Consider the following 118,053-nt stretch of genomic DNA (forward strand, 5'->3'; position numbering starts at 1 on the left):
TGCCTATTTTTAAGATTGGGTTGCCTTTGTTTTTCTTACGAAAGGTTTTATCTTTTCTGAATACTAAGTTTTTGTTTGTTTTTTTTAAAACTTTTTAAATTTTTATTTATTTATGATAGTCACAGAGAGAGAGAGAGGCAGAGACATAGGCAGAGGGAGAAGCAGGCTCCATGCACCGGGAGCCCGATGTGGGATTCGACCCTGGGTCTCCAGGATCGCGCCCTGGGCCAAAGGCAGGCGCTAAACCGCTGCGCCACCCAGGGATCCCTGAATACTAAGTTTTTGTCAATGATTTTACAAATATTTCCGTATCTTTTGGAAATATAGGGAATAGATGGAATTATGGAGTATTGCTGTAAAGACCTTTAAAATTATTATGGAGTCAGATAGTCTTTACTTTCTTTATGGGTTTTGTGCCTAGCTGAGGATGGTCTTCTCCATCTCCAGATTTTTAAGGTATCTTCCCATTTTTCTTTTTATTTTGATAAATATTTTTTTATGTGTGACTGTAATCCATTTGAAATTTCTGTTCATATGTGGTGTGAGGTGGGGATCCAATTCTGTTTCCAACTAGAGAGCCAATTACATGGATACTATTTCTTATGGAGACTATTTTTTCCTGCTGATTTGAATATCTACATTTATAATAAAGAAATCTTAATATATTCATTTTATGTTTACAAAACCTCTGTTATTGTTCCCGTTGATTTATTTGTTCCTGAGTTAGTGCTATACTGTTTCAAACAGCTTTATGTTATGTTTTGTTAAATGGTAGTAAAAGCTAAGCTCTCCTTTTAAAAAAAGATATTCCCAGGATCTGTGGGTGGCTCAGTTAGGTGTCTTGCCTTGGGCTCAGGTCATGATCCCACAGTCCTGGGATTGAGTCCTGCTTCTTCCTCTGCCTGCTGCTCCCTCTCTCTGTCTGCCGCTCCCCCTGCTTGTGTTCTCTCTCTAACAAAATCTTTAAAAAAGAAAAAGATGCTGACTAATCTACAGAGTTTGTCTTCCATGTAAACTTTACAAGCAGTTTGTCAGTTTCTATTAAAGATACTCTTGGTATTTGAGTTGAAGTTAGATATGCAGACTAATTTTACAACGTTGAATTCCTAACCAGGGTTATGGTATATGGCTCTTCTGTTCATGGATGTCTGGAAAAATATTGAGTTTATTTCTAAGTATTTTATAAATTTGGGTTACATTTATTGTGGATGATATCTCTTCCCATTAAATTTTTTTCCTGATTTTGCATATTAGGTATTTTAAAGCTGCTGATTTAAAAAAAAAATAGTGATCTTGTTTCCTGGTCATCTTGCAAAACTGATTTATTTAATTCGGCAGTTTCTCAGTTGATTCTTTTGGGTTATTTTTGGCTAATCAAATACCCTAAAATGGTGAGAGCTATGTCTTGTCCTTTTTTGAAAATCCTACCATTTATTTCTTTTGTTATCTCATTGCCCATGACTTCTAACACAGTGTGAAATAGTGGCGATACTGGTGGGGGTCCATGTGCTGACCTTGACCTCAGCCTTCCTATGTTTCACAGATATTTCCTGGGAGTCTTTGCTGTGCCTGGCATGGTCTTGGGTCCTAGTGACACAGTAGTGGATTATTAAGATGATTATATGGGTTTTCTTACTTAATTTGTTCACATAGTGAGATTCATTACTAGATCTCAATAGATTTCTTAGATAAATCCCTTAATACACTGTGGATTCCATTTGTTGGCATTTGGTTGAAAATTTCTGCCCCAAAGTTGGATTGGTCTTCATTTTTCCTTTCTATTCCACCATTTGTTCAAATTTGGTGTCTTTGCTGTGTTAGCCTCTTAAAACATGTTGAGAAGCTTTTAGTATTTTTCCATGCCCTAGAGCAGTGTATATAATGCCAGCATGATCTGTTCCTGAGGTTTGGTAGATAGTGCACGTAAAACTCACTGGACCTGATAGCTTTCTTAAGGAACAGACAAATCTTTGACTATTTAAAAAATATCTTGTATAGTTATTGGCCTAGTTGGGTTTCCCACTTCTTTTTGCTTTAATTTTAGTATAGAAAAATCACTAACTTTAACCTAGAATCTTACATTTCAAACTGATGTATAAAATTGAACCTATGGCCTCTTTCCTATTTTTTGTTAAGACTATTTATTCATGAGAGACACAGAGAGGCAGAGACATGGGCAGAGGGAGAAGTAGGCTCCCCATGGGGAGCCTGATGTGGGACTCAATACCAGGACCCCGAGATCATGACAAATGCTCAACCACTGAGCCACTCAGGCTCCCCCTCTTTCCTATTTTTTGTTTGTTTGTTTTCCCTTTCCTATTTCTTTTTAAGATTTTATTCATTTATTTATTCATGATAGACACAGAGAGAGAGAGAGAGGCAGAGACACAGGCAGAGGGAGAGGCAGGCCCCATGTAGGGAGCCCGATGTGAGACTCGATCTCAGGATTCCAGGATCATGCCCTGGGATGAAGGCAGGCGCTTAAACCACTGAGCCACCCAGGCTGCCCCCCTTTCCTATTTCTAATATTACTTAAATATGTACTTTTTCCTCTTTCTTAATTATTAAAGATTAGAATTACCAAATTCTTGTCTATTTCATAGGTGTTTTTAAAAATCCATCTGGTAGGGGTGCCTGGGTAGTTCAGTCAGTTAATCATTTGATACGTGATTCGGCTCAGGTCATGATCTTGGGGGATTGAGCCCTGTGTTGGGTCTGCACTCAGTGGGGAGTCTGCATGAGATTCTCCCTCTGCTGCTCTCTCTCAAATAAATAAATAAATCTTTAAAAAATCCATCTGGTATATCTTATTGGTTAGCTTTCTGGTGTCTGTCCTTACCTCATTTTACTCCAGGTCCTGGTCTGCAGCCATCCCACTGTGCAATGCTGTTCATATTTTTTAGGGTGGAACTGTCACACTCCCAGCTCCCAAGAGGGGTGGCTCCTTGATCTGATGGAGGTAGCATAGTGCAGTGCCCCGGCTGCTTGGCTCCAGTTGGGTTACTCAGCCAGCATAAGGCATGGTTAGAGAGACATGTGCACTCTTTCTCTGAATGTGGGTGAGGAAGCAGAAGGATGTGGGCTGTTGGCAACCAGTTTTTACAAGTTTTTATTTAAATTCCAGTTAATCCACATACAGTGTGATATTGGTTTCAGGTGTACAATGTAGTTATTCAACACTACTGTACATCACCTGGTATAGTTGGCAACCATTTCTAGACAAGGGGACCAGCTCAGGAGGAAGCTGCCATCACTGAAGAGAGGAGAAGAATTTTAAGCCTATTTGAATAGAAGTTTCTCTTATTTGGGGACTCCTAAATGATACAAACTAGCTTTTGGTTTTGGTAATCAAACCTTTTTTGTTCATTCATTAAAGCTTTTTTAGCTTTAGTAATTATAACCTTCTACTTTTGGGGGTATGTATTTTACTGTCATTTTTCAAATTTCTGGAGTCATATGCTGAGTCAGTTAACAGACTTCTTTGGTTTCTAATATTTTCACTTAATTCTATAAAATTTCCTCTGGGTCTCACTTCGGCCACATTGCACAGGATTTGCTATCTACTGACCTCATTATTCATTTCTGTATTTCTTTTTTTTTTTTAATTTTTTTTTAAGATTTATTTATTTATGATAGACATAGAGAGAGAGAGAGAGAGAGAGAGGCAGAGACACAGGCAGAGGGAGAAGCAGGCTCCATGCACCGGGAGCCTGACGTGGGATTCGATCCCGGGTCTCCAGGATCGCGCCCTGGGCCAAAGGCAGGCGCTAAACCGCTGCGTCACCCAGGGATCCCCATTTCTGTATTTCTAATTTCATGGTATATTTCGTATTTAACCCAAGAGTTCCCTAGAAGTTCCCCAGAAGTTCCCTGGAAGGATGCCTGTGTGACTCAGTGGTTGAGCATCTGCCTTCAGCTCAGGGTGATCCTGGGTCCTGGGATTGAGTCCCACATCGGGCTCCCTACAGGGAGCCTGCTTCCTCTGCCTATGTCTCTGCCTCTTTCTCTGTGTCTCTCATGAATAAATAAAATTGAAAAAGAATAAAGAGTTTATAGAATGTTACTTTCTCAAAATAAGTTAACAAAGTTTGTTTTTAAAAATTTCAGATGTGTTGCTCACTCTTTTGTTTTTAAATCCTAGTATCATTGCATCGTGGTACAAAACTGTGGCCCAAATTGTTCAGCTTTTAAGGGCAGGTTATTGTCGTGTTCTTAGTAGGGTCTAGTGGGTGGTTGATTTTTATAGATACTCCATCCTCCAAAGACAGAGTGGGAGAAGGCGTCCCCCAAAGTGGATTGTTTCAGTTTCCCACAGATCACGAATTGACTTTGCTTTATGGGTTTTTTTTTCTTAAGATTTATTTATTTATTTATTCATGAGAGACACACAGAGAGAGGCAGAGACATAGGGAGAGGGAGAAGCAGGCTCCATGCAGGGAGCCCTATGTGGGACTTGTCCTGGGACCCTAGGAACACACCTTGGGCCGAAGGCAGGCACTCAACTGCTGAGCCACCCAGGCATCCCTGCTTTATGGGTTTGATGTTATGTGATCGATAACAAACTTTATGATGTTACATAGTCATTATAATTTTTATCTTTTCCCAACAACGTGAAATAACTTTTTCTGTTTAAAGCTTTTGTCCTGAATCACATCTCTAAAGATCAACACTGCTATTTCTGTTTTCACTTGCATATACTTACTGTGTTTTTACCTGTCTTTTTACTTTTGACTGCTTCGTGTCATTTTGTTTCAGCTGGCTCTCTGGTGAGTAGCATGTGAGAGACTTTTTTTTTTTTTTTACCCAATATAAGAAACTTTGACTTTTAAAAGTAGAAGGTTATAGGGCAGCCCGGGTGGCTCAGCGGTTTAGCACCACCTTCAGTCCAGAGCACGATCCCGGACCCGGGATCGAGTCCCATGTCAGACTCCCTGTATGGAGCCTGCTTCTCCCTCTGCCTGTGTCTCTGCCTCTCTGTGTGTCTCTCATGAATAAATAAATAAAATCTTTTTTAAAAAAGTAGAGGGTTTTTGTATTCATGTTGGTGGTAGTGATGGATATGCTTGGTTTTTATTGAATTTTATCCTATTGTGTTTCATTGACTGGTCCCCCCAAGGCATTATTTTCCACAAAGGCAGGAGATAGAGCTTTCCTTCTCTGGATTTATCTTTCCTTTGTTTTGTTTTTGTTTTTGTTTCCTTTTCTTTTTCTTTCTTTCTCTCTTTCTCCCTGTTTCCCCCTGGAAGAAATTTGATTGTAGGGGTAATCATTCCTTGATTTTCAGCCAGGTATCTCTAGACACAGTTTGTTTTGCCTGCTTTTGAGTTTCATACAATGTGTACCTTTCTGTGTCCGGCTTCTTTCACTCAACAGCATGTTTATGAGATTGGCCATGTCGTTATATGTAGCAGTCCACTCTCATTGCTGGCTAGTATTCTGAGCCTCCATCCTGCCTTTGAGGGCTGTTGGGTAGCTTCCAGTTTAGGCTTAATGCAGCAGTAATGCCGTGAGCTGTGAACCATCTCTTGGAACTTTCCTGCTGCATTTGTTGCGTGACTGTGTCTAGAGCATGCAAGCAGGAGAGACCCTGCAGGTTGTGAGGTAGGCACATACTCTGTTCTACTAAATGATCCCAAAGTTCCCCACCATGGTGTCCTGGTCCTTCCCCCCACCCCTCAGCGGTGTGCAAGCAACCTTGTTACCCCACATCCTGGGCAACACTGGCAGGTGGAGCAGGAGTGAATGGTCCTGATGGGCAGTGTGAAGAGCATGGGGATCGTGGGGAGGGCACCTCAGTGGGGTGCTGGGGAGGTCGTCCCAAGATGGCATTTATCCTGACTCATGGAGACCCAGGCCTGCAAGCTGCTGCTTCTCAGAAAGTCACATTCCCAAGCCCAGAACAGCTGGCCTCTCTCTCCCCCAGGAGCAGAGCCTGAACCCCAGTTCTAGTTTAGGCGCCCCCAGCAGCCATCCCCCTCCATGTCTCAGTTCCCACACCTCTAGGATGCCCTCGGAAAGGTTTCATGAAAGAACATGGAGCAGACAGTGGGGTTTACAGGTGTTGTAATGGGCTCAGGATCAGGCACACAGAGGCACCATCAAAGCCGAGGCTGAGCTCAGGAGGCATTGTTGTGGGCCAGACACCAGGTGCTGCTGTCACAAGCTCAGGGCTGAGCACCTGGAGCATCATTCCAGGGAGGGGCCTGGCAGCAGCATCCCATTGTGGCCCTGGTGGGCCCTCACCACTAACGCACTGTCCCTTCTCAGTGTCCTGTTGCTGCTCCAGCTGGATGAGTCCCCAGCCCGGTAGTAGAGACCCACTCCTCACTACTGTGAATAAACAAACCATGAGTTCTAGAATTCTCACACAGTGGAGACACCCTGCCCCGCCCTACCCCCACATCCCTTACAGGGACCAGTGTGGGCTGGGCACCTGCTAGCCATGGCATGTGGGCCAGGAGATCTTCAAAGCCTCTCCTCTCCATTTCCTTCTGCCAGACTTGGGTCTCCCCTGTATCTTGAAGGTAGGGCTTTCGGGACATGGGAGAGAGGCAGGAGGGGTCTGTTTGCCTGGGTGCTGTCCTCCTGTCTAAATTTAACCATATCCTGATGAACACATCCTCACCGGCCAGCATGATGTGCCAGCCTAGGGACCCAGACCCTGTTGAAGCAGTTCCAGTTTGTAGGGTGCTCATGAACGCAAGGGAAGAGCCTTGTTAGGAATTGGGGAACAAGCAAACAGCTGTGTGGACCAAAGGAGCTTGTTTGGGAGGCACAACCTAGGAGAACTAGGACTTGGGACGGCAATGTGAGGTGTGAGTGACAGCTATCTACGTATCGATGTAAGGTCTCAACACCCTGTGAGCTGGGCTTTACGGTATCCCCATTTCACAGGAGGAAACCAAGGCCCAGGGGACTTAAGTGACTTAAGAAGCCAGGAGTCCATACCGGTTTTCAGTAGACTCTTTGGGGTAAAAAACTTGGGCCACCGTGTGACTGACAGAAGTCCTCCTGGCTCCCCACACTAACCAACCACTTGGGATCTTGTGGTGGTGGCCCTTTCTCAGGTCACCTGCCCCTGATCGTTCCGCCGCTTGGCAGGAAACATGCTGGCATGGCGTCTGTGAGTAGGGACATATCCCCCAACTCAGGGACTGACTTTTCTTTTTCCCTCACTGTGTGACTCCCCTCATCAGACCAGTAACCTGTAGATTGAGTGAATGAGAGAGTGAGTGGTCTCCTACTTGGGGATGCCCTTGGACATCTGGAATGTTTTAGAGTGGTGAGGATGTGTGGACTGCTCCACAGAACTGACTGCTGTGCCTGGGATGACGTGGGAGTGGAGATGGGGGGCTGTGACCTTACAAAGACAGAAATCATGAGCCGAGACACATCTTCCTGTCACCACAGGTGACTTTTGGCCACAACATCGAAGTGTGGCTTGTAAGTGGGAGTGCTGTGACTCTCAGGCTCCAAGTGGGGTAGAGGTCATCCGCAGTAGAGTCTGAGCCACTGAGCATTCCCTATGTGTGGGCCAGTGATGCTGTGCCTCTGACGAGGTTGATCTGCAACACCTCAGGCCCCCAACCAACCCATCATGGCTCCCCACAGACTGAACTGCTGGACTTAGCACTGGCATCTTCATGGTAGAATGATTTGTGGGGGATTTCTATGAGACAGAGCCTACTGGATGTTTCTGCTAATGTGTATGGACCCCCCTAGATTAGTAACCTTGTCTGCTTATTAATGGACCCCTCCATCAACATCAGGGACCCTCCCTAGGCAAGAACAAGCCTTGGTTACTGCTCCTGAGTCCCTGATGCTCTGCTTGGCATGCACACTGAGGGAAACAGACTTTCTGGAACCACTCCAGCTTCTGACAGTGTAAACACATGTCTAGCTTTGCCTCCGTGAGGATCCATGACTGCATGTTAACAGCGTGTTGGCCAGCCTAAACTTGACAGCAGGCTACATACATAAAAAACTTTTTTTTTTTTTTTGTCTTTAATCTTGGTCTTCAACCTTTGCTGTAGAATTTCTCCCTTTCTTGTCCTCAGTGACATTCAGTTATTAAATTGTCCAGTCTAAGATGGTCCAGTTCATGTTCTCAGTCTCATAAGCAGGTCCATGCAGCTACTTCTTCCCCTGCTTCTGTGGTTGGGGACAGGGAGGGGCAAGGAGGTGATTGACAAGCATCTCTACTTACTTCCCTATATGGTCATAGAGAGCATACTTGGCGGGTGTGTGTGTGTGTGTGTATGTGTGTGTGTGAGACCTGTGGAGGCAGGCCTGGAGTTGTGCAATGCAACCTCACTATCCATTGCTTTCTGGCCACGAATACAAATGATCATGCTCACTTGTGCCCCATCACCTGCCCCTTGACTGGCAACTCACTCCTCAGATGAGTCTCCTCCTTCACTCTCCTATCTGCTTGTGTAAATGAGTGGGGTAGAGATAAACCCTGGAGTGGTAGCTCCTAATAAGCCCTGGAAGGGCTGGCAGGTCCCCATTGTTTGGTGGATTGCTTTATAAAATGGAGCACTTGCTGTAGGAAAAAGCCCTTCCCCACGCAATGGCTGGAATGTGGCCCTCTCTGCCTTTGGATGGTTTGCTGTGTGCTGCGGTGTGTGAGGGCTGCCTTTTACTGGATGAGCATCTGCTCAGGGCTGGCATTCTCCCCTTTCTACCTTTTTCCATAGAGTCCTGGTTCCAGACCTGTGGTCACACCAACATCGCTTGCAAAATGGTGAAGGGGAAGCTGGTAGAGGTAGGCAAGTGGCCATGGCAGGTGAGCATCCTCCTTCTGGGTGTATACATCTGTAGTGGCTCCATCATCCATCACCAGTGGATCCTCACAGCTGCGCATTGTCTACAGAGGTCAGTCAGGGCAGCCATCCAGACCTAGAGTTTTGCTTTCTGGCCTAGGGGATAGGGGTAGGCAGTAAATTTGGGGATCTGGGACAAGGGGCCCAGCTGGGTTACAGTGTGCTCAGTCTGTGTTTCTCTAACCACGTATGACCCCACTGCTAATGATCTGCCTCCTCCCCATGACCCTACAGATCCAAGGACCCCAAAATGTACTCCGTGAGGGTGGGAGTCCAACGCCTCCCAGAAAACAGCACCCAGCTCCTGCTCACTCGCATTGTGATTCACGAGGATTTCCACAACCTCATATCCCAGGACATTGCCCTTCTGAAGCTCAGGGCCCCCATATCCTGGTCCCCGCTCATCCAGCCTGTCTGCCTACCCAGCAGCAGATTTGAGCCATCTATCGGAACCTTGTGCTGGGTGATCGGGTGGGGATATAAAAATCCTCAAGGTGAGTGAAGGCAGGTAGAGGTTCCAAGACACTAACCTCTTCTGAACAGAACTCCAGTATGGACTTATTTGTTCATTCCCCCTTTAAAAAAAAGGGGTGGTGGGGAGAGGCAGAGAGAGAGAGAGAGAGAGAGAGAAATCCCAAGCAACCTCCATGCCCAACCTGGAGCCCGATGCAGGGCTTGATCCCATGACCCTGAGATCATGACCCAAGCCAAAATCAAAAGTTGGACGCCCAACCGACCGAGCCACCCAGGCACCTCTCATTTGTTCATTCCCTTATTCATTTGTTCAGCAAACATTCCTGAGCACTTACATGTGCTGCACACTATCCTGGCCGTGTCTCTTCAGGACCCCCAAAGGCCCCCTATAGTCTTCAGGAGAACACACCGTACTTTAGTGTAAAAGACACATGGCCTGCGTAAACCTCAGTTGCCAAAGTTAAATTAGATCCAGTGCCAAGCCTCACTTTGCAGCATGGCAGGGAATTAATTTTTGGCTATTAATGGGTTTCTCTCTCTGCAAGTGGCACATGATCTCAGAAAGTAAGGCATCGGGCAGCATTCATACCTACTTGTTACCTCAAGGCACCAGTAATTCCTGGAGATCTGACCTCTGTTGGTGCCATCCTAGAGGCTTAGAGTCTAGGAGTGTTTGTGGAATCCTGTCTTCCAGTGGGTGGCACACTCTGGGCTCTGGGGTCTTGACATCTTGCTGGATAGCTGTGGAGCAGTGCTCAGCCCCCACCCTCATGAAACCTGAATTATTAGAGTAGTCTCTCCTTGTCCTCATTCCATGCTTAGATGTTGCTCTGATCCCCTTGGGATACTTTTCCCTCCAAAATGGCCCTGCTTCCTACTCTAGTGAATCTGGACAAGTTTAAGATGGAGATGTGCCAAATAGTTGAAGGAATGACAAGGCATATCTCAACTCCCTCCCTCCCTCTCTCTCTCTCTCTCTTTCTCTCTCAGTCTCTTCAGTAACCCCAAAGAGCCCCTACAGTCTTCAGGAGGTGGCTGTCAAGATCATAAACAGTGAAATCTGCCGTCAGCAGTACCAGTTCCTCTTCTTAAAGGACCAGAAGCAGTTCATTGGGAATGACATGCTGTGTGTCAGCTCAGAATGGGGCATGGACTCCTGTCAGGTGCTGGGTGCTATGGCCCAGGGCAGGGAGAGGGCTTTCAGGGGACATGTCTTCCTTTTCACAAGTTACTGGGTGACCTTATGAAAATCTCCTTTCCTTGGCCTTCAGTTACCAAGTCTAAAATAGAGTTTTACAGAATCAGTTTTGCATAAGTGGCATCATTCTGAAAACATGGGCCTGACTCTTGAATCTTCTGTTGAACATTGTTTTTGAGATTTATACATATTGATATGTGCAGCTCTAATTCATTAACAGCTCTCTATGATATCCTCTTGTGAATATGCCACAGTTTAAACACTCTACTGTTTATAGTGCTAAGGTAGTTTTCAGGCTTTAAAAAAAATTCATTTATTTTAAAGAGAGAGAGCATGTGCATGCATGGGTGGTGGGGGAGGGGCAGAGGGAGAGAATCTCAAGCAGGCTCCCCATTGAGTGCGGAGCCCAACTCAGAGCTCCATCTCATGACCCTGAGATCATGATGTGAGTCGAAATCAAGAGTCAGACGCTCGACTAACCTAGCCACCTAGGCACCCCAATTTTTAAGTTTTTTCATATCACAAACTGCTGGATAGTCCTATACACATCTCCCTGTTTACATGTTCCAGAACTTCTCAACAGGATGTGTCCTGCAAGGAACTAGTGGGTTATAGGCTGTGCATACCTTCATCTTTTCTTTTTTTGAAGATTTTATTTATTTATTTGAGAGAGAGTGCAGGTAAAAAACAGTGTTGGGATGGGGGAGGTTGGAGGGGAGAGGGGCAGAGGGAGAGGGATAAGCAGGCTCCCCACTGGGCAGGGAGCCCAATGCGGGGCTCGATCCTAGGACCCTGAGACCATGACCTGAGCCAAAGGCAAATGCTTAACTGACTGAGTCACCCAGGCGCCCCTATACCTTCATCTTTAATAGTTACTGCCTAATTGTTTTCCAAATTGATTGTATTAATCCATATTCTTATAGCAATGTCTGAGAATTCTGTTGTTCCATATTGTTGCCAACATTTTTGGTACTGGCAGACTATAAAATGTTTTCCATTCTGTTAGATGAGAAACAGAAATCACATTGTGGTTGGAGCGTGCATGTCCCTAGTTACTAGTGCCATTATGCATCTTTTCACGTGCTCAGTCTCCATTCGTAATTCTTCTTCTATGACTGATTCACTCAGATATTTTGCACATTTTCTATTGTTTGCCTTTTTCTTTTTATCATATTTTTATATTCTGGATACTGGTTCTGTGTCCATTGTATATTGCAGATATCTTGTCCCAGTTTTTTATTTATGTTTTCATTATGTTTATTCTTTTGTTTGCTGAACAGCAGTTTAGGTTTTATTGTAGTCAAATGTAGATCCATATTTTCCTTTCCGGCTTATGTTTTTGCGTCTTATTTAAGAACTCCTTCCTTTTCCTGAGGTCATAAAGACTTTCCTATATTTTTGTTTCTTAAAGTTTGAAAATTTTTGGTTTTCACATTTAGGTCTTAAATCCACATGCATTCATTTTGTGAGTGGTGTTTAGATAGGGAGAGCACTATTTTTATGTTTACTCATATGGACTTCCAATTGTCCCAGTGGCATCCATTGCAAAAACTCTTTACTAGATTTTTTTTTAAAGATTTTATTTATTTATTCACAAGAGACAGAGAGAGAGAGAGAGAGAGAGAGGCAGAGACACAGGTAGAGTAAGAAGCAGGCTCCATGCAGAGAGCCCGACGTGGGACTCCATCTGGGGTCTCCAGGATCATGCCCCAGGTTGAAGGCGGTGCTAAACCACTGAGCCACCTGGGCTGCCCTTTCCTAGAGTAAAATATGACATCATATACATAAAATGTGGAAGTGGTGGGAATTAAAATGTAGTGTTTAGAAAATATTCAAACTTAAGCGACATTAACCTAAAGTAGATTGCTGTACACATAGAATATTACAAACCTCAATGGTGACCACAAATCAAAAACCTATAATAGATACACACACAGGCATGCACAAAGAGAAAGGAATCCAAGCATAACACTAAAGAAAGTCATCAAATTCCAAGAGAAGAGAACAAGAGAGGAAGAAAGGAACAGAGAAGAGATATAAAAACAAGGTCACAACCACCACAATGGCAATGAGTACATAACTATCAGTAAATACTTTAAATGTACATGGACTAAACACTCCGATTGAATGGATAAGAAAAGCAAGACCTATTTATATGCTGCCTATAAGAGACTCACATACAGACTGAAAGTGAAGGGATGAAAAAAGATATTCCATGCAAACTGAAGCAAAAAGCAAAAAAAAAAAAAAAGAAAAAAAGAAAAAAAGCTGGGGTAGCAATACTTATTTTAGACAAAAGGTATTTAAAAAAAAAAAAACCCAATGTAATAAAAAAAGGCCTTATATAATGATAAAGAGACCAATCCAACAAGAGGATGTAACCATTGTAAATATCCATGCATCTAGTAGAGGAGCACCTAAAATGTGTAAAGCAAATATGAACAGACATAAAGGGAGAAAGTAACAGTGATACATACAATAATAATGGGGTACTTTAGGTACATCACTTAACTGAATAGATTTTCCTGACAGAAAATCAGTAAGGAAACAGTGGCTTTGAACAGTCCAATATACAGTATATGTATGCTGAATGTTTTACATGTGTGTATGTATATATATAATATATGTACATATATAGCATTATATATGTGCATATGTATGTGTGTGTACATATACATATACATATATATATATATATAACATTCCAACCAGAAAATAGAATACATATTATTTTCAAATACATAAGTGCACATGGAACATTCTCCAGAATAGAGCACATGTTAGGCCACTAAAATAAGTTTCAGTGAATTTAAGAAGATTGAAATCATATCAAGCATCTTTTCTGACCCACAATAGTATGGAACTGGAAATCAATTACAAGAAAAAAACTGGAAAAAATGGAAACGTGGAGGCTAAACAACACACTCCCAAATAAGCAATGGATGAATGAAGAAATCAAAGAGGAAATTTAAAAATACCTTGAGATGGGATCCCTGGGTGGCACAGCGGTTTGGCGCCTGCCTTTGGCCCAGGGCGCGATCCTGGAGACCCGGGATCGAATCCCACGTCAGGCTCCCGGTGCATGGAGCCTGCTTCTCCCTCTGCCTGTGTCTCTGCCTCTTTTTCTCTCTCTCTGTGTGACTATCATAAATAAATAAATAAATAAATAAATAAATAAATATTATAAAAAAATAAAAATAAATAAAAATAAAAATACCTTGAGACAAATGAAAATGGAAATACAATGGTCTAAAATCTTTGAGATGCAGCAGAAGCATCTCAATTTAAAACATTTTTGTTGTTTTTAATTTTAATTCCAGTATAGTTAACATACAGTGCTATATTAGTTTTAGGTATACAATATAGTGGTTCAAATACTATACATCGTTACTCAGTGCTCATCATGGTAAGTGTACTCTTAATCCCCATCATCTACTTCACCCATTTCCCCACCCACTTTCCTTCTGAAATGCTTTATTTTAAGTGGGTACCATCAGCTACAGTTATTATTTTTTCAACAAGAACATTTTTTACTTGAGGAATATTTCAAAATACATGGTTCTAAAATATATATATAAAACATTCCATCCAAGAAAAATAGAACACATATTTTTCTCAAGTATACATAGAACAATCCTCTGATTAAATCACATAAAAAGATAATAAATATTACAAATTTAAGACTAATATCATACTAAGGATGTTTTCCAACCACAATGGTATAAAACTAAAGATCAATAATAAAAACTGGAAAATCTACAATGTGAATATTAAATATTTAACATGTAAATATTAACACACTACTGCACAAGCAGTGGGTCAAATAATAAAATGGCAAGTCAAAATATGTCTCACAACAAAAGAAAAATAAAGCACAATATTATAAAACCTATGGGATGCAGCAAAAGCAGATGTTATAGCGAAATTTATGTTATAAATACTTGTGTTAAGAAAAGAGTTCGAATAAATAAATTACACCACAAGGAGCTAGAAAAAGGAGAGACTTAGCTGAAATTTCGTAGAGGAAGGAAGTAACAAAGAAAAATCAGAAATAAATAATATAGAGACCAGAATAAACAATAATATAACATTGAAAATAATAACCAGTTTTTCCAAAAACAAAACAACATAAAACAAACAAAATTGGCAATGCTTTGACTAAAGAGCAGTTCTATGAGACAAGTTTATAATGATGCAGGACTACCTCAAGAAACAAAATCTCAATCTAATATTACACCTGAAGGAATGAGAAAAAAGAAGAACAAAGCCCAAAGTTAGTAGAAGGAAATAATAAATATTGGAGTGATATAAATAAAATAGAGACTGAAAAAAAGCAATAGGAAAAAATCAATGAAACTAAGAGCTAGTTCTTTGAAAAGATAAAAATGATAAACCTTTAGCCAGACTCAACAAGGAAATGAGAGAGGACTCAAATAAATAAAATCAGAAATGAAAGAGAAGTTTAGTCAACAGAAATATAAAGAATTATAAGACACAACTATGAAAAATAATACATGAAAAAATTGGACAACCTAGAAGAAATGGATAAATTCCTAGAAACATACAATCTTCCAAGAATGAATCAGGAAGAAATTGAAACTTGGAACAGGCTGATTACTAGTAATAAAAGTGAATCAGTAATCAGAAAACTCCCAATGAACAAAAGTCCAGGACTAAATAGGTTCACAGGTGAATTACCTATTCTTCTCAAACTATTCCAAAAAAAAATCGAAGAGGAAAGAATGGTTCAAAATTTATTCTATGAGGCCAGCACTACCCTAATATAAAAATCAGAGACACTACACAAAAAGAAAATTAAAGACCAATATCCTTAATGAAACTACAAGCAAAAAGCCTCAACAAAATATTAACAAACTTAATTCAACAATACATTAAAAGGATTATTCACCATGACTACGTGGGATTTGTTCCAGGGATGCAAAGATGGTTCAATATCTGCAAATCAATCAACATGATACACCAGATTAACAAAAGGATAAAAATAATTTGACAAAATTCAACATCCATTCATGTTAAAAACTCTCAGCAAAGTGTGTATAGAGGGAAGAAACCTTAGCATAATAGAGGCCATGTATGACAAACCCACAGCACATCATACTCAATGGTGAAAAACTGAAAGCTTTTCCTCTAAGGTCAGGAACCGGACAAAGACATTCACTCTTGCCACTTTTATTCAACACAGTACTGAATTTTTAACCACAGACAAAAGAAACAAAAGGCATCCAAATTGATAAGGAAGAAGTAAAATTGTCACGATTTTGAAGTGACACGATACTCTACATAGAAAACCCTAAAGAATCCATCAAAAAACTAATAGAACTAATAAAGGAATTCAGGATACAAAATTAATATACAGAAATCTGTTGCATTTCTATACACTAATAATGAAGTAGCAGAAATTAAGAAAATAACTCTGTTTACGATTACATAAAAAAGAATAAAATTCCTAGGAATAGATTTAGCCAAGGAGGTGAAAGATGTGCAGTCTGAAAACTGTAAGATAATTGATGAAAGAAATTGAAGATAACACAAATAAATGGAAAGATACACCATGCTCATGGATTGGAAAAATTAATCATTAAAATGTCTATGCTATCCAACACAATCTACAGATTCAATTCAATCCCTATCAAAATACCAATAGTATTTTTCACCAGGCTGGAACAAATAATCCTAAAATTTGACCACAAAAGACCCAGAATAGTCAAAGCAATCTTGAGAAAGAATGACAAAGCTGGAGGTATTACAGTCCCAGATTTCAAGCTATCTACAAAGCTAGTGTAATCAAAATAGTATGGTATTTGCACAAAATAGACACAGATCAATGGAACAGAATGGGTAGCCCCCAAATAAACCAATACTTCTATGGTTAATCTATGACAAAGGAGGCAGGAATATGCCATGAGGAAAACACTATCTCTTCAATAAACAGTGTTAGGAAAACCAAACAACTACATGCAAAAGAATGAAACTCAATCACTTTCTCACACCATACACAAAAATAAACTCAAAATAGGTTAAAGATCTAAGTTTAAGACCCAAACCGTAAAACTTCTAAAAGAAAACATAGCAGTAAACTCTTGCACATCAGTCTTAGAAATATGTTTTTTAATCTATCTCCTCAGGCAAGGCCAACAAAAGCAAAACAGAAACAAACAAAAACAAAACAGTGAGACTACATCAAACTAAAAAGCTTCTGCACAGCAAAGGAAACCATCAACAAAATGAAAAGGTAACCTACTGAATGGGAGAAGGTGTTTGCAAATGATATTTTCAATAAAGGCCTAATACCCAAAATATGTAAAGAACCCATAAAAAAGAACCCATACAACACTCAATTATCAAGACAACAACAACAACACAACCCCAAACAATCTGATTAAAAAATGAACAGAGGACCTGAAAAGATATTTCTTCCAAAGCAGACATCCAAAGCAGACATATAGTTGGCCAACAGACACAGGAAAAGATACTCAACATCACTCATCATCCGGGAAATGTAAATCAAAACCACAATGAGATATCACCTTACACCTGCCAGAATGGCTAAAATTAACAACATCAGAAACAACAGGTGTTGGCGAGGATGTTGAGAAAAGGGGAACCCTCTTGCACTGTTGGTGGTAATGCAAACTGGTGCAGCCACTGTGGAAAATAGTATGGAATTTCCTCAAAAAGTTAAAAATAGAGCTACCCTATGATCCAGTAATTACACCACTGGGCATTTACCTGAAGAAAATGAAAAGACTAATCTGAAAAGATATATGCATCCCTATGCTTATTGCATTATTTACAACAGCCAAGATGTGGAAGCAGCCAAACGTCCATCGATAGATGAGTGGGTAAGGAAGACCTCCAATGTATTTTTGGACTTTTTTCTTTTCTAATAAAAGTATTTAAGTCTACAGATTTCCCTCTAAATACTGCTTTAGCCTAATACCACATATTTTAGTATGTAGCATTTTTACTGTTACCTAGTTCTAAATATTTTCTCTAATTCCCATTCTTATTTCATTTTGATCTATAGCTTATTTATAAGCATTTTTTCCCATTTCCAAATACATGTGTGCTTGTTTGTTTTGTTAATGATTTCCAACCCGCTTGCCATGTAATCATAAAATTGGCTCTACAATGATACCTGCTATATGGGATATGCTGCAGTTTGCCTAGTGGCCTGGTATATAGTTAAGTTTTTTTTACTTATTTCATTGTTTTCTATTTCTCTTAATTTTCTTCTGCTTCCCTTGGGCTTGATTTGGTTTTATTTTTCTGTCTTCTTGAGCAAAAAGATTTACTCTTTCTAGTTTTGTGTTTGAAGTATTTAAAACTATGAAATCATCTTTTAATTAAATGTGGTTTCATCTCTTAAGTTTTATACTGCTGTGATTCCCTTATCATTACTTTATTTAAAAAATATATACATAGTGTGATTTGAAAGGAAATGCATGCATCTCTTTAAAAAAAAGTAGCACATAAATGCAAACATTGGAAAATGAGACTTCCCTATAATCAAACTACCTAGAAATTTCCACTCTAAGTTGTTTAGTTTCTATCCCTAACATTTCTTTCTATACATATATGAAACCCCAAATAAGTTTTAGGATTTTTTTCTAGTTTTTATCTTTAATGAATGAAAGACTCTCCTATAATTTTATTCTCCAACAAATTTTTTACTTTCACTTGAAATAGATCTTGGACCATCTTGGACTATCTATGTAAATACATTCCATTCTCCTTGAATACTGAACAACAATTCTCTCATATTGATATGTCATAATCTATTTAACCGTTCTCCTATTGATAGACATCTGAACTCATTTCAATATTTTTTCTACCATGCCAGAAATCTTTGTTCATAGATCTTTGCACATTTATTCAAATATTTCTCTAAATTAAATTTTTAGAAGTGTAATTACAAGATCAGTTGTATGCACATTTAAAATTTTAAAAGAGGGGCAGCCCTGGTGGCTCAGTGGTTTAGCACTGCCTTCAGCCCAGGCCCTGATCCTGGAGACCCAGGATCGAGTCCCACGTCAGGCTCCCTGCATGGAGCCTGCTTCTCTCTCTGCCTGTGTCTCTACCTCTCTCTCTCTCTTTGTGTCTCATGAGTAAATAAATAAAATCATAAAAAATAAATAAATAAAATAAAAAATTAAAAGATATTGACAAATTAGCTTTCTCAAATACTTATCCTTTTATATTAATACCAACAGTATATGAGTGCCCCTTTCTCTATGTCATCACTGGCATTTAGGTATTATGTTTATTATGTTCCTCTGATAGACTAAAACTTTCATTTCTGCTTTAATTTCATGAAATTGAGCAATCCTGTTAATTGCTTGTACAACAAGTTATTAAATAGGAAGTTTCAATGAAGTCATCAAAATACAATGTGCGTTAGGATTCAAAGGATGCCAGGGGCGGGTCGGGGATTGTCTATCCCACACTCAGATCTCCTGGGAGGGGTTTCAACAAGATCACCCAGGGAGCGTGATGTCAGCTATCAATCTCAAGACCCAGAGAGCAGGAAGTGCTGGTTCTCTTGCCTCCTCGCTCTTCTGCTTTAACCTTGGTAGTAGGTTCAGAAAACGGGTTAGCAAGATGGGGTTGGGGCTGTTGCTGAATGAGAGGAACAGGAAAAGCAGACCTGGCTCCTTCTTTCCCTCCTGCTTGCCAAAAGCCCTAGACCGCAGTGGGGAGAAGTTTTACTTTACAAGTCTGACATTGTGATTGCTGTGTGGGAATGGATATTCTGATTTCTGAACTGAGATATGTTTATGAGACTGTCCTCATGGTGACACTGATTCCATTAATCTCAGTGAGCAACACTTCTTGTTCTGCCCAAGCTTTTACCCAAGTTCAGGGAAAGAACCCAACTTCTAAATAAATTGTAAAAGGACAAAGGGAGTCCAGATAAAGAGACTTGTACTGTTCAGTGGACCATTTACACTTTTCTGTGTCCTTTGCTCATGGTTTTCTACTAAACTACTTTGGTTTTTATTGGTTTGTAAAAACTCTGGATATCGCATGCTGTAGTAATTATTGATAAAGGAACATCATGTCTTTTTCAGCTTAATTTAAAATGGTTTATGAGTATATGTATTTTTATGTAAACACACATTCACACATATACACATACACAGATGGAGAGAGAATATAAAACAAATATGGTAAAACATTAACAATTAGTAAATCTGAGTAAAAATATTCTACTTGCAGCAACTTCTCTGTGAGTCTCAAATTATTTCAAAATGAAAAGTTATTAAAAGTTTTGAGAACTGAAAGTTTTAACCCTTTATAAAATGTTTTATGATATTTTACTGATCTGTCCATCATTTGCCTTCTTTTGGTGTGGACTTTTTTCCATAGAGTTATTTAAAAATTTGATTTTTCATTATTTCCCTTGATGATAGTGGTTTTTGTGCTGTGCTTTTCTACCTTTCCCACCCAAAGATTATAAAATTTTTCACTCACGTGTTCTTAATTCTTTTCTTTAAATATTTTAATTTTGATTCATCTGGAAGGTTGAGAGAAGGAATCTGTTTTATTTTCCTCCAAATATAGCCAGTTATGTAAATAATCTTTCATTGAATACTTTAATTTTTTTGGTAGTGAATTAGAAATGCCCCCTTTAGAAGCTGCCTGACTGGCTCAGTCCGCAGAATGTGTGCCTCTTGATCTTGGAGTTGTGAGTTTGAGCCCCACGTTGAATGTAGAGTCTACTTGAAAATAAAATCTTACAAAAAAAAAAAAAACCCTTTTATTATACTTTACATTCCCATTTTATTTTGGTCGGTCTTTGAGTCTTGCAGTCTCATTCCTCTGCCAACACCATTCTTCTTAAATTATTGTAGCTCTTTCTTTCTTTCTTTCTTTCTTTCTTTCTTTCTTTCTTTCTTTCTTTCTTTCTTCTTCTTTCTTGTATGTGGTAAGGCAAGTCCTCCTTCATTATTCTCCTTTTAAAGAATTTGCTTGGCTGTCCTCCCATGTTCATTCCAACTGAACAATTTTACTATAATGTCAAAAACAAAATCATGTGGTGATTTTGATGGAAATTAATAGATTAATTTAGGGAAAATAGACTATTTTGTTCCCTTTCTTTCTGTCTAGAGCAAGGATATCACAGCTTTCTCCACATAGTTACTACAAGCGGCTGCTGCTTAAGAATATGCCTGTTTTATATCTGCTGTGAGCAGTATGTTTTCTTTCATTGTACTTTTTAAAAAAGATTTTATTTATTTATTCGTGACACACACACACACATACACACACAGAGAAAGAGAGAGAGAGAGAGAGAGAGAGAGAGAGAGACAGGCAGAGGGAGAAGCAGGCTCCATGCAGGGAGCCTGACGTGGGACTTGATCCCCTGTCTCCAGGATCACACCCTGGGGCTGAAGGTGGCATTAAACCGCTGGGCCATTAGGGCTGCCCTTTCATTGTGCTTTCTACTTGAATTATATATTTGGTTTGTGTGAGTGTGTGTGTGTCTGTGAGTGTGTGTGTATATGTAACAAGCATCGTTTGTGGATCTAGTTGATTCTCTTTAATTTTGCAGGTCCAGAGCCGTATTATTTGAAAACAATGATAAATTTACCTCCTTTCTTTACAATGGGTGTGCTTCTCATTTTTCTTGTCTACTGCAGTGCAAGAACTATATTCCAGAACAATTACTCTGTCTTCCAGGAGACGCTATGCCATTTTGTTTTAGGCATGTCTCTTGTTAAACAGCTTAAAGCTGGATGCTGTTTTTGTCTGCATATCTGGGGGAATATCCTTTTATCCAATTGATGAGAAGAATATTTCTTTCTGTTCCCCCGCCTTATGTTTTGGGTTGATTTTTTTTCCACACTCTACTTTTCTGCTGCAGTGGTTTACAAGTTGTCATGTCTCAATTTGGTGCTGCTTCTGGTCACCCTATATTTTCCACACACATATTTAGAGCCGAATTAACACCTAGAGTTAATCAGTGGCTACAGCTTCCTCAACAGGACCAGACCTTCCTTCATTTTCACTATCTTCATTTCCTTCCCCCAGACTCATCCTCTTGTTGAAAATATCTTGTTGAAGACAGCAAGCTGAACTCTTTTGTTATATCTAAGAGTTTTTAGTTGACTTTCTTGGGCTTTGCAGGCCTACATTCATATGAGCTCTAATTAGTTATGATTTTTTGCCTCTTTTGTTTTCACGATATTTGCGTTTTTCATACCGCGGGCACATGTCCCCCCAAAATCCTGGAATTTGCCTTGTAGCTGGCCTTCATGGATGTGCTTCTCACGCTTCATCATGAAGCCTGGTGCTAATCTGGCATATCATCTGTCAGGGAGAGAGCCATTCCTTCCTGATCTGCTATAGCATTTTGTTCAGGAATGAATGCCTTGCTTCATAAAATGTGTTTTCTGCAGCTCTCAAGATGACTCCATGCTCTGATCAGATGTGCCGAGTCAGCTCTGAGAACAGATTCCTCACGTCTGCCTAGCCTGCATGCCAGGATCGTCTTTCCCTGCTCAGAGTGTAATTCTGCTTCATTCATCTGTCAGATTTAGATTTATAATCTCTTTTTTTAGAACATGTTTAATTTGTTTTTTCTTCCAACAGACAGACACCCTGTGCTGGGCCCTGGAACAGGCACAGGGCAATGTTGGTGCAGGGCCTGGGAAATGTACTGGCTTGAGATGGAAGAGTCCTGTGCGCACGACCCACTGGCCTTTGCATTTTGTTTTCTTCCTCTAATGAGGCTGGGGTCCTTTTTAAAGCATGCTGAGGAAGGTACCCCTTATATCAAGGTGTAGAATTAAGACTATACTTCACTTGAAAAGTATTAGCCCATGTTCTAGAACATTTGAAACGATATAAATTATCTGCTCCTTGAATGCTGAATAGAAGTTGACTATGAAACTGCGCAGGCCTGTTTTCATTTGAGGGGTAGTTTGTGGACAATATTTTCAGTTGTTTTACTCGTGGTTATTGGACTTAGATGATTTGCATTTTCTTAGAAATTACTCGTTTCATCCAGAATTTAAATCCATAAAGAGGAGGTTACAAACATTCTTCAGATTCTGAAGAAGTATATTTTCCCAGGATGTGGTTCTTGCCTCTTTTCTACTCATACTGTGAAGTATTTGCATTTTCTTCTCTCTGTTTTTCTTGGTAAGATTTGTAAAGTGCTTATCTATTCTGTTGGTTTTTGAGAACAAGCTATTGATTTCATTTCTCAAGGCTATAATTTTCTGCTTTCTAATGTGTGGATTATCCCCTTTTTGTCTTTATTAATTCCTTTTTAAGTGTCATGAGCTGAATATGTGGTAATACATAATTGATGACAATAATGAATAATTATCTTCATTCTCTCTTGTTTGATGAAAATATTTAGCCCGGGACTCTTCTATGTGCAATTCAGGCCTGTATCCCATGGGCTTTGCCACATGTGGTATTCTTATCGCCCTACACAATAATGGTAGATTTTAATTCTGTTTTTACTTTAACATTTTTGAAAGTTAATTTCTTTACCTTTGATAAGATAGTTTACATTTTGTCATGGGCTCTGGTTTTATTTCATTGTGGTAAGAGAATGTCCACATTTGCAAGCTTTCTCTCTCCCTACTATTCTGAGTTCTCTTTTTCTCTGGGCTCCCAGAGTCCAGTTAATCTTCTCTTCTCACATTATCATCATTAGCTTGATTTCCCCCTTCATCTTCCATATTCTCTCCCCACAAAGGCACCTACTCAAATCTTTAAAGATGTCTGTATCTTTGAAAAATGCATAGTGTTGCTGTATGTGTCTTTTAACTTGCATGAACAATATCGTGCTACTTATTCCTTCCTGTGTGTGTTTGTTGAGGAATCTCAATTTGTTAGAGAATCCACATTCAATGGCTTTATTCTTTCAAGTCCCCCCCATGTCAAAGCTTCTTCCCTCTCTCAAACATCATTTTGGGCAGAATATACAGTTTCTAGTCACTTTTAGTTATTACATACCCTGTCTGATTACAAGTCTAGATTTAAAAATTGATTTGATTTACACCTTGCCAAGCTCTACCACATCTCCCTCATTCAGTGTCCCTGGGAGTGGGAGATGGGGGAGGTTCCTCACTTCTCCAAACTATCAGGGATCTGGAGACTGGGGTGAAGACTCTTGAGTCTCACTCAAGTCTCTTTCTACCCTGGCTTTCTTTTCACTTCCATTTGGATGGTCAACACTTCTCTATCCCCTCACTTTCAATCTGCACCTGTCTTTAAATCTGAAAGTAGTCTTTTGTAGGCAGTGTATAGATGACTCTTGCTTTTTTATCTGTTCCATCACCATGTCTTTTGATTGGAGCATTTAGTCTATTTACATTCAAAGTAATAATTAATAGTTATATATTCATTGACATTTTTTACTTGTTTTATGGCTTTCTTCTCTTCTCTTGCTCTCTTCTCTCACAGTGTGCTGGCTTTCTTTAGTGATAGACTTGGAGTGCCTCTCTTTACTTTTTGGGTATTCTATTGCCAGTTTTTGATTCATGGTTACCATTACATATGTACGTGACATTTCCCACATATGGCAGTTTATATTAAGTTGATGGTCACTTAAGTTTGGACCCATTCTTTACTCCTCTCCCCACTACCCTATGTTTTAGGTATATGGTGTCATACTTTAGATCCTTTTGTTTTGTGAGTCCCTGGACTGATTTTTATGGATATAGTTATTTTTACTGCTTTTGTGCTTCCTACTCTTCTTAACTCCTGCTTATGGTCTTTCTTTTCCACTCAAACCATCCCCTTTAACATTTTTTGTAGGGCCGGTTTAGTGGTCATGAATTCCTTAACTTTTGTTTGCTTGGGAAACTCTTTATCTCTCCTTTTATTCTGAATGGTAGCCTTGCTGTATAGTGTTCTTGGTTGTAGTTTTTTTTTTCTTTCAGCACTTTGAATATATCATGCCACTTTCTTCTGGCCTGCAAAGCTTCTGCTGAAAAATCAGCTTATAGCTTTATGGGGAGAGTGTTCTGGAGGGGCTGATTCCTGTAGGTGTCCATGTATCTAGGTTGGGGAGGGGGGCAGCAGGGAAGGAAACAGTATCTGCCCGCTCTTTCGTTCCTGGAGAAGTCTCCCAAAGATCCCTGCCCCTTTAGCACACATGCTGAGATTAGTAAATAAATGTCCTCATATACCCTAGGTGTTTTTTATAAACTGCTGCTTCTAGTGCTGTATCTCCACAGCTGTTTGTTATGCTGTCTCTTTAAGAGCAAGGACTCAGTTTCCTATCACCCCTGGCTCTCCCAGAGTTGAGCCACTGATTTTTAAAGTTCCAGGTATTACGCTCTACTGATTGTAAGAACTGCCAAAGTTAGGCCCCTCTGGTTCTCAAAGCCAGATGTTATATAGGCATTTGTCTTCCCAGTGGCTTCCCTTGGGCCTGGGGTGGGGTCTGCTCTTCTCTCCTCCTTGACCTGTGTCATCCCCCCTTCCCACAGATGGTAATACAGGTCAGTTTGGCTCCTGACTGAATCTCCACCCTTTCTACCCTCTTCAATGTGGCCTCTCCTCTGCATTTATCTGTAGTGTGAGTCTGTTCTGCCGGTCTTTAGGTCATTTTCTGGTTTATTTACTCTGATGTGAGTGTTATCTAGGTGTATCTATGGGATGAGGTGAGCCCAGGATACTTTTACTCTGCCATCTTCCCCAGAAGTCTCTCAACTCTGTTTCTCTGCTTGTTAATGTTCAAGGTGTCCCTACATATACTAAATATTGACCTCTAGCTGGTTTTAGATGGAGTAAATGCCCTATCTTAATTCATCATCTATGTCCAATGAGATTTGGTGTCCTTCACTGAATAGTCATAATTTTGATGTAATTAAGCTCAACACATCTCCCCTTTGTGGACTTTAAGTCTTATTTTCAAACATATGCTTCATCTCAAGTCAAAGTTATGGTCCTACATATTTTTTAAAAGATTTTATTTATGTATTTGAGAGAAGAGAGAGAGCGAGAGAGCAAGCATAAGCCCAGGTTGTGGGGGGAGAGGCAGAGGGAGAAATAGACTCCTCACTGAGTGGAGAGTCTAACACAGGGCAGCCCTGGTGGCGCAGCGGTTTAGTGCCGCCTGCAACCCGGGGTGTGATCTTGGAGACCGGGATCGAGTCCCACATCGGGCTGCCTGCATGGAGCCTGCTTCTCCCTCTGCCTGTGTCTCTGCCTCTCTCTCTCTCTCTATCTCTCATGAATAAATAAATAAAATCTTAAAAAAAAAAAAAGAGTCTAACACAGGGTTTGATACCAGGACCCATGATATCATGACCTGAGCTGAAGGCAGACACCTAACCAACTGAGCCACCCAGGTGCTCAGGTCCTACATGTTTTTAATGAGTCTTATCTTTTTAACTTTCGATATTGAGGGTTTTAATTTCTCTGGAGTTTTGTTATGGTAGGATCCAAGTTTACATTTCTTCATCAGTTTCCCCATCATTACAACAGAGATCCTTTTTTCCCAGAGCTTTCTGGGGCATGTGTCATGTCTCCTCATGTGCAGGCATCAGGTTAGCTCTCCAAAGCACAATTGGCCTATTTACCTATTTTTAAAAAAAGATTTTATTTATTTATTCATGAGAGACACACAGAGAGGCAGAGACACAGCAGAGGGAGAAGTGGGCTCCCTGTGGGGAGCCTGATGCAGGACTTAATCCCTGGATCATACCATGGAACCCCAGGTTCATACCCTGAGCCAAAGGTAGATGCTCAACCACTGAGCCACCCAGGCATCCCCTATTTTCTATTTTTATGTCAGCACCAGTTTCTGTAACTACAGCTTTGAAATATATCTAACTCTTTGGTAGGTCAAATCTGCCCCCAGCCTGACTCTCCAATTTGCTCTTCTTTCTCATGCCTGTCATAGAATTCATGGACTATTATCCTTCCATATCAATTTTAGAATCATATTGTCAAGGTCCTGAAAAAAAATCTGTCTGGCATTTTGTTTGGAATTGCTTGCACTTTAGAGATTAATGTAAGGAAGATTGACACTGTTATCTTTTTAAATTGTTTTTACTCTCTATTGAAGAGACAAAAGAATATGGAGATTAAAGAATAATACAACCAACAGCCATATCCTGCTTCCCAAGCCTATGAAATAGTGCAGCATTACCAGAGACTCTGAACCTTCCAGTTCAGAAGTGTAATAATCCCTGAGTATCAAGCCATGAAGGCTCTAATTATGCTCTCGTTTTTTTCTGCTGGCTGGCATTTGCTCGCAGTATCTCGACTTCCTTGTGTGGGGGGTGATGTTTTAAAAAGTGAGGAAATGTTCTTTAGGATGTTTCTGTGAGAATTCTCTGAAGCATAGCCTCCAAAGTGGGTTCCTTCAGACAGAATCTATACTTGCTTCTGCTGGATAGCTGGGCACATGACTAACCCAGGACCACTTTGAATGACATCCTTGGCTTGGGTTTTTTGAACTGCTCACGTAGTGTGAATTCCAACTGCAAGTTTATATGAGGGCAGGTGTTCCCAGTTTCCCCTCACTCAGAGGGCATGGTCCTTTTTGGGAGGTATTGCTTTTTGCAAGATGTTTTAGGCTTCCCTCCTTGCACAGGCCCTGAGTTTTGCCTTTTAACTCCCGCACCGACTAACAAGACTGTGAAAACAGAAGCTCAGTTTCACTGGGTCTGGCAAATGGCTTGGAGACCAAAGCCAAGTGGGCTTTGCTGATCTCTCTGGGTTTTAGCCCTCCCTTAGGTTTTGGACTCTGAGGCATCTTTATTTTCTTGCCAGCTCAGCCATACCTTTAAAATGATAAGTTTTTCAGCATCATACATATTTAGTTATCTACAGCAAGGTCAGGCAGGGTATCTGGTCTTCCATACTACAGGAAGCCAAATGCTGAGCATTGGCATTTTAAGTTACCTCACTTAAGAACAAAAATATATATTTACCTAGTTGTAGTCCTTATTTTATATTCTTAGGTCCAGTTTTATTATTTTTTCCCTTAAATGTCTCATGCAGTCTTCATTAGTTTATATTCTTTAAATCTTGGTTTGAATTACATTAAAAAAATATATGTAGATAGAGCTGTTTTTCTGATTTACAAAACTTTTCAAGAATACAGAAGAGTATAAAGTTTTAAAAAAATCACAAACCCACCATCAGCAGACAGAACAGCTATTACTTTTTGATGCATGCTGTTAGAAACATTATTCTTATACATGCATCTGCTTTGTACAAAACGAAGGGGCTGGTTTGCATTTCAAATAGCCACTCTGCAGGCAGGGGTGTAGGAAAAAAAGAGTGGTCAAGGGCAGCACCTTGGAGGCCGGCTAAGATTTTAGGGAGGGCAGAGATGGGGACCAGGGGCTTCTGGTCAGAGAATTAGCAGGAGAATGAAAAGAGAGGCCAGTGTGATCCTGAACTGGGCCCCAGTGCAGAGCTTCCATGTCACAGAGCAGGTTCAGAGCTATGCCTCATTATCAGGGATGGCCCAAGCTTAAGGCAGCTCATGCTAAGGACGTGGGCTGGGAAGGTGTGACCTTCTCCAGAGACTGCAGTGAGGACTTCTAGCTGCTTTCCTCATGCCTTTCCTCCTCCTCTCCCCTCCCCTCCACAGGACAACTCTGGCAGCTCCCTCGTGTGCCAGGTGAACAACTCTTGGATTCAGATAGGGGTGGTGAGCTGGAGCCTTAGCTGCAACCGGCACCGCCTCCCAAGCATCTATACCAGCACCTCCCAGTTCACCCACTGGATCAAGAGGCAGATCAGCGACATGAGGTTCATCAGTAGGGGTGATCCTGCCTTCCTGAGCCCGGTCGCCCGCACTGGTTACATTCTGCTGGTGTCCTTGGGCTCCCTGTGGCTCCTTTGAGTGATGTTTCTGGGGCAGGTCCTCCCAGAGGCCACTTCTTCCTCCCTCTGGCTCCCTCAGGAGATGTGCAGACCTAGGGAGCATATGACATCAGGACAGAGTGCCCTCGGGGGAGGGTCCCAGGCCACTGGTTTTTAAGTTGTTCAATGAAGATGCTCTTGAGTTTTGCACCACAGAAGTCCTCTTTCTTCTTGACCGTGTCCAGAACCCTTCTGAGCCTCCCTAGCCCCGGGACGCCTGTCTTCTCAAGGGGGGCCTTCCCTGAAGGGCTCACTTGTGCCAGAGCCCTGCTGCCCCAATGGAGGAAGCATGGGGGTGGCTCAGACCCAGTGGGCCTCAGGTTCAGAGCCCTTGTCCTATAGGTGCCAAGGGTAGTAGGTATGATTTGCTGTCTTTGCAGAGACCAGAACACTGAATGGCCAGCCTGAGTGTCTCCCAAGACAGCAGGTCCTGGCAAAAGTTAGAGTGTCCTGACTTGATTTCACGTTCACTTAGAAGTTCCCAAAAGCTTTGAACCAAAGCTGCTCGTAGGATTTCTCCCACTCTACTTACTACATGTGTTATCTATGTCATTGAGCTGTCAGAGTGTTCCCTCAATTCCAACATACCTTAAAGTGGCCTTCTGCTCCCAGAAACGTCGGTTGGCACCATCACTCAACCTTACCTACATGGTCTTTCCCAAACAGAGAGACCTGTTAAGAGAAGAATATTGGCTGAATGGAGGTGGGGGTGGGGTGTGGGGATGCTGCTTAAAATGATGCAATCTTCAAAAATCCTTCGGGAAGACCTTTTCAGCTGCTTAGTTTCAGTGCCCTGGGGCCAAGCCCCCCTGTAGTTAGCAGGCTGGGGGGAAGGTGGGCCACTTGGAAATCCGGGAGGCCAGCCCCAGGGTTGGGGCTCATCTCACCAGGGGAAGGATGAAAGCCTGAAACCAGCCCAGGGCAGCGGGCTGCGGGGGCGAGGAGGTCCAGGGATTGGCTGGGCTAGATTGAAGGGGACTCCGGGAAGGGCCTGGCCAGGGGGGCAGAGGTGTGGTGCAGAGGGGAAGCCGGCGGGCGCACTCGGGGAGCGCCCCCGCGGGCGGCCACTGGGGGGCGCCCGCGCGGGCCCGGGGCAGGAGCGCGCTCGTCCCCGCACAGCGGACGCCGGCGCGGGCGGCAGAAGGGGGCGCCGTCGCGAGAGGAGCTCCGCCGCGCGCTCGCTGCCACCCCCACCCCCGGATGGAGCCTGCGTGCAGGACGCGCGCCCGCGGGCAGGGCCGCCAGGGCCCCGGGGCGTCCGCCCTTCCGCTGCTGCTGCTGCTGCTGCTGCTGCTGCTGCCACCGCTGCCGCCGAGGCCCGCGGGTGAGCCCCCCTCCCCCGCCCCTCCCCGCCCGCAGTCCCCCGGGGCCTCCACTGACCCGTCCCGGCCTCGTCCGACTCCGCTGTGCGTCCTTCCGCAGGCTGCGTGGCTGGCCCGGCGCCAGGGACACCGCCCGAGCCCGCTTCCGACGACCCTGGCGTCCCCTGTGACCCCGGGGCCACCTGCCCCTCAGGCGGGCCTCGCCTCCCCCGCCAGGCCCCCACCGACCCGGACCCGCCGCAGCCCTCGACCTCCCGGGCCTCGCCGGCCTCGCCGACCTCCCCGGCCTCGCCGGCCTCCCCGGCCTCCCCGGCCTCCCCGGCCTCGCCGACCTCGCCGGCCTCCCCGACCTCCCCGGCCTCCCCGGCCTCCCCGACCTCCCCGACCTCCCCGGCCCCGACCGCGACTGTTACTGAAGAGGTATTCCGCAGTGAGTACCGTGGCCTCACCGGGGAGGAGGGTGCGGGGCGGAGGAAGGGGCAGGCAGGAGGGAGAAGAGAGTCCCTTTTGCAAAGGTTTTTACGGAGCATCTCCTGTGGGCCCGCCTGGTGAGGGCCCGCCTGGTGAGGGCCCGCCTGGTGAGGTCGGAAGCAACGGGAGTCCGAGGGGCCTGGGGTGGGCTGCGTGTTTCCGCCTCCCTCAACCGACCCAGGAGGCTCCCAGCCAGGGATTTAGGGGATCTCCGCACAGCTTCCTGGAAGCCTTCCCGTGGCTCTGGGGGTCGCACCCATAGGCCACCGTCTTTCCAGCAGTGGCTTTTCCAGCATGTTGAGCGAGGATCCACAGAATTACTTCCTATCCTGGAACTCCGAGCCCCTGACCTAGCGCGTGCAGACGTCCCCCTCTGTTAGGCTGGACACACACGGGTGCCAGCCCATGCACGCTGATCTCACAACCCACTAACTGCCCAGAAAACACCAGGGCTGGGCTCCTGTGAGATTGGATGCATGCATCTTCAGGGTGAGAACTTTTCCAGAGTGGCTGTACCCACCAACATCCCCCCCACCCAAACCAGCAGTGAGCAAGCTGGAGCGGTAACCCTCACCAACACTTGGTGTCGGGTGGGTGAATTTTGCCTGGCAGGTGGTGTGGAGCAGAGCCTCAGTGTGCTGCAAGTCTACACTTCCCGGAGGACCAGCTTCTGTGTTGGCGCGGCGGGGGTGTCATCCTGGGGGTGTGTCTGTTCATGCCCCTGGCCCACTCTCCTTTTGGGTCGTGTCAGTGAATCACAGGAGGGCTCCCAGAGGAGGCAGAGGGGACTGCCTGGGCCGAAGTAGAAAGGGCCAGATGGAAACGGGGATGAGTTTCTGAAGGATCTGGCCAGAGCTCGCGGGGCCAAGGCTGCACCAGGCTGGTGACTGGAAACCTCTGGGGCTCATGCTTTGGGAGCAGAGAGAGTGCTCCCTGGGGGACACTGAGGCCCTTTGGAGGCTGCAGACTGCAGTCCTCATGTGGAAAAAGAGAAATCCAGTGGGAAAAGAGAATCACTGCCTGAGTGTGGCCCACAGCTGGAGAGGCAGGAGGTGGGGCTGAGGGGAGGCAAGGGATGGTGCCTTGGGATGGGGCTGCGGGGTCCCATGCTGCATCAAGCTCTCACCTTCCTCCTCAGCCTGTGGCTCCTCCCAGGAGCAGGACCCCACCCTCAGGGACCCGGAGTCCATGGCTCGGCGGTGGCCATGGATGGTCAGTGTGCAGGCCAATGGCACACATATCTGCGCAGGGACCCTCATTGCCTCCCAGTGGGTGCTGACTGTGGCCCACTGCCTGATCCAGTGAGTCGGGGCCTAGGTGGGTGGGTGGAAAGGTCGCAGGTCCTTCAGCAGCTGCTGTGCCCTCTGCACTTCCCCGAGATCCTGGCCCCCGCCTCACTCCTGCTCTCAGCAAGGGGAGGCTGAGTCCCAAAGATTCCTTGTCCGAGGATGGGTGGGGGGGTTGTGCTGCTCCCCTCACCTGGCTCCCCAATCCTTCACAGTCATGCCACAGATAAGCGACGGGGGCTTGGAAGCCCCTGGCCAGGGCCTCCTTTCTGTTGCTAGCCAGAAAGGAGGTCCTAATTCTTTCATTCCACACCCTTTGCTTCTGTTACTCATTCCTGCCTCCGCGTGACCCATAGCCTTTGACACTCCCTTGAAGCCGGGCCCTGGCCTGGGCCCTGGGGGCAGAGAGGGGACACATAACTCCTCTTGGGTTGCTGGGGAAGGCAGATGAGAAGACAGGTGCTCACAGGGGAGTCTAGGCAATGTGGGGCCGAGAGAGGGCATGCCCATCTTTGGGAGCCAGAGCAGCGGCCTGAGGGCAACATTTGTGCTGCCTGGAAGAGCCTGCTCCAAGTCTAAGCGCCGACCTGGACACTTGAGGGCCATATTGGGAAAGGAGGCTGGAGGGCTGATTGATGGTGCCAGGCCTCTGTCACTTCCAGGGCGCAGCTCGGGGTGCCAGACAGAGTCCAGAGTTTGGAACCAGAGAACACTGGATCCATGTCCCAGCTCTGCCACTTGCTGGCTGTGTAGCCTTGGAGCTGATTGCTAGGCTTCTCTGAGCCTCAGTTTTCATCTCCATGAAGTACAGGGTTGCTGTAGAGGCTGGGCCACATAGTGTGTGAGCAGGGCCCTGTTCACATCTGTTGTGAGAGGGCTGGGGGTCAGGGGGCTTGAAGCAGGTGGGTGGTCTGCCTGTATTTGCTCCGAGTGTGACAATGGAGTGGAGGCATGGGGTGCGGTGCCTGGAGCTGATGACAGACCCCCCTCGTGTTTCCCCTAGGCATGATTTTACCTATTCAGTGCGGGTGGGGAGTCCAAGGATTGATGAGGTGTCTCAGACGACATCTGACATCCCGGTATACCAGGTCATCTTAAACAAAGAGTACCGGTCCCGTCAGTACTGGTCCTGGGTGGGCCGGGCCAACGACATTGGCCTCCTCAAGCTCGCATGGGCAGTCACGTACAACAAGTACGTCTGGCCCATCTGCCTGCCTGGCTTGGACTTTGAGGTGAAGGACGGCTCCTTCTGCACTGTGACAGGCTGGGGACTCCCCAGGGTTAACGGTGAGTCCAGGCTTCCCCAGACTGGATGGGGAGGTGGGGTGAGAGAGGACCCAGGTGCAGGCTGGGTTCTCCCATGGACAGATGTTTCTGAGACACCTTCCTGTCGCAGTCTCCTCATCTTCCCCTTAGGGGTCTTGGCAGTGAGTGCATCATGGCCATTCAGGCCTTAGGGGTTCCAGATTGCCCATGAACCCTCAGCCCCAGGCCAGGACTTCCTGGAAGGCAGAGGGGCACAGAGTAATAACTCACTGTCTGTGTGCAATCCCAGGACGTCCAGGACTTGAAGCAGAACATCTGGAAGTGAGAGGAGCTGTAAAAAGTTCCCCCAAAGATCCCACATGGTTGGCTAGGGGCAATGTGCACCCTTAGAGTTTGAAAGTCACTGAGTCCACATGTGGCTTCCCTCTGCCCCCAGTGGACCTCACTTGATCCCTTTATCATCACAAGGGATGGAGCAAGGCCCAGAGAGTGGGAGTGTCGTCCTGGGCCCATCCAGGGGGCATTTCCTTATGAGTGTTAGGAATGCCCAGTGCATTCAGGGAGCCCCTGTTTTTCATAAGAGAGGTGCTCTTCCCTATGGCTTCAGGGAGCCAGCTTGCCAAAAAATTGGTGGCTCCAGCTTCGGGGTGAGGTTGGCTGTCTCTCCTGCCATAGCCTATCTGGGGAATGGCTGAGGATGGTTGGAAGTCTGTCTGTCCCCGAGGGGCTCTGGCTAGAGACAGAGTCATACTGGTGAGAGGGAGGAGGAGACAGGACAAGGGAGGGAGGGAGGGGAGGACACAGTTCCTGGGGCCCAGAGAGGGGGGTCCAGGCTAGCTAGGGTGGAAGAGGCCTTTGGGGAAGACTTGAGTAAAGGAGGGATTTGGACCTGTGAGGGGCTGGGCAGGCCTTTGAGATGGAGACAGAAGGCAAGCCTCTAAAGTAGGAACAGACCCTGTGGATGGGTCTCTATAGGGCTGAGGTCAGGCTGGGCATCCTGCTTCAAAATCTCTAGGAGCGGCTCATCAGAGGCTGGAGGAGTGGGCCCGGGGCAGAGGACAGCCACCAGGCGGGTAGCAGCGGGCGGCAGCGATAGGCGCCAAGCCTGAACTGTGAGGGCCTGTCCCACAGGCATATGGCCCCAGTTCCAGACCATTCAGGAGAAGGGGGTCACCATCCTGAACAGCAAGGCGTGTGACAAGATATACCACAAGATCTCCAAAGTCCCCAAAATGGTTCGGATCGTGGACTCCAAGATGGTCTGTGCAGAGGACTTTGACAGGGAGCAGTTTTGCTACGTGAGCACCTCTCTCCTTGCCCTCTCACCTCCAGGGGCCCTGGCCAGGAGTGGTGTCGGGGTGCAGGGTGGCCAGGCTCAAAGGGGAGGGATGGGAGACCAGAGGGAGAGATGGGAGATGAAGGTTGGAGAGGAGGAAGAAGTGGGATGGAGAACCCCTCTGAGGGAGGTCTCCTGGGTCTGGACCTCTAGGGCACCTGTCAGGTATGTGACCCCCTGGGTGGGTGGGGTGGGGGCTGTGGGAGAGATGTGGTGTGAGGTCACTGTGCTTGTCCTAGAGCTGGGGCGTATCTCCCTCTGGCCACACCTAGCCCCCCTGATCCTCCTTGTTTCCCGCCTCTCCCCACAGGAGATAAGTGGTGAGCCCTTGGCCTGTTCTGTGGACACCATGTGGTACCTGGTGGGCCTGGTGAGCTGGGGCCCTGGCTGCTCGAAGAGTGAGGCCCCACCCATCTACCTGCAGGTCACCTCCTACCAGCGCTGGATCTGGGAACGTGTCAGTGGGCAGGACCTTCCCGCCCCATCCAGGGCCCTGCTCCTGGTGCTATCACTGCCCCTTGGCCTGCTCTCGGCCCTCTGACACCCTCATGGTGTCCCTGGGGTTGCTGTCCTCACCCTCTGTGCCCAGGATCCTGCAGGTGTTGCTCCCCTGGCCCCACAGGGCAGGGCAGATGTGAAGTGCTTCATTAAACGCTTCTCTTCCCCAGCTGCTTCCTTCCTGGGCCTGCTTGAGCTGGAGGTGATGAGTGAGCCAGATGGGGGTGCAAGGGGGGACTCCAGATCATCTCTACTGGAAAGTGCAGAGCCTCCAGTCCACCTCCACCTGCAGTATATAGGGATGATCCTGGGGTCTAGAACGTAGCATCCAGGCTGAAGCTGAGCTGCCAGGACAGTGAGGCCAGGGAGGTGAGTGTGTTTTCTGTGATACTTTAGTGGGAATCAGGCTCTCCTCCATGTTGGTCTGTCCCCTGGCCAGGAGCTGGAACCACCCTGTCATTGCCCCGAAGCACTGTAGTGAACTTTGACCTTCCGCCTGCCTAGAGCCTGGGGCAGGTGCCCACTGGCATCAGACATCATCCATCAGCAGCGGAGCCTGTCCCTAGAAGACTAGTAGAGGCCACAGGTCAGAGGCTAGTGAGCAGCTGGCAGGGCAGATGCAGCCCAGGCCGAGACTCCCCCCAGGCTTTACCAGCTGCTTCTCAGTGTGACTTCCAGTGGCCTCTGCCCCTCTGGGCTTCTGCTGCCAGAGCCACACAGGAGGGCTCCGGCCTGTATGAGTAGTGTGACTTTTGCCACGACCTGAACTTTCTGCACAAGAAGCCCACAGGCTGGACTGTGAGGGCTGAGTCAGGGCTCCTTCCTGGCAGTGTGAGCGCTCAGAGCCCACAGCAGGGCCTCTGCAATTTCTCTGGCCCCTCACCTGCTCCATGGCCAATGTCTGCCTGGATCCCTCTCTTTGTAGAATAGTGATCCAGCTCCAGGTCGGGATCCAGATTTGACTCCTCTTGAGTCCCCAGCAGTGTGCTCAGACCATGGAAGGCAAAGTGGCGTGGTGGGGCCAGGAGTAGAGAGAGGGTGGCTTCCTCCCCGGTCTCCACACCCAAGCTGGCTGCAGCTGCCCCTCTGCCCCTTGGCCACCACTTCTCCCTCTGGCTCATCCTAATTCAGGCTGGGAGAAAAGTCGGAATTGGGGGGAGCTGCAGCTTGGCCTGTGCCACCTCTCACTGCTGTGTCACCCTCCACACGTATGATCTGGGGACAGGGCATCCCGCAGGGTCATCTCAGGTCACTCAGGTACGAGAAGGCACTCAGCTTTATTTATACAAATCTCTGCAGGCTGCCAAGGCAGAGGCAGCGTGAGATTTTCCAGCAGCTCCCCCCGCCCCCACCCGGGCTCAGGAAACTCTGGTGTCTCCTTAGTTTCCAGGCCCAGATCTGAGTACTATCTTGAAATCCCTCTGCATGGCCCCTCCCCGAAGATTCAGTCTTTGGGTGGTGGTTGGGCCTTTACCCTCTGGTCAGTAGTGATTCTCTGAGGCGCTGTAGTTGAGACAGTAGAAGAGGAAGCTGTGTGCTGTTCTGCTTAACAGGCACAAGGCTGGTTGCTGCCTCAGCCCCTGACTGCCCTCTGCGGTGGTCCCCTAGGGCCCCGACAACCCCCACCACCTCAAAGGGACCTCTGGCACAGATCAGTGCTTCCCTTGGCTTCTTCAGGATTCCCTGGTCCCCCAAGATGGGACCCAGCTACCAGCCTTCTTCCCTTCTCCCTTTGGCCCGTTGGCCTCAGCCTTCTGCATCCCTGACTGATCCCCTACAGCCCCAGCCCTGAACCCCCAGGCCTCACGCTTGGCCTACAGACAACCTCAGCGCCAGTGCAGTGCAGCTGCCCATGGTACATGGGCACATGGTATCTGCTGGGCTGAAGTTCCCCTGCCTCTGGGCAGCTCTAGTCACTGCCCCGGCCAGGACCCCTGCTGGGCCTGGAGTGGTTCCCTGGCCACTAGGGCTGCTATCTAGAGAAGTCGGAGAGCCTCGTGCTGCCACAGCTTCCCCTAGCCACAGCTTCCTCACGGCCAGCCCGGGTGTGGCCTCACACTCTAGCCCATTCAGTTCAGCCATCTCCTCCCAAGAGAGCCCATTTCCCATCACCCCCGTAGAGCCACTGCTGTTCCCCGCAGAAGGGACAGAGGCGCGTCTGGGTGGATGTGAAGCCACTCTGGATCTGCAGGGGGGAGCAGTGGCCCAAGACCACCTTTGCTGAGCGGCCATGTGGCTGAGGCGAAAGGAGCGGAGTCCAGGCTTGAAGGCAGGACACCAGGTGCAGTCCTGTCCCTGCCCCTGATGGGCCATACGGATGGGGCTGCAGCAGCCTCCTCGGAGCCAAGAAGAGGGTGTTCTGTAACCTCTGTGGTCCATGGATGACCTTGGAGTCCAAGATGCCTGGACCCCTGCCAGGACTTGAGCACCAGGGCCAGCCAGCTCCAGTTGCCACCTCTAAGAAGTCCTCCTCATTTCTCCCCTTTCTTCTTCTTGGCCTCATTCTTCTCATCCTCCTCTACCTTGATGGCCACTGTATCCACACTGTCCTTCTTTTTCTTCTTTTTATCCTCTGTAGGGTAAAGGAGAGGTGGGTAGTAGGGGTGAGGCAGGGTCCTAGGGCCCAGATCAGATCCTCCCGCCTCCAGCCCTTCGTTGCTTCCTTCCAAGCCTCTCCTACCTGCAGAAGAGCTCCTTGCATTACCTGCCTCACACTGGGACCCATTTCTGGGCTCTGGTCTCCAGGGACAGGGCTGACTCCCCGTCCTGAATTTAATGCAGGCAGAGGGGAGGCGCAGGGCCACCCTTGGTCAGCGGAACTGAGGAGCTAACTGGCTGGCCCAGCTGAGACAGGTGGTGGCAGGGGGTGCGAGGGGTGCTGGGGCTCCTGGTTCACTCACCTCCGGGGATCTCTGTGAGCTCGTTGAGGGGTGGCACCGTCTCCAGCTTGTCCGTGTACATCTTGGCGGCCTTCCGCTGCAGGTACCGGGCTTCAATCTCCTTCCGGGTCCGTGGCACGCGGCAGTTGAAGACACAGCACAGGGTGATAACTGTAGGGGGGACGGGGTGGGCTTGGCCGAGGCTGGAGCTCAGACACCCACCCCAGGGATGGGACCCAGATCTCAGACCTGTCCTCACCTACCCACGGGTGCCTCACCCAGGAGATGCTGGCTGAAGGCTCAAGACCCCTGTGGGCTCTGGGATTTCCGAGCCCTCTCTCCTAAGCCGGGCCGACCTCAGGCAGTCGCACCAGGGGCCACTCTCAGAAGGGCCTTGCACTTGGCTTAATGCTCTGCTGTCACTGTTCCTAACGGTTTCTGACCAAGGGGTCTCACACTTTCATTCTGCACAGGCCACCAGGTCATGTCATTGGTCTGGCTTTCTGGCTAGACCGAGGCCCCTGGAGGGCAGGGCAGAGGCCTGCATGGTGACGGTGACAGTGACAGTGACTCAAGCTCCAGCCGCCCCAAGGCTGTCCTGTGTTCCCACCCAGGGCTCCTGGAGCTTCCTCCTTCCTCCTCCCCAAGCTCCTGAGAGGAGCTCAGACAGTGGAGGACATGCCCGTGTCCTCCTCATCCTCCCTGAGGACAAGCCTAGGCTTCTCCTGGCTGCGAGAGCCCACCAGCGGGCACAGACCCTGCCCTGGGGCGTTCACCTCAGACAGTTATTCCAGGGCGGTTTTCCGGCTGAGGGCAGCTGTGCCCACGCGAGCTGGGCCAGAGAACGGAGCTGCCCTGTCTAGTGACAGGCAGGGTAGGACAGGGCTGCCAGGACCCGGCTGGACTGAGTTTATTTTTCTAAGGCCCCACAGTCTGACCACCTTGGCCCCAGCCTCAGGGGAGGGGACGGGGCTGCTTCCTATTATAAATCAGATGACAAGACATAACTTCCTGGCAGACTTCTGGGGGCATGAGGGCCAAACAGGACAAGCCAGGCCTATTTTAGGGAAGATGGATCAGGCCAGTGTAGCCGGGGCTGGAGCACTCTTTGGGGTCAGTTTGTGTAACCCCTTCAGCCAAATCTTGTGGCCGCACTAAGTCTTGCCCAGATTCACAGAATGAAAAAAAAAAAAAAGAATGTATGAATGCATGAATACATAAGACGATCTCAAAGCCTTTGCTCCTGAGGATGGAATGGGACTCCCCAAGGGATGGGTGGGAGTGGCTGACAGCATCCAGGACCTCTGGGGGGCTGCACGAGACCCCAGGGGTAGGTCTGACTCTGCACTGCTGTGAGGGGTAAATGACGAGCTGTTCTTCAAAGAGCCGGGTTCTGGCCTCCTCAGGCCCCTGTGTGTAGGTCTGTGGCCCCGACCCTGCTGGCTTGGGCCGCCTCTCCCAGCCACCCGCCAGGCACGTCCTCGCGCCGCGCCGTGCTTACTCAGGCTCTCCACAAAGGCTGGTCCCAGGCACTGCGAGGCCGAGGCCGGCGGGGCTTCGAAGGGAGCTCAGCTATTGGCACCTAGGAGCAGGGTTCAGACACCGCCCCTCACTCCAGGCCTGCCCCACCCAGCCTGGCTGGTCACTTCTCTTCAAAGAAGGAAGAAAAAACAAAAACAAAAACGATGTGTCTTGGATGGAGTTCCAGGGCCCGGACAGGGAGCTGGAATGTGAGTCCCCAGGCTGGAGGGACCTCTAGAGGCACCCCCTTCGAACCCCCAGACCCTCCACACAAGGTCCTGGGGTGATACGCCACTGACAGTGGCACCACCTTGGCCCAGGCACACTGGGAAGCAGGAAAGAGGCTTCCTCCCCAGGACGTGGGGCTGTGCCGTCCCTACTCCCTAGGGCTCTGCACGGAAGGCAGCGAGTGGCGACCAGCTGCACAGAGGGCTTTGGGACTCTCAGTCTTTAGTAGGGAATCGAATTGAGGAGTGCGAGCTGGTCTTTTTCTTCATGTTCAAACTCCTCTTTGGGTCCAAGCTAACTTTGTGTGGCCCTGGGCACCTCCACCATCCGGGGCTGAGCAGAGCCTGCAGAGGCCATTCTGTGTTTAGAGGCCCCTCCGTGCCCTCACTCCTGCTCCCTGGAGTTCCCCAGAGAGGCTTCCTGGCCCTGCACCCTACTCTGTTCCTTATAGGCAGATGCTTCCCTGAACCCTGCCTTTTGGTGACGGGATGGGAGGTGGAGGGCATGGTTTCCTCTCTGGACACCTGGAGTGGGGCGGCAGGCACGACCAGCTGGCTATAGGGCCTCCACTGAGAAGCCTGATGGGTTCTTGTCCTGGCTAGGAATGAAATGCAGCCTCTTGCTCAGATCCTGCTCCTACCCCAGCCATGAAGATACGGTGATGGTGGGATGTGCGTATTTTCCCACAACAAGGGCCTTTCTGGTGCCAGGAGAAGCACATGTAAATCAGATGTCCTTGTCTCCCTTGGAGTCCTTACATCTGGGTGGGCCCTCTGCTGGGGCACTGCCCTCCAGGGGACCTCATCCTGGGACAGCTCCAGCTAGCACTTAAATGCCATTTTGGCTCCCCTGACCTGGGATGCACTCCGTGAGAGTCCTGTAGGGGTTCCTGGAGACCTTGCGTGGAAGCCGTTGCCTCCTACCTCTGCCTACACCATCCCCTCTGCCTGGAATGCTTCTCCAGCTGCCTACCTGGCAAAACTGCACAAGACCTCCCGACGAGCTGCAGCTAAGAGGACCCTTAGCTCTGTGAAGCCTGTGCAGGGGAGTGGGTTTTCTTTGCTGCCTTGCCTGCCTCTGCCCCGATCCTTTGGTGGGTGAGAGCTTGCACCAGACTCTACGTTGTACCCTGGCGGCCTCCCCCATCCACCGGCATCTCTCTGCCCCCTTTCCCCAACTCCCTTACTCTGGAAGGGCTGAAGAGAGCACGCCAGGCCCATTTCTGTTGTGAGTTTGCATCAAGCAACACCCAGTCCCAGGAGAGGAAGGGGGCTCCTGCTTTTAATCGAGGTGGGTGTGAGTCATTCCAGGGGAACGGGATTTGACAAGGCACAGTTTGCAGCCTGGGAGCCACATCTGCCGGGCGTCTGGGGAGCCTCTACGCTGAGCTGTGGCCAAGGATGGCCTTGCTGGGGCCTCTGGGTGTGGGCCCTTTAAGCTGGCCAAGCTGCAGGAAAAGCATCAGGAGGCCAGCGATAGGGAAAAATGACACGTCCTCATCCTGGTTCAGTGGAGTCCCCTGTAATTACCGTAATTGCCATGTGGCTGTGTCCCAGTTGGGCTGAATACTTCAGGTCACCACCAGCCTGTCAGCCCTCCACAGGGACTTTGTGTAGATCAGGAGGTGCCAGAAACCACAGCGGGCCTCCTGCGGGCGACTGGCCTGCTTGCAATGCCCGGAATTGCTGTTCTGAGCCCCTGGGGGTGGTTTGGGGGGGTAGGGGGGTGGTGCAGGGTGTTGCTGTGCTCCTGCCGGGTGTGGGGGGAGGGAAGGGAGCAGCTACTCACTGATGGACAGCACGAAGAGCGAGAAGATGCCCACCACGTGCCAGAGGCGCATGTCCCAGAACACCACCGTCTCCTTGGTCAGCGGGGGCGGCTTGGGCTTGGGCGGGGCCGTGCTGGGCTGCAGGTTGGGAGAGAGGGAAGTGAGCCAGGCAGCAGCCAGGGGCTGGGGCTGGGCAGAGAGAGGCCCAGGTTTGAGGGAGGACTCAGCCCAAGTGTTCCAGAATCTCCTAGAATCAAGTGTCGTAGACATTCACGGCCACCGCCCTGGACCTTGGCAAGTTCCAATTTAGAGCCACAAGAAGAAAGCAGAGCCCCAGAAACATGGAACCAGGGACCTGGGGTACAAGGGTGCCTGGGGATAGTTGGGGACACCAAGGCCTGGAGGGCCAAAGGTGGATGGCTTGTCCCACTCAGGTTTAAGTCCCTGCTGGGCAGCCTGCTCGTCTCTCCTCATCTTCCAGTCCTGGGCCCCACAGGCAGATGGGGTCTCAGGACCAAGGCCAGAGACAAGGCGACGCCTGTGCTGTCCTGGGGGACTTTGCTCCCAAGCATCCTCCGTGTGTGTGGGGTGTGTGTGTGGAGCCGGACTCAGGGCCCGTGGCTCTGCTGCCTGGCCAGGACTCGCACCCGGTGACCTCAACTGTTGCCCATCCTGCCAGAGTCACCTCTTCTGACCAGAGGCTAGGCCAGAGTCCTCCCAGGACAGGACTGGGTAATTAGTCTGCAATGCGACAGCGGCACCTAGAGGCCAAAAGTTATACACACAGCCTGCCACCTCCCACCTGGGCAGGGAGATGCCACCCAGCCCTGGGAGTCTAGGGTAAATGGCCCTGGTGGGTCTGCGCAGGGCTGAGAGGGACATGACCCTATCTCTGTCACCAAGTTTGGCTGAGGGATGCGGTGGGGGAGGTTAGCGCTCAGAGGGAGAGAGGACCCCGGGGCATCCGTGGAATTGACTGTCTCCTGATTAACCGAATAAGGACAGACCTGGAGTCTCTTCTGATTTCTGGGAAAGAAAGGCAAGGCACAGCTCAACCACCTACCCAGTCTTTCTCCGGATCCACGAGCATGGGTTGGGCACCAACCACAAGTCAGGGGCTTCCTCATCGAAAGGACACCGCCCTGCAGCATGTGTTGGGGACACTCAGAGAGGACCAGCAACCCGTCCCAGGTAATCTGTGCGCTTGGGATTCGAACACGATTCCCGGGTATTTTCTCTTAACCAGGGTAAACTGGGATGGGTGACTTCTTTCTTCTAGGTCTCAGTGTCTCCATCTGTAACTTGAGTGGGGTGGTGCCAGGGTTTTCTGGGAAGCTCTCTCTACCCAATCAGAGTGGGAAAATTGAGATACCCCTCCTCAGCATCATCCCAGGGGCCTGACACATGCCCCTTGATAGGGTCAGACACATGTATGTGGGGTCGAGGAACATGTGTGTGGGGTCAGGCACATCTGTGGGTTTGGGACACATGTGTGTGTGGGGCTGGGACACCTGTAGGGCTGGGCACATATTTGTGTGTACAGAGCACACTTGTGATTGGAGTACGTGTGTGGTCAGACCTAAGTCTGCAGAGTCAGGGCCAGGATCTGGGCAGTGGTGGGGCCCCCGATCCTAAGGCTCAGGATGTTTGGTCCGGCTGGGCTGTATGGCTGGAAGACTCCGAGGTCTCAGATTCTGAGCCTGGGCAGCTGAGAGCCCACTTCTGACACCTTCTTGTTCTAGCCCTGTTCTGAATGCAATTGATCTTACAATCTCACCCTGATAGGGATCTTGGATAGAGGGTAACAGTTAACAGTGGGGCATCTCTGTGGTCAGCAGTGCTGGGGGTCTGAACTCCAAAGCTCGGGAGCCCCAGCCTCTCAGATGGAGAAATGATGCCGGCTGCGGTGGGTGGTGCTGTGGACTCCAGCCCTTCCCTCTCTTTCTGGTGCTTCCCTGGATCCCCTGGGCTCAGCCAGGCCCTTGCTCAGGCTGTAGGCAGATGGCAGGCAGATGGACTCCAAATGCAATTTCCCTCGATAAGCAAGGAGATGTTCTCCTGGGGGCTGAAAAGAGTCCTTGGCTCAGAACTGACATGACCCCCACCCTCAGCCTTCTTTCGCACCCAGACCAGCTCAATTTCTACACCTGAGGCCTTGGGGCAGCCAATAAGGGGCCCAGGTACACTCCGTGGGGTTCCAGCCAGCCTGGCTCCCCTTACAGGGCCACTGGAGCTGACATCTGACTCCCGCCCAGCCTTGTGATCACACCCCCTGGTCAGCAGCAGGGACAGGCTAGAATCGGGGTTCAGGGCTCTGTCTTCATGTCCCTTGGACCCTCAGGTTCAGGGCTGTGTCCTCCGAGATCCTCAAGATAAGGCTCTGTCCTCCCTCTCCCGACCTGTTCCCTGGCACCTGTCTCCGAGGGCCTAGCTGTCTATTGTTCTTCTGTCTCTCTGCTCCTGCCTGCACAGGTCTCACCCCCCCACACACAGACCCCCCGCTCCTCCCTGGCCCTGCCTTTTGGGCCTTCTCCCTCTGGCCTCATGCTCCAGATCTGGTCCGCCCCTTGGGGTCCCCTTTGCGGCTCAGCAGGAATGAGTTATGGAGGGCCAGGGAGGCTGCAATGGCCTCCACTCTTCCCCTCCCAGCCCTTTCTGGCCCCAGCCAAGCCCCTGGTCGACCACCCCAGCCACCCTCCTCACCTCTCTTGATGGGCTATCTGAGCAGCACCCCCAGCTCCCCCAGTTACGTGCCCTCTTCCAATTTATCCTCCTCCTTCCACCCCAGGACTCGTCCACAACTCTCCCCTTGCTCAGAGAGCTTTGCTGGCTCTCCATCATCACCAGGGCCAAGGAAGACCCCCAAGTCCCCGGGGTCTGCCCTGCCCACACTTCCCCTCCAGGGCCAAGTGCTTCTACCGGGAGTTGAACTCAACACACGGCTGCTCTATAAAGGGTCTCATCTTCCTGCCCCGGCCCTCCAGATTCCCAAGGCTCCGTCTCCCCCATTAGGCAGGGGACCCCGCAGGATCTCTGGCGGCAGAAGCTTTTTCCTCCAGCGGACCCTGATACCAGGGACTAGATGTCCCCCATCAGACTAGAGGTCACTGACACCAAGGACTATGCCTTCCCGCCCCCTCCCTCGCTCCCCCCGCAATAGACCTAAGGCAAGACGGCAAAGCTGTACCCCCAGTCGGACTGGGAATCCTTGGGGTCAGGGTGAGTCTCCCAGAATCGATGTCCCTGAAATCAGGGGCCGTGCCCCCCGTCAGACCAGGGACCCTGAGATTGGGGGTCCGCACAGCCGGGAGCGCTCAACCGCCAGCCCCGGGCCGAAGGGCGTCCCCCAAGCCCCGGCCCCCCAGCCCCCCCCCGCCCGCCCCGCCCGCCCCGCCCGCCTCACCTCCACCAGCTGCGCGGCGACCCCCGCGAGGCAGAGCCCCAGCGCCGCGCCGCCCAGCGCCCAGGGGGGCCCCGCGCCCCGCCGCTGCCCAGCCATCTTCGCGGCCGCAGGTGGGGGCCCGCCAGCGCCGGGCGCGGCTGCCGGCTGCCGGGGTGACTGCCCGGAGAGCCGCGCAGGCCGCCAGCGGGCATCATTTATTCATCGTCGGTGTCTGGTTCCCGCCGCCCCCACCTCCCGGGGAGTCCGATCGCCCTCCCCTAACCCGACGGGGGCGGGGGGGGGCGAGGGGTGGGAGCCGGGGCGAGGGAGGAGGGAGGACCCGCAGGGGGCAGGTCCCCAACAGCCGGTTCCCACCTTCCCGGCCCCAGTCGGGCCTCAGTTTCTCCATCTGGGGCAAGGGGAGGGGCTAGGATCTGCTGATCTAGGAGGCCCTTCCCAGTCTGACGTTCTGAATTTGAAAAACCCTACTGGACCCGGGCTGGTGGTGGTGGAGGAGGGGTGGAGGTGGGGGGAGGGGGGTTGGCAGGCAGGTCGCCATAGTGACAGGCGCTCAGGGATGTCCTGGGCTTTCTGGGTTGGCTTCCTGCCCAGAAACGGCTCTGGTCACTCTGGACACCAGAGCTAGAGGGGGGGATGGGGACCAGGGGTTGGTATGGCCAGTCTCTAATTGCGGTGCTATGGAAGGTTCCTGAAAAAGCCAGCATCTGCTGCCCCGTGGGACCGGCAAGGCTCCACCTGGAAGGGCGGGAGGACCATTTTCTGACTCTGGCTCTGAGCCTCTGCCCTAGTCTGAGCCCCAGTTTTTACTCCAGTCTGAGCTTGACCTCATACAGAGCCTGGCCCACAGGTACTCTGGTCCTCACTCCAGGAGGGGCCTTGACAACCCAGGGATGGAGGGAGGGTGTATCTGAGGAGCTGTGGAGACTAGGAGGGCTTTGGAGGAAGAAGAGGAGGAGGAGGAGGGAGATCTGGGGTGGGGAGACTCCTCTGGTCCATCCTTCCTCCTCTCCCTTTTCCTCCCTCCCTTCCTTCCTTCTTTCCTTCCTTCCATTGTTATTTATCTCCTGCCTGCTGAGTGCTGGAGAAGCAAGCAGCCCAGGTGTTGGAGCCCTGCATTCTTCATCACTAGGGACACCAGCGGAGCAGACCGAGGGGGTTTGGGCATTGGGCCCACCCTCAGAACTAGGGATCCTGTAGATTCAGAGCCTGGGGCTGGAGGGGATGGGCAAGGACCAGGGTGAGCCACAGCAGAGAGCAGAGGGCCAGCTGTGGACACCCACAGGTGACAGGGCTGGGCGATCACAAGGCAGGCAGAAAAACAGGAGAGCCACTGGTGAAGGACAGCTGGGCCAAGGGATCCTCAACAGTGGGTGGTAAAGTCTGGGGGCTGGGTGAGCACGGTCACCCCATCCTCCCCAGGCCTGTCCTAGCCAGGCAAACAGGAATTCTACTAGAGCTCAAGTCACTTGGCTGAAGTTCCCACTTCCTCATGCCATCTGTTGTAGGCCAGGCTAAGGAAAGCCTCACTGACCAGCCAGGGAGAGCACCCTTGGGACACAGGGTCAGAGAGACCTTGGCTGGACCGGGCTGAGGTTAGCGGGCCTGACCGTGGCCTTGGGCAAGCCATTACACCTGTCTGCTTTGAATTCCTCATCTATGGAATGGAGAGAGCAAGACTCTCATCAAGGGGCGGTTGGGAGGGTGATATTAAACTAAGGTTTATGGGAATGCTGAGCACATGCTGATTTTCCCTGAGAGGGAAATCATGCAGTGGCCAGCCTCCCCGCACTTCTCTGCAGGCTCTTGGACATAGTTGAGATCTTGCTGCATGCTATTTATCCTATACCTTTTTTTTTTTTTAAAGATTGTATTTATTCATGAGAGACACAGAGAGAGAGGCAGAGACATAGGCAGAGGGAAAAACAGGCTCCCCATGGGGAACCCGATGCGAGACTCCATCCCAGGACCCTAGGATCACGACCTGAGCCAAAGGCAGACGCTCAACCACTAAGCCACCCAAGTGCCCCCATCCTATACTTTTTCACCCAGAGCTTTTACCCAGCACCAGAATCTCAGATCCCCACGTGCCCCAAATGCACTGTCAAATACTGTTAGACAGGCTTTGAAGTCAAACTGACTTAAAATTAAAAGAACAGGCTGTCCTGAAACAGGACAGTTTCAAGCACTTATAACCTCAGAAGTATAAAGCTACAGATTTACAAGAAATGCAATTTGGGAGTTTACTTAAATTTCCTTTTTTGCCTCTTGTAAAGCTGGCAAAAGTTGCCTGGCAAGATTGAGGTTATTATCCAAAATTCACAAAACTAAGTGAGCGTGAAGAAACTTTAAGTATGAAACTTTCGTATTATGTTTCTTATAGATCTGTGGCCTTTATACTCTATAGCTTCTGAAGTTATTAAAGCTTAAAATGAAGTCTTCTGGGGGCACGAACATACTGACATCTGTGAGACCTCGGTGGGCTTCAATCCCTCATCTGGAAAGTGGGTATAACTGCAGTATCATGGCACCTGCGCATCACAAGCCTTCAGAAAATGCTAGTTGTTATGACTGTTGTGGCCATTGTGGGGAGACGCAGTGTGATATTATGCTGTATTAAAAACCAGTAGCACTTCATTCAATGCCTTATTGTTCAAACATTTACATTTTCCAAATTCTCCAAAGTGTGAAACACCATGGTAAGAGAAACATCCTGAAAGCTGATGCCTTCTCCATCTTTGAAGGCTCTTCTTCCTCCTCTCTGTGCACTTATGGGGAATTGAGGACCAGAAAGGGCTTGTGCCTTGTGTAAGATCACACAGGAACGGAGTGACCCTCAGACTCAGCGTGTGGCCCCCAAGCCAGGGTTCTGCCCCCTGTCCAGTAATATCTCTATTTCTTATGAAGTGCCAGATCCCCCTGCACATTACTACCAGTAGGGCCCATCAAATTTGGAGGGGGGGCAGAGCTCTAGACCCTCGGACCAGACTCCCACAGTGTCCCCTCCATGCATGGTGGCCTGAATGCTGGCCAGTGGAACCCTATTTGTCCTTTCCTTTGTGTGCTATTTTTAGCTCTTGTGGGTTTCCTGTAGGGACCTAGTCCAGTTTCCTGGGCCTTTGGGTTGGAAGCCCTGGGCAGAGTTGATTGATAATGGCCAGGGGGACCTGTGGACAGTTCACTCCTGGAGCCAGAAATCCCAGGGCTCAAGGCACAGCTCTGGGGTGGCAGAGCGTGGGGAGTGGGTATCCTTCCAGTCCCAGCTAGGCTGGATCCGGGACATCTTGGACTTAGCTTGGGCTGAAAGGGGGTGCTGGGCTGCCTTAGGCCTGGGACACAGTGCCTGGGGCCCGCTGGGAGCTGGTCATCTCTGACCTTGTTGGCCCTAGGCCTGGCCCAGAATAGCTCTGGGGCTGGGCCGGGCCTGGTGAGACCTGCATGTATATAAGCATGTGCTTGTGTCCCAGAACACTCATATACACAGGAGACAGGAGTGTGTGTGCACTCTGCACTTGCCTCTCTGTGAGTCTGAGTGTGAATCTTAGTGTGTGTTCTGTGGTGCAGTACGTAAGTCTGTGTCCGTGTGGGTGTGCACAGGGCTGCCTCCTGAAATGTGCTACATGGGAGTCCCACCCCTGTGTTCCATCGTAGATGGGTCTGTGTGGCACATGGAAGTCTACACACCACACATTCTTGTGGCTGTGGAATCGTGTATGTGTGCAGGGGATGTGGGAATGGTGTGGGTGGGTGTGTGCATATCTGTGGTGGGATTGGACAGGGGCCCTTGGCTATGTTGCAGGGGACCAAGGGCAGGTGGACCCCGTGGGGGCTGACCTTTGGGCACTGCTGGGGGCACCACAGATCACTTGGCCTTATCCGAGAGAGAAGGAGGGAGAGAGGCTTGGCAGTTTTTGCCCCATTTGGCAGATGATAAAACTCAGCTTGGCAATACTGGGGTGGACACCCAGCCTGGGGGGCAGTAGTTAAGGGAAGACCAGCCCCCAGCTTTCCAATTCCCTTAGATGTGAACAGGAAGTCTGGGCCCTGGGGAGGAAGCCGAGGGGGGCCGTCCCTTCCTTTTCCAGCCCAGGCAGCACTGTTCTCCCTCAGCTACAGGTACAGACGAGGACACTGAGACCCAAAGAGAGGAAGGGCTGGCCCAGAGAAGCCAAACACAAAATCAGCTTCCTCCTGCTCAGGGACTCTGTCCTGCCTGACTTGCTCATCTCATGTGATAAGAACACACACTCCTGGACAACCTTGCTCTCTCTACATGTGGCCATGGTCCCTCTTCAGCCCTTGACCCTCCCTCCCAAGCTCCAGAAACCCCTTGCCTGACCACCCCCATGTGTGCCAGGGAGCCCACAGACCCACTGAGACCCTGCTCATCTGGGAAGGAACCCCTGCACTGCCCTGTGCCCCTTCCACTGGGGATCTCTGGTCAGCTTGGAAGGATGGGGCATGACTCCCAAGCACTCAGACTTGAGTAGGGGGTTGCTGGGGTACCCTTTCTGCTCTTCCACTGCCTGTACGTGGCCCTGAAACCTGTGTACCACGGGAAGTGTTGGGGGAGGGGGTGCTGGTGTGACCACTGGAGGGGGACCAGGCAGCAGACAGCGGGCTCCTTTGTTACAGGCTGAATCATCGTCCTCCCTCTCCTGGGATTAGGCTTCCACCACCCTTTCCAAGGTCGCAGGGCCCGGAACACACAAGTGCTGGCTTCTCACCCTACTGGGCCATGTTGAGACCCAGGCGTGGGGGCAGGGGGGACTTCCCCAAGGTCACACAGAAAGGAATGGCGGCTGGCCACACACACCTGGCCCAAGGGGCCACTGGGCAGCCTCGGTTGACCCCACTCCTGACTTCAAGCTTCTGGAGCTCTTGGCTCATGCTTGCCCGCTGAGATTAGGAAGGATGGTGGAGGGGATCCCTGGGTGGCTCAGCGGTTCAGCGCCTGCCTTTGGCCCAGGGCATGATCCCGGAGACCCAGGATGGAGTCCTGCATCAAGCTCCCGGCATGGAGCCTGCTTCTCCCTCTGCCTGTGTCTCTGCCTTTCTCTCTCTTTCTCTCTCTATCACGAATAAATAAATACATAAATAAACTTAAAAAAAAAAAAAAAGGTGCAGCATCCAGGCCCCAGAGCCTCAGAATAGGGGCGAGTGCCCCGGGAAGGCCCCGCCAGGATCCCGGACACCGCCTCCTGGGAGCCTTTCCCGGGGAAGCCAGGTTAGCCCGGCCCGGGTGAGCGAGCGAGTGTGTGTGTGTGAGTGTGGGTGAGGAGTCAGTCCCTCTCCTCTGACTCCCGCTGGGTTCAGGGTCCTTCGGACCCGGGAGGACTCTAGGGAAAGGCGTCAGGAGTAGACCCTGGCGGGGAGGACCGACGCCGCGTCCCACCTCCTGCCAGGAGGGTCCGCGGGCGCCCGCCCCCACTTCCACCTGCAGCTCCCGGAGGCGGGGCGGGGCGAGCGGGGGCGTGGCCGGGGCGTGGCCGGGGCGAGGCCGGGGGCGTGGCCGGGGGCGTGGCGAGCGCCGGAGCGGCGGGGGGGGTCGGGGGGGGGCGGACCGCGGGGAGCGGGCGGCCGCGGCGACAGTCCCCGCTCGGGGCACGGGCGCCGCACAGGTACGGGCGGGGCGGAGGTGGCGCGTCCGTGGGCGGGCTCCTGTGCTCCGCGTGCCGCTCACTCCTCACTCCAGGTAGGACCTTCGCCCAGCGCCCCCTTGGGCCGGCGCGTCGCCGTCCCTCCGCGACTCCCCCAGACCCGGGCCGTCCGAGGTCGAGTTCGTGCCGGCGCCTTCAGCCTCGTCTTCCCTGCCCGTGGTCACGCGGCTCGAGCTGAGGGGCAGCGCAGGGACAGCACCCCCAGCCCGCCCGCCAGGGTTCGTGCAGGGCTAGGGTGCGAGGGGCTGCCTGGGAGGCTGCCAGGAGGAGGTGACGCCTGCAGCGAGACCGGCATGGGCCAACGCCTGGTGGCTGGAACAGGATCCCATGTTTGGGAAACTCGGGACTGCGTGTGCCGGGGCAGGGAGGGGCAGGGGAGCTGTGAGACGCCGGAGGGGGGCGTCTAGGACAAGAGGCTTAGAGCCCTGGAGGGCCGGAGGAGGGGTGCTAGGGGAGAGGCCACAGTGCAGACTGCGCCCCCTCCCTTGGGCAGCCCTTCTCTGCTCTGTCTACCGCTGCACTTGCTGGCTGTGTCAGAGGACTCCACGGCAAGCAAAACTTCCTTGCCTGTCCAGACCAGGAAATACCAGAGTGGGTGCCATGATAGGGTGTGGCCCAGGGGCCTGAGGGGCCGAGGGGCCCGAGGGGCCAGGCCCTGGGGAGGGCAGGGGAGGCCTCAATGGCCCTGCTGCCTGAGAGCCATCTGGCATGCACAGGCCAGGAATGCAGGGGAGAGAGCAGGTCTGGCTGCTGGTTAGATCGACACGGGGACAGGCAGCTGACTCACCTGGGCACGCCAGGACCAGCCAGTTCTGTCCTCACCCCACCCTGCAGGGAGCACCAAGGTTGCCTGAGGGAGGTAGGAGGCTGGGCCCTGCTGGGAACTTGCTGTGTGTCCCTGAGACAAGTCGCCCAGCCCTTCTGAACCACCTAGTTCTGGTGAGCTTGATGGGACGGGGAGCCAGAGGCCTGGGTCTGAGCCCGGCACATGCTCTACGGGTAGCGTCTGGGCCCTCCAGTTCCCTCCTGGGCCTCAGTTTCTCCATATGTACCTCACGTGCAGCCTACCACTGAGGAACCTTGCACCAGGGTGGAGGGCGAGGGTAAGGAGGCCATGCCCTTGACCAGAGCCGGATGGGTTGGGGTGTGACAGGGGTTCGAGTAGGGATGACTCCTGCTGGGTCCCTCCAATGTTATGGCTTAGCACCTCCCCCGACCCCCAAACACACTCATGCCTGGTCTGCTCCCTGCTCTCACACTCTTGGTTGCCTCCAGGATGAAGCCCGAAGTTCTTCACCCAAGGAACAGGGGCCCCGGGCACCACCAGGCCAGATCCCCAACCATGCACCGTCTCATCAGCCATGTGGAACTTCTGGCCTTTCCTCTGGGCAATGTGCCTCCCGTCCCTAGGGATAGACAGCTCATTTGGGACCACAGATCTAGAAGGTTCCTAGAGTTGCGTCTGTTAGCAGCCTGGGTCTGTAAGACTCATCCTGAGGGGCCCAGGCTGCTCTGAACTGGGAGGGAGGCTGAGGACCAGGTCTCCACATCCAGAGCAGCTCCCCCCACCAGTTTATCCTTTCTAAGGAGGACTTACAGAGTCCTGTGGGAGCAGCTGAGGTGCGGACCATGGGTGCAGGCAGAGGGGAGAGAGGGAGGAAGTCTGAAGTGGGGAGGGACAGAGCTCCATGTCCTAGGTGCCGTGTGACTGGGGTGGGCTCCAGGTCAGTGTGAGTGTGGGGGATGCTTGATATTCAGGACCTCCCGGCCTCGAGCTATTGATGCTTGCCCTGTGACACTCGCCCTCTCCTGGTTCCTAGTACACACCCCCTGTCCAGGCTGCACCCTCTTCCTCTACCTTCAGCCAGTGGCCTCACCTCTCAGTTCAGACCCCAATGGACTGGCTGCCAACTGAGGATGGAAAGGTCAACCCCAAAGGGCCTTTCTGTTCCATCCATTTCTGGAGATAATGGGGAAGAGTCAGGTGGACCACATTTGCTGTACCCTCTGGCTCCTCGGCTGGGCTTCCCCGGTCTGCCAGAGTTCACCTGGAGCTAACTGCCTCGCTGTCCCATGTTGGGGTCGGCGGGGGGTACCGGGGCTGCTGCAGGGACCCACAGAGAGCAGGCCACGGCTGGGTGTCTAGCTGCTTCCCCTTCCTGCCTGTCCCTCCCAAGGCCTCGCCCTTCTAAAGCAGCAGCAGGAAAGGTGGGGCAGGAATGCCTGGGCCTGGGCCCTTGGCCAGACCTCTGAGCACCCGCCCCACTGCCCCAGAGCCGGTTCCCTGGGAGTTGTAGACTTTGCCAGGGGCCTGGAATGACCTCTGGTGCCATTGGGGCTGGGTTGGGAGGAATGAGACCCCTTGTTGTTTGCCTCTGTCGCCCGCCCATTCCAGCAGCTTCGATCATATCTCCCACCCTCCCCAGGTCAGCTAACTGCAGAGCCTCAGAGTGTCAGAGCCAGGGACAGGCAGTCTGAGGCTCTAGGGCTAAGAGACCCTCTAACTCTCAACCCTGAGACTGGGCCTGGGCCCTGTTCACAGGCCCCGAGTGCGGCGCCCTGGCCATGTGCAGCCCTGAGGAGGAGGCCCTGCTGCGGCTGGAGGAGGTCTTCTCGGCTACGCTCGCCCGCATCAACAGCCTTGTCCTCCAGCCCCTGCTCGAAACCAGTGAGTCTTGGCTCTGCAGGGGTGAGGGCCGGGGGGTGGGGGTGGACACAGGAACCATTCTGGGCATCGAGTCCTACCTTGTTAGACCTGGGGTGCAGCTTTCTCAGCCTCAAACGGGAGGGCTGACACTTGGTATCGGCATCTTCTGATGGGACTGGGGCTCTGCTTCCTGTTGGGGGCTGCTCCCTTCTCAGAGGCACCCCGAGGGGCCAGGCCATGACCCCCTAGCCTAGACCCAGCTGTACATAGAGTCAGAATCCCACCTCTTCCAGGGCACAGGCCTGATTCTTTGCCTGGATTCCCATCCTGCTCTCAGCCAGGACATGACAGGGTTTTTACTTCCAGTTTGGGGGTCTCACTTGTTTTTGTTTTTGTTTTTAATGTGTATTATTTTCCTTTTTATTTTTGTATTTTTTTTATTGGAGTTCGACTTGCCAACATATAGCATATCACCCAGTGCTCATCCTGTCGAGTGCCACCCTCAGTGCCTGTCATCCAGTCACCCCATCCCCCTGCCCACCTCCCCTTCCACTACCCCTTGCTTGTTTCCCAAAGTTGGGTGTCTCTCATGGTTTGTCACCCTCTCTGATTTTTCCCACTCATCTTCTCCCCTTTCCCCTACAATCCCTCTCATGAATGAAGTGACCTTGGGCAGGCGTCTTCCATCTGGGGCTCTGTCTGTGCCAGGGGACCACGGGACTTAATGGATCCCATATCCCAGACCCACTCCTAGCTCATCAGTGCTGTCCTGGTGTCATAGGGGATGGGGGGACCTGTGCCCCCACTTCCTCCTCAAAGATGCTGTCCCACGCTCCAGCCCGCCCATCCCTTCTGAGCTCTAGGGGCCACATCGGTCTCCTCCCCTGTCCTGAGGACCCCGGCTGCAGCTCCAGGGCTGTGGGGCACCGCTCCCCTGGGTGGAGGAATGGCCCTGCCCCCCTCACATTGTGCTTGTACCCACCCCCCCTCGCCCTAGCCCCAGAGCCCTCGGACCCCCGGGGCAGAGAGCACCTGCGGCTCTTGCAGCAGCTGCACCAGAGCTCCCAGCAGCTCTGGGAAGTGACAGAGGAGAGCCTACACTCGCTGCGGGAGAGGCTGTGCCATCAGGACTCCGTGGGTCTGGAATCCCTGCTCTTGCTGTGCGGTGCCGACCGTGTCCTGCAGGTCCACGTGGAGTAAGACAGCGAGGGCACCTGGGGCTTGGCCTGGGCATCAGGGTGCCCACCACCAAGCACCAGGTTTCCACCTGGGTCAGGCATAGGCCAAGGTTTGGGTTTGGTAGGGGGTGGGGCTCACCCGGGGTTGGCCCCAGGGCCTTGGGCATTAGCTGGGCTCAGGCTCAGACACTGCAGACCTGAGCCTTGGGGCTTCCCAGTGAAGAAAGACTGAGTTAGAATTCTCTGGTTGGGGCAGGGTTCCAGCTATGCAGTGAATGGGATCTGGGGACCCCAGAGGGGCAGGGGCTTGGGTGTGAAGCTGTGGGCTGGGCCTGCAGGGAGTCCCCTGTGCTGCCTGCAGGTACATCGAGTCCTACACCAGCTGCCTGGTGGTACAGGTCTTTCAGAAGGCAGCAAAGAAGAAGAGGTGAGCCCAGGATGCTGCAGGGGCCCTCTGAGTGGTGCAGGGGTGTCCGGGGGGGGGGGCAGGTCGGGGAAGTCCCATCCCCGAGCAGTGAGTGTCATGGCCCATGACTCATCCTGAACACTCCTGATTCTAACAATTCTACACTGATCCACACCGGAAGGGAGGGAGGGAAGTCTGCTGGGGCTGTGAGCACAATCCAGATATCCCCTAGCCAGGCTTGACCCTGGGAAGGCGGAAGGAGTGCCGTCCTGTCGGGGTGGGTGGTTCTACTCAGCCACCCCTTCAAATGAGATGTTGCCATTGACTCTGCAATGGGGCAACTGCATTTATCCGATAGGAGAGTAGTTTGGGGTCTGGGACTGTCGCTGGGATGTGGGCGCAGTTAGCTGGGGTCGGGGGGCGATGGTGGCGGGTTCAGGAATGGAGTAGGGGAGTGAAGGCGGTGTGTGGCCCTCCCTCTGCTCAGGGAATACTGGCGACGCCAGAGGAAGGCACTGTGGCAGCTCCTGTCGGGCGTGAGCTCAGAGGCCTCTGTGGGCACAGCGCTGGCCCAGGCCCTCTGCCAGCCGCTCGCCCATCACGTGCAGCAGTACGTGTTCCTCCTGCTGAGCCTCGGGGACACCATCGGGGAGGTAAGTAGCAGGGACTGTCAGGGGGCCGGGTGCTTCCCTGTTGCTTGTAGGGAAGCCGAAGGAGGAGAGACACAGGGCCCTGGCTTGGGGGACACACTGACTCGGGAACTGTGGTTTGAGAAGGACCCGGCCATGCTTTGGGGATATGGCTGTGTTCTGGGGGGTTTGGAGGGGTGTGTCCTTGTCCTGGCCTGTCTGAGGTACATGGCTGTGCCCAAGTGGGGCCAGCAGAGACTCAAGAGCAGACGAAGAATCATATATGGGAGGAGAGGACACCTGGCCCAGGCCCAGTGGGGGGAGTCATCCAGTGGTCCTGTCTGGAAGCACCTTCATGCTGGCCTCTCCCCGAAGGAAGGCCTGGCAGGGAGAAAGGGACAAACTTCGGCTTAGATCCAGACCTTCTGAGCAGCTGGGGCCAGGCCAGTGCTGGGGCAGCCGTCACAGTGGGGGGGAGGTTCTGACAAGCCCCCCTCCACCCCCATCCCGTGCTCACCAGCTTCTCTGTGTCCCTGCAGCATCACCCCACTCGGGAGCTGGTGGTACACGCAGCCACTGTCTTTGGGAACCTACAGTCCTTCATGAGGCAGGCGCTGGACCAGGCCATGGCCACGCAGGCCCTCTGGCACACCCTGAGCAGCCGGCTGAGAGTGAGTTTGAGGCCTGAGGCGTGGTCAGGGAAGGGGTTCTCACCAGGCAGTGTGGCCTGTTGGGCTGTCCATGCCGCAGCTTCCCCACCTGGAAGTGGGAGTGGTGGCCAAAGCAGGTGGCTGTGAGGCCCACCTGTCTAGCTATCTCCATGCACTTGCTGAGCAGCCCAAGCTGTGAGCTGGTTCTAGGGAGGAGCAGTTGGAACTGACCCTCTGTCCTGGGATGCCACCAAACGATCATATCCTCGTGTCACTGCCCACTGTGTCATGCACTGTCCCTGCTGGGAGGAAAGCCCCTGTGCCCCGAGAGGGTAAGACAGGCCTGGGGCCCAGTGTAGGGAATTAGGTGGACAGGAAAGGGGACAGAATCGCCAGTAAGAGGCGGGGACTGCAGAACTGTGGTGAGTGTTGTTGGGCGGCTTGGCGGGGGCAGTGGCTTGAGGTGGGGCGGGCATCAGAGCGAAGGTTCAAGACAAGTTGTGATGCCCCTGCAGACCTTAGAACCCCAGTGTCCACCACTGAGCTGGGGGCCTCTGGGACAGTTTCAGACTGCAGGGGCTGGTGCTCGGGGCAGAGACAGGCAGGGGAGCAGCCACAGTGACCAGCCCGAGGGTGCCTGACCCCCATGCCTCCCCACTCTCCTCCTCAGGATGTGCTCTGCACCCCTGCTCGCCGACTCCTTCAGGACAGCCAGGACATACCCGTGATGGTCACCCCGCTGCGGGCAGAGCGTGTGCTGCTCTTCGATGATGCCCTCATCTTGCTACAGGTTGGGGTGGGGCTGACCAGAGGTCCTGGGGCTGCAGCGGGGGTCTGGGGTCTGGCTGAGAAAAGATTGGAGGGAAACAGCAGGGAGCAAGGACTTGGGCTTGAGGGAGTGGAGGGGGAGGTGATGGGGCTGAGAGGCAGGCAGTGCCAGGGTGGAGGCGACAGGTGGAGTCATCCCTGGAGGACGGTGCGCTGCTCCAGGTGCATCCCGGCCTCAGCACCTGCCAGCTGGCATCCCCGCTAGGCATCACCTCGGTTTCCTCATCTGGAAAGTGGGATGCTTGTGAGTTTGTCCTGCAGCAGGTGCTGGACAATTCTTACTTCTCTTCCTCATGTAGGAGAGGAGCCCCAGACTGGGAGACCCTGGGTGGCTCTTGGTGGCTAAGGAGGGTTAGATGAAGGACTCAGAGCACACATGAAGTTTCTAGAGAAGAGTGCCACGTGGAAGCAGTGCCTGGGCTCTGGACTCCACAGAAAGTGGGGGTTGGGGGAGCCAGGCCTGGGGTTTGGGATTGTCACCTTGACTGTGCCTAGTGCCCCCTGAACTCATACTGCCCTCACGGTAGCCATAGCACTGTCTTCTCTGTCCTCTCAGAAAGTCAGTCTAGGACTCTCCTGCAGGCTGGGAGGCTGAGGCCTGGGAGGGGTGCTACTTGCCCAGCCCAAACCTGTGTCTCCTGAAGCCTGGTTTTGGGGTTTTGATTCAATTTGCATTCCCCTTCACTCCTGACCTCACGTAAAGGGCTCCAAGTATACTGGATGAGATACCGTCACTTGAATGCACTGTGTCCTTTCCTACCTCTGGACCTTTGCATGCCTGCACCAGGCCCACCCTTGTCCCTGCCTGGGCCTGGGGCCTCTTCCTCCTCCTGTGGCAGTGAGGCAGTGACCGGCCTGCCTAGGCCAGACAGGAGGTTGCTACACGAATCTTTTAGAGGAAGGGACATTCATTCATCAGTTCTCAGGGCAGGGACAGCATTCCAGGTAGAAGGAGCCGCATGAGCAAAGGGTCAGATTGAGCGGGATTGGGGGCAAGCCTGAGAAGATGTGAGTGTGGCAGGGCCGTGGCACCTCGTTCTGGAGAGGGCTAGGCGTGAGGACATATGAGCCAGGAGTCACCTTTGTGGTCTCAGATATGGGCTCAGCAGCGAGGCCTCCATCCCCCAGGCAGTAGGAGCCTATGGGAGGTTTCCAGCAGGGGCTGAGTGTGTCCGAGTTGTGGCCATGATGGAGCAGGATGTAGGGGAGTGGACAGGCTGCTCCTGGGTTCCTGGCCAGGCCCTCAGATGGGAAGGGAGACAGAGGAGCTGCCCTGGAGATGGGAACAGGCTCAGTGCTGGGCATGCTGGAGTAAGCCACTGGCGGGACACCCAGCCGGGTGGCAGCAGGTTGGTGCCTAGAGCAAGCCTGGGCCAGAGCAGTAGGGGAGCGTCTGGTCTGGGCCCTGGGTGACACCTGTACCCCATTTTCTTCCAGGGCCACAATGTCCACATTTTTGATCTGAAGCTGGTGTGGATAGATCCTGGGCAGGACGGGTGAGCAGCTCCCTCCCATAACACCCCAGGCCTTCTCTCCCTCCACCCTCCTGAAACTGCCCACACCCCAGGGTTTGGGCTCCCTGGACAGAGCTGGGGCCTACTCGTCACCTCCATCTATCTAGGTGCATGTTTCACCTCCTCACACCTGAGGAAGAGCTCTCCTTTTGCTCCAAGGACCCTCAGGACCGGGTGAGTAGGGGGTGAGCTGTGAGTCGGGGCAGTGGGGTCAGAGGAGTGAGGGAAGGCGCCAGGAGTGGGAGGTGGGGCACAACTATGCCACCCTGGAGGCTCCAGGGATCAGAATGCTGTGAAGCCAGGACGGGGGCCTGTGCTGGTCCCTCTGGGCAGGCCCGGGCACTGCACACGAGGATCTCGGGTCTGGGCGCAGGACCCTAGGGAGCAGTGTGGAGCAGTTGGAGGTGCTCCAAGTGACAGAACAGGGTCAGAGAGGGGCGGTGGAGGGGGTACTGTCTCCCCACTGTCCTTCCCAGAGGAGCTGCTTGCACAGCAGTGACGTGTCCTGCGTTCCCCCTGCCCCCACCAGACGGTCTGGCAGTGGAAGATGACTCAGGCTGTGTGCCAGGCCCTGCGTGGAAAGAAGGACTTCCCGGTGCTGGGGGCGGGCCTGGAGCCCTCCGAACCCCCCACCTGCCGCTGCGTGGCGTACACCTTCCGCGCGGAGGGCCGGCTCTGCCAGGCCACCTACGAGGGCGAGTGGTGTCGGGGCAGGCCCCACGGCAAGTGAGTGACCGGGGCTCCAGGCCCGCAAGCCGCAGGGCTCCCCTGCGAGTCCGGGGGGGTGGGGGGCAGACAGGACCTGATTGCCTCCGGGCACCAACTGGAGGCTACTTCCTGCATCTGTTGGTCGACCGTTTGTCTCCCTGTCTGTCTTGAGCCCCGTTGGAGAGGACCTGGCCCGTCCTGGGTCTGTGGGTATAGGGTCCTGCTGATGGTGATGACCCCAGAGTGTGGGGGACAGGCTTCAGGCGGCTGGCCTGCAGGGCTGCGGTGGCTGTTCTCAGGAGGGTAGGAGAATTCTCGTATCCACGTGGCACCATCTGCTAGCAAAAATGGTTTGCAGACTTCCCATCTCCACCCATCCTTACCAAGAACACTCTGGGGGCGTGTTATCACCCATTCTGTAGGTGTGGAAACTGAGGCCAGAGACTGGCATGACTTGCCCCAGGCCTTAGGGCAGGTTCTAGGGTGAGTCTGGCTTCAGCCGCAGACCTGTGTCAGCCCCACAAGCAGGAGGGCTTTGGAAGAACATGTGTCCCCCAACCCCCGCGCCACCACCGGGAAAGCCAAGGCCCAGAAAGCAGGAGGGACTTGGACCTACCAGGGTTATGTTCACAAGCGTGTTTGTTTCTGATACCTTGCCTTCTTCCAGAGAGGGCTCGAGGACGCAAATGAACAACAACGACAAAACAAACAAACAAACAAATATAAGAAAACAATGCTGCGCCAGAAGCGGAGAGGAGGATGCTAGAAGCCACTGACTAGCATTTGATTAAGCTTGAAGTTTAGCTCCGAGCCTCCTGTTGGTCAAGGGAGAAAGGGAACCTGGATGTTTCTAGAGCTCTCCCTGCCTGTGGGGTGTGGGGAGTGGTCGTGCCAGGAGTTGACAAAGGCTGAGAGCCCGTGGGTCAGAGAAGAGGGCTGGGTGGGGGCAGAGCGTCCAGTCCAAGGGGAGCCTCAGCCTCCGAGAGAGTCTATGCTGGAGTCCGCGGGGGGTGGGGGGTGGGGGGGTGCAAGCTGTGCGTACTGGATGGGACTGGTGGGCCTGATGTGTGTGGACCCAACTGTCTTCCAGGGGTACCCTGAAGTGGCCGGATGGACGGAATCACGTGGGGAATTTCTGCCAGGGCCTGGAGCATGGGTAAGCCTGGGGCTGCTGCAGGAGTGTGTGTGGGGCAGGTGAGTGGCTTTCGTCCCTGCCCCCGGCACGAGCCTGACCCGGTCCTCAGTTCCCAAGCCTCAAGCAGGAACTTGAGGCCATTTGGTCCAGCTCCCCTGATTGTACAAAACGGAAAGCCCGGAGGAGGGAGCGAGTGGTCAGGGTCTGGAAGTGCTCCTAGGGTGCACGGGGGATGGCGGCGGGGGGTGGGCATGTCCTAAGAGTGACCCTTGGGAAGAAGAGATGCCTGAGAACCTGGGAGATTCTCCCCCTTGTCTGAGAAGGCCGCTCGGAGGCAGGGACACTCCTGGGTGGTACGGAGGGACGTCGCGGGGTGTCCTGGGGTCAAGCTGGTGGCCCCTGGTGCTGACTGCCCTCTCCTTGCGCCCACACTGACAGCTTCGGCATCCACCTGATACCCCAGGCCTCTGAGGACACGTTTGACTGCTACAAGTGCCACTGGCGGGAAGGCAGCATGTGTGGCTATGGCATCTGTGAGTAAGTGTCCCTCGGCCTGACAGCAGGCAGGGTGGGCTCGTGGGGTGGCCCCATCGCTGGGGCTGAGCTTGGGGAGGCCTGGCCAGCTATTGGTGGCCTCTGCAGGTACAGCACCGACGAGGTATACAGAGGCTACTTCCAGGCGGGCCTGCGGCATGGATTCGGGGTCCTCGAGAGCGCCCCCCAGGCCCTGCAGCCCTGCAAGTACACAGGCCACTGGGAGAGGGGCCAGCGGAGTGGCTATGGCATCGAGGAGGACAGTGACAGGTGAGTGCCCCGCAGGGTTGCAGGGCAGAGAAGACCCTCACAGACCAAGGTGCCTCAGGGCACGGGTCCTGTCATCAGTGGGTCTGTCCAGTTGTCCCCCAAGTCTCTTTGAAGCCCCTCACTTCTTGTTCATGACCTTGGATGTTGCTGAGGCTCAGGATGAGGGAGCCCTGAGCTCCCTGACCGAGGAGCCTCCCCACTTGGGCCCCTCCTTGTGCCGTCCAGGAGTTTCTGATCCCTGGTCTAGTGCCATGAGAGGACCACAGCCCTTGCCAGAGCTCTGGGCTGTGAGACAAAGCCCAGGGCCCCTGGCCTGGCATTCGAGGCTTGCCCATGTCTCTGACCTCATCCCTGCCGTGCCACCTGCACACCCCTCCAACCTTCTAGACCACTCAGTGTCCCCACGTACCTGTCCTATTTGTGGTAGGTTCATAGCTCCAGGGCTTTGCACACCATCTGCCCTTCCTGCCACCTCCCCCAGGAAGCCTGCCAGGATACCCTCCCCCAGGCAGGCTCCCTGCCTCCTCCACTCTCTCTTCCTTTCGGAGGTCCTGATTTCTCTTGCCCCGGGCCTGAGTTGGGTGGATTCAGGCAGTATCATTGCTCCTTATCTGCTCTCCACCCCCACCCCATCCATGCCAGGAGAGCACACCGAGGGGCCCAGGAACAATTCTGACCCAACTCTGGCTCCTCTCCAGGGGTGAGCGCTATATTGGCATGTGGCAGGCCGACCAGCGCCATGGCCCGGGGGTCATGGTCACCCAGGCTGGTGTCTGCTACCAGGGGACCTTCCAGGCAGACAAGATGGTGGTGAGTGGGGTGACCCCTGTGTGCCCTGAGCTACCCTCTCCCTGCACTGGGGCTGAATTCTGGAGCCCCCCTCCTACTCTGCGGGCTCCGATGCTGAGCAGAGGTTGGGCAGGGGTGGATAGGGTGGGAAGCTGGGTTCCATGGGATCATGTCATTGTCCCCAGTGTATGAAAGACAAATATGAGGCTCGGAGAGGTCAGAGAACCTGCCTGGTGTCACGTTCTGTTGAGTGGCAGGGTTGAGGCTCATAGCTGGGTCTCCTGAGGCCAGGCACACCAGCACCTGCTTCCGGCCTCACCCACACCTTGCCAGATGCTTTGACACACAGTAGGGCTCTGGCCTGGTGACTCTTATTGTTATTATGGCTTGTACATTTGCTCTTGCTCCACTTTGTTCTGGAAAAGTTTGAAGAAGGAAGAAAAGACAAGAATAGACACAAAATAGATTCAAGTAGGGCACAAATTGTATCCCATTTGGCTCTGAGCTTCCTGGAAACCAATGCAACAAGGGAGCCTGGTCAGCTCCACTGTCACCAAGGGTCAGTGACAGGGCAGTGGGGATGGTTGAGGAGAAGCCCAGGGCTTCTTGAGCAGGAGGTGGGGAAGGAAGGGTCCCTGGGAGGCTTTCTGAGAGAGGCTGCCAGAGAGAAGGAGCCAGGTCTCTGGGAGTCTTTCAGGGTAACCCAGGGGTGAGGTCCGTGGGTCTGGTGCTCAGTGCTCTCAGCAGGCCCACGGCTGCCATCCCGCCTAGGCACAGTCCTGGGAGGTGTAGCAGGGCTCAGGACCGCTCCATCCCTAGGTCGAGGCCTGCTCCTCTCTTCCTGCCGCACCCTCCCCACCCCCAGTCTCCTGGAGGCCCTTCCATGGCTTCTCCTCTCTCCGGCTTCCTTCTCTAGGGCCCAGGGGTCCTCCTCTCTGAAGATGACTCCTTGTATGAGGGCACCTTCACCAGGGACCTGACCCTTGTGGGGAAGGTGAGGACCACCGAGACTTACTCCACTCCCGCCAAGGCCTTGGGTGGAGCCTGTAATCTCCCTACTTGGCTCCAGGGCTAAGGGCGTGGGCACTGGGTGTGGAAGGTAGGGGAGGGCCTCTCCCATCTCCACCACGTCCAGGGGGTGGGCTCAGTGACCCCTCCTGCTGTGGAGTTGGGATTTGATCCTGGTAGGAGTTAGGAGGGGACAGGTAGACTTGCCTTGGGGGCCCAGGGTGTTGGTGGGCCGTGGCTGTGTCTCCCTGCAGGCCCCCGGTTGGGAATGCACCCCCTCTACTGGCATTGATGCCTTGGGCAGGGGCCCCCGGAGTCACTGTCCTTCAGATGTTCCTGCCCAAGCTGACCCAGCAGGAGGCAGTCGGGCCCTGCTTGGGCCTTTGGAAATGCGGGGGCTGTTTCAGTCTTCTAATGACCAGAGGGCACCATGGCATCTGAAGGCTGGAGGCCAGGAGAGCTATGAACAGGACAGCCCAGGCAGCAGGAACTGGCCCTCCCAGGGCCAGCGGTGCCTCATGCCTTCCCAAGGCCTCTTCCTACTTCGGGACTTACCCTGCACCCCACCCTCCACCCCCAAGTCCCACAGTAGCAGTTCTTCTGCTCTGACCCGAATTCCTTCCTATGCGCGCGCCCCCCACCCCCAGCCTCCTACCTCAGAGGTGAGCCCCTGAGCTGTAGGCTTAGCTCTTGGTCAAGGGCTCCTGCAGGTGTGAAGGAATATGAGCCCTCCCAGGGTGGGGCAGATTGAATGGATGGTGGGATGGCGCCCTATCACTCCCTAGCCCCTGTGACCCAGAATGGACAGGCATGACACCTGTCATGATTGGATGGAAGGGCAGCTGGATAGACAGGCAGACAGGTATCTCTGCCTCTTTTCCCCCATTTGCAGGGCAAGGTCACCTTCCCCAATGGCTTCACCCTGGAGGGTTCTTTTGGCAGCGGGGCAGGGAAAGGGCTGCACACCCAAGGCATGCTGGACACGGCTGCCTTCCCGCCAGATCCAAGCAGCACCCGTAAGAGGTGAGAGCCTGGCCGCCTGGCCGCCTGACCTGTACATCCTGGAGGGTTGTGTATGTGTCTGCATTTTGACCCCATGGACTCAGGTCTCATCAGAGGGGCTTTTCTGTACTTCCTCTTAGCTCTTTGGAGAGTTCAAAGAGCTCGGGCCACAAAGCCCTCAAGTCAGAGACTCTTGGAATCAAGGGCCATGACAGAACCTCACACACACACACAAAACCGGAGAGAAATATTATGCATAGGCTTTGCTTAGACTCTGCTTTTTTTCTGGGAAGGGTGCAAGATGGTTTGTAAAACTAACACAAATAAGAATAAAATGGAAAATAAAAGTATGAGTTGAACTGAAAGGCAAAGAAGGTACAAATAAGCCCTATACTGGTTATGATGGAACATGAACCTGGACCCGAGTTCCCTGGCAGCCAAGGTGAAGAAGGAAACTTGCTAAGTGGACTCATTGTCACTCTTGTGGGGGTCTTTGAGAAGGGGATAGACTTCTTCCCCATGAGGACAGAGTTATTCCTTGGAAAACTGTAGCTCAAGTGGTGACTTTTGCCATGTCTGTTGAGATGTGGGTGGTAGTTACATGGCCCCAGGTAGCATTTCGGATGTCGGGGGGTAGCAGAGTTGAATACTAGACCCATCATCCCTGCATGCTTCTCCCTGACAGCAGGAGCTGGGGGTAGACAGCAAACCCCAGAAGCAGGACCAAGCCTGGGTGGGGTACAGGTGTAGGACAATCTGTGCACGTGATGTGGGAGGGCAGTGCTCCATTAGGCACACACACGGCCTAGACCCCCGGGCCCGTTGGCCAAGACAGGATCAAGCTCAGGAAGGAACCAAGTGTGTTGGGAGGGAGAGTGGGCTCTGCAGGCAGGAGGATCCTGGACTTTGGGCCCTGTTCCCTCTTAGGCCAAGACCCCACTGTCTGGATTCCAGCTCTCCAGATCTTTCTGTCTCCTTTCCAGGGCTCTGTGTGTCTCTTTCCTCTCCACTGTGGAGTAGATGCTCTGTGTCCTCTCTGCCTCTCCCTTCTTCTCCTGGAGGCTTGGAGGTCAGGCCCTCCAGTCTCCCCACCCTTCCTGGGCCCTGACTCTGGGCCAGGTGGGACATCCCTGTCTCTCCAAGGGCCTGGCCAGGGTCCTGCCCACCAGAGCCCCCTCGCAACCTCCCCCACTCTCGCAGGCAGCTAGGTGTGGGTGCCTTCCCGGTGGAGAGCCGCTGGCAGGGCGTCTATGGCCCCTTCCGGGACTTCGTCAGTGCCGGCTGCCCTGGGGACCAGCAGGAGGCCCTACTGGGCTTCCACGTGCAGAACGCGAGGGAGCTGCGCAAGTCCCAGGAATACCTGTGCTGTGAGAGGTGAGGCGCAGGCACGCACGTGTGTGCGTGTGTGCATGTGTGCACGGAGGCACCCACAGGGGCATCCAGAGGGCCAGGGTTGGCATCTGTGGGGCTCTGAGTGGCCTGGGGAGGAAGGATTCCTGGAGGAGGTGCACCAGGGCCCAGGCCCAGGTGTGGGTGAGAGACGTGTGTGCCTGGTGCCCCAGGAGCCAGCCCGAGGCCTGTGCAGGCAGAATGGAAGACGTCCTGGATGAGCTGCTGCAGCACCGGGAGCCCAGGGCGCTGCGGGAGTGCCTCAGGAAGGTGAGGGCCCTGGGGCAGGGGGGTCTGCAGGGAGGGGACCTCCTCACTGCGCCCGGTGGACCCCTTCTCCTCGGAGGGTCTCGGTGTTCCCATCTATGAAGTGGGAGCTGTCTTGGGAGTCTTGTTGGGGTGTGCTGTGCTCCAGCCCCTGGCCCTGGACACCTCTCTGTTGCCTTTGCACCTGCTAGGCCCTGGGCAACTCGCTGCACCCTCTGGGAAAGCTGCTCCGGACGCTGATGCTAACCTTTCAGGCCACATATGCCGGCATTGGGGCCAACAAGCACCTACAGGCGCTCGCCCAGGAGGAGGTGAAGCAGCATGCCCGGGAGCTCTGGGCTGCCTACAGGTGAGCCCTGGTATGGCAGGCAGGTAGGGCTCTGGCCTCTTTCACATGGCAGGTGCTCTGCCAAGCACCCTGGGCGGGAATGGCGCCTCTGGATTGGGGAAGAGCCTGAGAGCGGATCAGGCAGCGTCCAGCTGGTGAGCAAAGGGGTTAGAAGGTAGGAGATTACATCCAGGGCCGCCTGTAGCCAGAGTCCTCGCCTCGGCCAGGCCCCAGGCTGACCCCTGACCCCAGGAGTTCTCAGCCTTTGCAGGCTGAGCCTGACTCTGGAGTCAGACTCCATCTCCAGTCCCGGCTGAGCTAAGACTCCATCTAGCAGCATTACACATGGGGGCCCCAGGTGCTGCAGTCCTTCTGTTGCGGGGTTCCAGCACTCTGGGGCTGATGTCTTGTGCTCCCAGCTTCCTAACTGCAGAGGCCTGGGAGGCTGGGCTCCGGGGCGTGGAGCCTGCTGCCCTAGTCTTTGGTGACTCGGGTTCTGCGGGAAGCGGTAGCCATGCTGTCCCTCTGGCCCGTTTCCAGGGGTCTGCTGCAGGTGGCCTTACAGCGCAAGGGCCAAGCTCCGGAGGAGGACGAGGATGCAGAGACAAGGTGACTGCTCCCATGGGGCCTGCGGGGTCCCCTCCTTGGAGGCAGCCAGGCTCAGGACCTGGGCGACTGCACACTTTCGCTCCCAAAGCCTCCCTCAGTGGGGGTAGGGGTTCTTCCAGGGAAGTGTTGGGGGCTCATGCTATCGACCAAGCATTGTTCATTGACCATTTGAGGGTCCGAATGTCCCATGACCTCAACCTTGGGTCACCTGGGAGGGGGCACCGTCACATTGTGTCACGTGTATCTTTGTGGTGAATGCGCTATCCCAGCCTCCCCCTTCAGGTGTGCAGAAGTTGAGCCTTTGCCCCGGGCACCCTCCCCCCTACACGCAGACAGGGAAACTGAGGCCTGGCAGGGGCTAAGCCTGAGGTCACATAGAGTGGGAGTCAAGTGGGTTATTCAGTCTGTCTCCCTCGATCCCCCATAACTGAACTTTACAGTTTGCCTTCAGAGATCCTATCAGCGAGGCCATCCTCCACGGCAGGAGACGTGGGAAATGGGCTTAGACGTTAGGTAGAACTTCCCCCTTGGAGTCCCAGGAAACCCAGAAAACGAAGAGGCAATACTGGACCAGCCTGGAATGGCTGCTGAGTGCTTTCCCGCAAGTCCCTGGTCTCCCCAGGGCCCCAGTTTTGCTTTCCATCAAATGAGGATCAACTCCTGCCCCGGCTGCCATAGCAGCTCTCTCAGCGTCATGTGAGAGGATCAGGTGGCTGCAGATTTCCACCAAGGCATGAATGACTGAGAACGGGTTTCAGAAGCATGTTCTAGAGAATGGAGGACATAGGGACAAGGAGCTCCCAGGGCTTTTTGAGGGGCGGCCGAGTTGTGATCCCTGCCCTGGCCCCAGGTGCCCACTCCCTTCCCCCGGTCCCAACCTGTCCTGGCCACTGTCACCCAGGGACCTGCAGGTGCACGGACTGGTACTGCCTCTTATGCTGCCCAGCTTCTACTCGGAGCTCTTCACTCTCTACCTGCTTCTTCACGAGAGGGAGGATGGTCTGTACAGCCAGGGCATTGCCAGCCTGAGCCTCTTCCCCGACACCAAGCTGCTCGAGTTCCTGGACGTACAGAAGTAAGCCTCCCCGCCTTGCCATGCTTGCCAGGGCTCTCGTGTAGAGAGGGCGCAAGTGGAGTTCACGTTGTCTCTAGCAAAATAGGGCTGGTGTCAACTGGCTCAGGTACCCACGGAGTTCTAGGATCATGCCGGCGAGGCTAGTTTCAGGCGTGGCTGGATCTAGCTGCTTCACTGAGTGGTGAAGGGAAGCCACTTCTCTTCCTCTCTTGATGTCTCTCTGGCCTCCACTGATGGTGACGAAAATGGCACCAGCCACTCAAGATTTATACTGTACCCACTCAGGTCCCCACTGCACTCTAGAGAGCTGGTGTCCCCTTCCCAGCAGCTCCAGCAGGGCTCCCGAAATCCCTCACTGGTCTTGAGCCTGCCCCGAGATGCTGGCTGTGGCCCACTTTGGCCAGCCTACCTCGGTACCTACCACTGGGGCGCTGGGGCAAGGTGTTCTGCTCCCAGCAATTGGACTGAGTGGGGGAGGGGAGGTCTTCAAGGGGAAACCGAGGACTGTCGTGAGAGCAAGTCCCTTGTACCCTCAGTTGCTGAAACATCCTTTTTCCTCAGTGCCCCTTCTGATCCACTGATGCTACAAAGGAGGGTGTGGGTGCTTTTTCTCCTCCCACACTTGGTCCCCTTTGTCACACAGCAATGGTGCTCCCACCCACCCTCTCTGAAACCCCATTTCTCCTTCCATCATGAATGTCTCCTGCAACTGACAAGTCACCAGCCCAGAAACCTGGGTGCGAACAGCTTCCCCAGTGTTCCTCCTCCCCACCCCCTCCTGCTGCCTCTGTACTGCTTCCTCCATGCTGGCCTCCCTGCTTCATTGTCTCTCCAAGTTCCTGTCCTGTGCTGCTTTACATGGCACATCCTCCCTGTGCACCATCCTTCCCTGGCCCACCAAGACTCCAGAACAGTCTCTTCTGCTGTCATTCTCTGGCCCAACCACCAGGACTTTGCTCCTAGGGTCCCTTGGTGTACAGTGCTGCCCCTCACTCCTATCCAAGTTTTGGGGGGCTATCCACTCCAGAATCTCTCCCAGCCTCCCCTTGGGTTCCTCACCAGCACTCTAGGATGCCGTCATGGACCCCTTTCCTTGGCTCAGCCCCGCCGTGGGTCCTGGCGTACAGGGGGTTTGCCCCCTGACCTCAGACCCTGCCCCCTCCTTCTGGTGAAGTCTCCATGTCACACTTGTTTAATTTCAGGCACCTGTGGCCCCTCAAGGACCTCACACTGACCACCAATCAGGTGAGAAGGTGGGTCCATTACCTGCCCTGGGTCAGGGGAGGCTGGAGCCTTGGGTAGGGCCCTCAAGGTTTGCTCAGCCTTCTGATCAGGCCTCTGCCTCCCTGCTGCAGAGGAGCCGGGACAGCACAGAGATAGGTGAGGGGGGAGATCCCCAGCTTTCTGGGTCATTCTGACCTCCTGTGAGGGTGCAGCCACTGGCCCACAGTGAGCAGGTGCAAACATGGGCTCCCCCCTTTTCCTGGCTGTGCGATTGTGGGCAGGATGCCGATCTCTGAGCCTCAGTTCTCACCCGTGAGGGTGCTCTCATGCGGTGTTGGTATCCCCGCATGAGAGTGTTGGGAGGGCAAGGGGGCTGCTACACATGAGGCGGTGGCTCTCAGGCTGCTTGCTGGGCCAGCGGCGTAGCACCATCTGCGGAGCTATTAGGAAAGCAGATTCTCTCTCAGACCCAGCCAGACATACTGAGTCAGACTCCGAGTGTGGACCTGGACTTTGTGTTTCAAAAAGCCCTTGTCTGAGAGCCACCGACATAGGTGTTCACTCCCCGGTGGCACCCAGTGGCGATTGGGACTGTTATCTTCCTTCCCAACCTCCTGGAGACCCTTTATCCCACTTTACAGTTGAGTAAACTGAGGCTCCCGGTGGAGCTGTGGCTTGCCCTGGGTCACTTGAGCCTCTGGGCGGGGCTGTGCTGGAGCCAGCGAGGGGGAAAGGTGGGTGGCAAGAGTTCCAGCCCCAGGCAGGAGGGAGTGACAGAGCTGGGTGGGGGGAGGGACCGTGGCCTCATCTACCTCCCCGCTCCCTGCCATGCAGAGACTCTCCCTGGTCAGGGACAAGTGCTTCCTGTCAGCCACAGAGTGTCTGCAGAAGATCATGTGAGTCTGAGCCTTGAGGAGGGTGAGGGGTGGGAGGCGGGGGTGTTGGGGCTGAACCTGAGGGCCTTGATCTGGAGCCTGCTCCCCTGCCGCAGCACCACAGTGGACCCCCGGGAGAAGCTGGAGGTGCTAGAGAAGACATACGGGGAAATTGAGGCCACTGTGTCACGTGTGCTGGGCCAGGAGCACAAGCTGCCCATGGATGACCTGCTGCCGCTGCTCATCTACGTGGTGTCACGTGCCCGGTGAGCCCCAGGCTGGGGGCTGAGCTGCAGGATGACCCCTTCCCATCCTGCCTGACACCCAGCCAAGACACACTCTCGAGTCTTGGAACATCAGGGTTTATGGACACAGCTTTTCTTGGTACAGTGTTGGGGATCTGAGGCCCAGAGAAGCCCACCTAGGGTCCCACATGGGTGCCAGGAGCAGAGCATGGGCCACATCCCAGGTGTCCAACCACCCAGACCAGGGCTCCCTCCCCAGCTGCCCGGTGCCTGTCCCTGATGGGCCCCATTCCTCCTCTCATGCTGGGGGTGGATGTTCCCCAGAATCCAGCACCTGGGAGCCGAGATCCACCTGATTCGGGACATGATGGACCCCATCCACACGGGAGGCCTGTATGACTTCTTGCTCACGGCCCTGGAGGTGAGGGAGAGAGGTGGTAGACTGAGGCAAAAGTACTCTGGCCTGTGGGGCAGACCCCTTCCCTGCCCTGGACCTTGTTGTGGGGATGAACCCAGATTCCCTGCTCATCTGTGCTCCTGTGGGAAGGTCCTCACTGAGCCCCTGGTCCTGCTGTTGCTGTAGGGCTGCAGAGGGGCCCGTACCTCATCCCAGCCCTGAGGTCCCTGGGGCCCCGAGCCTGTTCCAGGCTGTACCCCTGAGCATAACAGGAGAGGGGAGGCCCCCCTTCCTTGCAGACAGTGGCCAAGGCCAGGTTGGAGACATGGTGGCCCCGGCCGGGGAGATGGGGGCACCCTGGTATTGGGGCGTCCTTGCACGGGGCTGGGAGCAGGCAGGCCGGCTCCCCCTCAGCCTCGCCTCTTTCCCACCAGTCCTGTTACGAGCACATCCAGAAGGAAGACATGAGGCTGCTCCGCTTTCCTGGCCGCTGGGACTCTAGGGAGCCCTGGTAGCTCGGCCTCTCCCGGGCCGACCGCAGAGCCGAGAGGCGCCGCCACGGACTTCCCAAGGGAGCAAGCGTGACCCGGCCTGGCCCCCATCGCCCACGGAGCAGAGGGGGAGTCTTGGAGGAGATGAACAGTTCCTCCGAGGGAGATGCTGCTGCCGCCCTGGGCGGGCTGAGGGTGGGGAGCGACAGGTGTGCCTCCACGGCCTGCCATGAGGTCCATCTTGGATGACGCCCTTGACACATGCAGGCTCTTTGCTGCCTGAGCCTTGCTCCCATTATAGAGCCTCCCTGGGCCTCAGTGTTGCTGTCTGTATACTAGTGGGCTGGACTGTCTTGGGACGGACCTTCCACTCATCTTGCTGGATTCTGGAATCCCTTCTGGAAGTTTGGCGTTAGTCTGCTGGGCTGAAATCCTCACCTCACTGTCAGTGTTGTTGTTTCCCCACTCTTAGAGGCCCCAACTTGCTAGTGACCACTCTGTTTATTGGAACTTTTGTCCGCTAGTGGCCTCCTGGGGACCTGCCTCCTTCCTGATTGCCCCAGAGCTGAACTGGCCTTTCAGGGAGGCAAGGCTGAACAAACTTGCAGTCCACTCGACCTGCTGGGTGTCCTCTGGCGCGGCCCTTCCCCTTGGTGGTTTGTGATAGAACAGGTGCCTGGAGGCCTCCAACAATCGTGGATCTGTGCATACCTGATGGTGCCAGAGCAAGCTGCAGGGCAGGCTGTGCAAACTCACCTTGTGTGCCTACGAACCACACACCTGTAGCCCACAGGCCTGTGTGCAGGACAGCCGGCTGTGCCCTGTCCAGGCTCAGCACCTTGCAGGGGTGTGGAGAGGCCAGGGGGAGCTCAGGTGCCTTTGGGAGGGGAGGACCTTGTTCCCATGGTGGTTCTAGTGTGGGACACAGTTAGCAAGGTCTCGGGGCAACTTCCTCCCTGCCTGGCCTCAGTTTCTTCTTCCCACATTGAGGGGCTTGGGCCAGGTGACCCATAGGGGCTCCCCCTGCCCTAACAGTGTCAATAGGCAGGGTGACTGTGTTCTGAAGTGGTCTGGGGGTGGGGTGAGGGTGGGGTGGGGTGAAGCATGGAGAAAAGGTGGACTTATGCAGGGATGTGGCCCTAGGCACCAGGGCCACCCTGCCACCATGCCCGGGATTGTAAATCCTCAGCTCCAAGTGTACTTTCCATAGACAAAACCCTGATCTCAAGGCCTGTGAGGGAGGGGCCGAGGGAGGCTCTGAGAAAGACCAATCACACCTGAGCTGAGTCCCCACTGGGAGCCTCAGGGTTGGGGCTGCTGGTGGCTGGGGGGACACCCACAGACCCTCAGATGACGTAGGGCTGTGGGGTGGGAGTGAAGCTTCCTTGGGCTGGTTCTGCCAAATGTAGCAGTGTGAATGAAGTCTTGGGCTCTGGTTTTGCCAGAAACCCCTGTGGCGTCACCACGAAGGTCCCTGGAAGGGGGCAGCTCTGATGACGAGTGGGGGTATCCAGATGCTGTGGGCGTTCATGCTTACCCAGGACTATGGCAGCCCACTTGTATTTTAAGGCTCTTCAGTGGTCATCGGCTATTCTTGTCCTGTGACAAGCGGGGACAGACTTGACTCAAGGGGCCCTGAGTTGGTGTGAGGCTCCAGCCCCACTCAAGATCCATGAACTCTCCCTGTAGTTCAGATCCACTGGGACTCCTCCACCCACCCTGTTGCTGGGCCTTGTCCAACACCAGCTGAGCCGGAGCGTCAGGACGGCCTCAGGAGACCCTGAGGGCAGCCGGGGCTGTAGCAGACCCTTACCACAAGACCAGAGATGGTGAGGACATGGACTCTGAGGTCAGTGTTCATTTACAGAAGAGACACCTGGAGCCAGGTCACCACCCACGGTGTGGGCACCTTAGGGAGGCCGATGAAGCTGGGTCACCCGCAGGGACCCCAGCAATGACCTCTCCCGGCCACTGCAGGAGCCCCTTGGCTGTAGCGAGAATACACTAACATCTACTTGGGAGGTCAGGCTGGCAGCCGGGGACTCCGGCACCATGGTGAGCTGGACAGAGTCAAAGTGGCCTGGTGGGGCCTGGCTTGGGTCCCGTCTGCCCTCTGTCTTTCTGGTCCCCACCTTGTCTTCCAGGATGAGGATTCTTCTTTCAACAGTGCTGGTGACAAAGTGGCAAAATTCATTATAATTGACCCTCATGATCACCTGGGCCAGAGAGGCGAGAGGTCAGGGGGTTCCTGCTCGTTGACAGCTGCAGGTGGCATTCTGACAGGCTGCAAAGGGCCACAACAGCCCTGCCCTGGAGGACCTGGATTTGGGGCTGAGAAAGAGACACCTGAGAAATTAAATGGCCTCTCAGATGTCACACAGCCTGACCGTCCCTGTCCCCGCACTGCAGCCCCAGCCCTACATGCAGCCTCTCCTGCAACCTCTCAACCCCTGCTTCCTCTGCACCCCCATTTCCCTTCCACCCCCTGCAGGAAATGCCACGTGGGAGCCAGGTTATATCTGTTGAATGGTTGTGGTTGGTGGAGATGGTGTCCTCCTGAAGGGGATTGGGGTGCAGAGGGGCTCCCCCCACAGTCAGCGAACCTTACCAGGGGCCTCTTGGATGCCAGCCCTGTTCCCCGCATGGGGTATTGTCTGGAAGAACATGGAGCAGGTGTGGAGAGTTGGCTCTCCCCCGGAAAGGCACAGAAGGCAGAGAGAAGAGGAAGCCAGGGAAGCTGCGTCCTCAGGGACCCCAGAGTAGGAGCTGGTGGGCGACTAGAGGGCCCAAGGTCTGACTAGGCCTCTATTCAGATCACCCTTGAGGGTGCTGGGAGCCAGGGCCCAAACAAATCCCTTGTCCACTGCAGCCTTGGTGAAGGCTGGGGGGAGTGAGTGTGTGGGGGGCAGCCAGGGAGTGCAGGGTTGCTGGAGAAGCCTCAGCAATGCCCTGGGTAGATGCTCCCTGAGTGAGCTCTCTCCTAAGTGAGAGCCACGTGGCCTCAGCTGAGGGATGGCTGCCCACTGTGGGACCAGGGAGGGGTGGGCCCTGGGGAAGGGATGAGTTCAGGGTTAGGGTCGAGGCCGATGCTAGGGACTAAGGTTAAGGTCAGAAGTAGAGTCCGTGTCAGGTTAGGGGTTAGGATTGGAATGAGGGCCAGAGTTCAGAAGGAGTTCAGGTCAAGGTTAGCATGAGGGTAAAAGTCAGGTTCAGGTCAGTGCAGGGTCCGGGTCCAGGTGGGGACTTTTCTGGTTGGCCTTGTCTGAGGTCGTGCTGACAAGAGTCTGGCTTGTATAACTCCTGCTATGGGCAGGAACCGGGGGTGGGGGCTGGGCAGCCAAGGCCTTGGTCCCCCTGTGACCATGGCCCAGGCCTTCTCCTCCACGGGGCCTGTTTGCTGTCTGTAAGAATAGTCGCTGTGCGACTGGATCTGGGATCCAGTTGCTTGGGTCTCCCAGCTCAGACCCTGAGCATGTGAACAAAACCACTTTTGGGGTGACTGCAGCCTCAACCGCCATCTGTCGGGAACCATAGGAGATGCCCCCCACCCCAAGCAACAGCTGCTGAGCTAAGCCAGTCAACCCCAGATTCAGGAGCAAACTGCATAACTACTGGTGTTTCAAGCCACTGTTTGGGGGTGTCTTTTTAACACGACAACAGATACATAGAACTGTCCTTTCTCCATTACTCACTATCTAACCTTTTATTAAGAACACTTTTATATGCTTCCTTCTTAAACCCAGAATTTTTTAAGATGGGAAGCTTCGTGTCCCTATGTATGTGGAAGTCCATCATCAATGGCAATAAATGGAAGACAATTGTATAAAGCAAAACAGGAAACAACCACGTAATCAGTTTCTACATAGGGACAGTGGCCATTCACTGCAAGGGCCCCGGGGGTGGGGGTGCGAGTCCTGCTGGAGGCTTCCCAGCACTCACAGAACCCCAGGCCCCCTTCCAAGCCCCATCACCGACTGAGATGCACCCCTTTCTCAGAGTCCTGGGATCCTGCCCCATGAGGCCCATTTTCCAAGCTTCTAAGTTTTAATATTTTTAGCCTCTTTCCTTTCTTCCTCCAGCCCCAGGGAGAGGGGCTGCTCTCTGTAATTCTTTGAGAATTCTCATTTTGCCTTTTCAGTTCTTCAGTTGCTGCATGTCCTAGGCAGCATCAGGGTCACCCAAAGCTATCCGTGACCTAATCCCCAGAGCCTGTGAATAAGTCACCTTACCTAGCCCAAGGGACGCTGTAGATGCCATTAAGTTAAGGGCCTTGCAATGGGGAGGTGATCCTGGATTACCTGGGTGTGCCCACCCTCATCACAAGGGTCCTTAAAAGTGGAAGACAGAAGACGATTGGAGAGCTATGACTAGGAAGAATGGCCTGAAGCATTGGGAACAGGAGGGAAAGCCTCCAGAAGCTGCAAGAGGCAGAGAAATGGATTCTGGCTTAGAGAGCTTCCAGAAAGGGACACAGCCCAAAGAGAGCTGTGTCGGATTTCTCAGCTCCAGAACTAAAAGATAGTGAATTTATGTTGGTTTTTGCCACTAAATTCATGATAATTTGCTATAGCAGCAACAGAAAACACACACGCTGGTTAACGCTTCCAGTTCCATAACGAAACTGTTGGTATAACAGGTGGCCATCCTCCCTGGCCCTGGGCACACCGATTCCCTCCCACTCCGTCAAGTCCCGCATGCTCCCTGGCACCCCACATGGTGGGCAGTATCAGCTCAGGCCAGAGCCCTCTTCTCCTGCCTCCACCTCTGGGGGCTGGTGGGCTGTGACTCTCAGGACTCTCCTCTCTGCTGTCTCTGATCTTGTACTTCCCGTCACTGCTACAGATCCCCAGGACTCAAGAGCCCCAGGAAGCCAAGACTGTCCCCTCCTTGCCCGTGACATTTTCAGCTCATATATTCTCCTGTCATCATGTAGAGCCTCCTCCAAGCCAGCGGGGAGAGGAGGGGTCGTCTTTTGGCTCTAAGCCCCCTTCAGACCCTTCTGGTCATGTGGATCCCACTCACAGGGCAGGTGACAAACCAAACCCCCTCCAGTTCCCTCTCTTAAAAAGGAGTGGTGTCACTTCCTCCAAGAACCTTCACAAAAATGAATACCAACCAGATGCACTAAAGAGTTAGAAGGTAAAAATAAAACTCTAAGAAAATGAAAAGACAGGAGAGTGAGCCCTGAAATTAGGATATGAGAGAGTATATTATCTATGGACAAGCATCAGCTGCTGTTGCTGCTGCCTGAAGGTTCTTTGGGCAAAGTTAAAACCTTGGACGACCTGGCAGGCTGTACCACCTATCAGAGCATGGGCTACGGAACTGGTTCAGAAGTGGAGGATAAAATGAAGTCCTCGTGCTTGCAAATAAATAATAGATTTGGTGTTGGTGAGCAGAATACCCAAATTAGCCCTAAAATTTTAGGAATTGTTGACTGAGTGGCTGTGCCCCTGATATACTAGACAATATAGAAAAAAAAAAAAGCCTGCATTGATTGAGATAGGAGTCATCAACTTAGCTTTGAACCACTGTCTCTATTGTTTTTAAAAAGTGATTTAATGTCATGTGTCTGTTACTCATCTATTTGAAAGCTGGGAGGTAAATCTTTGCAGCGTTTATTGACTCTAGGACCTGTTTCATTCCTTTTCCCTTGCAGGGTGTTCTTATCAGGCCTGGGGAGAAGAATCCTGCAGCACCTGGGGCAAGGAGGCAGCCTGGTCGGTCGGCACTGGAGGCCAGGAGAGAAAGGATCTCCATGGCCACGTCGGCCTTCCCGCTGGTGCTGTGATGGACAGGGAGAAAGGTGACCCAGGCGCTGCAGCACGCCCGCATGCTTGGACTTGGCTTCCTCGAAGGTTGTCAGACGGAGTCCTGGCCACAGCGATGCTCCCCAGGGCAAAGGATCCTAGGTGTCCCTGGACGTAGCAAAAGGCAGTTGGCAGAGGCCTCACTGCATCCAGTGGTGATGTGTGCAGATGTGGAGTGTGTGCTCATTTCAACGAAAGGAGAAGCGGTCTCAAGCAGACCCCACAGGTAACGACGTGGATCAAGGCACAGATGGGAAGGACCGCCAGGTGCTCCTGATAACACCCCTGCCTCCTCCTCTTCCTTGGCACGGTTGTCATGAGAGCCAAAACCACAGTGATGATTTTAGCTGAAGCAGCAGAAGTAGCCCCAGAGAAGCCAGAGGCGAACATCATCTGTGGAAATACGTAGGTGCCTTTGTTGGGAGGGCCGGTGGAGAAGGAGGAGGGGAAGCCGGGAAAGGAGGTGAGCAGAAGGTAGCTGAGAGTTGGCTGTTGGCCTTGACAAAGGAATGTCTTGGTGCTTCACAGCGACCCCAAGAACCACAGCCACGGGGACAGAGACGCATAGATCTGGGCATGCGGAGCTGTCCCCAGTGGGTCTTAGTAAGCCAGGAGGGTTGCTTTTTTTGGGAGACAGTGATCTTGATTTGAGTGTGAGCGCTGATGGTATGGCAGGAAACTTGTGCCTGATTTTTGCTGAGTGGTCAGTGGTCCTAGCTCGGCTCTGGAAGGGACTCCGGGCAGCCTCCTCAGCACAGTGGCCGGGCTGGTCTGGAAGATGGGCTCTCCCTAGACTTCGGCATCGCAGGCTCACGTGGAGCCTGCAGTGGCTACAGCATTACTGCCAAACTCAGCTTCGTCCGTCGGGCCAAGAGGAGCAGTGACACAGAAGCTCAGGGAGAAAGCCGCCTGGCTTTCTAAGGTAGAAATCCCTGAAGGTTTGATGGGGTTTGTTCCGCTGGTTGGATCCAGGACCCTGGAGGACAGGGCTGCGGTCAGTACTGCGGACTGGCTTCCTCCTGTGGCTGGAAGCTCTGTTCATAGTCGGCATAGTTGTTCTATTGATCAAACTAAATGAACTTGGCTAGCGTGTCAGTCAGATGGATCGGGTCAAGACGGACTTCTTCTAAAGCTTGTGCAAGAGTCTTTCCAGAAAATGATACCGTCTTTCTCCTGTTTTACTTTTCTCTGTTCTGTCCTCTGCCTTCTTCATATCCTTCCCTCTTCTTTTATTTTTTTTCTTAAGGATTTTATTTATTTATTCACGAGAGACACAGAAAGAGAGAGGCAGAGACACAGGCAGAGAGAGAAGCAGGCTCCATGCAGGGAGCCCGATGTGGGACTTGATCCTGGGACTCCAGGATCACGCCCTGGGCCAAAGGCAGCCACCCAACCTCTGAGCCACCCAGGAGTCCCTCCTTCCCTCTTCTTATCTTGAGATCTACATAGATTCAGGAGCTGTCCTCCAAGACAGCCATCTGGAGCTGGTGGGATCTGAATGGGACTGCCATTGTGACCCATGGGGGCATGGACCACCCATCACTAAAGCCTCTCAAGGTACCGGTGATGTTTATTATTAACTATAGGCAGAGGAGCTGCGGAGCACCTGGAGGTGAAAAGGCTGTGGGAAATTTCCACAAGCACCACACCCTTGTCATGCCCTTCACTTTGTAGGCCAAATGGAAGCATTGGGACAATTATGAAACCCTAAAAAGTTCCTGGTCAGGAAGTAGTCTTGGAAAAGGGGGAAGCGTCTAAGCTTAGCAGCTGACATAGTCTGTTTTATGTTGACTTAGACAAGCTGAGCTAGTTGTCTGCTAAAAGGGGGAGGAAATAAGCCTCAAGTGACATCAGCCCTGCTTTGAATGGGGTGTTATTTAGGACTTTCTTATGGAGCAGTGTGCTTGTGCTATAGGCAAACGCTCCATTCATTCATCCAACAGTTAAGTTTTGTGTCTCATAACATATTGTAAGAGCTGTTCCAGACCCTAGGGCTGTACCGGATGCCAAGGCAGCCAAAGTTTCTGCCTTCACGCTCAGCCCGGAGCCTCCCTTCATGGTCTTCTCCCATCTCATTTCTCAAGTTCTCCCAAAGCTGGCCTCCAGCCCAGCAGGTGCTTCATCCTGGTGACCCTTTCATACATTAGAGAGGAGGAGGCCTGTTGGCTCACCTCCAGGGAGTGAAGGTTTTCAAAGGGCAGCAATTAGGACTATTCAGATCTCTGAGAGGACCCCACACCAATGGCACAGAATGGAGCCAATGGGCTTCAAGGCCCAAGTCATCCTCTAAAGCTCTTAAAGCTCTTTGTGACCTTGAACAGATGAATCCTATGTTACACATCTGTTATTTTCCAGAAATGAAACCAGGTTCCATAGAAACATGCTGTTTTTTGGGAAGAGAATTCCAGTAGAGCTTAAAAAATGACCAGTTACATCCGTACAAGTGGATGTGGAAATGTGACTTTATATATCAGTCCTACAAAAGTAACTTCATTCTGCTTGTATTTATGTGCATTACAAAAAAGCATCTAAAACATTGGTAACCAAAACACACCAATCAATAAGAATCCCGTTAGTACAGATTCAGCCTAGGAATACGATAGAGCCCAACAAGTGCTTGGGTATTTCAAAAGATAGACATCTTGCTGCGCCTGGGTGGCTTAGTCAGTTAAACGGCCAACTCTTGATTTTGGCTCAGGTCATGGTCTCAGGGTCCTGGGATCAAGCCCCATGTTGGGCTCCATGCTTAGCGGGGAGTCTGCTTGAGGATTCTCTCTCTCTCCCTCTGCCCCTTCCCCAGCTCATGCATGCACTCAAACACTCAGAGCTGTCTCTCTCTCTCAAATAAATAAATCTTTAAAAGAAAAAAAAAGACACCCCCTTTTGATACTCAGGGACAGGACATTTACAAATGGTTTCACTTCTCATCACACCCATAATAAAACCCTTCCCATGGAAATGGGGTCTCCAAATCTAAAACTCTTCTTCCCACTCATCTATCCTTGGCTGTGAGTTCATCATTCTCTCTGATGAGTCATACACATTTGTGCTGGAGACCAGCATGGAACCAGCCAAGATTCCTTCCAAGTCTCTACCCCCATTTAGTAGATCAAACGGGCATCAACGCATGAGATGTCTATTTTTACTATCTAAACAGTGTCCCAAGGAGCTAACATTCAAGACGTCTGGGCAGTGACTTAGGAATAGAATTCCTTCTCTATACTACACTCCATTTTGAAGGTACTACATCCACCAAGTTTCTTGAGTGACCTTCTACAACCCACCAAGCCAGTTCCCTTGTACCTCTCTTGAGTAAGCCATCACTCACGGACACGAGGCAACAGCTGCCCAGGGGAGGGGAGAATGGAGGACTGTGGGCTTCTCTTATAAATTAAGCTGTCTAAAGATGATACATTCTAATTGCTTTAGATTTACCATCACCCTTGAACGAGGGTCTGGTGGCCTGATTCTAAACCATGTAAGCTTCAGGTGGTGGAACTGACATTTTGAGGATGCACCTGGAAGATTTGTGAGTGACCTAGAGTGGGAATTGGGGTAATAGGTTTTAGTGGGAGTTTCTGGGAGAGTAGGACACCGGTTATGGAGAGAATGAAACTGGGGTTGGTGGAAGTTGGGGAGTGGGTGTGGAGACGCTTTCTGGAAAAATCTCTTTAGAAGAAAAAAATACTTTGATCTTAAAAGTCTAAATGTAGGAGCAGCCTTTAAGTGCACTCACCAGTCTTTGGTAACTCTGAAATTTTTTCACTTGTAGAAGCTTAGTGATCTGTTCAGTTGTTCACCCGTGACAGTCACTGTCTGTTTGCCTCCCTTAACCTACCACAGGTCAGGTACCATACTCCATTTATGAGGAACTATATTCGAAGTCATGATGAAGCTAAAGCTCAGACCAGAAATGATTGGCTAAGGTCACCTAGCTAGAAATATGCACCATAAGCTCTCTTCCTGTGTATTCAGATTATATGAAAAGTCAGCCCAATCCAGTAGGTACTTTGTGGCTTCAGAACAAACAGCACCAACTTCCTGGTCCTTGTGAAATGCTTGTTTACCCAGAACCTTCTCCTGACCACCAGGGCCTTCCTCCAGTGAGTACATGGTCCTACGGACCCGCTGAGAGAAACGAGTTTGAGAGCAAAGTCTTTGAAAAACCCTTGAACACTCTTGGAATACGTTAATGGTGACCTTATTTCTTCACCAAACATTTTGACCCAGGATCAGATATTGGTAGCACATTTGCAGGTGGGATTGCTCTCGAGAGCCCAGCTTATCCGGTTCTCCTGGAGATGGAACTGGGGAGGGTCAGTTTGCAGAATTTAGTCCCCAGGGTGAGCGGACTCTGGGTGGTCTCCTCCCAGGAATAAGCCTTCACACCAGATGTCTTGGACCAGATGTCTCAGACCAATGGTTTCCCCTTGAGCTGTAGCTTGGCATTCTAGAACATTGTCCAAAATCTGGGGCCTCAGGTCCTGGCCCACATTACAGGGGATGTGGATGGCTTCGCTCCTAAGAACCGCCTTGCTTCCTGATCGAGACCCTGAAATCCCCTTTAATCTCTATGATTCATGACTTTGGGAGTAAGAGAAATCAACTCCAAGCAGCTTAAAAGAAAGGAATTCATTGCGTGAACCCAACAGTGCCTCATGGAGCCCAAGGCCAGAAAGCAGCCAGACTCCTGGAAAGGACCAGCCCGGGCTGGAAAGCTGCCCAGGACCCAGGAAGGTGCTTTTTTCCGCCTCCTGTGTTCTTTCTCCAGGTGTCTGCTTCTCTCCTACTTCTTAGGGGTTACACCTCTCTGCTTTCCAGGCACAGCAGTGGGGGGTGGGGGTGGAGGGTCGGGGGGAGTGGCAAAGCAGTCAGATTTCCATGGTGCTGGTTCAGATACATGGAAGAAAGCGGACTCTTTCTTGGTCCCACCCCACCCTCTGGGGAAATGTCTGCTGCATCCGCACAGTGCTCTTTTGGGCCTGAGTGAGGTCAGGACTTGGTGGTTCAGTCATGGCTGTCGTTGGGGGCACAGATTTGGAGAGGGATAGCCAGGAAGAACCTCTCTGAGTTTGGTCCTGAGCAGACGCTGCTCAGAATAGTGAGGGTGGGAGTGTGACTGGGCCCGGGGCCCAACAAGGAGTCTGTTGAGGTCCTGTGGGGGCTTGCCATTTGGTCATAGTCTCCTTGGATCTGTGGGGACTGTCATTAGTTTATACTCAGTACACTTTTCACTGTTTATTTTGGAAGCCACTCCTTCTCCATTCCATGTAGACCTGAGAGAAATCATGCAGTATTTTTCCCTTTGTGGTTGGCTTGTTATTATTATTATTTTTTAAGATTTTATATATTTATTCATGAGAGACATAGAGAGGCAGAGACATAAGTAGAGGGAGAAGCAGGCTCCCCGAGGGGAGCCTGATGCGGAACTTGATCCCAGGACCCTGGGATCACGACCTGAGCCAAAGGCAGACACTCAACCACTGAGCCACCCAGCAGCCCCTATTATTATTATATTTAAATAGGCTTCACGTCCAGCATACAGCTCAAGGTGGGGCCCAAACTCACAATTCTGAGATCAAGACCTGAGCTGAGATCAGGAGTTGGAAGCTCAATGACCTGAGCCACCCAGGCATCCTTGTGGTTGGCTTATTTTACTCAACATGAAGTCCTACAGGTTTTTACACATTGTATACTGTGCCTGATATTCCTTCCTTTTTCAAGGCTGGATAATATTCCATTGTACGGATGCGCCACATTTTGTACGTTTTGGCTCTTGTGAAAAATGCTGCAAGGTACGTGGGTGTACAAATACATCTTCAACATCTTGTTTTCGATTCTTTTGGGTGTATACGCAGAAGTGGGATGGCTGGATCATATGGTAATTCTACATTTAATTTTTTGAAAAGCCACCATACTGTTTTCCACAGCAACTGCATGTACTGTTTCATATTCCCTCTAACAGTGCATAAATGTTTCCATTTCTCCAGGTCCTCACCAACACATTTTATTTTCTGTTTTTTTTTTTGTTTGTTTGTTTCTGTTTTTGTATAGTGACCATCCAGTGCGTGTGAGGTGGTATCTTATTTTGCATTTCCCTCATGATTAGTGATGTTGAGCATTTTCGCATGTACTTATTGGCCATTTGTGTATCTTCTTTGGAGATTTCTATTGAATTTCTACTTGAATATGCCAGTTCATCTGTTTTTGAACGGGGTTGTTTATTTTTTGTCATTGAGTAATAGGAGTTGTTTGTATATTCTGGATATTAGCCCTTTATCACATAGACGATTTGCAAATGTTTTCTCCCATTTCATGGGTTGCCTTTTCACTCTGTTAATTGTATCCAGTGATGTACAGAAGTTTTAAATTTTTATGTTGTGCAACTTATGTATTTTTCTTTTGTTGTCTGTGCTTTTAAGGTAATATCTAAGAAATCATTGCCAAATCCAATGTCATAAATCTTCTCCCTTATGTTTTCCCTCTAAGAGTTTTAAAGTTTCAGCCCTTATGTTTAGGTCTTTGATCCATTTTGGGTTAATTTTTGTATATGGTGTGAAGTAAGAGTCCAGCTTCATTCTTTTGTGTGAGGAGATTCAATTTTCCCAGGACCATTTGTTGAAAAGACTGTGCTTTCCCTCATTGAATGGTCTTGGCACCCTTGTCAAAAGTCATTTGACTACATCTGTGAGAGCTTATTTCTGGGCTCTCTATCCTATTCTTTTGGCCTATATGTCTGTCTTTATGCCAGTATACACTGTTTTGATTACTTTAGCTTTCTAAAAAGTTCTGAAATCAGGAAATGTGAGTCCTCTAACTTTATTTTTCATTTTCAAGATTGTTTTGGTTATTCAGAATTCCTTGAGATGCCATATGAATTTTAGGACGGATTTTTCTATTTCTATAAAAAACACCATTGGGATTTTTATAGGATTGCACTGAATCTATTGTTTGTTTTGGGTAGTATTGACATCTTAACAATACTGAGTCTTCCAGCCCATGAACGCAGAATGTTTCTCCATCAATTTGTGTCATCTTTACTTTCTTTCAGCAATGTTTTATAGTTTTCAGTGCATGAGTCTCTTGCCTGTTTGGTTAAGCTAGTTTCTAAATATTTTATTCTTTTTGATGCAATTGCAAATGGAACTATTTTCACAATCTTTTTCAGGCAGTTCATTGTTGGTTTACTAGAAATGTAATTGCATTTTGCATGTTGATTTTGTATTCTGCAACTTTTCTGATTTCCTTTATTAATAGTTCTAACATTTCTTTTGTGTATGTTTGTGGAATCTTTTGGGTTATGTATATATGGGGTCATGTCATCTGTGAACAAAGATAAGCCTTTTATTTCTTTTTCTTGCCTGATTGCTCTGGCTAGGCTCAGTACTATGTTGAATAGAGGTGGTGAAAGTGGACATCCTCTCCTTTCAGAACTCCATTGACACAAAGTTTAGATACTTTGTTATTGCCTCACAGGTCCTGAGATTCTCTTCCTTTTTAAAAAAAGAAAATTATTAGGGTGTCCAGCCAGCTTAGTTGGTAGAATGTATGACTCTTGATCTTGGAATCATGACTTTGAGCCCCATGTTAGTCATAGAGATTACTTAAAAAGAAAAAAAGGGAAACTGTTTTTCCTTGTTGTCCAAATTAGCTAATTTTATTAACTATCTAAGCTTGGTAAATCCTTTCCTCTGTATTTTCCACCCTACTGTTGAGCTTATCCAGTGTTATTTTTGTTGTTTGTGGATTTTAGTTATTGTATCTTTAATTTCTAAAATTTCCATTTGGTTCTTTTTTTATATTTTTCATGTCTTTGCTGAGATTTTTAAACTTCTTCCATTTGCTTAAGGAGTGCTTGTAATTGCTTGTTGGAGCGTTTACATAACTGCTTCAAAATCCTAGTCTGATAATTCTAACATCTGTGTCCTCTCTGTACTGCTATCTGCTGATTATCCCTTTTCAACTCGGTTGAGATTTACTTGGCTCATGTTATAAGTAATTTTGGATTATATCCTGGACATTTGGAGTACAAGGTTATGAGACTCTCCCCTTTTTACAAATCTATTTTAGCAAGCAGTCAAGCTATTTATATTAAGAACGCATGTCCTGGCTCACTTTTGTGAGCTATGTTTTAAATGTCAATTACTTTTCAAAGCCTTTGCTGTGCTTTTGTGATCTGCTGCTTGTGTGCTACTCAGAGGCCAGCCTGGAATCTGGGCAGGATCCCACACCATAGTAGAGCTCTCAAAGCTTTTGCTGTGTTGATCCCGGTCAGTTTTATAAATGTGATGTATCCAGGACTTGATATTCAGATTTAAAACATCCCATTCTGTTGTGAATTTGTTGTATCTTCTCTTCCTTCCCAATCCCTAAAATTCATATGTTGAAGCCCTGAGAATTCATATGATGGTTTTTGAAAATGAGGCCCTTGGAAGGTAATTAGATTTGGATAAGATGAGGAGGGTGAGGCCCTCATGATGGGATCACTGTCCTCATAAAAAAAGGCCCCAGAGATTACTCCCCACCCATTCCTCCCATCTCGTGTGAGAACACTATGAGAAGATAGCAGTCTGCAAGGCAGGAAAGGACCCTCATCAGAACTGACATGCTGGCACTTTGATCTTGGACTAGAAGCCTCTAGCTTCCAGGACTATGAGAAATGGCCCTGATGCTTCTCTGCCCCTTTCTTTCCAGTCCCAGAAAAAGGGACTTGCCAGAGCACCAAGGCCTTAGCATAGACCTTCTTGCCTCTCAGGAGGCATCTGCGGATGCTCCTGGCTGGCCTTCCCACCTCTGTCCTCCTACCTTTCAGTGCAGGGTAACCCTCCAGGACCAAGGCCATTGTGGCCCTCCCCTGCCAACACCCTTCGGTGGCTTCCTGTGCCCTTGGGAGAAGCTCCAAGTCTCCTGGCCAACAAGACCTTGGAGGGTGATTTCTCACAGCTTCTCCTCATTCCCAGTCTTACGTTACTATATGTATTCCCTTAAGGCCACCAGGACCCACCATCCCTGTATCTTACCTTCATCAGGGTCACATTTATGTTACTAGCCTATTCTTAAGCCCTCCCTAGGCCAGGATGGGCCCCCTAGAGGGTGGGCAGCTTTGCCTGCTATAGCTCCCAGTGTGAAAGTCCTTTATGCCCAATACCCTTCACTTTTCTGCTGTCTTCTCAGACTGTGGCCTCCAGAGCCTGTGCTTCTGGGTTTCTCTGCAGTTCTCTGGTTGCCTAACACAGTGCCTGGTGTGTGGTCAGTGGGTCAATGAACGAATCTTCACCTGCATTTGGATCCCATTGTAGTTCATGATGGCAGGCCTTTGCATCTGAGAGTCCCTCACCAGCAAGCCCTGACCTCTCTTCTTCCTCTATTTAATTCCTATTTTCCTCCTACTCAACAAAAATTCCTCTGCCATCACAACACTCTCGCCTGAACCCAGCTGGAATTTGTAGTGTATTAGCTGAATTGAATCCCACGTTAAGGGCAGCCCGGGTGGCTCAGCAGTTTAGCGCCGCCTTCAGCCCAGGGCGTGATCCTGGGGACCTGGGATCGAGTACCGCATCGGGCTCCCTGCATGGAGCCTGCTTCTCCCTCTGCTGTCTGTTTCTCTCCTTCTCTCTCTCTCTCTCTCTCTCTCTCTCCCCCTGTGTCTCTTATGAGTAAATAAATAAAATCTAAAAAAAAAAAAAAAAAAAGAATCCCACGTTAAATGAAACCATAGAGGGAGGAAGGGCTCTGAGCCCTCTTCACTGAATCAAGTGAGCATGGGACCTGGGGAAATGCTCTCCCAACCCTACTCGCCTTCTGGTGGCTTCCATTGCCTTGATGAAGCCTCTTGGACTCCCTGAGGATGTGGATGGAAGCACTGTCTGGCACATCAGGGTGCTCAGAGGACTGGAACAACACACGTGCCGCTGCCCAGAATTACCTCTGCCTTGCTGTGTGTCCTGGTGACATTGGTCCTGTGCATGTAAGGCCTGCAGCCTTCTAGTACTTTACATGGTCTCTCGGAGCCCTTGTTCCAGGTGGAAACTGGGACATTTCAGTTTATACCTCAGGAAGTAGCAACCCTACCCTGTGGACCCAAGACATGGCTGGGGAGTGACTATGACATTTCAAAGTCCAGAACGTATATATGGCAAACACTTTGTTGGGGGTGGCCAGATATACTTTAGCTGAGCTGACAGAGAGTTACCCAGAGCAAGTGTGTTGGAATTTGAAATAAAGCAACAAAACATAGAGCGTGTACATCCGTGGTGGCAAGGCAACCAAGCTTTATTAAAATTATCCTGATCTGATTGAATGGTTCTTGGCAAACAGGCTTTGAGGAAGCCAATTAAATTCACATGAAGGAGAAATAATATTAAATCAATTTCTTGACAAACGTTTTTATGACTATTTACAGTATAGCTATTTCTGCAGATGGGAGCATTTTTCTTCTCACAAAAAGAAAACAAGAGAAAGGATCATGAGACACTATTTCTAGGAGAGATGCGAAATGACACTGGTGGGCAATGTTAAAGTGTGACCATGAAGATCAGATCCTTCCCTGACAACCCCCCTCCCAGCATGTGCTTAGAATTTAAAATATGTAGATTTGAAAATTAGAAGGTAATTGTATGGAGATAAAGTATGCTACATGGATGCTAATCTCATCTTTAGAGGCACTCAGGCTAATATCCTGGCCCCCACGTGGAGGTGCCTGACTTGGCTAATAGTGCCCACTTGGCATCGAGGAGGACGTGCGGGTAAATCTGTCACGGGTCAGGGTAGTGTGACATCTGTCTGGCATAGCTCAGGGACTCGGGCATTTGCACTGATTTCTACTGGCAGAGCCACCTTAGTGCTTTGAATCCTCTTGTGTCAGCGAAGTGAGAAGCTCCCGGCCCATGTTTGCCCGCTTTTCTGTCTCATCTGGATTGTTCCGCAGCCTCAGCTTTGCTTCCAGTCTCTGCCTCCATTCCTCTCTGAGCCTGAAAATAGAAACCACACAGCAAGCAGAGCACCCATGTCCATGGCATTTGGCTCAGGGATGCTTCCTTCCTCCCCCCCCTCCACCAAAAGTGTGTGTCTGTGTGTTTGTGTGTGCATTTAGGTTTTATTTATTTATTTATTTACTATTTTATTATTTTATTTTTTATTTTTTTATTTATTTATGATAGTCACACAGACAGAGAGAGAGAGAGAGAGAGAGAGAGAATGGCAGAAACACAGGCAGAGGGAGAAGCAGGCTCCATGCACCGGGAGCCCGACGTGGGATTCGATCCCGGGTCTCCAGGATCGCGCCCTGGGCCAAAGGCAGGTGCTAAACTGCTGCGCCACCCAGGGTTCCCTGCATTTAGGTTTTAAAAGGTATGCAGGAAAAAAAAAAAGGTATGCAGGGGGACACCTGGGTGGCTCAGTGGTTGGGTGTCTGCCTTCAGCTCAGGGCATGATCCCGGGGTCTTGGGATTGAGTCCTGCATTGGGGTTCCCTGCAGGGAGCCTGCTTCTCCCTCTGCCTCCGCCTGCTGCTCCCTCTGCTTGTGCTCTCTCTCTCTGTGTCAAATAAATAAATAAATAAAATCTTTAAAAAAAAAAGGTATGCAGAGGACTTGAAATTTAAATATATGCATATTTTATACTTTATAGGTATATATTTAGCTCTCACTTCTGTTCAGGCTATTCTAATATTAATCCCTCAAACTCTTCCTTTGAGAGAGCAATGTATTTAAAATACAGGGAGAAGGGATCCTTGAGTGGCTCAGCGGTTTGGCGCCTACCTTTGGCCCAGGGTGTGATCCTGGAGTCCCAGGATCGAGTCCTAGGTCAGGCTTCCTGAGTGGGGCCTGCTTCTCCCACTGCCTGTGTCTCTGTCTCTCTCTCTATGTCTCTCATGAATAAATAAATAAAATCTTAAAAAAAAAAATACAGGGAGAGGAGCCCTGGCTGTCTCAGTTGGTGGAGAACGCAACTCTTGATCTTGGGGTTCAAGCCCCATGTTGGGTGTAGAGATTACTTAAAAGTGAAGATAAAAAACCTTGAAAAAAATTTACAGGGGGAAAAAACCTCTGTCCATATAGAATTGTTTGTTCACTTGGCAAAGTTATTTTTCAAAAACAGGTGAAATAAAGATGTCTTCAGCCATACAAAAACGGAAAGAATTCATCACCAGCAACCTGTTCCTATGGGACACGTTAAAGGGAATCTGCCAAGGGAGAATGACACCAGATGGGAGATTGGGATCTGCATGATGGAGGGAAGGGCACCTGAAAAGGTAACTGTGTGGGTGTATTAATAATTTTCTCTCCCACCTTGAATCTCCTTAAAAGATAATCAGTGTCTGAAAGCAAAACTGTTAATGGTGTTGTGTGGATCTGTACAGAGGATCTGTACTTTGCACCAGGGCACAAGGGCCAGGTTGAGGGGGGAGAGTGGGTTTGTGCCATTGTGAGGCTCTCCCACCTATAGGAGACCACGTGCCGCTCGATGGCATACTGTGACAAGGGTCGTAAAGCAACCCCTAACCCCCGCTTCAGCCGTCGAGAGAACAGGCAAGAGATCGGTAAGGTTGTGGAGCCTTCGAGCCACAGGGCTGAGCGCCGGCCCCCACGCCCAGGGAGCCGGGACCGTCCTCAGCCTCTCCTCTGACTGCCTGTGGCAAAGTAACAAGGAGAAACCGAAGGCCCGGGAGAGCTGCCAACCCGCCCCGACCTCAGGGCCCGCCCGTCCTCTGGCGTCTTGTCTCTGCGGGGTGCTGTCCTGGACTAGGCGGGACGCAGGGGAACCGACCCCAGGCATGTTTTCCTGTCCTGGCCTCGGCCTCGGAACAGCCTGATGGACTGGGACCCTCTTCTCCATTTTGTGCAGGGACAAGATGGAGCAGTGGGTGAGAGCAGAGACCTTCTGGAAGGGACCACCCGGTTCAAATGGGAGAGGGGAAGAAGGATACGTAAGTTGGAGTCTTGCCGTCCCACCAGCCAGAAAGCTTATTTCCTCTTACATGCATAGATGGGCCCCGTGCACATATGTTTTCATGTTTCAACAAACTGCAGTCTGTTTCGGAGCTGATTTGCTCACCCCCTTGGGGTGCGCCTCACTTTCTGCATCTTCTTGGAGCAGTTCCACTGCATCTAGGACCTTCTATGGGTTCCCCGGGGAGACACACGCATGCATGGTGGGGTGGGACACATGTATGCACGGCAGGGACACGCGTGCATGCACGGCATGGGCAGCATGCTGAGTGGCCTGGCCTGGGGAAGGAAGATGATAGGGACTAACTGAGAACTAACTGACCGTGCACCTCAGCTTCTCGATTTCCCCGGAGGGGACTCCGGAACATGGCCCTCCAGCAGCTGGGACAGGCTGCTTCTCCTTGCCTGCGGCCAGGAGAGTATGGCTGAGCAGCTCTCCACGTGTGGCCGAGGCCGGGAGGGCCTTGGAAGGCAGCAGTGAGTTCAAGTCATGTGGATCGGTGCATACTCTCAGCCCAGCGAGCGTGCACCGGCCGCGTGGGGTCTCGGCCAGCGCACAGCTGCCCCACCACCCCCGGCCACACACGAGCTGTGCCCTTTGCAAACAGACAGCGGCTGCGCTGTGCCACGAGGGGACAGGGGACCCAGATGGGCCTGTCCCTCACTGGCTCCCAGACATGGAGGCAGTGGGTGAGGGTGTTGAGCTGCCACCGTTCCCACAGCCACGGCAACCTCCGTTTGCCCAGTTGCATTACTGCTCTGCAGTGGGCAGACTGGCGCGGCTACAGCAGGGATGCGCGGCAGAGGGGCGACAGCCCATCGGCCCCCCTCAGAGAACCTCAAAGGGTGTCCTGTGTCTTCACCCAAATGAGCACCGAGAATCTGCTTTTCACGGACACATCTGCTAACCTGCTCCCCAAATTTAGTGTAACCCTCACGCCCTAGAAATGGTGACAGAGGGGAGAGATTTTTCCATCTATAAAGATATGAATCAAAGTGTACGTTTGTTAACGTAGAAGAATTTTTTAAATCACTGCCCACAACTATAGGTGGTGGCAGGACCATATGCAAGGAAAATGAAAATAATTTTGTTCTCTAAGATGCCCATCTGGCATTCTTTTGGGGAAGTCAGTTTTGTTCTTAAAAAAAAATAAACAGGGGTGGCAATGCTATGTCCATGTGCCTTCATGGTGGAGACGCTGATGGTGGTGAGGTTGTGCATGGAGGGATATAGGGGAAGTCTACTTTCTGCTTAAGTTTGCTGTGAACCTAAAACTGCCCTAAAAAAATGAAGTCTATTTTTAAAAAAGACTTAAGTTATTTATTTGAGAGAGAGAGAGAGAGCTCATGTGCACACATGAGTAGGGGAAGGCACAGAGAGAGAGGGCGAATCTCAAGTGGCCTTTGACTTGGGGTTCAACCTCACACCCCCAGGGCGGGGCCCGTCGCGGGGCTCGAACTCACAACCCTGAGATCATGACCTGAGCTGAAATCGAGAGTCGGATGCGTCACTGACTGAGCCACCCAGGTGTCCCCGAAAATAAAGTCTGTTTTTAAAAACTAGTTTAAAAAATAGACAAACGAGCCACATACTTTCTCAGGGCACTCCGTCCCAGGCGATACTCCTCGGATTCCCGGTAGTAGGTCTGCTTGCCAATCTCCCGTTCCCAGAAGCGCTTGAGCTCGTGACAGGTGTTCCGGCAGAAGATCTCCCGGCGGGCGTACTGACTGTTCATCCCCTGAAAAGGAAGGTATCAATTGAGCCCCTTCAGCCTTGAGCTCCCTTAGATGCTGGGGGGTACAGGCTCTTTTTTTTTTTTTTTTTTTTTAAAGATTGTATTTATTTATTCATGAGAGGCAGGGACACAGGCAGAGGGAGAAGCAGGCTCCATGCAGGGAGCCCGACGTGGGACTCAATCCCGGGTCCCCAGGATCAGGCCCTGGGCTGCAGGCGGCGCCAAACTGCTGAGCCACCCGGGCTGCCCGTATAGGCTCTTTTGAACCCAGTCCCTGCCATTTATTTGAGGGGACCCCGGCCAGCCGCAGAACCTCAGCTGGGGGATGACAGCATGATCTGGCTGCTTGTCATCAGGATATAGGGATGGGACTGCAGAAGCCCCAGTGGAGCGGGGCTTGGCACAGGCACCGGGCAAATACCTCTGACCTTGCGTCCTCCTCCCAGAAAAACGGGCCTTCTCAACTTTGAATCCCCAGGCAAAGCGTGCCAGGCATCTGATGTGCGGTCCGTTGCGTTACCTCAGCATCCCCACGAGTGGGCATTACCTTCCTCGTTTTGTGGGTGAGACGTGTGCTCAGCCAGGAGACTATGGCCGAGCAGCTCTCCACGTGTGGCCGGAAGTTAAAGAACTTGCCCGTAACTCCCACGACTGCAGAAGGCAAGCCGCATGCTTCGGAATGTTTTCAAGCCCTGTGCTAAAGGGGTTTGTCACACAAAGTGACACACCTGGAGCAGGTGGCTCGAAGGTGTATGCATGTGTGCATGCACTTTTGTACGGGACTGTACGTGTCAGACACTCAAGGATGCTCGCTGATTTACACGAAGGAGCTCTGCCCAACTCCAGACCTCAGTGGGTGCAGGGGACAGGCCAGAAGCAGGAACTGGAGGGGCAAGGGGTGCAGAGAGAGGAGCGGTGGGCTATTGGAAATATCCCGGGAGAAGGTCTGACCAGGCAGCGGAGGCCAGGTTAATGGAAAGCGGACGGGTTCACAAGGCATCTTGGGGGTGGCAAGGGGTCCCCGTGGAGACTTCAATGCCTTTGCACAGGTGGGAAACAGCAGAGGAGGGAGCTCCTTGGGCAGTGCTGGGCAGAGTCTGAGCTGCCCGGGTGCGACATCAGGGGGAGGTCCTGAAGGGGCGTCTGGACCCAGGGCCCGGCACTCAGTGTGCAGATCAGGACCACAGCTCTGTCGCAGATACCGATGGGGGTTTCAAGCAAGATATTGGCTCTGGACCTGTTTGTCCATCAACTTGACACACCTTCTGCTTGTCAATAAATTCTCCAGGCCTCAGTTTTCTCAGCTGTGAAATTTCTCTGAAGATGAAATTTGATCACGAATGTGAAACTATCTAGCAATGTATAAATTTCTGAATAAATATAACTTGTGTAGTTCATAAACCTCAAATTGTACAGGGCTTAATACGATAATTAACGGTGGGTAATAATAACCTCCTCCAACTTTCTATAGAGATGAAGTAATTGCACTTCTCTTTTCTTCTGGATCAGTGGCTTGACCTTGGCTGCCCATTGGAATCTCTTGGGGAGCTTTGTGAAAACCTGACGCCCGGGCTTCATCCCCAGGGGGTCTGATTTGAGCAGACCACTGTGTGGCCTGGGCATCAGGGTTTTTGAAAGCTCCCCCTGTGTTTCCAGCGTGTGGCCAAGGTGCAAACTGCAATCATGGACCGTGTCCTCCTGTGTGCTGGGTCCAGGAAGGCTGAGGTGATGAGGGCTGGGCGTAAAGGCATAGAGATATCACGGTCACAGCCATCTTGCAAAGTATGCACTTTCCTCCCCCATTTTGCAGGTAAGAAAACTGAGGCTTGGGAGTAGCAATTTGACTTTATCAAAGTCATTCAGGTGGTAAGTAGGACAGCTGTCATACTCATGACCCAGACTCTATCCCCTGCCCCTAACTGTTCCCTGTGGTGGAGGAGAGTGACTTTCTTACCTCCTGGATGTGCTCAGTGATCTCGTACTTTCCTGGCAAAAGAGCAAAGAGCTCATTGACTGCAACAAGCCCCCCACCCCAGAGCAGAATTTTTCCGAAATGAGGATTTTTCCTGTTTTATTGCAATGTTGTAAGCATTAGCAGTGCTCGATAAATACCTGTTGAGTGAATAAATGCCCCCCTCGGCCTCCCGGTTATCTTTATCCTGAAGGGCTGGCCTGGCAGTGGTGGTGGCATCGAGGGGAGGCGTATAGGGACAGTGTGAGGGGCATTCCCATGTCACGTTGCCTGGCCACTGGCCCTGGTAGACCGGGACTGTGTGTATTGCTGCAGAACATGCTTCTGAAGGAGGGCAGAGGAAAGAACTCTCTGGATTCTGACAATTTTGAGTTCATATGAAGTTTCTGGCATTCAGAGGAGAGTCACTTTGGGGAGGCAAATGCTCATTAGGGTTTTTTTTTTTTCCACAAAATTTGGAGGGCTCATTTTTACTCTGAAGGTTTTCATTTTTTTTGTTTCGTTTTTGTTTTTGTTTTTTCTTATTTAGGAAAATAGAAGCCTGAGCCTGAACACGGACTATGTACAATGTCAGGGAACTTTACAACTGTTCGCCCGGGTGCACTAGCTGTGTTCAGGTCTGGGGGCTGCCAAAGCTACAGACTTGGGAGCTGGGTTTGGAGAATTGCTGAAAACAAGGGGGGCACCAAGCACATGATCACATGGATCACATCAAGGAGAGACCAGTGGAAGGCAGGCAGCAAGCTGTGGGAACCACTCATTCTCCGTCTGCTTCAGTCATTCTTTGGGCTGAGCTTCTGGGACACCAGGCCAGGGGAGTCACCGAGAGCAGAGGAGGTTAAGGAAGACTCACAGACCCAATGCCACGGGCCAGGCGAGCCTCATAAGGGAGGGAAGCACCTGTGCCCCATAGCAAGCTGAGGGCTGAGACCACTACAGAGTCCGTTCACATCCTACCCATGACATCAGAATGCTTTGTCTTGGACCCTGTTGGCCCCTGGAAAGAAGAGTTTGGGCCACATTGGGCCCGTTTGCAGCCATGAATGTAATGTATCCTATACCCCTCTTACAGGTGTATTCCCACCCTGTGCCCCAGGGCTGACCCCCAAACCGTCTGTAGGTAGCCCACCTGTGCTCTCCAGATGTCCTCAGGGTGCCCTGCGCTCTCCAGCTCTCTCTTCTTTTGCTACAGAGAGCCTCAGAGTCTCTCAGGGCCTCTCCCTTCCCCAAGCCACACTCTGTTCCTGGTTTGCCGCTCTTCCGTCATCCTGTCCTGGCAGCTCCTGGAATCGGCTATTCGTGAAATCTCATCTTGCCTGTAGCAGGTGTGCAGGTGCACCTGTCCTGCTTGCTTAACGCGGTGTGATCCCTGCTCACCCCCGGGGCCCAGATTCACATCCAACAAGCGAATGGGCACCCTGCTGGGGTCACCCCAGAGCTTCGGGATTCTCTTTATGTGTTTTGCACCTCAGTTTTGTCGTCTGTGAAATGGGATTGTGATGAAGATTAAATCAGATCATGTTCAAGACAATGCCTAACACAAATGTGTCAAGCGTCACGCTGTGTGCTGGGCTCTGGCAAACCCAGTCCTGGCCCTCTGATTTTCTCAGACTGTTGTCTGAACAAGGACATCATTAGCCACAGCTAATAGAGTATAATTGACAACCCCAAATTAAGTGTCACTTTTCCTTATTTGTACATAATATTGAATGTTTGGCTTCTTGAGTATGTGGTTGAGCTTCATTTAGCTTTGTACTGGTCTTCTGGGCACTACTTAGGAACGGTTAGATAACAAGGCAGAAGTGTTTCAGGTTTTCAGATTGGACAAATGTTCCATATAGGGTGATGCTCAGTGGAGCGCTTGATAAAAACTTTTGACTGGTGTCATTTTTTTTTTTTAAGATAGATTTATTTATTTTAGAGAGGGAGAGCATGCACGAGTGGGAGGGGCAGAGGCAGAAGCAGAGGGAGATAGAATCTCAAGCAGATGCTGCACTGAGCCTGGAGCCCGATGCAGGGCTCTATCCCACCACCCATGAGATCGGGACATGAGCCGAAACTGAGAGTCGGATGCTGAACCAACCGCACCATCCAGGTGCCCCTGATTGGTGTCATTCTTATTTCCTTTCGCCTCTGATACATCAGAGATGAGCCTCACCATGACCATTCATTGGAAGGTGCCCCACATGTGTAAGAAGGAAGATGCCTGTTTTCCCAAGGAAGAGCGGGGCTCCCACTGGTTTCACCCCCATGATTGGCATCCACCTCCAGTCTTTTTTGTTTGTTTGTTTTTAAGGCTTTTATTTATTCATGAGAAACACACAGAGAGAGGCAGAGACATAGGTAGAGGGAGAAGCAGGCTTCCTGTGGGGAGCCCGATGCAGGACTTCTTCCAAGGACTCTGGGATCAGGACCTGGGCCAAAGGCAGATGCTCAACCACTGAGCCTCCCAGGCGCCCCTCCAGCTCCACTTCTATCTCTGCCGTGTTATTTCATAACCCAACTAGCTGTTTTGCTGGAAAATACCGGTGGCACAATGGTGAAAAGAAGCAAGATCTGCTCTAAGAAAAAAATGCATTTTGCTGTTAGACAAATTACCTCATCTTCTCCCAACCTGTTCCAGTCATTGTCCCCAGTATGACCAGAACCTGTAGCAGCTGCTTTCCTCAGTCATGTAGCATCAGGGAAACACAATTAATGACAACTTTTGGGAAAACATAAAAGTAAAAGAGGAAAGAGGGAGTTAAAGATATCTAGGACTCCTAGGGGAGTCAGCTGAGTGCAGAGTCTGTTTGAGATTCTCTCTCTCTCTCTCTTCACCTCTGCCCTGCCCCCACCCCTGAATTTTCTCCCTCTCTCTTTCTCAAAGAAATAAAATTTTTTTTTTTTAAAGAAGGACTCCTGGATGGTTCAATGATTAAACATCTGCCTTTTGCTCAGGTCATGATCCTGGGGTCCTGGGATCGAGTCCTGCATCAGGCTCCCCACAGGGAGCCTGCTTCATCCTCTGCCTGTGTCTCTGCCTCTTTCTGTGTGTCTCTCATGAATGAATAAATAAAACCTTTAAAAATAAATAAATAAATAAATAAATAAATAAATAAATAAATAAAAAGATACCTGGGACTCCTAAGCTCCCAATCCCCAAGGGCTGATACCTGGCTAATACAGGGTCCCTCCTCATCATACAGATTCATCACACCAGCACTTCCTGTGACAGGAGCTGGGATGGAGGATGGGGCCCAGGAGGAACCACCAGACCTGGTCTGAGGGGTTCAGGGTGCTTCTCAGGGGAAAGGATGTGCAGGGTGAGTGGACAGGAGCCCCTAGGGTGCAGGAAACATTGACACTGCAGAGGTCTGTGATGAGAGCCCTGCAGAAGCAAAATGGCAGGAACGGAGGTGGGGGGTGGCCTGGGGTGGGGGTGGGGATTGACTTCAAAGGGATACAAGGACTTTCTAGGATTATGGAAATGTTCTATATCCTGTTTCTAGAGATAGTTTGTCAAAATGAATCAAGCCATACACTGAAATCGGGTGAATTTTATTGACATAAGTGCTATCTCAATAAAAGCAGAGAAGCAATGTCTTCTGTCCTTGGACTAGAGAGAGCTCCATCCAAGTTCCCTGGTCCTAACCTCCCCCAAGACACTGCCAGCACCTCAGTGTAGGGGTTAACCCATTCCTCCACGGGTAGCAGATGTTTCTGTAAGCATTTGTGGTTGGGTTTCCAGGCTTCTAAAATGAAGACAACTACTTTGCAGAAATGCGGTGAGGAAGATATCCATAGTTGAAAAGGCCTTTGGACACACAAAGGATTGTTCTCGATAAACAAATGGCTCTATCCTCTCCAACTCCTTGACCAAGAACACCAGCCACTAGTGCGCTCCCTTTAAGAACATCTGTAGCACTACTTCTAGCCCATTGCTACCAACTCGGAAAAGCCATAACTTCTGTGACAGGAACTTTACTTGACAAAATCAATTTGGTGCTTACAGAGAATGACAGCATGGGACACCTTCACAGCAGGTCAGTTAAACAAACTGAGTTGAACTTTTACCCATCTGTGAGGCTTCTGTGCTGCATGAAGGGCAAACTAATGTTAGTGAGTCCACTAAAACAGAGGCACACTGGTCTCCCATGAGTCCTGATACTGGACAAACCATCTAATTTTCCAGATCTGGAGTTACTCAGGGGATTAACTATTTTGTTAGGAGGAGCAGCTATTTTGTGATGATTTTCCACAATGTTTCAAAAAGCTTCATGGGGATCATGGCTTGAAATAGAACACAGGGTTCCAGTTCCAGATAAATGGAGGAAGCACACTCTCCCTCTGTCTTTCCAAAGAATGCAGCTCCAAAGACTGGACCAAGGCACAGGGTGGCTGACTGAAGGCTCCAAAAAGTAAACAGTAGCAGACCGGAATCCCTATCCTATCACCTTTGAATGGTGCCAAGTTTCCCATTTTTACTCTGGGGTCCCCATTTCAGACTCAGGGCAATGGGGGGACCCAGAAACAAGACACAGCCAGAGAGAGCTCTGTGTCCCCTGACTCTAGGGAGAAAGGACAGTCGCAATGTTCAGGGAACGAGGGAAATTATATGCTTTTTCCTTTCTCTAGTCTCTAGAAAGTTCTGAGGGGCGAGAGGCTCAGCAATGGAATTGACCCGGTGGCAGCAGCAGGGCTGAATAGACACAAAACCGGAGGATGGCACAACTTGTTCTGCTAGGAGGGGCTGTGGGCTTCTCGGTGGAGCGACCTTACCCCCTCCACTGCTTGTCTTCTCTCAGCACCCCCTGCACTTGACTCCAGATGTAAGTGTAGCGCCAGAAGCATCCAGCAGACCAGGTAACCAAAGCCCTGGTTCCTGGCCAAAGGACTGCAAAGGGGAGTCCAGGGAACTGGAAATTACCAGAGATAAATAGCACGGAAGGAGCGGACCTCAGGAATGAGACCCCTAGGAATTGCTCACAGATGCCTAAGCTGGCCTCTGGGCTGCACACATGTGGATCTGACCCAAACAAAGCACTAGCAGAGAGAAAATCATTACAGACCTAGAAAAATTGAACAGCATCACCAGCCAGTTAGATCTAAGTGTAATTTATAGACCTCTCCACCCAATGATGTCAGATTAGATTCTTTTCTAGTGCTCATGAAGCAAACCACAAAACAAATTCTAGAACTAATTCCTAGCAAGGGTGCAGGACATGAGATCAATACCTAAAATCAGTATGTGCTAGCAATGAACGACTGGAAACTGAAATTAAAAACACAACACCATTTACAATAACTTCCCCCAAACAAAATACATAGGTATGCATGTAACAAAGCATGTACAAAATATATTTGCTAAAAACTGCAAAATGCTGAAGAATGAAATAAAAGAAAAATTTGGTAAATGGAAAGACCTATCATGCTAATGGGTTGGAAGACTCAACATGGCAGGGATACCAGTTCTCTCAAAAGTATGGTGTAGACTTGTTAACAACTCTAATAAAAACCCAACCTGAAAGTTTTATAAAGACAAACCAATTCTAGAATGCAAATGAAGATGCAAAAGGTATAGAGTAACTAAGCAGTTTCAAAAATGAAGAATAAAGTTGAAGGAATCCCACTACGTGATTGTCAGACTCACTACAAGCTATCATGTGGTGTTGGCAAAAAGTGTCAGCAAAAGTCATTGGAACAACAGGACACCAATATGCCAAAAACCAAAAAACTTCCTCTACTTAAGCCCTGGAACTTATTAACTCAAAATGGATCACAGATCTACCATAAAATCCCAAACTGTAAAACTTTTAGCAGAAAACATAGGAGATTTTTTTCCCGTGGCTTGGGGGTAGGCAGAGTTATTAGTTATGACATCAATAGCACAATCCATAAAAGAAAAATTGACAAGTTGGGTTTCATCAAAATTAAAAAATTTTGCTCTACAAAAGACACCGTGAAGGGAATGAAGCCCAAGATACAAACTTTAAAAAAATCACAGAGATGACAAAGGGTTTGTATCCAGAATATATAAAGAACTCTCAAAATTCAACAATATGGAAGCAAACAACCAATTAAAAATGGGCAATGTGCTTTAACAGACACTTCATCAAAGAGTATGCAAAAAATCAAATTAAACATCAAAAACATTAAAAGATGTTGAACCCCATTAGCCACTAGGGAAATGCAAATTCAAACCAGATGGAGATCCACCATACCCGTAAAGAATGGCCCAGATAAAAAATCACTGACAATATCAAGTGCTAGAGAGGATGGGTGTGGAGCTATTGGAAGGTTCGTTCACTGCTGCTGGGATGCCACGTGATACAGGTATTACCCCAGAAACCAGTTTGGCAGTTTCCTACAGAGTTAAACATATACAGCAAACCCACTCCCAGGTATTTAGCCTAGAGAAATGCCCGCTCGCGTTCTAGCAAAAACCTGCACACCTGTACACGGTTCTCTTTCTAACTGCGGAAAAAGTGGAAACAACCTAATAGTCCTTCAGTGAATAAATGGATAAAAACCAGCAAACATCCATACAATGGAATACTGTGAAGCAATAAAAAGAAGCAAGCTATTGACATATTCAGTAACTTGGATGAATCTCAAAGGCAACATGCTGAGTGGAAGGAGCCAGTCCCAACAGACCATATTCTCTATGATTCCATTTATATAATGTTCTTGAAAAGACAAAACTATAATTGCCTGGGGTTAGTGGAAGAAGGCGAGGATAACCACAGAGGCATGGCATAAGGGAGCTTTGCGGGGTGATGGAATTGTTCTGTGTCCTGGCTGGGATGGTAGTTACACAGAGCTGTATGTTTGATAACCTCATAGAGCCCAGCATGCACATGAGAGTCATCTTTTGCTGTAAAGGTAAAAAATAAAAATTTAAAAATAGGGGGTTCCTGGGTGGCTACGTCGGTTAAGTGTCTGGCCTCAGCTCAGGTCATGGTCCGGGGTCCTGGGATTGAGCCCAGGACTCCCTTCCCTTTCTCCCTCTCCCTCCGCCTGCAGCTCCCCCTGCTTGTGCTTTCTCTCTCTCTCTCTCTCTGTCAAATTATTTTTAAATATTTTAATTATTTATTTATGAGAGACACAGATTGAGAGGCAGAGACATAGGCAGAAGGAGAGGCAGGCTCCCTGCAGGGAGCCCAATGTGGGACTCAATCCCAGGCCCCCAGGATCATGCCCTGAGCCAAAGGCAGACGTTCAACTGCTGAGCCACTCAGGTATCCCTAAATTTTTTTTTTTAAATAGGACAGAATTGTCTTTAGTAAAACGTATCTTGACTTTTTGTTGATTTGATAAGATTCAGTCATTGATTATGTAAAGGTTATTTACTATCCCTGAAACACCGCTGAACTCTGACAATTATCCCATGAGCCAGCGGCAGGGGCATCACCTAGAGGTTGTGGGAAACATAGAATTTATCGAGACCAGAATCTGAATCAAAAGCTGCATTTTAACCTAACCCCTAGGTGATTCACATGCATATTAATGTTTAAGAAGCTCTGGTTTAGAATTACAGGACCCCAAATCCACTAAGTGCTCTTGAGCCTCAGCCTCCTGAGAAGCCCACCCTGGCTCAGCATCTGTTTAATCATTTCTTTTTTTAAAAAAATATTTAATTTATTTATTCATGAGAGACACAGAGAGGCAGAGACGTAGGCAGAGGGAGATGCAGGCTCCTCACAGGGAGCGCTCTGCGGGACTCCCCGGAACCTGGGATCATGCCCTGAGCTGAAGGCAGATGCTCAACCACTGAGCCACCCAGGCGTCCCTGTTTAAATAATTTCTTGAGGGTATTGGTTCTGGGGGTGGTAGCATCTCTTCCTCTATAGGCACTGTTTTTCTTTCTAGTATTTCATTTTATCAGAATTGTGTTAAGTGAACACTGGCTCTGATTTCTGGCTTTCTCACAGAGGTTAGCTCGTTTTGAATGCATCATTTAATATATATATATATATATATATATATATATACACACATATACACACACATATATATATATTACATATGAAAAGTCCAATTCAGATTTCCAAGTCCTTCCCAAGCAGATGCAAGGTAGGAGGGTCAGAGGGAAAGATGCACCCCAGGAGCTGAGAAAGACAGGCTCTTACGAGGACTATACCCATTTCGCTTTCCCTGAGAAGGGCAAGAGAACATCCATCCCAGGCACACTCAAATTCAACATCCTGTACCTTTGAGATGGAGCTGCTGCTGCCTCGATCGCGATCACGTAGAAAGGAGGGCGAGCACCACAGCTCTGGGGGTTACGAGACTGCCTCCTGGTCCCAAAACCTCAAGGTCCCAACCCTTTATATGCAGAGCGGAGGAGTCACAGAAAGGCCTCAACCTTTCAAGGTTACGTGCACCAAATTAGTAGCAGAGTCACCGAGGTCTCATTCCAGGGACACGGTGGCCTCCTTCCTGGTGAAAAATAGCCCCTAGCCCCTGCTCCCCCTACCTACCCCTACCCACCCCAGGGCATGCAGGCTTCTGGTCTGGCAGGCCCTGCGTGACCATGACTTGGCTGGAACCAGAGTTACAGTTCAGAACATGTTCTGGATTATCCGGGAGCTCACACCCGCAGTGCATCAGGCAAAGCTGCCCCTCCACCCCTCAGAGGGTAAAAGAGCCTGGGATGGCGTGACGAGTCACACTTAGAGGTCACTTTACAGGACGACTTAGAGAGGCGTGTTGTCCTTCGGAGCTGCTAATCCATGCAGGGAGCTTGGTGACGACCTTTTACGGTCTGTTTGGATCCCCCCCCCAGCCAGGGGGGAGCGCAGGAACTGGCCACTGGTGACTCTCTTCCAGTGAAGGGCACCAAACCGGGACAGGCTTCTCAGTTGAAAGGGACCTTCACGCCATTTCATTTGTGTCCTTGAGTGAAACACCTGGGATGGTCCCTGCCTGAGGACTGTCTGGTCGTTATCCAACTCTGCTGGGTCACTGATACGCATGCTTATAAGTCAGCAATCCGAGTGGCAGTGTGGAAGCCCAGCCCTGCATGCCCTGCGGGTCTCCAGAAAGTGAAGCCAGGTAGGATCGTGGGCCTCGAACCCGTGGAGCTATTTCACGAAGGCTTCCCCTCCTCATGTGGATGCCCTGGGGAGCAGCGGAGCAGCTGCTGAGGCTTCTCATGGGGAGAGAGGGTGACAGGCCACCCTTCCAAGCACCACCTCTTCACAATGACACCCACAGCAACCCTGACATCTCCAAAGCACATTTAAAGACAAAATCACCCATTTTGCTTTTCATGTGTTTCTGCTGGTAAGTGTAATATCGCAAGCAGAGAGGATAGGATGATAAGGCTAGTAAGATATTTCTACTGCACATTTTTTTAATATCCCCTTTCTTCTTTACAGAAAAAAAAAATCCACAGGGACACCTGGGTTGAGCGTCTGCCTTTGGGTCATGGGTCAGGTCATGATCCCCGGGATCCTGCCGGGGTGTCTCTGCCTCTGTCTGTGTCTCTCGTGAATAAATAAAATGTTTTAAAAAAATCCACAGTGGAATTGCATATTAGGTGAAAGATTATCTTGAAAGATTTTTTTCTTTTCCCACTGCTGAATGCTGGCAAAGCCTTTCTGGTTACATGGAGTTCCTCAAACTTTATTGAGGCCATTAGCACAGCCTTTAAGAAAAAAACTTATTAAGCTTCCAATTGTTGCTGCCCCCCCCCACCCCCCGCCCCCCGGGCTCACAGGAATCTGAAAATCGATTTAATCCTCTAGCATGGAATTTGGAAGTGTCCATACTTGGTTTACTTCAAAGAACAGACATTTGTGATTTTCCCAATTCAAGTGAAGGATGAACTGACAACCTTCTGAATTTCCAAGTTTTCATCCTGTGTTTGTGATTTATTTAACGGACAGACTCCTCCTAAAGGGGATCTTTCCAATCGGATTCTTTCTTTCTTTCTTTCTTTCTTTCTTTCTTTCTTTCTTTCTTTCTTTCTTTCTTTCTTTCTTTCTTTCTTTCTTTCTTCTTTCTTCTTTTTCTTTCTTCTTTTTATTCATTTACTTAGTTATTTATTCATGAGAGACACACAGAGAGAGGCAGAGACACAGGCAAAGGGAGAAGCAGGCTCTCCGCTGGGACCTGATCCAGAACTCGATCCCAGGACCCCGGTATCACACCCTGAGCCAAAGGCAGAGGCTCAACCACTGAGCCACCCAGGCATCCCCAGATTCTTCATTTGAGTGAAACCAAGCATCTTATTGGGAATGAGGGTGTGCCCAGGATCCATGCCATGTACATATTTTCTCTGGGAAATTTAAGAAGATTTCAGAGAGGGGCACCTGGGTGGCTGAGTGGTTGAGTGTCTGCCTTTGGCTCAAGCCATGATCCCGGGGTCCTAGGATCGAGTCCCGCATCAGGCTCCCTGCATGGAGCCTGCTTCTCCCTCTGCCTATGACTCTGCCTCTCTCTGTGTCTCTCATGAATAAATAAATAAAAATATTTAAAAAAAGAAAAGAAAACTTCAGAGACAGGAAGAATCTTGTCTTTGGCAGGGAGGGGGGCAGGCTGATTCTGGCCACATGTGCATCTGGAGCCAAGCTCACTTACTTGGACCTGTTGCTGACCTATTTTCTCACACTTTATGGTTTATGGTCGTGTGGGAAAGAGAGAGAGATATTTAGGGCCAGGTCCTTTCTGCTCTAACACCAGTATTACTCATATTATAGGATAAGAAATGTTTGGAGTTGAATTTAACAAAGCTCATAGCATAAAAAGGGGCCTGGGGACGAGAAGGCACCACCGTTTTCCCAATTAGGAGGCTTCTACCTATGGGTTTTTGTTTTTTTTTAAATAATTTTGCAAAATTTTGCATCTGTCACTTTGAGGCTTAATTTCAAATTGTTCTGATTAATTGGAATTAGTCATCCCCTGGCACTGGGCTCCTGCTGAATTACAGGGATCCTACTGGCATGGGGGCTGAATGGAAGGAAGTGGCCAGGCGCCTTGCTCCAACCTAGTTCTGGCAGATGGACACTCCTTGTCTGATGCCTGCACCCAGCTGGAGCAGAGCCTCTTTGTGGCTTTCCTGGACAGGGGATGTGGTTGACTTTTCCAGAACTAATCGATATTTCTGGCTCTCTTCCCTTTTCTGGACTTCCTGCAGCTGGGCAGAGCCATGGGACTCACACTAGCCAAAGGCTTGGAAAAGAAGTAACGCTTGTTGCTTCCAGGCCAGAGTTCTTACAGGCTGGTGTGAGATTCTCCAAGCTGGCTCCTCCTATGCCGTGAACCCCGAAACCCTGGGTTGAGACGGAGATATAAGAAGATCGTGTAAGTCGAGGACATTGTGCTTGATCTTCAATGGCTGGAGAGTTGCCTGTACCTGTAGTGGGGTTTTGGAACAAAAGATAATTCATTTCAGGGATTTTGGGGTTGCGTATTGTGGCATACAAGCCCAGTCTGCTCTGACTGGTACATGCAGATGTCCAATGTGATTGTCAAAGACTCTCTGCTCTGGCTGAATCTTTTTTTAAAAAATATTTTATTTATTTATTCATGAGAGACACAGAGAGAGGCAGAGTCATAGGCAGAGGGAGAAGCAGGCTCCATGCGGGGAGCCTGTTGGGGGTACTCAGTCCCAGGACTCCGGGATCATGACCTGAGCCAAAGGCAGACGCTCAACCACTGAGCCACCCAAGTGCCCCTGACCTAGCTGAATCTTTATATGATTTGTGTTGTGGCTCAATCCTCAAACTATTATCTTCCCTGTTGATCAGGAGAAGGTGGGAGGAAGACTTGTTACCATCGTGGTAGAGCTGTGATTACTGAGCCTGAGAACCACTGTCCGCTTCTTCCTTGTGACCAAAACTTGGTTTCTCTTGGATCATCGTCTCCAGTCACTTTGAGCTGCTCTAACAAAGTACCATGGACAGGGTGGCTTAGAGACAGCAGATATTTACGTCCCACAGTTCTGGAGACTAAAGCCTAAGAGCAGGGTGCTGGCGTGGTTGAGCGAGGGCCCTCTCCCGGGTGGCAGACTGCTAACTCTCACGTGGTGAGAGCAGAGAGAGCAAGCAAGCTCTCCTGTGACTCTTACACAGGCACTAATGCCATTCATGGGGGCTCCACCATCATGACTTCATCTCATCCTCATCACCTCTCGAAGGATATTCATTGGGGGTGGGTAGGGTTTCAACATATTATGGGTGGGTGAGGGGACAAACATTCAGTCCATCACAGTAACATAGCCCTCTCCACACCACCATGCTGGTCCATGGCCTTGTGGCAACTCCAACCAACGAGATTTAAGATGGCGTCTCCTTGGAGTGGGGGGATCTGGTTAAGATTTCCTTTTTCTTAGGGAAGAGTCTTCTTTTTTCCCTTGGAATTGATTGTGTCTTCAAATGATTCTTGGAATGGCTCAGTCATGTTAGGACCACGACAGGAGCCAAACTATGGCTGAAATTGGCAGAGCTGAAAGAGAGACAGACACACGTGATTGAGGACATTGATGAGCCACTGAATTTTTTTTAAAAAGATTTTATTTATTTATTCATGAGAGACACACAGAGAGGCAGAGACATAGGCAGAGGGAGAAGCAGACTCCTTGAGGGGAGCCTGATGTGGGACTCGATCCTGGGACCCCAGGATCATGGCCTGAGCCAAAGGCGGTGTTCAACCACTGAGCCACCCAGGTGCCCCTTTTTTAAAAAACATTTTTAAATTTTTAAATATTGATGGATGGATTGATTAATTGATTGATGAGCCACTGAACTGACCAACCCAGAGGCTCCCAACCTTAGGAATTCATGGTGCATGGGAAAAATACATTTCCTTTATAGTTTAAGTCAGTCCAGATGTTCTTTCACATCTTTCTTCCTCAAACATAACCAATTCTTTTTCCTCTTCTCTGCTCCCTGAATTTCTTTCTCCTCCTTTTTCTGATAAGGCTTCCACACACACTCAAACAGGCATATTGGGAAGCGCATGGACTTGGAGGCTCTGCATTAAGACACCAGTTCTGTTGTTACTTGACCCACACTAGTTAATTTGTTTTGCTAACTCTTAGCTTCTCCACTGTAAAATAGGAATGATCAAACCTTTATTTTTTTTAAAGATTTATTTATTTATGACAGACAGAGAGAGAGAGAGAGGCAGAGACACAGGAGGAGGGAGAAGCAGGCTCCATGCTGGGAGCCCGATGCAGGATGTGATCCCGGGACTCTAGAATCAGGCCCTGGGCCAAAGGCAGCGCTAAACCGCTGAGCCACCCAGGGCTCTCCATGATCAAACCTTTAGACAGATATGATAATAGTAAGCTATTGTTTTCATTCATATTACTAATAACTAACATTGATCAACCCTTTCTAGGAGTCTGGTGCTGTTCCAAGCTTCATATATACAACCCACCATGATGGATCATGTACACCTCTGATACGGTACTATCGTCATCCCCATTTCATTGATGAGAAACTGGACACACTAAGGGGTAAGCACCTTATCTAAGGCCTCATTGATAGTGAGTGACAAATTAGGGTTTGAACCCAAGCAGTCTGACTTCAAAGCTCTATCCAATGTGAACTCCAGCCCTTAGAGGTGACCCAATTTCTGTGGGTCTTTGCCCTCATGCTTACATCATCTGTTCCCTGGTGATAAGTTACATGAGGAAGGGGGTTGAGACTTCATGAAAAGCTTCAGGGGCTGTCAGATTAAATGGGACAAGAAGACAACACTCAGGCCAGACTGCCCATGGGGCAACTCCTCTTGGGAGCAGAGGTCACAGCTGTGTCGGCAAGGAAGCTGGCACTCACTCTGTCTAGGGCTCGCTGGTTATTTTGGTTTGAATTTTTAGTTTTGGAATAAGTATAAGTTCACGGAAAGTTGCAAAGAAATGTACAGGCTGGTCCTGTGTACCCTTCACCCAGTTTCTGCCAGAGTTAGCACCTTGCATAACTGACTACAGCACAATAGCCAAACTAGGCAGCCGGCTAGGGTGCCATCCATGGAGCTTCTTCTTCTTCTTCTTCTTTTTTTTTTTTTTTAAGATTTTATTTATTCATGAGAGACACAAAGAGAGAGGCAGAGACACTGGCAGAGGGAGAAGCAGGGTCCATGCAAGAAGCCCCATGTGGGACTCGATCCCGGGACTCCGGGACCATGCCCTGGGCAGAAGGCAGGCATTAAACCGCTGAGCCACTCGGGCATCCCTCCATGGAGCTTCTTTAGGTTTCACTCACCTGTTGTGCATTTGTGTGTGTGCATGTGTCCATGTGCGCGTGTACACGTGCGGGTGTGTCTCTATGCAATTTCCTCACAGGTGTGCACGTGAGTGTCAGGATACAGACCTATTCCGTTTCCCCTCCCTCTACCTGCTACAACCTCTATCAACCACTAATTTGTTCCCCATCTCTATGACTTTGTCATTTCAAGAACATCATATAAATGGAATCGTACAGCATGTAACCTTCTGAAATTGGCTTTCCGCATTCAGCATATTTTCCTTGCGATCCATCTGAACTGGTGTATATCCAGAGTTTGCTTCTTCGCGTTGCTGAGTAGTATTCCGTGGCGTGGATGCATCAGTTTGTTTCACGACCTACCTACTGAAGGATGTTTGGTTGTTTCCAGCTTTGGGCTATAACAAATAAAGCTTCGGTGAACACCTGTGTATAGGCATTCTTTGTGAATGCAACTTTTCATTTCTCTGGGATAAATGCCCAAGAATTTGATCGTTGGGTCATAGCTAAGTGTCGGTTTGCAGGAAACTGCCAAATGATTTTCCAGAGCAGTGGTACCATTTTATATTCCTACCCTGCATATATTTTACTTAGTATCTTCTTTTTCAGTTGTCATGTCTTGCTTTCTTTCTAAAACTTTTTTGTTTTGAAATAAAAGAACAGTCGGAGGATTCCCATATCCTTCACCAAGATGGACCAAATGTTCATTTTTTGCTACATTTGCTATAGCATTGCCTACTTCTCTCTCAGTCTCCGTCTCTCTCTCTCTCATCTATCTAGCTAGCTATCATCATCATCTCTCTACTATTATCTCCTTTCTGAGTTGTTGGAAAGTAAGTTGCAAACATGATGCCCTTCTACTTCTAAAAATTTTGTATTTTAGTGAGTCTTTCTTGAGAATAAAGACACTTACATAATCACCATCTAGTGGTCAAAATTAGGAAATGTAACAATTATTATCCAATATACAAATGTTTTCCAAATTTTCTCAATGCAATTTATAGCAATTTTCCCCCATGAGATCCAGTCTCAAATCACACATGGTATTCACTCGTTTTTGTCTCTTGAGTCTTTGTTAATCTAGAATATTCCCTCAATCTTTTGTTTGTTTTGTTTTTGGTCTTTCATGACCCTGACATTTTTTAAGATACTAGGCCTGTATTTTGTAGAATGCCTCACTTGCTGTTTGGTTTTGTTTGATGATCTTTCTTCCTAATGCTCCCTAGGATGAGTGCCATTCCCTCCAAGAGCTCAGTGCTTTATCCATGACCTATTAGTCACCCCATCACTTCACAGCCAGAAGGAGTGTCAAGCAAGGGACGCCTGGGTGGCTCAGTCCATTAAGTATCTGCCTTTAGCTCTGGTCATGATCCCGGGGTCCTGGGATCAGCCCTGTGTCAGGCTCCCTGCTCAGCAGGGAGCCTGTTTCTCCCTGTCCCTCTGCCCTTCCTGCTGCTCATGCTCTCTCTTTCTCTCTCTCTGTCTCAGAAAAAATAAATAAAATCTTAAAAAAAAAGAAAAAAAAAAAAGAAATTGGCCCATGTGTCAGGCACATAAGATACAGATTGTGAATATCCATATAACATACAATTAACATTATGTGATTGGAGCCACATTTGATAAGATATGTCAACATTCCTGGGTCTCATTTTCATAGGGAAGAGTATGGCCAATGTGGTCTTCCTTCTCCTTCCCCAGCTTCCCCTTCCCCTTCTTCCCCTTCTCCTCCTCCTCCTCCTCCTCCTCCTCCTCCTCCTTCTCCTCCTTCTTCTTCTTCTTCTTCTTCTTCTTCTTCTTCTTCTTCTTCTTCTTCTTCTTCTTCTTCTCCTCCTCCTCCTCCTCCTCCTCCTCCTCCTCCTCCTCCTCCAGTGTGGTCAATTATAAAAGCAGATGACCAAATAAACAATCAAGCAGCATGGGGGTGTTGGGGCTTGATCAATAGAAAATGAAGGCTCGGAGTCTAGGACTATGGGTTCTGGAGTCCAGTTAATTGTGTAGGATTCCCACAGCTCTGCTCCATTAGCTGTGCAACACAGAACAAGTGCTGAGCTTCAGTTATAATGCGGCCAGGGCCTGAGCAGGAGACAAGAAACCCTCATGAGCATGCAGCCCAGAGGCCATGCCATTAAGCAGAGATGGTTAGAAGGTGTGAGACAGAGGTATAGGGACCTTCGCATGAGACATTTTGAAGACAGGCCTGACCACAAATAATTCCAGCCTATTATCCTTTGAAGATGCTGCTACTTGAAGACCTTTCTTTTTTCTTTTCCTTTCCTCTTTCTCTTTTTTCTTTCTCTTCCTCTCTTTCTTCTTTCTATATTTCTTTCTTTTGTTCATTCGTTCTTTCTTTCCATCTCTCCCTTCCTCTCTTTCTTTCCTTCTTTCTTCCTCTCTCTCTTTCTTCCTCTCTTTCTCTCTTTCTTACTTCCTTTGTTCATTCATTTGTAAAATGCGGTTACCATAAGCAAAGAGGTCTGCATACATCCAGGCCAAATCTAGGGAAGTCTGGAGGCTGTGTTAGTAGTGGACACAGGCTGTGTCGTCCCTTACTTTGCCCTCTCTGGCACCCTCACCAGGACCCATGGGTGGTGACATAGGAAACCGTGGAGTATTCTTCATCTCCTCCATCTTCTCTCAGCAATTCCTTCCCCGGACTCCTTTCTTCCAGGTTTCTCTTCAAGTAATAGAGAAGTCACGAGTCCTGAGTCCTGATGGTGGTCTTGCAAAGCTAAAAATTTAATTCTGATTTTGTAGGGGACTTTTTAGTTTACAAAGTGCTTTCAACTGCAGGATGTACTTCAATGAGTACAACGAGGATAAGGAAAAGTGGTAAGTGCAATACATATGATGAGAGACAGAAGACAAGCATGGGAAGTCCCCCCAGAAACTGATGCTCCCCCCTAACTGGGGGTGATAAGTGAAGGAGGAGATGTGTTGGTGGGCAGGCTCCCAAGGGCAGTGCAGCCTGGGCAGAGGCAAGACAGCACGTGACCAACAGAGTTGTTGACTCAAGGGTCTGGTTCCCGAGGCCCCTGCCCACCTCGGACCCCACTGACACAGAGCCGGGACCTGGAGCTCCTCTGAGACAAACGGACAGAAGCTCCTCTTCTGCAAACGGACGGAAGCCTCCCTCTGGGGGCCTTCTGTGGCCAGGAGTGGGGGACCACTTTGTGCTGCAAGAATCTGTAGGGAATTGGAAGCCTGTCCCCCTGGGGATTCATCTGCAGCGACCCCACTTAAAACCGTGCTTTGCAAAAGATAAGAGTTGCGAAACCGCCAGGGCCTGGGCTTTGCGTCTCTCTGGCCTGACCTTTGATGAATCTGATCCATGTTCCATTGCCACCTTCGGATAAGCTGTTCCTGCTTGCCGGGGAGGGGATGCCAGTGAGCGAGCTGCCCTGGATCGCACCGCAGTCTCACCGGCCCTCCCGGCCATTCGGTGAAGAAAAATGAGAACGGGAAGATTCTCCAGCAGCACCATGGGAAGATTATTTTGAGCGAGGACTTTCTGGGGTCTTTACAGACACCAAGCATGAGGCTGCTGAGCCCAGTCACGTCTGGCCAAGCACGTCCTTACCGTTTCAAGGATAGAGCTCGGGAAGGGCGGCGGTGGCCCCCGGGCAGCTCTCCGGCCCAGCCCCGCGGCTGGCTTCCAGGAGGAGGGGTCGGGCTGAAGGGACAGGTGGGGTGGGTGGGTGAGAACGTGGGTGTAGGGCATAGCACCCTGACGCCCTAAGTCTGGAGGACAGCTGGTGATCTTGGGGGGTGGGGGGACACAGCACCCAGCACGGCTGCTGCCGGGCAGCGCGTGAATCCAGCAGTGGGACAGAAGGGCCCCACCCTTTGGTCAGGACCCAGGCCAGTAGCCTCCTGCCTGCACTTCCCGGGGCCTGACCTTCTCCTGTTGAGGTTGAGGCCTCCCATGGTATTACGGGGTGACCTGGGTTGGTGTTGGGGGCGAGTAGGGGTGAGGACCGGACAGGTGGGAGAGTTCTCCCGAGTTAAGCTCTGGCTGTACCTCTGTCAGGTCTTGTGGCCTTGGAAACTCCTTCCGTTCTCCGGTGAAATGAAGAGTTTCAAGGTCATCTCCAGTTGTGTACACTGTGGTTTCAGGAAGAGTTCTTCTTTTTTTATTTTTTTTAAAGATTTTATTTTTTTATTTATGAGAGACAGAGAGAGAAGCAGAGACAGGTAGAGGGAGAAGCAGGCTCCCCGAGGGGAGCCTGATGTGGGACTTGATCCCAGGACCCCAGGATCATGACCTGAGCCAAAGACAGACGCTCAACCACTGAGCCACCCAGGTGCCCCTCGGGGAGGGTTCTTAATCCGAGTTTAAGAACAGGCTTCAGGGGATCTGTGAAGTCCTCGTATGGACATTCATACATGCATTTCTTTCTGAATAGAGGCCATAACTTCCTTAAATCCACAAAGGGCACAGTGACAATAACATGAACCCCAGTTCTCATGGCCAGGGAGGGACTGAGGGGACTCGAACCCTTCTTCTGACTTCTCTGGGCTTCCTCCCACTTCTATGTTTCTTGCAGTGGGAGGCCCAGTCCTGGGCATTACAGAGCCTGCAGTTCATGCCGTGCACTGTTCCACTCCTGACTCCGAATGCCGAGTCCAGTTTCTCATCTTACACAGGCCATACGCCTGACTCTGCATTAGTGAGCTCACAAATTTTATTCATGGCCTTTGACTCTTAAAGACTGATTTTTCTGTGCAGTGAAGATAAAGGTAGGCCAGGTGATTTACCAAAGAACCACTGCAATGCCAGGTACGTTCGTTCCACCTGTTTCTTCTTCTTGTGCATGTCCTGCCAGGCAGAGTCTTTTTTTATTGTCCCTTTGCAGGTGAAAGCAGCAGCACAGGCAGGACGCTGAGCCGTTCAGTTCAGAAGCAGGGACAGAATGGAGTCCCCAAGGCCAGGCTCGCCCTCGTTTGCAGAGAGTGGACTTCCTGACTCCTCACTTTATGCCTGGTCGGGGCCTCTCCTGGGCCAGCTGGACTTGGTGGATGCTCAGTCATTGCTGTATCGTAATGACAGCAGAGATGTAATGTGGTGACTCCGTGTGTGACCTTAGGCCACCTGCCTCCCTGCTTCAGCTTGCCCGGGGCTCCGGTGGGGTCAGCAGCTCTAACACTGTTTTATTGTGTAGCTGAATAAACAGCTGGAAGGCTGATTGAAGAAATAAAGATCTGTGAACACAGAATCTTTAAATATAGCAATGTAAGGCAGGACTCATTCATTTAACCTTTTTAAAATAATTTTATTTATTTATGTATTTGAGAGAGAGAGCACAGCAGGGGGAGGAGCAGAGGGAGAGGGAGCAGCAGACTCCACATTGAGCAGGGAGCCCGATGTGGGGCTCTATCCGAGGCCCCTGAGATCATGACCTGAGCAGAAGGCTTAACTGAGTCACTCAGGTGCCCCCACTTACTCTTTTTTTTTTTTTTAAGATTTTTATTTATTTATTCATAGAGACACAGAGAGAGAATGAGAGGCAGAGACACAGGCAGAGGTAGAAGCAGGCTCCATGCAGAGAGCCCGACGTGGGACTCGATCCAGGGGCCTGACGTGGGACTCGATCCAGGGTCTCCAGGATCACGCCCTGGGCTGCAGGCGGCAGTAAACCGCTGCGCCACCGGGGCTGCCCCCCACTTACTCTTTTAACAGAAATTTGCCAACCCCTACGAGATGCTAGGCATATTTCCGGACACAGCACACAAGATACAGGACCTCAGCCCTCATGAAAAGCTGAAGTCCCAGTGGGGGGACACAAACAACCTCAGAGTGTGATGATTTCCTGCAGTTGACCCACTAGGACAAAGGCAAGACCCTGGGATGGAAAATGTCTCAGACGAGTGACCTTAGTGCAGTCAGGGGTCTCTGAGAAGAAAACATCTCAGTGGGGCCCCAAATGGTGAGGGTCCTCCCAAGGGGACCTCCACATGCATCCAAGTGGGCAGCTCACAGCCAGGGTGCCAAGTTCAGGGGAGGAAAGGCTGGAGTCAGGGAGCACACTCCCAGACAGCCGGCTGCTCCCTCTGCCTCCAGCTGCATGGAGAGGACACTCCTTATCCCTGGGGCCAGCCTGGTTGACAGGAGCTGGGAGTCCGGCCGGTGTCCACCCCTACCTGGGGGCAGGGCAGGGAAACAAACCCCCCTTCCTGCTGTGGCTGCTGGCTTGAGCCAGGTTCAAAAGTGATTCTTTGGCAAGAGCAAGAAAAAGCGAAATATCCCTGAAATAGGGAAATCATTTATTGGCTTTTAGTCCAAATATCTGTCAAGTCGGTGTCCTGGGTCAGACCGGCCATCTCCGGCCACACCAGATGTCCTGCGGTGGAGCTGAAGGGCGCTGGGCACTGGATGAGCTGCCAAGAGGGGTTGAACTCAGATCACTCAACGCTACTGCTTTGTGTCCACCTCTGATATGTTTTGCCAAAACAACTGCAAAAGAATGAATGAATGAGTGGGACGCCTGGGTGGCTCAGTGGTTGAATGTCTGCCTTTGGCTCAGGGCATGACCCTGGGGTCCAGGGATCTAGTCCCCCGTCGGGCTTCCTTGGAGGAGCCTGCTTCTCCCTCTGCCTATGTCTCTGCCTCTCTCATGAATAAAGAAATAAAATCTTTAAAAAAAAAAAAGAAGAAGAAAGAAAGAAAGAATGAATGAATGAATGGATAAATGAATAAATAAATAAGTAAAGGGAAGGGGAAAAAAGGAGAAAATAGACTCTCTTAATAATCCAATTATTATGAGAACCTAATCTGCCTCTTTTCCGAACCATTGCTTTAGAACCAGGGCACGAAGTCTATGCTGCCCTGTGATTTGGCCAGTGGTGTTCAACGCAGGCACGGCAGTGGCAAGGCAGCTGAAAGTGGCTGGAAGGGGCGCCTGGGAAGAGGCTGGGGATTACTGGGAAGCTCAGTGGTTGGACCTTTCCCCCCACCTCCTTTCAAAGCACCACTTCCATCCCCGCCAGTGCCCTCATTCTGCCTTCGAGCAACAAGCACAGGCCCTTTAAGCTGCTTGCTAGCACAGGGTGGGGCGGAGATTTGCTTTTAGATGTCCGAGTCCAAACCCACTGTGCTGGGAAAAAGACCAACATTTGGGCGGGCCAGCTCTTGGCAGCCCGAGAAGGTGTGTCTGCGGTTCCCTGCTCTCCTCCATCTCTTTAAAAACCCTTCTTTCTTTCCACTTCTTTTCCCAGAAGAGGCCGGACCCCAGAAGGATGGGTGTCTCCCTGTGCGACAGGGCAAGGGCTCACTTGCTTGCTTTCCTCCAGGTCCAAAGGGGAAACGAGCCCTTCGGTAAAAATTGCCTGAGATGCTACATGATCTCCGGGGCCTGAATGAATGAGTGTGTGTGTGTGTGTGTGTGTGTGTAATATATATTGATCTATTTATGGCCATTTCTAAGTGGGTGGTTAGGACCACTAGTGAGATCACCCACCCCAGTGACTAGCAGAAACCAGGGAAGAGCCACATCCATTTCAAAGGGCATCAATCAGCTCTGCCCACCGGGCAGTTTCAACGAAGGAGGCTGGGGACTGGGAAAGAGGCCAGGGGCGGGAGGAGGGTCACATGGGTCCAATCTGCCCGCTAGGTGTGGCTGCTGGTTCTGCAGACTGTGGGCACCAGGCAGCTGTAGCTTCCTCCTAAGAAGCCACATAATCCACAGCTGAATTCACAACTGCCTCCTAAGAGCTGCTCCGAATGACCTGGGCCCAGAAAATGATGGGCTTCCACGTGTTTCCCAGGCTGGAGGGAAAGACAGGGACCAGGCAGGAAAGTATGGGAGGAGGGCACATCACCAGTGGCTTCCTATTTGGGGCTTTTGGGGGCTCGTGGAATTGCAAAGCTATTGGTCACCATTCCCCTTTGTGGACTCCCCTCCTCCTTCCCTTGCCCAGAGAGGGAGATGTCTTGGACTTGGGGTGATAGAAGCCCTTGGGGAGGCCGGGCCTGGGCAGACTCAGTTGGCTCCCAGTCTGAGGCTGGGTGGTGTTTGCTGTCAGCAACTGTGAGAGGGGAGAGAAGGGAAGGGTCTCAGGCAGACGACCTTATTGAGGCCATCTTGTGTCCTATGGGGCTCTCGACATTTCTAACTGATGTGTTGGACAACTTGTGGTCCCTAGGACCCCCTTTGGAGGGGGAAACACCTTCTATCCGGCGTCTTGCTTTTTAACAATACCAAAGGAGATGTGGGGTTTCTTTTCATAGCATCGGTTTTGTTTTGCTGAGCTAGTCTGGTAAATCCAGAAAGTCAGTTTGACTTTTTTTTTGAAGATAAAACCCTATGAAAATGATTGTCAGATTTTCTGATTGACATTGATTCCATGCTGATTTATCTAGTCTATAGTCCTTGTCTTTCTTTCCCTTTCTCTCTTTCTCTCTTTTTCTTTTTTTCTTTCTTTCTTTCTTTCTTTCTTTCTTTCTTTCTTTCTTTCTTTCTTTCTTCTTTCTTTCTCTTTCTTTTTTTTTCTTTCCTTCTTTCTTTTTTTTCTTCTTTCTTCTTTCTATGCCAGGGTGGTTCAGTGATTGAGCATCTGCCTTTGGCTCAGGGTGTGATCCTGGGGTCCTGGAATTGCGTCCCTCATTGGGCTCCCCACAGGAAATCTGCTTCTTCCTTTGTCTATTTTCTCTGTCTCTTTCCCTGTGTCTCTCATGAATAAATAAATAAAATCTTAAAAAAAAAAAAAAAAAAATCTTGGGCAGTCCAGGTGGCTCAGCGGTTTAGCGCCACCTTCAGCCCAGGGTGTGATACTGGAGTCCCGGGATTGAGTCCCTCATCTGGCTCCCTGCATGGAGCCTGCTTCTCTCCCTCTGCCTGTGTCCCTGCTTCTCTCTCTGTGTCTCTCATGAATAAATAAATAAAATCTTTTAAAAAAATTAAAAAATCTTTCTTTCTCTTTCTTTCTTTCTTTCTTTCTTTCTTTCTTTCTTTCTTTCTTTCTTTCTTTCTTTCTTCCTTTCTCTTTCCAATTAAATAAGAAACCCGAATGATTTGGGATTAGATAATTTCTCACTTTCAATTGCTTGTCTTGGTCTCCTCTATGGAGGGCTCCCTGTATGGAGTGGGGGATAATCTGTGCAGAGAATTTACATCATACACTCAGCATGAGAAATGACGAGTCACTTAGAAGTGCTATATCACTTAAGAGAAGAAGAATGTGAGATCCCTCTTCTGCTCTCATTTCTCCATTTTTTTTTCAGACAAGGGTTGACCTAGCAGACAAAGCTGACCAACTCTACAAAGAAGCTCAGAGACTCCTGGAGGAGACCAGAACTAGAAGCAGCACCAGGCCATGCTGAGGACGCCGTTGGCCAAATGGTGTTCTGCCTTGTTTTTCATTTCTGTTATTTTCTCTCCAAGATGGGATGTAGGAGATGGTCTCAAAAAGTGCTAATTGTCTTATAAAGGGTAGCTGTTAACGAGAAAGGAAAAAATAAGGAAGGGCTCCCTGCTTGCCTTCCTCGTCTTCCTCTTCTCTCCCTCCTTCTCTTCAGTCATTTCCTTCCTCCTCGCACAGCTCTGTGGAGCAGTTCTAGGCCCCCAGTGGTTGGCACGCTGGGTGCTGAGGATGCTCTTGGACCAGTGCAGGGGATAGACATGAAAACCAATCAGCCTGACGGAGTGTTATGAAATCTCTGAGAGGCCTGTTGGGGCAGGGCTTCAGCTCATGGCCTACTCTGTCCTGTGGGGCTGGGGGTGGGCGTGGGAAAGACAGGGGAATTGGGAGGGGGTGGAGGAGCCCCAGATCATTTTTCTCTTCCCCGATGCAAAATGCCTGAATGATACAGGGCCAACCGGTCTGCCAGGGTGTGTGTGTGGGGGTGTTACATTTTGAAAGTTCATGACCACTTCTTAAGACCTATCAAAATCTATGCCAGCTTTTTTCTTTTTTTTAGATTTTTATTTATTTATTTAAGAGAGAGAACACAAGCTGGGGGTAGAGGCAGAGGGAGAAACAGGCTCCTCGCTGAGCAGGGAGCCCTGTGATGGAGAGCTCAATGCTTATCTGACTGAGCCCCCCAGGCGCCTCTATGCCAGCGTTTAAAATGTGGAATATGTCCTTGCTGTGCTCCTTGACCGGCCCATGAGCTTGTCAGTCCCGAGGTGATCAGTGGGGTCCAGGATGCTTTCCTATTGTGTATCATGGGCTGCCTCTACTGATTAAATCAAGGTTCAAATCAGTTTCCTCCTGACTTCTCTGTTATGCTGGTGCCCTCCTGGAAGCTTCCTCTACCTTTCAGCCTTCTCAGAGGTTGTTCCTTTTTCCTCCACCTGGTCCTTGGATGCTCATCAAGGCTGCCTAGGCTGTTTCTTTAGCAGAGAGCTTGTGTGCCTCCCCTTGTCATTAAGCTACTCTGCCCGGCCTTGGCTCTAGTGCTCCCTCCCCAGGGCCTTTCCTTTCTCTCCAACAGGAGAGAAACAATAATAAACAGGGCTAGTCTTCTTTCATGCCTTAAAAAAATATTTTTTAAAAAGATTTATTTTAGAGAGAGAGTGGGGAGGAGGGGCAGAGGGAGAAGGTGAGAGAAACTCAGATTCCACATGGTGAGGCTCCACCTCATGACCCTGAGATCACTATTTGAACTAAAACCAAGAGTCTGACGCTTAACGCCACCCAGGTGCCTCCCCCCTCCACCTTTTTAGATCAAAGGAATACATGTCTTGTTTATAAAATTGGTACAGCTGAATACTCCTCCAATTGTGGTACAGACAACATAGGGCCAAATGATTTTGTTAGTTTTAGAAATTTTTTCAAGTGACGCTTTAAAAAAAAATAGCTCCAAGACCACACAGTGAGGTGCCCTGCACTGGTGTTCCTCCTGCCTAAAGGCACCTGGAGAGCCCCTGCTGGCCTGGAGTGGCTGTGTTCCTGCTGCCCCTTTCACAGCCCAGTGAGGGACGAGGACTGGCACCCTCGCTGTGGGTGTACTCAGGATGGGAGGTCTGCTTGCAGGAAACACGTGGGGGTCAGAGTTTCTGAATTCCTCCTCTTTTTTTTTTTCTTGTTTTGTTTTTGGTTGTTTTAGGACAAGGACTGGCACCCTCACTGTGGGCGCACTGGTGGGGATGCGAAAGGGTGAGGCCCCTATGAAAAACAGGATGGTGGTTCTTCACAAAATGCAAGTGTAGAATTGCCATATGATACAGCAATTCCACCTGTGAGTGGATA

The 118,053-nt window shown here is 50.7% G+C and overlaps 5 protein-coding genes and 2 long non-coding RNA genes across 20 annotated transcripts; 5 read left to right on the top strand and 2 right to left on the bottom strand.

Annotated features, from left to right (window-relative positions):
- Positions 1-6,365: 6,365 nt before the first annotated feature.
- On the top strand, positions 6,366-28,521 carry LOC144290172 (putative serine protease 46). Its single transcript, XM_077859139.1, has 5 exons — positions 6,366-6,524; positions 8,700-8,877; positions 9,060-9,319; positions 10,290-10,462; positions 28,097-28,521. Exons 1-5 carry the CDS (start codon positions 6,443-6,445, stop codon positions 28,349-28,351), a joined length of 948 nt encoding a protein of 315 aa, XP_077715265.1. The 5' UTR covers positions 6,366-6,442; the 3' UTR covers positions 28,352-28,521.
- Positions 28,522-29,556: 1,035 nt separating this feature from the next.
- On the top strand, positions 29,557-34,719 carry LOC144290175 (putative threonine protease PRSS50). The gene is made up of 6 exons (XM_077859143.1): positions 29,557-29,695; positions 29,794-30,123; positions 31,303-31,465; positions 32,454-32,737; positions 33,848-34,014; positions 34,363-34,719. The coding sequence occupies exons 1-6, from the start codon at positions 29,572-29,574 to the stop codon at positions 34,591-34,593; spliced, it is 1,299 nt and encodes a 432-aa protein (XP_077715269.1). The 5' UTR covers positions 29,557-29,571; the 3' UTR covers positions 34,594-34,719.
- Positions 34,720-35,808: 1,089 nt separating this feature from the next.
- On the bottom strand, positions 35,809-44,836 carry TMIE (transmembrane inner ear). Of its 6 annotated transcripts, none has more exons than XM_077859146.1 (5): positions 44,704-44,718; positions 42,724-42,937; positions 40,967-41,084; positions 37,451-37,600; positions 35,809-37,122 (listed from the first exon to the last, which is right to left on the bottom strand). In XM_077859146.1, exons 3-5 carry the CDS (start codon positions 41,016-41,018, stop codon positions 37,022-37,024), a joined length of 303 nt encoding a protein of 100 aa, XP_077715272.1. In that variant the 5' UTR covers positions 41,019-41,084; positions 42,724-42,937; positions 44,704-44,718; the 3' UTR covers positions 35,809-37,021. The 6 variants fall into 6 exon arrangements, with proteins under 6 accessions (XP_077715272.1, XP_077715271.1, XP_077715273.1 ...); XM_077859145.1 differs by lacking the exon at positions 44,704-44,718 and adding an exon at positions 44,134-44,293 and having other exon boundaries at positions 42,724-43,011; XM_077859147.1 differs by lacking the exon at positions 42,724-42,937 and having other exon boundaries at positions 44,704-44,836.
- Positions 44,837-44,902: 66 nt separating this feature from the next.
- LOC144289291 (uncharacterized) lies at positions 44,903-46,983 on the top strand. The gene is made up of 2 exons (XR_013357259.1): positions 44,903-45,196; positions 46,730-46,983. It is a non-coding gene; the product is annotated as an uncharacterized LOC144289291 (long non-coding RNA).
- A 2,930-nt stretch (positions 46,984-49,913) lies between these two features.
- Positions 49,914-74,065, top strand: ALS2CL (ALS2 C-terminal like). 6 transcript variants are annotated; one of them, XM_077859151.1, is made up of 27 exons: positions 49,932-50,041; positions 50,841-50,945; positions 52,549-52,674; positions 53,651-53,849; positions 54,193-54,258; positions 54,725-54,890; positions 55,406-55,537; positions 56,187-56,306; positions 57,782-57,840; positions 57,966-58,032; positions 58,388-58,584; positions 59,657-59,722; positions 60,140-60,238; positions 60,344-60,505; positions 61,204-61,315; positions 62,211-62,288; positions 63,195-63,325; positions 64,505-64,678; positions 64,867-64,963; positions 65,152-65,309; positions 65,829-65,897; positions 66,799-66,972; positions 68,175-68,217; positions 69,031-69,092; positions 69,188-69,337; positions 69,641-69,737; positions 70,148-70,902. In XM_077859151.1, the coding sequence occupies exons 3-27, from the start codon at positions 52,572-52,574 to the stop codon at positions 70,226-70,228; spliced, it is 2,862 nt and encodes a 953-aa protein (XP_077715277.1). In that variant the 5' UTR covers positions 49,932-50,041; positions 50,841-50,945; positions 52,549-52,571; the 3' UTR covers positions 70,229-70,902. The 6 variants fall into 6 exon arrangements, 5 of the variants coding, with proteins under 5 accessions (XP_077715279.1, XP_077715276.1, XP_077715277.1 ...); XM_077859152.1 differs by lacking the exon at positions 49,932-50,041 and adding an exon at positions 50,059-50,224; XM_077859153.1 differs by lacking the exon at positions 50,841-50,945 and having other exon boundaries at positions 49,914-49,967.
- Positions 74,066-76,247: 2,182 nt separating this feature from the next.
- Positions 76,248-95,537, top strand: LOC144290180 (uncharacterized). 3 transcript variants are annotated; one of them, XR_013357982.1, is made up of 4 exons: positions 76,248-76,419; positions 88,113-88,266; positions 88,860-92,565; positions 93,201-95,537. It is a non-coding gene; the product is annotated as an uncharacterized LOC144290180 (long non-coding RNA). The 3 variants fall into 3 exon arrangements; XR_013357983.1 differs by lacking the exon at positions 76,248-76,419 and adding an exon at positions 76,437-76,936; XR_013357981.1 differs by lacking the exon at positions 76,248-76,419 and having other exon boundaries at positions 80,891-88,266.
- On the bottom strand, positions 86,440-101,076 carry FAM240A (family with sequence similarity 240 member A). 2 transcript variants are annotated; one of them, XM_077859155.1, is made up of 3 exons: positions 100,864-101,076; positions 90,557-90,702; positions 86,440-86,984 (listed from the first exon to the last, which is right to left on the bottom strand). In XM_077859155.1, exons 2-3 carry the CDS (start codon positions 90,697-90,699, stop codon positions 86,852-86,854), a joined length of 276 nt encoding a protein of 91 aa, XP_077715281.1. In that variant the 5' UTR covers positions 90,700-90,702; positions 100,864-101,076; the 3' UTR covers positions 86,440-86,851. The 2 variants fall into 2 exon arrangements, with proteins under 2 accessions (XP_077715281.1, XP_077715282.1); XM_077859156.1 differs by lacking the exon at positions 100,864-101,076 and having other exon boundaries at positions 90,557-90,917.
- Positions 101,077-118,053: the final 16,977 nt, after the last annotated feature.

The sequence above is a fragment of the Canis aureus genome, chromosome 19, assembly GCF_053574225.1.
Source record: "Canis aureus isolate CA01 chromosome 19, VMU_Caureus_v.1.0, whole genome shotgun sequence".
Lineage (NCBI taxonomy): Eukaryota > Metazoa > Chordata > Mammalia > Carnivora > Canidae > Canis > Canis aureus.

What these genes read in the sequence shown, in the direction of transcription:
- LOC144290175 (XM_077859143.1), top strand. Translation starts at nt 29,572, where the DNA reads ATGGAGCCTGCGTGCAGGACGCGCGCCCGCGGGCAGGGCCGCCAGGGC. An exon ending in TACTGAAGAGGTATTCCGCA is followed by an intron (nt 30,124 to 31,302) that starts GTGAGTACCGTG and finishes CTTCCTCCTCAG; the next exon opens with CCTGTGGCTCCTCCCAGGAG. An exon ending in ACAGGGAGCAGTTTTGCTAC is followed by an intron (nt 34,015 to 34,362) that starts GTGAGCACCTCT and finishes CTCTCCCCACAG; the next exon opens with GAGATAAGTGGTGAGCCCTT.
- TMIE (XM_077859144.1), bottom strand. Translation starts at nt 44,445, where the DNA reads ATGGCTGGGCAGCGGCGGGGCGCGGGGCCCCCCTGGGCGCTGGGCGGC. An exon ending in GCTCTTCGTGCTGTCCATCA is followed by an intron (nt 37,601 to 40,966) that starts GTGAGTAGCTGC and finishes TCCCCCCTACAG; the next exon opens with TTATCACCCTGTGCTGTGTC. An exon ending in GCTCACAGAGATCCCCGGAG is followed by an intron (nt 37,123 to 37,450) that starts GTGAGTGAACCA and finishes TTTACCCTACAG; the next exon opens with AGGATAAAAAGAAGAAAAAG.
- LOC144290172 (XM_077859139.1), top strand. Translation starts at nt 6,443, where the DNA reads ATGGCATGTGGGCCAGGAGATCTTCAAAGCCTCTCCTCTCCATTTCCT. An exon ending in GGGATATAAAAATCCTCAAG is followed by an intron (nt 9,320 to 10,289) that starts GTGAGTGAAGGC and finishes TTTCTCTCTCAG; the next exon opens with TCTCTTCAGTAACCCCAAAG. An exon ending in GGGGCATGGACTCCTGTCAG is followed by an intron (nt 10,463 to 28,096) that starts GTGCTGGGTGCT and finishes TCCCCTCCACAG; the next exon opens with GACAACTCTGGCAGCTCCCT.
- FAM240A (XM_077859155.1), bottom strand. Translation starts at nt 90,699, where the DNA reads ATGAACAGTCAGTACGCCCGCCGGGAGATCTTCTGCCGGAACACCTGT. An exon ending in GGACGGAGTGCCCTGAGAAA is followed by an intron (nt 86,985 to 90,556) that starts GTATGTGGCTCG and finishes TTCTATTTTCAG; the next exon opens with GCTCAGAGAGGAATGGAGGC.
- ALS2CL (XM_077859153.1), top strand. Translation starts at nt 52,572, where the DNA reads ATGTGCAGCCCTGAGGAGGAGGCCCTGCTGCGGCTGGAGGAGGTCTTC. An exon ending in ATAGATCCTGGGCAGGACGG is followed by an intron (nt 57,841 to 57,965) that starts GTGAGCAGCTCC and finishes CCATCTATCTAG; the next exon opens with GTGCATGTTTCACCTCCTCA. An exon ending in GACGAGGATGCAGAGACAAG is followed by an intron (nt 65,898 to 66,798) that starts GTGACTGCTCCC and finishes ACTGTCACCCAG; the next exon opens with GGACCTGCAGGTGCACGGAC.